The sequence below is a fragment of the Cygnus olor genome, chromosome 3 (genome assembly GCF_009769625.2).
Source record: "Cygnus olor isolate bCygOlo1 chromosome 3, bCygOlo1.pri.v2, whole genome shotgun sequence".
Classification (NCBI taxonomy): Eukaryota; Metazoa; Chordata; class Aves; order Anseriformes; family Anatidae; genus Cygnus; species Cygnus olor.
In genome coordinates, this window is record NC_049171.1 from 55,329,563 (window position 1) to 55,473,741 (window position 144,179).

The window sequence follows — 144,179 nt, forward strand, 5'->3', positions numbered from 1 at the left end:
TGTAAAGCTAATTGGATATTATGGCTATTAAAGGGACTTGGTGTTCTGGTGTTTTCCCCACCTTTATCTATTCAAGAAAATGAATTGTCATATTTCATTTCACAAAGGCCAGTGTGAAATGAGCATGTTGCCTGAGAAAGGCAGTAACAAACACTAACTGAGGTGTGGTTAGGTCCTCAGCAATTTCTATAAAGACCACAAAGATGGGCATAGCTGGCCTTTATCTTGCTTCTCAGAGACATGGTCTGGATGTTTCAGCATAGTTTTTCACAGACTGTGAATTGACTAAAGCTGGTTTTGAAGGCATTGTTTTATTTTACTTCTTACAAATATATATCATGCTCTGTCACAAAAACCATTCACAGCATTTAACTTCATATGTAGACAAATGATTTATGTCAAAAAGCAGTTGTTTTACAAGTATAGGCACTGTTGGACTTTTGGAGATCCTAAGTTAAGGAGATACCCTTTTCCTTTCCACCTATAAATCAGATGATTTAAGCATTTTTGTGAGTCGTTTCCACTTTCTGGGGTCTTGAATTGTCTCTCTATTTGTCTACCCACAAGGCTAACTGACACTCAATGTCCATTGAATATTTGTTCAGCTGTTTACCCTGTGATTTCTCAGAAAAACTCTGTCATAGCACAGTGAAGCGACACAAGGCAAACATCGGAAAGCAAGAGCAGATGGTTGTGTCTTTCATCTTCTGAAATTCCACTCACTACAGAGTCCCTGCTCCCCTTCATGGTCTTCACAGTTTCCTTGTGGCTGGAGAGGTCAAAAATGAAAAGCCGTCTTCTCCAAAACTCCCTTCCAACAGCAGGTCTGCTCTGCCTTTGGAGAGTACCAAACAGCCCAGGGAGTTGTCTGGAGAAAGGGCTCTGACACGTGTCAAAGCTTCTTGCAGATGTCAGGAGAACTCTGAGGGTGATCTTGAAGAGCTCCATGAAACTCTTCACGTTGTGATTTATTAATGATACATATGTGTGAATCACATCTGCTACAGGGAGGTGTTTTTTTTTTTTTTTTTTCTTTTTAAATCAAAGCATAACTGAAGGTCTCTGGAAGGTTTTTTGTTTTTGTTTTTAATGCTTCTCTGCTTCTCTCACTCTGAGACTAGATGAAGACCAGTCCACCCATTTATAACTGGCTATCTTTAAAAATCATCCTAGAAGTGATATAATATTTTTCTCTCCTTTAATTCAATCACCACTCTCCATTTCATTCTTTGAGAACAAGCCAAACAAACCATCTCCTTGCAAAATCCCAAGGTTATCCATTTTCCCTCCATAAAAATCTGTGTCCTCACTCTCCCTGTTTTGAGAGTCTGTGCTTCTCAACTACATCCTTAGGGCTTCCTAACTTTGGCTGTGCCTAGACACGCCAAGAGAAGACCAAAGCTACAAGGTAGAGATAAGAAAACACAGCCTATTCAGGTGAGTGTCAGTGGAGAGCTTCTTGAGCAAATAATGACTAAATGAAGCTTGTAAACTTGTTGCTTAGGGTGTGCCTTAATATTCTATCCTTGACTCTTCATAAATATCATTACTCATCGTTCCTAGGATTCTGTCTTCTCTATCATATATACAGTTGTACTGGAAGACGATTTCCATTATGATTTCAGAAGGAAGAATGACAATTAAATAAGGTCAGGGTAAACTGAATTGATGTGATGTTATGAGACAATTCTCAGTCATTATCAGTAGCTCTAGCTTCATTTTTTGTTTGTTTGCTTGTTAAGAATTGTTTGTATTAGAACAGATGAACATGGAGATATGGGAAGAGGGAAGATAAAACACAGAGGTGATGGTTCAGCTAAGATATTTTATACACTAAGAACAACAATGGTTCTTCTATTCTTGAAGCATTCTGGGGTTAATGTTTACTATTTGTTAAGAAAAAAACCACAATAAAATATTAATGATAAGCTCCTTCCTCTTGCATCACAGCCAAAAAAAAAAAAAAAAAAAAGCATGGAATATTTTAGCAATTTATATAGCCTTAATTTGACTCTACTTTTAACATAACCTTAATTTTAATTCATGCATGGTAGACTAAATTAAAAGCTTTAATAAGACAGCCATTAGCTCTTATGCTTTATTAAGCCTATTTGCACACTCTTTGTTGCACTTGTGAGACCTTCAACAATACAAAACACACTTTTAATGCATAAAGGAACAGAAACTCTCAGGAAAACAGAAGAATATTAGAACAGAGTTCAATGATGTAGGAAAGTACCTGGATAAAAATCCCCTTGCGCAAACATGTCAATCACATAGCGACAGAATGCATATTGATCTAACAGAGCAAAGAGGAAAAAAAGTAATGAAGAAAGCAAATATAAAAGTTTGTTTCTATTTAATAGTGAAAATAAAGCTTGGCAATGCAAAGACATATTTTGGGGATATTTTCTCTCCCTGGCCTTGAAGTAACTCATATTCTCAGAAAGAGACAGTTTATAGTCTAGATCTAATTCAAGTCTCCCAGCTCCAGAGCTACTAGTGCCCCAGTTACCAACTTCTGGCCTGCAGTGTGTGGAACAGGTCAGCAATGTGCAGCCTTGCTCTCCACACAGGCACTGTGCAAACAGCTGCATGGCCCAAAGACTTTTTCATATCCTTGAGAATCCATTTTAAGTAGTCTCTGTCAGACAATACGAAAATTCAATAAATGTTTTAATCACAGTATTTTGTTAATACTGCTTTAACTGTGTAATCAATATGTAAATTTATTGAATGAGAGTATAAACTGTATACTTACACTTCCGTAGAAATGAGATTTTTCCAGAGAATTTTATCATTTCACCACACAATTTTCCAAACACTATTATTTAGAAATATATATATATATATACATAATGCATATATTATATCCAAATATTAAAATTATGCTATTCAGAAATTTAGACTTTGGTATCTAAATGAAACTCTGATTTCAGAAATGTTGATTGTCTATTGATTTCTTCTCTATATAGGCAGAGTTGAAGACCTTGACCAAAATTGTGAACATTAAGAATGGTGAAGAAAATTACCAATTGTAACCGAGTGCAAAAGAATTGCAATATTATTGCTGTACTCTCCGACTTGCCAGAAAATAGAACATTGTCCCAGTGGACTCCAAGGGACATTATCTTCGAAAGTTAATGTTGGTGACTAAATGTCAGCTCTGGTTAGCTATGCTAGTTCACAATAGCCCTTGGATAAAGCACATTCATCCATATGTCCTAAACTGTTGCCCCATACTTCCTAAGCTACACAAGTTGCATCTCTCACTCCATCTCCAGTTGCATCTCCTTCCTAGTCACTTACAAATCCACTTACCAACCAAAAAGTATTTGCCAACTTCAAAACAAAGTTATGCAGACTTTGAAATACTTAAAATTTTAAAAAAATAAATACCATAACTGTTGGTTTAAATACAAAATTATATTTTTAAGTATATAAAATTGCATTATTTGTTTTCTTACATAGTTCACTAGAGCATCAGTATTAATTGATGCTGAAGCATTTATGTGATTGTTATTCTGGTATGATTTCCTCTGCAGCTGTAGAAATTAGGAGGGTTTATATACTATCCATTTTTTTTTCTACTAGCCCATAGGAGCCTATGCAGCTGTTTCCTGTTATTAAGGTGACTTCTAGTCAGCATTGTAGATCTTCAGGTGAACTTGCCAGAACATACACAGGGCCATGACTATAAACACTGTTTTTAAAGCTTTTAATGACTATTCATAATGGTTTCTACTTTTGTATTTAGGAATTCAAATTTATCATTCTGTCTGGCACCAGTCTTGGATTCCATCCTTAAGGAATCTAAAGAATTTGGCTGCAATATCTGCCCTTTCTGAAAGGGGGGGAAAAAAATGTTGAAGAGTGTATGTAAGAAAACAAGTATGTGTAAATCTGTATTCTCAGTAAGCCCATCTAAATTCAGCAAAGTGATTGCACTGACTTCAACACACCTGGAAACAGAGCCTCAATGAGTCAGATAATCAGGTTATGTCTGTGTAAATAAATAAAATTGTTTAGCCAAGTGAGCAAATGACAAGGCATAGCTCATGCCCACAAACTGGAATTTTTCTGGCCCCTCTTTTGCTAAAAGTTGTTGTCTTCATCCATACTGCCAATTGGGAAGAAACTCTGGATTGTTCCAGGCATTGTATAAGAAACTGCTGAATGGCAATAGGGTAAAACTGCCTGGGGACATAAGCTTCATGGGGACAGTCACAGGACAGACCACAAGCCTATGCTGGATCTATTTAAGTTATGATACAGACATAGCCTGAGGGACTAGCAGCTCACACCATTTCATTGATATTAAAATAATCTGGTTTTTAATCACAGTAATATAAACAAGGATTAAAATAGACGACTTTTTTTTTTTTTTTTCCTCCCATGGAAATGTAATTTGAATAAACTTAAAAAAAAAGAAGCTGCAGTCTTGACTGCACCTAAAAAGAAAGATTACATATTAATCTTCTCATTGTAATATCTATTTAGTAACTCAGCCCCTGAAAACTGGGATTTATTAAAAAAAAAAAAAAAAGCAGAACATTAAACTGAATAATAAAAATAGCATTTCTACTGTATATGAAATAATGAGGTTCACAGTAACTTTCCATGAAAGTCCAATTCTGCCAATCAGCAAAGACTGAAATATAAGGAATTTTAAATGGGGATGATTTTCCAAATATCACTTCATGGCTAAAAATTCATTTTAATTTAAACTCTCTTGTTTAAAAGAGAATTTCACACTATAGTTTTCACTTCATAAGTCTATAATAGTGGCACAGATATTCACCTGAGCATTAATAATTCACCTCATTATTCAGGACAAAATTTTTATTGATAAAAACAGTCATAGATCTTTGTCATTCGACCTCACCTGATTTACCCTGGGAGAGAAGCTATCTTTTTAAATTTTAATTTGCTTAAGGAATGATGTAACAGTAGGGACATCATAACAACACTTCTGTGATTACAGTTATATTTTTTAAACTAATGCAGAAAAGCTGGAAGAACTACTCCCTTGAACAAGGAAAAATAAGGACTGCAGGATCAGGAAATTTTGGCAAGCCTATATTAACTTAAAAAATATTATCTCTTTGGGTCACAGGGGGACTCAAATATAGAACTGAATTCTCTGAGAGTATCCAGTTGGACAGCAGCAGCTTGTGGTGGAAAAAGGAAGGACAAAAGCAAAAAGGGCAGCTTTCACTGAACATAACTGAACGTGTAATCTGAACTGAACATGTAAACTGAACATGTATCCCTGGTGATAAAGAACAGTTTAAGAAGCTCCTTCCTTCCTGCACTGCAGCTGCTCATTCCCTCTTCCACCTACTACATTTCAGTGTACAGTCCTTGGTATCACACTCTAAAGCAGATTTACAAAGTGATCTGTTAATATTTGATGGATCATTTTGCTAATATTTATCACTTAAAGGAAAAACAAAACAAAACAGAACAAAACACCCTCTCTCTATTGCTCTCTGTAGTCTTTGACCCCAACTTACTTAAAAACATTTTGTTGTCGGGGAGTAAGTACCTCATATGCACATTGTTGTTTTTTGAGAACCTTAACCTGAACAGTATGGAGTGGGTCCAACTGTGCACTGAAATTCTTGTCACAACAAACAAAAAACAAGAACTCAACAGTTTGTGGAACTTTCCTCTTGGTCAGAACAATTAGCATGAAAGATGCTGCTTCAATTTTATGCCTCAAAGGCTCCAGTATTTCAAGTGAAAACCAAAATTAACTAGAATACACAAATAAATGTTAAAAAATACTAGCTCAGCACACTATGCATGTCAGAAAGGAGCCTATCTCTAACTCCTTTCAGCTTTCTGGAAATGTATAATTTAGTCAACTCCTAAGGGGTCCAGAGCAGATAGCTATGTTATTCTGAGAGGATCTGCCCAGGCAGATTCAGATATCCAGGCAGGGATGACTGCTTTGATGTTCAGGCATAATGATTTACCTGTGGTTATCAGTTGAAAGGATCAGATAGGTGTGCCACACAACGCTGAGCTGATTCTATTAATGTCAGAATAATCCTGTGTCTTCAGTATGACAGTTCTTACAGAAAGGCAGGTCTCACTGCCTTCATTCATACAAAATTGTACCTAACTCCATGGAATAGCCACATGAAAATCAAGGGACCATTCAGTGCAATTTGGGAGTGGAAGATCCCAGGCTGACTCTGACAAAGAGGAGCATACAGCTAACACCTGCATTTTGTGTTGATGCAGGTTGATTCCTTGTTTTATCACTTAATTTCTTCCTCTCACCAGGTTCACCAGGTTAATGGCATTTCTTTCCTTTTTAGGGGAAATTTGCAACCTCATCACATCAAATTACATCAGTCAGGCATATCATTATGTCATACACTACATGACAATGCCTCACACGCTCTGATGTAATACAAATGATTACATTCCCTTTCATTTGCAGCTACTTTCATTATTGTAAATGAGGACATATTCAGATGTAGAAACAAAACATAATTTCCAACAGGTTTTTGGACAGTTGGCATTTTCCAATGTAACTTGACTTGCAATAGACACTGCATAAGATTCTTCTGAGAAAATCCATGAAGACTCCAGCCTATCTGAAGAGACACTGGTCCTTGGTAAAGTAGGATGCAAACTGAATAATGTAAAATGAATCTTTAGCCATTACAGTTAGAACATTCCAGTTATTTAGATTAAACTTAGTTTATTCCTTATAGTTTCCATCTAGAAATCTGAGATTCATCTGGAATTTATTTGTACTGCTCTTTTCTTTGTCATGGGTGGACTTTGGTCCTTGTTAGGTCTAACTTCATCCTCTTTCCTTCTTTCCTACTACCTTTTTAAGATCTTCATCTGCTTCCTCCTGGTTTTGTTTACCTTTCTTTTCCGATTTAGTTACAGTCTGAAGTGCTTTCTCCTCCTTAACTTTCGGTTTGGCCTTTATTAACCCAACTTCTGTTGTTTTAGTCTCTGTCTGCTTGACCTTCTCAGGCATCTTTGCTTCTCCTTTTCCATCCTTCACTTCCTTTTTAACTTTTGCTTCCACTTTGGTGCTCTTTACTTTCTTCTCCTCTGCAGGTAATCAAGAAAAAAAACTTTCAGTGTCATTCATTTCCCTCAAAATAATATTTAATATAATTTATTTTATATTACAGAATCACAGAATTGTCTAGATTGGAAGAGACCTCCAAGATCACCTAGTCCAACCTCTGACCTAACACACTAACAATATTGTGCAATTACTAAGAAGCATTCCTTCATCAACACCTTGCTTAGATCTGACGAAAACTATAATTCCTCCAAGCCAAACAGACATGGACAGAAATATTAGATGCAAGCATGTTTTGTCTTCAGTCCTGTACCAAGTTTTTGGCTGATACTAGGTAATAGGCTATGATAAATAACACTAATCTAATGACAACATGCTAACTTTTATGGCATAAACTAGGGGAACAAATGTTGGTCATAAGGCAAGCATATTAAAACCTGACTACTAAATCTGAACAACTTTAAAATTCAGAGCAAAACCGTTGTAAGCTGTAAGTGTAGTTGATTTAAAGCACAGTCGTTTGTAAGGGTCACTTTTATGTATTAACTCTAGGCCTTTGACCAAGGAGACTTGTGTTCTTGAGTCTCTCTCCACATCAATTCCCCAATTTGAAAGATTAGTCTGAGACAGGACAATAAATGATGCGCCCTGCAGCAGAGCGAGTTTTCCAAGCAGAATTACCAAATTGTATAATGTCAGTGGCTGACACTACACAGAGGTTGGTGAGACATAAACTTTTCCTTCCACCTTTATAGATCAGTTGCTTTTTCTCATCTGAGACATGGATGCTGGCATTATGTGTTTCTAGTTCACTTCAGTGGAAAATCCAACAGTAGATTAAAACAACTTAATATGTTTTAAACAAAACACTTTAGTGTCATGTTCACAAATCTATTTTCTTCATAGCTTTAAATGTCTCCAGTCTTGATAGAAAACTCTAGTGCTACAAAATCCACATCTTCTGTAAGCCTCTGGACTTGTATTTTTATTAAGCCACTAGGCTGACCAGACTAATTTTAGCAATATGTAAACTGAGTAGCTCTACCAATTCTGGAACAGAAAACATACAGAAAACAGATATAATGGACAGGTATAATTCCTACTTTCAAACAAAGCTATGACATGACCAAATATACTGCTGGACAATGAAGAAAGAAGTTCCTTAACTAGTTATAGAGAAAATGTGTATGTCATATCACTTACAAATAGGTCTACTTCTTTTTCAGGGTAATGGAAGTTCATATCTTTACATTAATTCCAGTCTTTGAAATTTCAACAGGTTTAAAAGGGATTATGCATAGAACTAATCCCTGGATGTTCTAAAGAGATTTTGATTATTTCAAATTATAGTGTCATGTAGAAGATTTTTCATACGCATTATATTCTCTGCTCCAATAAAATAAAATTTATGAATTTTGATATAAACTCTGGTTAAAAAAAGAAGGAAAGAAGGAAAGAAGGAAAGAAGGAAAGAAGGAGAGAAGGAAAGAAGGAAAGAAGGAAAGAAGGAAAGAAGGAAAGAAGGGAGGGAGGGGGGAAGAAAAAGAAAGAAAGAAAGAGAAAGAAAGAAAGAAGGTAGTAGAAATAGATAAATACCTTTGGGAGGAGTTTTCTTTTCAGCTTTTTCATGTCTTTCAGGTTTGTCTTTTTGAATTACTAGAAATGAGTACAATTGTATATTAGGAAAAAAAAAAAAAGAGAAAAGACTGCTAAAACACTGCAACATCTCTGGAAGTTTACAATTCAGGATTCCTTTTTTTTTTTTTTTTTTTTTCCTGTAAAATTCTTACTTTTTTTTCTCAGGTTCACAAGGGTCAAAAGCTTCAAAATATCTGTTGAGAATAACTTAATCAGAAGCCAATCGAGTCACACAGTTCTGGCGATATTTAGGGAATGTTTACACTATATATTCCAGATCACGCAAACTTGCTCTTGCTCTGAGCAGACAAAGGCTTGTTCTTCCTCTGCTCAAGCCAACAGGAAGCTGAGTGACTACACTAGTCTCACAGAAAGGGGCTTAGCTTGGGCTCACTACAAGCACAGCCACAAATCTGGTGCTCACTTCACAGTCGAGCCTGAGTGAGTTCATGTCTGCACAGGATACACTGTGTAAACACACACTGCTATGTCCCAGAAAGGCTGTCAAAACTTTACGTGGTGACTTCTAGTTTTCCTCTCATGGTTGGTTTGGACCCATTGCTGGAGCAAAACATTGCTGGAGCCTTGACAGTTAATTACACTTCTTTCAAGTGATAACTGCATAAAAGCAACATCCCCTCTAACTGAATCCCAGCTTGGAATTGCTACCTATATGGACTGATAATTAAGTTTGTTTTTGTTTTTATAAGATAGATGTTTCTTAGATGATGTCTTTAAATAGCATTCATACCACTGAAGTTTTCTGGAGCCTTTAGCAGGGACTGAATAAGTCTTTTCTTATTGGGCATAGAAAAAAATCTCCTGATTATGGGGGAAGCAGCTGACAGTAGCAGACGGTATGTCTTCCCTCGAATTGGCCTGGACTAGAAAATCCTCGTTTCCTAGGGGACTCAAAAAGGTTGAAATGGCTGCCCTACACTCCTAGTAGCTTATACAGTTTGGGGCAGAACCCAGACAAGATGGAGGTTAACCTGGGAAATGGATAGATCATCACATTATGGGCATAAATGCGCCTTAAAAAGCAGCAAAGGCAGTGATTGTCGTAGAGCACTGTCTACCCACAGGGATTCATATTGCTTAGGAACTACTCAACACAGGGTAGCAAGCCTAGATGTCATAGATTGCAGCAGTAATCTTCCTAGCTGTAATACTGGCCAAAGGAGCAAGAAGACTAATTCTTCACAAAAATTTCTGGCTAGTGACCAGATTCATGACTACTATTAAATACATTAAAGCTCTGAGTGATTATTTGGTTAGCTAGCAGAAGATTAATGGATAAACAGACTGGCTGTTTGTTAGGAGTATATCAGTGATTCTCAGAAGTTATTTGCTTTTCAAAAGTACTCTGACACTGTGGGAATTTATTTTCTCAAGTTTACTTCAGTGTGATTTCATGTATATAAAAAAAATAAAATAAAAAAATCCTACACATTCAGGTTATACACTGAAAGTAGAAGAATCTTCCAAATATTAATTTTAAAGACAAACTGGATGATGGCTACCCCTCAGGTTATTTTAAGTCTTTAAGACTAGCCTTTGTTCCACTTTCTCTCTTCTCTTCTGCTCACTGTTTTCACATTTCTACTTAGAGTAAGATAAAGTCCAATAAAGCCTGATTTGTACATTTGAATCTATATTGTCTGAACAGATTCAAATCAAACCTAATTAATTCATGTGCCCCATCATCATCAATTTGAATGCCATAAAAGACTGATATTAGATACACTCCATAGTATTTTTTTCACGATTTAACTGAATAAAAGTATGAGACAAAGACTAGAACCTAACTTCATTATGGAAATATCTGGTTTCCAAAAAGAATCACAGAGTCACAGAATGACAGAATCATCTAGGTTGGAAGAGACCTTCAAGATCACCTAGTCCAACCTCTGACCTAACACTAACAAGTCCTCCACTAAACCGTATCACTAAGCTCTACATCTAAACGTCTCTTAAAGACCTCCAGGGATGGTGACTCAACCGCTTCCCTGGGCAGCCCATTCCAATGCCTAACAACCCTTTCAGTAAAGAAGTTCTTCCTAAGATCCAATCTAAACCTCCCCTGGCGCAACTTTAGCCCATTCCCCCTCAAGAGATGCAAAGAGATGCATGTGAAAAAAAAAAAACAAAAAAAACCAACAACTCCAGAGGAAACAACCAACCAACCAACCAACAACAAAAAATATCAAGGAATAATAATTGTTAGTCTTAAAAAAATAAAAAAATGGCACAACAGGTCAAGATGAATGGATTTTTAAATCTCCCTGTCCAAATCATGGCTAAAGATGGAATTATCAGTCAGAACACTGGGAATGACCTCTTGTACATGATAATGCTTTAGAATACATGTAATAATTAGTAGATATGTAAACCTTAACCAAAGCCACTTCAGCTATGGAAGATAATACAAATCATGTACTGGAATGAAAATACTGCAAAAAATAAAGGCAAGGGAATGAAGATCTATTTTGGGGTATGGTGGAAGACAGACTGAGAGACAATATACAGTCTTGCACTCCATTAACACTAGACTGAAAACTGCCACACATGACAAAGCCTTCTCTGTAGGCAAATTACTGAATCTTATTGTTGAGGAAAATACATCAAAGACTGCAAATATAATAGTCATGGGTTTATTTCTGTAGCTGCATGAGAATGATTCATAATTAACTCTGTGCATCAAAACAAGAGAACAGAGGAAGTAATAAAAGCTGTTCAAGACTTCACTCAGAGGCTGATTAAGACCTGGTCAAGCAAAAGTGAGGGCACCCAATAACTATACAGTGGGGACTAGAAGAGTTTTAAACTTTAAATTCTCATCTCCACACTCTTCCAAAGTATATAAGTGATAAAAATCTAAAATTGTACAAAATCCAATAATAATCAGCATTACCTTTAGAAGGTGCTTTCTTTTCGTGTTTTTCTGGCTTTTCAGATTTCTCTTTGTGAATGGCTAGAAATAAGCAACAACAATATTAATGGTTATTAAAAGTGATAAATGTTGCAGCTTTGTAAGAAAAAGGAGAAGAAACATAAGAATAATCTAGTCACCATGGCTAGCCATGGAAAGAAACAGTAAGACTGAATCAGCTGCCACTATCTGCTGCTGATGTCAAAACCCATGACCAGAACTTTCAAAGGCTCATGTACCATTGCTGAGGTCTGTCATCAGTTGATGGAGGAATGGCCTTTCTGACAAAACTGTGATACCATGAAAGAACGTAGTCAAGAAAGAAAAAGTCATGGGTATTTATGTTTACTATTTTTGTTTAATGGTTCACTTTGGTTCATTATTATTTTTGAGTTTTCTTATTTATTACTTTGGTTTATTTCTGAAGGACTTTCTGAACCCTACATAATAACTAACAGTTTTTTCCAGCTACGAATGATTAAACACTATAATTAATTACAAATGTAATTGCAATGGCATTATAACTAATGCTCTTTGGGGCTTTTTGTTTGCTTTTAATTTCCACTTTACAAATTGAAATAAAGTACACTATAGTGACTAGAGTTCTGGCTCAGGTTTTAGAATACACTTGAGTTGTGCAATAGTCACTGAGTGATGTGCAGTCTGAAATATTTTCCAATGTGGGCTCTGATCTTCTAATTTTTTGCAGGTTAATGTTTACACAGTAACCTGTCCACAGGTGTGAAGAACTGACATTTGTACAAGCTCATATGCATTGAGGTACCCTACCGGGACCAGGCATGTAAAAACATTCATCTGCCTATTTGACTCTGGCATATGAGTTTACACTAAGAACACAAAAGTGTATGCATGAGCATTTCTACGTACTCTCCAGGCTTGTGCTGATGTTTCAAAAGAAAGTTTGAATTACTAAAGATAAAGCTGTGCTAGATACCCATTTATTGCAACTACTTAGAGAATATTTAACTACTTAAAGGATTAGTCCTGCCCGTTGTTCCATAATTCATAGTTCCATATCTATGAAACAGTCCTGGTCAGTATTGTACTTAAAATGTATTTATTTATTTATTAGTAGTAGTAATAATAATTGACTTTTCTTTTTTTAACATGGCTTGCTTCATTACATCTCTTTTCATGTTAGGTGTTTTTCCTGGGTGACCATATTTTCTTAGAAATCATACCTACTGTGTATGTTGGAAATACTCAGAAATTACTGGGAGATTATACTCATCCAAAGTAAAAAATATATTATCTATCATCTCTCTCTCTCAAAACAAAACAAAACCACACACACACACAAAAGACAAAAACAAACACAACCCAACAACAAACCAATCCAACCAAACAAAAAATCCAGAAGGTCTACAAAATACTAGTCAGTCTGTATGTTTAAAACCCTTTCCTCTACATCATGATTTTTACTAATAAAGTTCTAATCATTTTTCCAGTCAAGAGGAGACATTTTTCCAGTCAAGAGGATACATAAATGGAAGTGAAGAAGACATTTAGTCCTGAGGTACCCCAAAATATAACATAAATCCTGACATGAAATCTATACCTGTATGCTTCTCCTTTTTTTCAGGTTTTTCTTGCCTTTCCGTTTTGTCTTTATGTGTCACTAGGAAAGAAGAAATGCATTCATACATCTAAAAAAACCCACCACCATTGTACAACAAACTTAAGAATCAGAAACAATTATACCAAGTTAAATCATAGGAGATGAAATGACAAGCTGTGTTATTCTGGAGCTATCCCATGCACTTCTGTACAGCATGCATCATACATGGTTATTAGCAGGCAACTGTGGCTAACAGGTTACTGCTTATCTTTCAAGCCATGGTACCATTCCCCAGCTGTTTACTACAGTAAGAACATCCCTTGCAATTGCCTGTTCCTGAAGGCAGTTTTTCAGAAAACTGTCAAGGACAAAGGCAGAGCTCATAGCCAATGCTGCTGCCTATACTAGAAGTAGGACATCACCTGGATCACCCCATTTTCTATGAGGCAGAGGCTTGTTAGAACTGGAATCGGTCCTGGAGTATAAGTGTCACATGCACAAATGATGTCTCTGTCACTTGCCAGCTGGCTTGAGGTGGATAACTAGCAATGGATATGGATAGCTGGTAATGGATGTGGATAGCTAGTAACAGACACTGGCTGAGATCAGTTCCTGGCATACGATGATCCCAAAGCCATAATTAGCTTCAAAGTAAAAACTAACATTCTGACAATGAAAACTACATTATGCTATCCATTCATTCATATAATATTTTCCACTCACCTTTCTTAGGATTTTTGACAATAATTTTCAAGACAATGGAAAATAAGCATGAGGATTTAACAGCACTTCAGAAAAATCAGCCATGAAACTACAGGCTAGCTTTAACTCTATCTCCTGTGGGGATTTCATTCCAGTTTAGTAAAACTCCTTTGTCAAACAGGATCAAATAAGGAAGATTTTTCACAGTACCATGAATTCCATGTCTGACTGGAAACAAAAGTAGAAGAGCAAGGAGCATTCAAGCTCTCACTATTTATTATTATTATTTATTATTATTATTATTATTATTTTACCAATACGGTAATGAAACACCTCAGAGTGAGATCCTGACATATCTGACTGAGTCATTTCTAAGGGTACTTTCTCTGTGTCATTAGATAACTTTCCTAAACTTCATCACAGAACTTGATTAGAAGTTAGAATAGGATGTTACTTACTATATATGCCAAACCTGAAAAATGAATGTTTCAAAAGTAGAAAATAAACATTTAAAATACAGGGACTCATAAGAAATTTTGGGTTTCTCAGGCACACCACAATGAAATGGGCCTTAGAAAGACATATCCACAAGCACAATTTTAAAATATATTATATAGTCTGAAAATAATCTTAGTACAGTGATTACAGGGAAACTCTACCTGCAGTAGCATTTAAGCAGTAATTGTAGCAACAGTTCACTAAAAAAACCTAGTACATTCATCTTGAGATAACATCTAGACACAAGTAACGTCGGGTACACAGCTGGCATTATTAAGAATTATAATTATTATTCTTCATTTGCTTGAGATATGTTTTTTCTTGTTCTTTGAAACATTTAAAAACATTAAAATTTCTTCTCATGTCAAAGCAAATCAAATATTTTCCCAAGTTTTCCACTAAAAAAAGTCTTAATGACACATTCATGTTATAATATGGGACATTATAATCTCTGCTCTGTCATTTTGCCAAATCTCAGAATAATAGTCCCTTGTTAAAACCACTCCATTTTCTAGTAATAAATTTTCAGTCTAACAGAAACCTGAACTTACGTGCCTCTCATTAACCTCTAGAGTCAGTCTTGTCATTTTAAATTATTTATATAAAATGCAAAAGCTCCAATCAGAGACAACTAAAAAGGCCTAGTCAATCACAGATTTAAGAAGATGTACATTCACTTCAGTTACGAGACTTGGTCTGAAATAAATCAACTGTGGTTGAATATTGGATCTTTCCTTCTTTTGGTTGATTTGTTAGGGCCATTGGTCTTGTTGTTCTTCCTGAATTGGTTTCTTCCTCCAGTCTGAGACTTATTAATCAAACTTTTATGTAAAGGAAATGTTCATTGAAATCTTGAAGTGTTTTGACAAGTGGGTATGTTTCAACGAAATACCATTTTTGCCAAAAAATGCCTCACAAGAGGCAAACTAAATGGTGGCTCTGGGTACCATTTTCATGAGTTGTGGGTGGAAAGGAAGTTGACTCCTACAATAGATAGCCTGTAATTTGTTGTTGGAATACACCAACAGAAAATTATCAAATCCTCTCTAACACTCTCCCCCAGCATGTCTGAGTCTGGGAGAAATGTGTTTTTAAAGTCAGGTCTCTGAAGTGGAACACCTCAAGTGGCCATGCCCTGTATGATATAATTTAGTCATTACATTTTGTTCTGAAATGTGCCCAAAGATAAATATTATTCTTAGATTTATTCAAGAAGAATAAAAAGACACCTATTTATGCTCTAGGCATCTCTTTTATTAAAAGTTAATAATAAAGTACAAACTTATTCATTAATTTATGAATATAATTTTAGCCTTTCTGCAGAGTGACGAATCTAAAGTGCTTCTAAAATCCTCATTCCCCTTCTGGCTAGCTTTCATAACACGTCCTCCATCAATAATTGGGATTTCCAAATGGGTCTAAGAGTCAATAGATCAGACTGTTTTAATCCACTGGTAAAACAAACAAACAAACAAAAGTATCAAATGCTAAATACATACCTTTCATGGGTTCCTTCTTTTCAATTTTTTCTTGTTTTTCAGGTTTGTCTCTGTGAATTACTTGAAAAAAAAAAAAAAGTAAATAAAACAGTAAATCTGTAATCTCCAGGTATTATGTATTGCACTTATTATTCCACCAAAATAATTAAAGAATATTTCCGTAAAATTTTGGCTCGGAGTAACAGATACTAGATCTTGTATAGAGCTTCTTAATGTTAATATTCAATTCCAGGTCCAGGAGAAATATTATTTACTTCAAAAAGTCTTAAAATGTTGGACCATATTTTGGCAACGCAAGAGATTATTCAGCAACTTTAATCTGTGCAATCTGGTTTGGTTCCATTACACAGGCACCCTGGATCTAAGGCTTCTGATGGATTAAATTATTTTCAGTCCTTGAGAACATTACTTTCTATTCTTAACAAAATAAATAAATAAATAAATGGTAAGCATATTGCTTTCCATGTTCTTTTTTTTTTTTTTCTTATTTTATTTTATTTTATTTTTAGATGTCGCTTCAGCCATGGGATGGGTTTATAGGACTACATTTCTTTTATTAAAAGAGTAACTTAAGAAAGAACAGCTGTTTCAAGGAGAGTCAACTACGTGTCCTGCTGAAAGCAGGCAAATTTGAATCCTTGTGGACTCTGTTGTCCACTCAACTTTTAGACCATATTTATGGACATGGTTATATTACATATCCCAGTTATTTAGATAGATGAACACTTTCCTTGTCAACCTCCACTTCTAAAAGACCAGTATTTTTTGTTAATTTCAGGGAGAAAATATTTTCTTTGCAATGTTCAAGTTTCTGTCAACAAGTAAACCACAGAAAACACAACCCTGATTAGAAGACAACTGCAAGTTTTATACACAAATACAGTAAAATTTTTGTATACATTAATTTCATCAGCTTTGCAGCAAATGTAACTTCATAGATGTGCAAGCATATTTTTTGTTGGCTAAATATTTCTTCATTAAAAAATAGATCTATGTCTTTAAGAAAAAATCATTATAAACATTCCATAATTTCATTATGTCGTTACATGTGTTTGCATTATCCAAATACATTTCCAGTCATAACAGGCAAATAATTGTTGATAACAATTAGCAAAACATAAGAAAGAGATTGCAAGGAGGTTTTTCAAAGCTTTTAAGAAATCTGGACAGCTAATTTACACTTAAAAAAAAAAAAAGAGGCTGTGAAGAACACGCAAGCAATCACATTGAATGAATATTATTGCATGAACGACAGACTTTAAGTCAACCACTTGCTTTAGGACATCTAGTAGCATACCAAGAAAAACCACTCTGCTCTCTCACTATATTCTGTAGAATTCAGACTGTGAATTGTTTGAGAAACTGTAACATGCTCTTAACATGCTCTTATTTGTTTGCATCTGTATTAGCAAGTGCAAGCACCGTGCAACATATTTCAAATCACTGCATTGTCAATTTTGGATGGGACAGCAGCAGATTTTTGCAAATAGCTCTGTGATGGTTAATGGTAGTTAAACATGAACTTATGTGTATTGGACAGAAGTCCTTATAGTCACTATGTCAAAAAATATAGCTGAAATGTGCAGCAAGAGACTGGCAATAAGAAAACTGTCTTTTAGCCATTGAACATCAAACTTCTCTAAGGGAGGCAAACCATCCTTTAAAAAGTTTTTGTTTTTGTTTTTTCTTTTTTTTTTTTTTTTTTGGGGGGGGGGGGGGGGCCAATATGTGTGTGTGTTCCTCCCCCCCCCCCCGCCCCGTCTGCATAACATCTCCCTGTTTCAAGCTTTGGAAGAAACCAAAGCAAGCATTGAAAGACACTAACTGAACTGAATCTCAGCAGACATTAAAGTGGACAATTTAAGGTTCCTTCAAGTCATCAAAAACATATAGAGGGCACAAATGCAAAGAAATATTAATATTTGTGTGGACTCCAAGGTAAAAACACAAAGAGATCAGTTGACTCCTTCTTAAGAAATAAAACAAGCTTGATGTAGCTGGGCAAGAAGCCTGGAATGTGGATAAGCAGAGACTAGGCCGGCAAAAGCATAAACTATTTGTCTCTTTCCCATGATAGGCTGAAGGCTATCTCTGGCTAATCCAAGAGCCCTATCCTGGGTGTTGATATCCCCAAAGCTTCAGAGTTTGCTAATCTCAGACTGTAATATTTACCATTACCTCATATGGATACCGTCAAGAGCTATGGCTTTGGGGTAGAACCTTATCTGGAAAGGGCAGGTGTTGCCAAAAATTAAAGGATTCATGTTTCACAGCTGTGATGACTGGCCATTTTTACGTCTTCAATCAAAGCACCCCAGGGACACCAAAGTCCATTGAAGCTTTTGATCCGACAAACTTTAATATGATTTTTCTTTTCTACATTAACTCTGTATTCTCCCCTTCAAATGCTTTCATGTTCAGGTTTATATGTCATTCTGAAAACTCTCTCATGTAAATTACTTCACTGTCTACAGATCTTTTCCAGATTTAGTCACCTGGATATCTATTCTGTTGTAAAGGGCTTAATGCATGCACTTTTTAAAGTTCCCAGAGCTTAGATGAAAGAATTAAGTTGGAATTAGAAATAAGGCAGGCTGGCCATACAGCCATGTTTTTGGGAAACAACCTAGAATTAATACAAATATTTTTGCATATATAAAAAATAAGAGAAAGCACATAAAAATATTTCTAAGGCTGCTAAGTCAAGCACTCTTCAGCTGAAAAATGCCAAAGCTAAAAATGCTCATCCAACTTTAATTCAACCATTTTATTTACTTTACAACATATTAAGTTATTAAAAGATCATCTCTTTTTTTTTTTCCTTTTTTTTTTTTTTTTTTTAAATAGCATATTAGGTTCATCCAGAGAAAAATAACACCACATTTGCTTTCATAACAATTGCCTAAGTTAAAATTTTCTCACAACTTAAAGAAATTTGGTTGGACTTGCTTGCAAATACCAATAAAAAGCATAAGTTCAGAATGAACTGTTTTTAGCATTGGAAAAAATATAATACCCCAACCTAATTTTCACTAACTTAGATTTTGGAAATTGACGAAACATTTTTATATGACTTTGAATGAAAATTCAGCCAGAGGCAAAAAGCCAAGCATGAAAAAATTAATCCTTCATGACTAGAGTGTGTTAATTTTATAAATAATCTAAAATAGGAGTTTATAATGGAAATTTTTAAGGTAATTTAACAAGGTATTCTGAGTTTAATCAAATATTTCTGTTTACTTCACATAAAATTAAAAAAAAAAAGAAGCATGGTGTATATGTGATATTTTCCAAATTTTAATTATCTAATGCTATATTTGATTTGCATCGAATGGAAGACAGTGATTGGGGATGAGATTTATTTTTTTTTAATTAAAGTGTTTGAGATGGAGTGTTTGATAACATTTCCAATCCCCCCCCCCCAAAAAAAAAAAAAAAAAGCAACTAGAAAGCGATGTAATAAGGAGGTGTAATAAGGAGGAACTAATTCCACATCTAAGCTAAGTAAAAAGTTTCCAGCTGAGTAAGTTCATTGCTTAGCATAAAGGTAGGTGATGGGTGCAAAATGCATGCAGTAGAGATTGCTTGCTCCAACTAAGTGCCTGTCCACAGAGCAGCACTCACAAAAGTTAAGATAAATGAACTAATACAATGAAGTTAGAGTGCATTAGTCAGACAACATTAAATCTCTGTGTAGATACTTCTATTCAGAAGCCAAGTAACCTTAGATGGCTATAACTTAATCCTTCTTGAAGGAACCCTCCGTAAGTAAATAAATAAATAAATAATTGATCTGCAGAGGGGCACAAACTTCCAGGTCCTAAACAATATTCCAGGGAAATCCCAGCAATTTGGGAACTGTGAAGGCACCTGCATTCATTACAAACCACCTCAATTACCTGTAAAGAGGGAAGAAGCTTGCCTGGAATTTGGCCACACCTGCTCCAAATGGCACCACTGGCACCAGGCATGCATGTGCTCTGCAGCACCAAACTGTAAGATTGATATAGCCCTTCAACACTAAGTTTACAATAAGTTCACAATAAGTTTAAATGCCTATATAAGAGCAAGACAATTTCTCGTGCATTACAATACAATTTAAAGATAGATTTAACTGCAGCAGTCAGAGGGCATTACACCCATCTGAACTGATGTTCAAGTTTGCCAGCTACTGGTGGTGGTGAAGTTACCAGCAAACACTGGCTTTACCTTGAGCTGCTCTCAGCCCATGTGTCTGAACTGATACTTGACAGCTGTGCCTGAGACACTGCAGCTGTATTGCTACCAGTACCCATGTAACCTAGTTTATAGTGACCTCAGATGTATCTATAGTCATAAGTCCAGAAATCAAGATACACAGCCCCTGCATCAAACCTAAATATGCTATTTAACTTGCTAATCTTGTCAACTTATTTTGGGTTTCTGGTACAGTGTGGATTTGTATTGTCCAACTCATTTTATCTATTTATCTGTCTCAAATACAGAAATTTACTGCTATTTACAGAAAATTAAATTATGTGGACACATTATATTTGTCTTCATGATCATATAATTTATCCATATGCTAAAACGCAGCCAGCTTTATTCTGCGATGTTTAATATTTGCATTACTTGTACAGCCCTACTGTGATTAGGGTAGGAGGGACAGATATGTGCTATGCATAGTAAGTGAAATAGTTTGGAAGGGACTGAAATCTATTTCTGAAATCAGGTCAAATTCAGAGATACTTTCTGCCAAAAACAGAGAGGACAGTACTAATTTCAGAGGCACATGAGTGTCTTTGCTGAAATCACTGTTTTTTTGTTGTTGTTGTTGTTTTCTTTTTTAATGTATGACTGTCAGAGGTAGCATTTCATCACCACATTGTCTTCTTCCTCACTCCAACAGCAGTGTATTAGTGAAGTATATACAGGAAAAGCCACAGTACCTTTTTCAGTGTTATGATGATGTTATGTTGATTTTAGTGTGGGGAATTCTTTTTGTTGGTGTAAGTGAAGTTTATGAAGATTATGTGATGAATGTATATTTTAATGCAGTTCTGAACCTTTTCCCATGACTTCTCAAAGTCTGTGTTAATGAGCTATTTTTATTCCAGTGGTACAGGTTATTTCATTGTATTGCTAATATCTATTTTCCATAAGAATTAGAAATTCTTTTATCAGTCCATTTGGGTTATCATTAGGTTCTCCCTTTGACAGAAATTACACACACATATATTTTTATCTCAATATATTCCGTTATTGTTCCCTGTTGCTGAAATATTGGATAGTTACCTCTTATTCATTGGCAACAACAGTAATAAAAGCTATAGCACCTATGTCTTAGTGCCTTCATCTGTAACTCTCAAAGTCTTGCAAAAGCAGTATATATCATTATATTGCAGGAATTGCAGGACAGCTGTGGCTGGCTGGACACTGGGGATGCCCCTATCCTAGCCCTGGGGCAGCAGGCTCAGCACTGAGGACAGGCTGGGCTGTGTAGGGCTGAGGCTGGAAACCCCAAGGACTGTTCCAGAGTGGCCTTCCTGGGCAGCCTGTGCCATGGGGAGAAAGTTTCTCCCTGTATCCCACCTGAACATCCCTTAGTACAGCTGAACCTCCTTGTGTCTTTGGCTCCCTCCTCTCCACCACCTCCTGCAGGTACCAGGGTGCTGTCACCCCTGGAGCACCCTGCCCCAGGCCAGGCCAGCCCTGGTCCCCAGCCTCTCCTTTCAGGACAACTGCTCCAACGCCCATCATGTCAGGGGCTCCACACTGAGCTCACCCCAGTTTATCCATGTCTTTGCTATACTGGGAGGCCCAAAACCTTTGCTATACTGGGAGGCCATGGTATCTAGAAGTGGTCTCATGAATGCTGCATTATGGGGGATAATCACCTGCTTCCATGGGCGGTCCACGCTCCTACTCACATAGCTCAGGGTGCTGTTGGCCCTTGTGTAAACACTAATACATCCAATACCAAATTGTAAAGACCCTATTTTGTATTGAATTTATACTTAACATATACATGTTATCACAAAATGTAATCACAAAATTTCACTGCTCTTAAGCATGAAAAAATGTTTTGTTGAATCAGTTCTCAGTGTATTTCTGCTTTTCAGAGTTGACTAAGTGCAATCATGAAAATACACTTCATTATTAGTAGTTTATCAAAATATTTAACTATAGGTGAAGATTAGGGTACAAATCTGCCTGGCTTTTAATACTCCAAGAAACTTTCTTATAATTTTATCCAGTTCTATCTGGAAATTCCATTCATTGTACCTGTTGCTGATATTTCAGTACAATCTTTTCGAAATGAGGTTTATGGATGCAGCTTCCCTATTGGGACTTTAGTTCAGGGGGGTTGACTACTCAAAAATATGTCTAAAATTATTTTTATAACTCCAGCATCCCCATATTTGTGGTTGGAGGACTCAAATTTGTTTGGGATGTTTGTTTCTATTAAAAACTGCATTAATTTCTAGATTTTTCCTATAAAAAAAAAATAAAAATAAAAGATTATATTTACCCATGCTTACTGGAGGTACGTTAGAAGGTAAGAGCAAATCTCCCTACAGATTCATGCCTTCATCATATTTTAGCTTGAGGTCAGACAGAATGTTTTCTTGTAACTGTTCCTACTGCATGCAAAGTGCATTTTGAGGACTAAATATACATAAATATATGCATAAATATATATAATATGTTCAAGGCCAGGCTGGATGGTGCTTTGGGCAACCTGGTCTAGTGGAAGTTGTCCTGGCCTATGACAGGGGGGTTGGAAGTAGATGGTCTTTAAGGTCTCTTCCAACCCAAACCATTCTGTGATTCTATGATTCTATGAAATACAAGACCCTCCCCCCACCCCCCGAAAAAAAGCACACCACAAAACACACACACACACACACACAAAACAACAAAAAACCACAACCAAACACCAAAAAAATATATTTGTCTTGCACTTCTGCAATTGATTGTGTAATTAAAGACTGCATTATAAGGCATACTCATAAAGGGACTTAACTAATGACACCTGAGTGCTTTTTTTCCTAGCATCTTATAACATCTTTGTGATCATCCTTGCCACATTAATGTTTTTCTATGTAAAGCAAAGTATTTCTGTACGGATGGAATGGTACACAGGAGGCTGCTTTGGTCAAGGCTGCAACTTCATTTGCGTTTTTAGAATACCATGCTTGAAAACTCCCTATCTGGGATACTTTGCTAATGGATTTGAGTTCATTATTGACCAGCTAGCCCACTGATACCCTAAAAAATTCATTTCCATGGTACATGATTTATTAAATAGTTGGGAAACAATTCTGGGTACTTCAGATGACCCTGATTAGCACAGAACTGGAAACCTAGCACTACAGCTGTAAAATACTAGAAAGAAATATATATATAAAATGAATATAATTTTATGAGAGAAGGTGTATGTATATACACATTATTTTTAATAAGCTTACTTCTTGCTTCCTGCTATGATTACTAAGCATGACACTGGTGCATCATTGAGATGCTCATCAGATTTTGTGTATCCTAACCTTTCCAGAGAAGATTTTATTAGACAAAAAAATAAAAATAAAATAAAAAATCTGCAAATAACTCAGGAAGCTTCTTTGTTTACCTGACCTCTGAAAACCAGTCCAAACCAGTTCCTCTGTTAATTTTGGGAAGTGCCAGTTAGAGGAGATTAAACACTCTGAAAGAGAGTAGGTTCTTATAATGGAGGTTTTCTTATCTTTGATACACACCTGGCTCACTCTTAACTAGCACTTCCTAACTTTGATGGCACCCCCTGGCCTATAAATTTGTTTTCTTCCTTGCCCAACACACTTCATGTGTTTTGTACTAGAGGAAGTTCATCAGCACTCTACCTTCTTGCACCTTTGCTACAAAAAGACTCCTGGATAAGTACGGACAAGATAATCTTATTATGAATGTGCATTTACAATATAGCCCAACAAATATAAAATGGCATTATTTGTTAATGTTAAGGCATACATGGAATTTTAATTATTTACAGACTGTGCCAACCACAGTGCTTCTGAGTGTTTCTATAATAAAACAGTGGTAAAATATGTAGTTGGCAAATGCAGCGTATATTATATACATACTTGTAAGTAAACAGACAAAAAAATAATGTTACCTTTTGCTGTTCGTTTTTCATGTCTCTCTGGTTTCCCTTTATGGATTTCTGAAAACAATGTAGAGTTCATTTATCCATATTAAAATAATTTTAACGCAGGAAAATATTAGATGCATTCTTTTAATAAAATTAGATAAGTGCTTCAAAAGTTATAGCATAGCCATGACTTTATCATCTTCATATTCATAATTATATACAATAAAGTTAAATTATCAGTTATATCTATATATACATACACACAGAATACATGTGGACAAAAATCATAACAGTCAATGACTTTAATAATTATTCTGATTTAAATTAAGCAATATAACTGCTTTTAAAGTCAAGAACAGGTTTTGCTGACCTGTAGCTGCTATATGGTAACATATGTTGACTATGAATCAGGAAAAAAACAAACAAAAAAAAACCCATGCTTTTACTAAGCATTTTTCTGTATGTCTACTTGTTTGCCAGGATTAGTTTTTTATGTTCTCAGAATTACCTTTGGAAGGTAAATATTCTTTTTACTACATTTTCTAAATTTTTAAAGCTCAAATGCTCAGTTGGTAGCTCCAACACACAATAAAAATAGAGTCAATGTTGGACAAAAATTACAAACAGAGATAAAAGTTCCCAGGTTAGGGATCAGAGTCTCCAAGAATGACTGACTCATTTTAATCATGCTGTATACCAAAGCACATTTAAAGCACATTTAATAAATCCCTTAGCTAAGAACTGCTTTGTTAGAAGACAAAGTGGTACAGTATTTACATGCCCTTGCTATGCCATCTCTTCTAAAAAATAAAAATCCTCACCTGTGACATAGACATTATATTACTGCTATACACCTTTGTGTTTATTTTTTTTTTCTACTGTCCTAATTGTGTCAAAACCAGGATAATATAAAACAAACAACCACCACCAACAAAAACAGAAATAAATCAAGCTTGCATAGCACTGTTTGCTTACAATGGTAGAAATATACAGGCCATTTATGAGAGGTGCTCAGTAAAGCCATTAAGACTCAACAGATCCTCTGGTTGATTAGGCAATATGCATATTTTCCTGCAGTGGAAAACTGGCATAAAATACTGGATCAAATAAACCTTTGACAACAACGCATACAAATCTGACCAGACTTTATTGGAGGTGCTACCCTGTATTTTAGGATCTTGGTCTGCAGAATCTAAATAACAAGAACTCTGGCACCAAAATTAATCCAAGGGAGAAAAAAAAAAAAAAAAGTGTATATTACATCTCAACTCAAAGGAGCTACTATAATGCCTTTTGAAGACAACTGAAATCTTCCATTTATCCCATTAGTTATCTGCTCTGGCTGTAACAGAATGTACGTTGCCAAAGAGATATAATGGAAAATGGTATTTTCTCTTTCCAAGACTCTGATTTGTGCATAGTTCATTTTAAATAAATACAAGATGTTTTTATCAGATAGTGGTAGCCATCTGAATCATAGCTGAAGTAATGATTTTGCCTGGTTCACAAGAAACAACTATGCTATAGCATCAGCCTATGTAGCCTTGAGAGAGGACATTACTTCATGGAGATAAAGGAAAACAAAGGCGAAAATATGTATCACTGTTAGCTGTCTATGTATGGCAGCATAACTAAGCAAATTATATGATGTCAATGAGCCAAAAGGCCTTTTGTTCTATTTTTACCTTGTATTTTGCAGCCTGGGTGTGTAGTTCATTTATTGTTCTATAAACCTCAAAGGTTATGATTAGGAAGAAATCATGCCGTATTGATTTACTGTATTTCAGCTGAGATTGGATTTTTTTTTTTTTTTTTTTCAACTATATGAGGATACTTTTTCCATCTACCAAGACAATCCAGTAACTGAATTTTCAAACACTTCCCTCTTGTTCTGCTTAAAAGGATACACAAACTAGTTTTGGTAACAATCAGTAGGAATGGTTCAAGACAAAGATCATGTGCAGCTAGTTCTGAGCACATCAAAGCAGTTCTCCATGCTGCTGTTCCAGACTGCCTTCAAACCCTGATAGTGCATTTAAAGAAAGCTCTGTTACTTCCTTTGCATTGCAGTATACAGTGTAGACATATCTCACCCAGCTCAAAAGTTCATCCTACATACAGATGTAATTATGTCCCACTGCCTGACATATCACATCCTACAGTGACACATATTCATAGAATCATAGAATGGCTTGGGTTGGAAGGGACCCTTAAAGGTCATCGAGGCCAACCTCCTGCCATGGGCAGGGACACCTTCCACTAGACCAGGCTACTTAAAGCCCCATCCAACCTGGCCTTGATCCTGGCCTATCTCCTAATAGGGGGCATACACAACCTCTCTGGGCAACCTATTCCAGTACCTCACCACCTTCATTGTAAAAAATGTCTTCCTTACAATCTAAATCTACTGTCTTTCAGTTTAAAACTTCTGCCCCTTGTCCTCTCCTTGCTTGACTTAAGGTTACTCAACTCCACTGTGTTCCAACTGCCTATTATGTGTCTCACTACAAAAAATAGGCATCTTTTTCTTTTAAAAATAATAAAAATATATAAATACTTGTTATTTCAAAAAAAAAAAAGTGTTAAAACTTCTGTGATTTTAGTGAATTTTTTATTGCTTCTTCAACTGCCAAATATATACGGAACAATGACTGTAGAACTGGCCATCTAAATTAGCCTAACATGGTATTAGTGATGGCACTTATTGACACAAACACCTCAGTAATGCACATAAAATGATATTTTCTAGACAGCAGCATTGAGAATGTCATCTAATTTTCTGCTACAATTAGGATACCATACATTGCACAAAACCCTACAAAAATTCCTTGAAGTGAAATACAACTTTGTAAGTGTGTGTATATGTATTTTTATATATTGCAAAGTATGCCATCATTAGGATCTCTCCACAAACTCTGCATTATAGTTAGAACCATCATGAAATATTGCAGCTTGGAAGACATCAATTCTGATGCATTATAACCTAAATTTTCCCAGCACAAATAAATCTAGTTTCAATATACGCTGATCTTGATCAATTTACAAGACAGAAAACAGTGACTGTTAGCTAACTCCGAAAATATTTAAAATAAGGAAACACATTAGATTACTCTATTGAGACTTTTTCTGTTCTGAGAGTTTTGATACTGCCTCATCCTTTATGACAAATAGCTTTAATTTTCTAGTAATCACATCAGATCTTATTGCTGAGTTGACAAAGCGGCTATAATATCATAGAAGACATACATGGCCAGTTTAAAGCATGTAATTTATCTCTATCAATGTGACACATTGTTAATAAATCCTAAATATTATGAATTCATGTTTAGAAAAATGACAGAATCAAGCAGCAGCAAGGATAATCTTCGTTACCACAGCAACCATCCCGATTCTTTATGAGATGATAGCACAGTTTATTAAATTATTGCAAGGTAGTATGTATTTTAAAAGCTGTATACATTTTTTTTTTCCACTTATCAAACAGACGTGAAAAATTATCTTTCCTCTTTTGTTTCTTGGGCTTTGAATAGATAAGTACTTTATTTCCTTAAATATGGATACTGCTTGACACCAATTTCTCTAGACCTTGGGTGTTGTGTGGATATACAGAACATGCAGAGTGATTATTTTAAACAACTCCAGGAAGGGAAGTTAGTGGGCTTCTCACTGACCATTTCAAGATGCTAAAAGGAGATAGCGTCAATATATTCTTAGCAGGCAATCTGTGTGCTTTTGACCTAGAACAGGCCCACATGGTCCACTAAGGATCAGTGTTGCAGGCAGCTTTACTGAAAATCCCTGCTAAACATGCAGTTTGGATGCTAGCTTCCCCTACCCCTCACCAAGATAATTCCCATTATCAGCATTTTGTGATGTCGAACAACAGCCTGGCACTGACAATGCACTATGAAGCCCCAGCTCTGGGAAGATCAAGGTTGGAGAAAGAGAAAAAGAATGCAATCCCCTGACCTAGCACAGCTCAGCTCTGTGCAGATTTACCTGAGAATGACTGAAGAGACAACGCCTCTCCCCTGTGGAACAGGGCAAGGAAACCTCTGTTGTCATCAACAGAGTTCACTTCTTCCTCTGCTTTTGACTGCTCTCCTGTTGATTTTTTTGTTATCTCCTCTTTTTATAGTTGAACTGATGGAGTTTCATTTGAAATAATAATACATTACATTTTTTTTTCCCTAAGCAAATTTTACCACTTGGTCTTCTTTTCATATTCTCTTACAGGTAACACAGTGATATACACCTTTAGTGCTTTGACATTCTTTCATAAACGTCTAAGTGTGAAAAGGAAAATGAGTCCTACTCACAGTCCTGTTGTACTAGAGGTTAATAATTTGCTTTTGAGCAGTCAAAACCCCTACATCTATTCCAAGAAATTGAATAGGACTATATCCTTGCTAGTTTATCAAGGCTAATTGGTAGCAGGCAGCTAATTATTCTGAAGAGATGGTGGAAATAGATACTGAGGGCAAGGCAGGAGTGAGTGGTGTTAAGAGCTTTGGAAGATAAGAGGAATGTCATTTCTAATATGTTTCTAGATGCTGTCTGTATGAAGAATTGTAGTCAACTCTCCTGCTGCTGGTATCCTCAGGAGAAATTTGCAATTGCACAGCTGATATCTATTTTTAATCTAGATAGTACCAGCTGGTGAGGGTGACAGTTATCCTTATGGGGCTGGGAGGAGAATAAAAGAATTCATGCATTACAGCAACTTCCAGCTAACAACTAATACATCATATAGCTTGAGCTAGAGGAGGAAAAAAAAAAAAAAAAAAGTGCAACAGAAATAATGGGGAAAAACAATGAAAGAAGAGGTAATATTTAATTGGGGAATTAAAATGGTGTATTGTGCATATATCTAGGAACCAAAGACAGTGTGATGTTACAGGAGAGTTTAGGTAGTAACGTTCACTGCTAGAAAGTCTGAGTGGTGCATATGACCAATTTAAGTGACTTCCTTAAAGCTTGCTAGTAGTGTAGTTTTATCCAGTGTTTTCATAGATCAGTATTTTCCTCTGTTCTGAAGACTCATAGCAACAGGTTGGGGTACAGAGCAACTTTTCCTGAGGTTGTGAAAATGTGACAGGAGGTGATTTGTCTCTTATCAATGAAAATGCTGAAGGGTTTGTGTGCTTATCCAATGCATGGTTGAGCACCCAATGAACTATCGGGCCACAGTGCTTCTTAAGTACAGTTTCAAAACTGTTTATCCATTTCTTTAGAATTCACAACTACAATTTGGAGTGAAAATGAAGATCCTTTTCTTTTCTCTTGCCTTGTCTTTTCCATATTTTGCTGTGTCTCTTTCATGTGCTGCATAAGACTACTTTTGACAGAGGTCACAGAAGACCATTTCTCCTTCTTGGTGCAAACCCTTTGTTCTGGTCTATATTTACCCAAAACAGCATGTTGTCCTAAACTGTGAAGGTTGCTGTGAAGTGACTTTGACTGCTCCTAAACCTACTCAGCAAAGCTCGACTACTTCTCTGCAATTGTCTTTATTCCCTCCTCTTGGTAGTTTGTTTGGCATCACTGAACAGCTATCAGAGACAAAGAGAACATAACCCTCAAATATTTTCGAATAATTTACCCATCTTGGGTAGCATACAGTAAACAAGTAGGTTTTAATGTTCTCCTAAGAATACAGAGATGTTATTGGTCTTTCTGCTATACAAACCTTTTTATAATGCCAAAATGGGACAAAAATAAACAGATTAGATTCTAGTTCAAGAGATATTCAGTTGTTTCCACACTATTGTACTTTCACCAGTATATAATATAAATGCATCATAGATGACCTGCTGACATCTTCCTTATGTTGCTGAGGAGTGCTTTGATTCTGGGCTGATGTTTTATTTTATCTTATTCTTACAAGAGTATACATCAAACAAGATGCATTGGGAAGAAAGGGTTTTTCAGAATAGTGTGTGTGCTGTTTTCATAACAGCAGAACACCCCAGCCCATGTAAAGATTTTATTATAACCCGCTCTTCCATAATCTCCAATGTTCTGGACTGAACTTATTCCACTCCTCCTTTTAACATAATATTCAAGACAATTAATTTTGTACATATTTTTCCACATTGCTATGTTTGAAATATCATTCATTTTGCTATAGCTTTTGCAATTAGTACTGAGTAGAAGTGTATCATTACATTGCTGTGGCCTTATTAAAACATTATTTTATTTTATTTTATTTTGGGTAGGGGGGCAAAATCACTGATTAGTGTCATTGATCTCTCCACTTGTTTTTTTATGTTTGGACATTTTCTTATATCTACTAGGGCTGTTAAAAAAAACCTTAATCCAGCAAAAGGAAAATGTTTCAATATAAAATTGTCTCTTAGCAGAATAGGAAAATATTTATTTTTCCTGAAAAACTGAGATGAGATTGAAAGTTTGATAAAAGATTCCAGGGCTGAAGAATTAGCTGTAAACATGGGATAAATCCTAATGTTGAGCTACATCCTCCACCAAAGCAACAACGACAAAAAGAAAAAAAAAAAAAGAAAAGAAAATGATCATGGTCGGTCCTCAGAGACAAAGTCCATCTTGAAGCCTCAGTTTACCAAGGCACTTGGAACTTAACTTGGTGCATAAACTCTTTTATTTTAGAGGCTGTTTTTTACGTTGTGGGTTTTCTTTTCCCTCTCATAAAGTTTCCATTTAGAGTGGAAAAACTATTTTTTAACAGAAAGCTTTTAAGAGGAGAGGGTACCACTAATTATCCTGCAAGCAGCACTGGCATGCTTCAAGAAGACCATAAGCATACTGTTTTGTATGAAGAAATTTTAGTAACTAGGCTTTGGAAAGAATTAAAAGTGGAAAATAGCAGATCTTCACCCTAAACATTTTTTACATAAAAGTCATTTTTTTATTCCAAGTATATTAATATGTTGACTGTTTTGTTGTTGTTGTTGTTTAAATTATTATTTTATTTTTTATTGCTGGTGTTGTATTTTTGTTCCCTGACTGCAGTTCTGTACCTTGATTCTGAATTGAAAAAGGACTGCCTTGACATGTTTCTCTTTACGGATTTCAACCAACAGAAAAAAAAAATTGGACAAGTTTTAGATGATGTTTTTCATAATCAATTTTATCATAGTCTGCACTTAATTGAATATAATTTTATACAGACAAAATACAGATAAAAATTGTAGACCCCTGAGTAGAGTAAAATGATATATACAGAAAAATCTCTAATCTTTAGCATTAAAGATGTCTTTTTCTATATAAATCTACTCAATATATATTTTCATGTGTGCTGAAAAAAAAAAAAAAAGCACAAGACTAATCACAGTTCCTATGCTCAACTTTAAAAAATGGCAACTCTGCAGATTCTACCTTATTGTATTAGACTGCCAATGTATATTCCTATAAATTGAAACATTTCTAGATGTGCTAAGGGGGGCTTCTTTTTTAGGGGCCTGGCATGCAGAAGAGAGATACTATTTCTGTGGGTCACAAGCATAGGGCCCCACTATATCCTCTCCTTGGGGCAGCAGCAGCTGTGAGAGGATTTGAGTTCACTCCGAAATATACAGGACCCCAGATTTTGGTACTGTAAGTTTATCTGAGTTTTGGAGAAACCTTTAACCTTATTACATTTTTGTGGTCTTGCCAGACAAATTCTCACTGAACATGGGCAGCAGAGGTAGAATTAGCTAGTGATGAGAAGAGGAGAAACCAAATAGGAGAAACCTTTTTCCATGTGGAAAATTTGAATACATTTTATTCTGTTTTCTTTTCTTTGTAATTTATACATATACATTAACACATATTTATGTCCTTTATTAGCTCTTACTTGCTAGGTCAGGAATTTGCTCTGTCTCTGGCACAGCAAACTCCCAGCCAGGGGGGCATCTGCCTAATACTCCGCTCTTCTTTTTGAGTAAGATCATCCCCAATGCCACACTGCTGAGGCACAAATGAAGAATTCCACCATGGAATTCCACCATGATAACATGGGTTATCTTAAGCTTTGCTTACGGGTTTCCCTGATTTAAGAGGATAGCTTAAACTTCTGAAAACCTCTGTGTTGTTACACTTCTGCCCAGAATTCTTACTAGCCTTGTGGTTCAAAGTTCTCCGTGTGCTTTTATTTTCTTTTTTTTTAAGATAGCAATTTTGGATTAAAATTGAAACTCAATCACTGTTCTTCAATAGGGAAAAGAACTATAATGAACATCCCTATTCCCTAGAGGTAAGTAGTTTTGTTTCATCTTGATAATATGGTAAATATTTTCCTTACATTATAAAATGCTATTTTATAGTGGAAATGCTATTACTATATTGATCAGAGTATGTAAAAGAAGATGAGATTGTTAAAAGAACATTAATAACAGAAATGGATGCCACAAAAATGCAAAATGCAAAAAAATACATGTCTGGAAAAGCAGTTTAACATCTGAGAATTGAATCAATCAATGATTTTCATCTTTTAACAAAGGGTGTACTTTACACAAAGATATGCCAAATGCTTTGTAGTAAAGTGCAGCCTAGGGAGAGAGTGAAAGCCTTTTACAGGGATCTATAATAGCAACTCATACACAGAAAAGTGAACATTACCATATGGCAACATAAAAGAAACTGAATTCAGAAGGCATTACCAGTACAAATAGATAGATACTTTAGGGATGAATGGAACTGAATAATTATTTTCTAAGACACACATATAACTACCACACCAGCAACTCAATTTTCAGGTTGCATAGATGGTAATCTGAATTTCTTTTCTCTAGTCCATTCCAACTTTTTGGTTGGAAAATGTCTATTTCTTTGTATAAATATTTTTTGAACATGAATATTATCTCCAGAAAAATAAAAAATAAAAATTGTTTTCTTACTCTTTCCAGGCTTGTTACTGTATAACAAAAAGACTTCTAAATGGTAGGAGCTGATATTCTAATTTCTGTATTCTTCCAAGAAAAGATAGTTGCCATGTTATCTGGCAATGCATTTTTTTCCAGTTATTCTTCAGATATAAATGATAGTAACAGCAAATTATTATCTATATCTTTTTATAAGAACTTATGATTCTTTTAAAAATTTTAGTAAACCCTATTAGTAGAGTGTTTAAAATGCAAGAGTTTTAAACACCTGGCATTTTTTTAAAAAGGGTACTGTAGGTATTCTGGTCTTCACCAGCTGCTCCATAAGGGTGTACTTCTCCACTAGGTCCTGTGTAACTTCTGCCTGTCCCTGCTACAACTGAGATACAGTATGTTATCTAAAGTGGCACTAGTCAGTTATATTTATTGATATATAGATAGATTTATTATGCTATTTGTAAGAATATATGTATTCATATATTATTTACATAGAGTTATATATAGAATTATATATATATATTTTAGTATGGGAAAAGATTGTTTCTTTGTGACACCAAGTTAAAAGTAAAAAAACAAATTCTAATGCATACAGAATTTTTTTTTAAGGATAACAGTTTAAGGTGACTATTTATTATTTAACTAATCATGTGAGAATTTGGAAAAGGAAAATGTCTTCTTCAAAGCTTTATTATGAAACCAAACTGGTTCCAACAACTTATTACCATCATAGTTTTGTTCCCCGTGTACATATTGTCTATGGCCTTGAATTCACTGTGAGTAGATGGATGGATTACAACCACCCTGTTGAATTCAGTGACAGCATGGTTCAGGTAGCCCCTGACTTGGGCAAACGTATGGAGTATGGCGAATAGTTCTGGGATGTTATTGCTATATTTTTAACAGTTCTTGTTCCCTTAGGCATTTGCATAGGTCACTCTTGGACAGCAATAGGGACTTCTGGCCCATTCACTGGCTGAACTGGACTTTTAGCCTGATCATATCATTCTTATTTACTTAATAGATAAAAACAATCTGATGTAGTTAAATGCTAGGACTAAAATCTTAATTTGTCAGTAAGTCTTTCCCTACTCTTTTTGAATACACTGTAACAGTTCTCTCTAGGCTTATAGGGGGCATAATATCAAACAAAAACAAACAGTAAAATAAATAAATAAATAAAATCACCAAATCCCCTACTAGTCTTCTCTAAGCAGCTTGTTTCTACCTGGGAAAGGGGTTTCCCAGGCCAAGCTGGCAGATATTTGTTTGATCACTCTCAAAGGGAGATGTAGGAAATAATCTGGTTGAGAAACTTTCCTTCCACGAGCATTTTGTTTGTGGTTGTTAGCTCAGATTCATACCCACATCTGAAAAACAAATAGTCATGCTAAATAAATTCTGGCTTGGGTGGTGGGTTTAATGGGAGTGAGTGTCCAGAGTCAAGTATGGGGTAACTGCACCTTGACCAGAACTGCTGAGAATAAATCAGCAGAAACAACTGCACCCTTAGAAGTTGCCATGTCTTTTCAGAAGAGTATGATATGTGTATCTTGAACATATTAATTACCAGTCTAATCCTCAGGGATATATATTCTCATCTGAACTGAAGACAGGGTGGAAAGAAGAATAAGGTATTTTCCTAAAAAATATTATTTGTAATTAATAAAGTTTCTTGCAAATTGTAACAGAAATTTCTGTTGTATGTGCTTTCTTGTTTTAATCTATGATTTAGCTGCATTTTTAAAGATTTTTTTAATATCAAAAAGGAAAATAGAATCATTTCATATAAGTATTTTATACATCTTTCTAACTCATACAGACACCCTAGCTCACAGAAATTTAGAGGTCTGTCTCTACTTCAGAGAAATCAAGTTTGTTTTGATTGCTGATATAAAATAATCTTATGCTAATGAAAACCTATTTGTTAATATAGAGATGGTAACAATACCATGGTGGTGCTACATTTCTTGCTCAGTGCTTTCTAAGTTCTTTATATTTATTGAAATGAGAATTGCTTACAAAGGGACATACTTTTGAAAGAGGGGAGGTGGGGCAGGGATTTCATCTAAGCCCAAATATTAAATCAAGAATAACATCCGAGAAAAACAATTTACTAAGCTTCAGAGTGTAAAGTTAAAAACAAACAACTCTGATGTTAGAATATTTTGAATAGTTTTGAACAACTTCTTCCTAAGTCCAAGCACAAGATTCACGCTTCCTAGCCAGAAATTATTGCCTGTTTTCCAGTGGAAGATTATATAATATACAAAACTGACTGCTACATGTGCACAGTTCGGCAGCTGTACCCTGGCAAACTAAACTAGGAACCCATATTTAGATTTAAATTTTCAATTACTAATATATAAACAGGAATGAAGTTCCAAGACAGTTTAATAATCACGTTTTTATCCAGGGATGACAACGTTAAAGTGTCTGCACTTGCCTTTATTTTAGAGGTAATCATTTTCAATTTTGTGCACTGTGTTTCTCAGCTCTTTACCAACTTCAGAGCTGATGCTAGGTACAACAGATGTGCACAAAAAGATAATAAATATTTCTCTCTTTCTGTAACAATTAATTCTAGTAAAAGGACCAAAATATGAGAAAACATACAGATGTCAAATAATTGGATTTGTCTCTAAAGGTTAAACTAACCTTTAGAAAATGAACAGCATTATCCTTCAAAACCATTGTTCTAGAAGGAAATGAAGCCAAAAATGTATTAAGCCTGCAAGAAACTGTTATTAGGCTTCTGAGCATCTTTTGTGAAAAAGCACTGCATTTTTAGCACGTTGAGAGTACACACTGTTAAAGACTGTAAAAAAGACTGGAAAAAATCACTACCTCTGGTGAAGGCTACATTATTTTTGTTAGACAATATCAAATGTTCACACTTTTCCAATTATTAAAGATAAATATTAGTGATAAGACTTAGGCTGGCAAAAATAATTGCAATAAAAAAGGCACTTGAGAAGCATTTTCATTCTTTCTAAAGGATTCTGAAACTGATATTAGGTTTGTTCTGTGTGCCAGACCATAATCTTTGCTAGTATTCTTATTATCTTTGCTTTCAATTTACATCTCTAGGAAGGTGATCTTTGCTTTCTTTGGGCTCATAATTATCATTGCACTTTTATTCATTTATTCGTTTTTCTTTCATCACTGCAGTGTCCTCACCACCACCCTTGAAGTTTATTCAATATGCGATTTTATTGTAGTACCAGTAATCTTATTTTTTCAGTTACTATATTTACATTATAAAGTAATTTTTGTGCTAACACTTTAGCATTCATTACAACTGCCAGTCAAAAAAGAAAAAAATAAAAATAAAAATATAAAGGCTTGTCCATACAGCCAAAGTAGGTATGGAGATTTAAAAGAAAACAACCCTTATCTACCTATTCATGAAAGCTCTTATCAAAATAACAAATACTTAAAAGTCAGGCATAGCAATATTAGATCTCATATACATGTTTCCAGAGTGAAATTTGAGAGAAACTTCTAACTTTTAAGTATGTGGAAAAAATCAAACTCTGTTCCTCTTCCGGTGTTTACTATATGGTCTAACTGTTGGTCTTTGTTTCGGATGTTCATATGCCCCAAGTATAAGAAAAGACATCTAAAGATGTATAATTCACAAAGCTATGGATGCAGCACTGAGTATATGGGACTATGATGTAGAAATGGTTCTTTAAATGAAAGTGGAGAACACTCCAAAGCCAAAAAGTTTGGTGCTGATTTTGTGGATCTAGCTGCTAACATTTTGATATCCAAAAATTGCAGGTCCTTCTTAGGGTCTGGCCCTAATAGCAGTCATACAAAACAAACAAACAAAACAAAAAAACAAACAAAAAACACATGGCTTCAGGCCATACATCTTGTATTTTTATAGCCCAGAAAAAAAGGTGACAAGATCAAGTATAATCAAGTACACTCAAGTATAATCAAGGCCAGATCCTGTTTGTCAGGGTGAAATGGAGACCTTCAGTCATCTGGAGATGGTAAAAAGTTATTTGTGGATGTTGCTATGTGAAAGTTAATGGGTATATCCAGAGAGATCACTTCCTTTGTCAGTTCTAGTCAAGAAACACCATGTTACTGGGAGGCAAGGGTGAAACTCCTTATCCTCTGAAACATGGAGAGAAACATCTTGAGCAAACATACAGGAAGTGGAAAAGCCCACTCAAAATATCTTTAAAAGTGCAGGCTGATGAAGCATGTTTGAATTTGGGCCCACACATCTGTGTGACTGAGCTGTCCTGTAAGTTACCAGCTCCTGAGGAATCACCAGCCTCTCCTTCTCTTCACACCAAACACAGGCAATGTGCTCAGGCATTTATCTCTGAGGGAGGGCTGAGAACTTTGAATCCTGAAGAAAACATCTCAAGCTGGCAGTTAGGTATTCAGCTCCTTGGAAGGGATGAATACCAGGTCCTAACAATCATCTCAGCACTTCCAACTGGCTAATTTATGCAGCCTCCAATTTATTTTGATGGCTTCTCTGAATTATATTTCTACAACCTAACGTGTCCCAACACAAAGTGTAAGGAGCTTGCCTTTAGTAGACATGAGGATATCACAGACTTCTAAATCAGCAGGTATTGAAGTGCTGAAAATGGCATTGTCTGTAATGTTTCCATGGATTAAGTCTTGCCAAGCAGTGAAATACCTCTATAACAGTTCCAAGCCAGCCAGCTACACTGGCCCATGGTGAGTAGGAACCTTCCAACCATGTACTTGGGGGCTCTGACAGCAATGCATGACAGCTTTAGACTCTGCACCTGCTGTCAAATTAGCAATGCATTTCTCTCTGGGAGAAGAGACAGGGCAATGCTGAGCCCTTTTGAAAATGTTACAGATGGAGTAAGCTGGAATGTTTTCCTACACTGTATATCAGTTTTCTTCAGTCCTAAAATGAAGAATCATCCAATGAAAGATGAATGTCCCTGGTCTTCAAGCTTATTCAGTCCTTTGATATGCTATTGAGACTGACAGAATGTGTCATTAAATACAAGCTTGATCCAGTTCCAATTAACTTCAGAGAAAACTGGATTGTAATCTCAGCACCAACTTGGGTGATAGATTCTTCAATATGTGCATTTACCTTTTGATTTACCATTTGATGGATACCAAATTCAAATCAAACAGGCCTGGTAACACAACTTGCTATTATCAACTTGTGCTCAGTTTGTAGCAAAAAAAAAAAAGCCTTCGTTTTGAAAAGCTTTACATCCTATCACCAATATCCCAAGCCTTCTAATACATTTTGATTTAATAGAAGTTGAATTTAAGTTTTATGTTGCTGCATGACAATCTTCATCTGGAAAGATTTATATTATATGTCCTACTTGTTTCATTCTTGTCTGTTGCAAAAATTCAATGTTAAATAAGTAATTTTTTTTTTTTCCAGAAGATTCAGAGGTAGTCCTTATTTTAGGGTTCAGTATTGGCACAACGTAAAATGCTTTTACAATACCTTGTCATTATTTCTCGATAAATATTCTTTCTGTGTTATTATTTCTAAATACTATTTCTATGCAGGCATATGTGTAACTCATACTAGCATTAATAAGAGTCCCATATACAGGGCAATGTTCCAAATAATATTATTTCAGTAATTCTGTCAGCTTGTTATAAACATTTTTCAGCTTTTTGCATAATAATAAAATGAATTATTGCAGAAAGCAAACATTTCAGCAAGTATTATAGTTTGAGTTTCTTATTTATGAAATTTTTTAAAGCACAATATACTTGGTTAGTAGACTGACGTGAATAATGACATAACCTATAGAACAGACTATAGTTTATTCATAAAATATATTATAAAAATATTTTTTGCCCTATATAATAAAGCAACTGACCAACCTTTTTTCAGGGAAGGTTCCACTCCACCTAAACCATGAGGGAAAAAAAAAACGAAAAAAAAAAAAACAGATAAAAGATATAACAAAACAAAACAATATGCTATTTCTCATGCTGGTTTATTTTATTTTATTTTATTTTATTTTATTTTATTTTATTTTATTTTATTTTATTTTTTAATGCATTTTATTATTTATATGCTGAAAGGTAAGCACCCTATTCTGAGATTTTCAGAAATCCTCTTTTACCATAGAGGATTTCTAGGACAGATAAATTCAATGCAAAGGAGGGACTAAGGAAACACCCAAATCTTTATTTTTTGCTTCTGAATAAAAACTTGTGATAGTGCATTTGCAATTTGCTTGGATTTATGCACATATCCTTGTTTTAAGAAAAAGCCCAGTGATTCATTTTTAACTCCAAATTATAAAATGAATATGCTGGTTAGCAAGATTGTACTAGCAACACTTTCAGTGAAATTCAAGGCAAAAGAGACTCAGTTTCAGTGGAACTATGAGCCCTTGATTTGAATTTCAAGGATTTAGTCTGGACAATAGTGGTGAGTGTGCAGCCTCTGTTACATTGGCTACAGTGCACAATAGGCAGGGAGTTCATATGCACCTACTTTTTGTGATATAATGCAGTACATTACTTATAGCCATTTCACACCCCTGGTAGATATCAGTGAAATGCCACCTGGCTAGCAGGACAAAGGTTTCCAAATACTCCTTAGTGAGCATTCAGATCTTGAGATTTTGTATGCCAGGTGTTTTATGACCTTTTCTGCTTGCATTAACACTTAGCCACTCAAGTACTTGAATGCTTGCAGATTCTTCAAGAGTTACAAAATGATAAAAATGAACACTTCTGAAATTTTAGCAAGCTTTCCAGATTTCACATTTTTCTGTTTCTCAACCATATGAGAAAGTGGCTTTCTATTGTTTGTAAATCATATCTCAGAGTAGAATGCCCAGTTCACAAATTTACATGTAGCATAAACATGTATTCACATGTATCTCTATTAGAATTCATATATAGAAAAGCTCATGCACCCATGTAAAGGTAGAAAATAGATACTATCTCAAGCTTATGAACAAATAGGTAGAAGTCCGTTTTAGTGCACATTATTTTTTAATTATATTCTGGTATAACCAAATAGAATGTAAAATAAACTACTGGGGAATGAAGAAGTCAGTCCTACACTCATCGCTTGTCAGAATGAACAATATGATGTGACATGAAGATACACTACTGGTCTGCTCCTACCAGGGAACTACTTTTTTTTCTATAACAGAAGGATTGTTATGTCCAAACTTGAAATGCTAGCAGTTTACTTTCACTTATCAGATAAAGTCAGATGAAGAATTTTACTGTAATGGCAAAACCGTAATTTTTAGTAAACTTTATTATTTGTAATTTGCCATCCAAACTCCCCTTAGTCCAGCCAAAATAGTAATTTTTGTCATATTTTTCTTGTGTCAATATATTGTCCTGTCATCAGTACATAAAATAAAAATAAAAATAAATAGCTAGGTTTCTAGGTCTACCTTGTATATTTCCTGATATTCTTGAGATTCTTACTGATTAAAAGAAAATAGCTATTGCCATTCTCTGAAGCAATATCCTGATGCATATTTTGGTTTTGGCCTTGAAGTCGTATAAATTAGCTCTTTTTTTTTAAGATGTACTAATGGTAATATTTAATTCTGACAGCTTTTCTGTAATGGTACATTAAACATGAGATGAAAGCTAACAAAGAGACCACTTTACTGATTGGAATAGCCAGTAGATGCTTTATTACCAACAACATTTACTTTTCTTTTTGTTTGACCTTCTTGACTGTGAGGTTAAAAGCTGAGTAAGCCAACATAATGCATGTAAGACAACAGTTAGAGCAGTTACAGAAGTCTTTACATTACAAATACCTTCATCAGTGTCATCATCATCACTCCATATGATGTCAGACAGTAAAGAAATAAAGCCATAAAGCCAATCAGTGGATTCTTCCAGTGTCTCATGAATGATTCTCAATGGTTCTGTGCTGAGCTTGTTAACAGATCTTCCTGAGTGCAGAGTTAAAAAGAAAAAAAAGGTTTGAAAAGCATACCCATTTGGTGATTAAAGCTAATCTTCATTTTACACAGGACTAAATATATTATCTCCTTTAATACAAAAAAAGATTGTGAATATTAATTTTTATTATTCAAGGGTTTGAGGACAGCTCTCCTTTCTGTGCAAGACTGGTATAAACTGTATTCCTACTGCCCTTAGCAGAGTGATTCATGACCCAGTGGACAATTTGGTCTGATACTGCTCTTCAAGTTCTGTCTCTTCTTTTGAGGCTTGGTTAGGATAAAGATAAATATAGATTTGATTTCACATAATATTTACCCTTTTAGGTAATCTCTTCTTTTCAACCCAGTTTACATCACTGGCCCATGTCCCCTGCATCCAATGTTTATTTAGTATTCACAAATGTGGGTGTCCCACACCTCATATCACTTCTCTCCTCAGGACCTCTGTTTTACACTAGTCCTGGATTAGGAAATTACTGAGGCCTGCTTCAACTGCATGGACACATCACATCATTCCCATGGAGAACATGTAAAGGATGGGAAGAAGAAAGCTATGTACATTTGGGCCAAAACAAACCCGAGTCCAGAACGAAGGGGGTTGTGAAACACAAATTATGGCGCACAGCCATCTACACTCAAAAACATACACGCGTTTATGCTTCTTCTTTTAGAACTATTTTAGAGCTTAATTCACATACACTTGTACACATCTGTATATTTTACTAGTTGTCTTATTGCTCCTGTAGGCAAGTAGGTTGGCAAACAAGAAAGTTGCGCAATTCCATGTGCTCCATCTTCCCAATGTCAACAATTTCTTGCTGAGACCTGCAATGGAAGCAAGGCCTCTGCTCCCTACATGTCCACACTTCAGAGAAAGCAACCACTAGTGATTAATAAAAGGATTCTCTTAAAAGCATCTCCAGTTGTAATTTCACCAAAATTTCTCCCTACCCTGTTTATGTTGACATAGTATTTCAGATGAAATCTCTAGTCTCTGACAGGATATTTTGTCCACCCTTTCCATCCACCAAGCTCTTTTTTTTTTTTTAGAAATCTGTAGCAAATATTGTTTAGGAGGAGAGGTAACTGTCAATCAGTCTATGTCATTGTCCATTGTAATTGAAATATTAGACTGAACAATTGCCCTATGTATGTGAAGGTCTCCCACAAATTTAGACAGTCAAAGGTAGATCACAAATCTTATTTGCCATTGGCCTACTCATTTCTAGTAGTTTCAATAGAAATATATACACTGAATTTAACAGGATCAAGATAGAAACTATCTCTCTGTTTACCACTATCTTCCTGTGCAAATATTTTAATAAGAAATTAAATGCATGTCTCTTCAAAACTACTTCTGGCTGCAGAGTTCTGACTCACAAGCCAAATCTTAGCAGAGATCAGAAGTAGTCTCACGTGAACTTGCAGGTTACAAACACAGGCAAAGTACAGGCTTGAAGCAACTTCTTTGATGGCAACGGCATGAACAGTTATTTTCTAAAGAAGTGCTGTAATAAAAATGTTCAACTTTAACTTCATTTGAAATATAAATATATCACTAAATATTTCCTTTTATTTGTAATTAACTAATTTGAAACATAAAAGACCAGACTGAATTTTATTTTGGATCTGTTTGTTAATAAAGTAGATTGAATAGTTAGGTTAATATATTTTTTTCCTCCTGAAAATTATATTTTATATATATATATGTATATATGTTACTGAACAATCAGGCACATCAAATAAGTTAATCATGCACAATGATGGAATGACAACATTGTAAGGAAATATTTGTGAACTCTTCATTTAATGTACTGTTGTGTGCTACTGTGTTTGTAACAGGTTAAAAAATCAGAAAGTTTTTGAGTAGCGTACCAAAGAGTATTGACTTTGCTTATCAGAAGACATTTATTTATTTGCATTGGTCTCACACATTGAGATCCAGAGATTTTATTTTTTTTAGTTGTTTTGCCACAAATGACCTTATCCATTGTTTACCAAGGGAACTAATACCTATATCAGGCGATAAAAGTAAATCTACAACCCAACACCGGATGTAATTTGCACTGACTCTAATCTAGAGATGCTAAGAAGTGTATGCAAAATCACAGAATTTGCATGGCCAGTGGGGCTTAGGATAAAACTGAGGTTTTGATTCACAAGTAGGGAAGGTTTAACTTTGGACAGCTGCCCTAGTTTCTACTCATTATCTACCCACCCTGTGGGCACTGGTTGCTTAGGGATGGCTCAGTTGCTTTTACAGCCATGGGCTTTTACAGCTGCGGGGACTACAGCTGTAAAATAAACAAAAATGTCAGTGTATTTTAATATTTGGGGCTATAAATTAGCAGTTCACAAACTGCTTCACAGGTAGGAGAATTATTCCTCCAGGCAGGCATGGAAACTGCTTGGAGAAGAGCAAGATCAAGAGCAGAGGAAATTACTGTAACCACCCCAAGGCAAGCCATCTTTGCTGATGAACCAGAGCCCTCAACATCATACTCCAGTCTTTAATTCATAACATCTTCATAGAAAACTGTGAAAAGGGATTAGAAATTGTAACTGTCCAAAGGCAAAATTCTCCAGGAACACCTACACTAACAGATCCAAGTTGCAAATCCTGTTTAAAATAGAAAGTTCAAAAAAATCGGCTTGGGGCTGTGTAGATGACACTTCAGTGGTATTTGCAAAATTAAATTGTGTATACAAACAGATACCTTGAGATCCGTTTGCAGTGTGATTCAAGTGACACAGACCTGGAAAGATGTCAACTTGTGCACAGATTTCTTTTTAACTTTTGTTAAATATTTTCTTTTTTTTAAATAAAAATAATAATAAAAAAAAAATGCTAACGGTAATAATTCATCCTAAAGTGCTTAATAACACCACATCAGATAATCCTGAAGTGGAAAGAATTACTGATCAAATCCATGCTTCTAGCTCTCCCTGCAACTTTGACAATAACACAATATTTTTTACCTAGACAAAACACACATTAAAAAAAAGAAATAAAGCAATTCAGGGGGAAACAAGCAGAGAGAAAAATGCCACTTGTCTCACAAACATGCAAAGAAAGATGCATTTTTCCATTTTCAGAGGATTTTCATATTCTTGTTAATGTAACTGATAGAATACAAATTTTCATTACAACATTTGAGCTTGATATTTTTATGTAATATATATATATATATATTTATTTATTATTTCTTATTTGCAGATGTCCAGTAAGGGTATAATGTGATGATTTTTTTATTAAACTAGTTTTGTATTCAACATATTCAAATTGGATTAACTGTCTTTTGCATATCTCTGTCGGGCTTTTCATTTCTTGTCAGACCTTAGAATACAAATTATTTATAAACTAAACTGAAAATGCACTTCTCTTGCTAGCATACGTTATATAATATATAATGCATAATATATAATTTGTAACTAATCTATAGCTATAGTCTGTACTTATAATCTATAATAAATATGTCATGTATTGTGTATTTTGTGTCATATCTGTTGTGCCAGGAGTGCTGGCAACAGCAGGTGCAGGATCCTGAATACAAAGTGTAAAGAGGCCACGTGAAGACACAGTAGTTCTCAGTCCTGAAGTACTTCTCAGTACCTCACAGGATGTGAAGTTCTACCTTTTGCTGAACTGGTAAGCAGGGACTCTTTGGTAATGTAGTAGAAAAATACTAAATATTGATTGTCAATGGAGGAAGGAGAGGAAGGGAAGCAAATGGCTGCTCAACTGATTACGCCAGGGGATGAAACATAAGTAATACTGAATGCCTTTTCTTGGCAGTATGTTGTTTCATTTAATCACAGCTTAAATTCAGATCATCATATTGAAAGCCAGGTGTTGAATCCCTGGTGATTTCTAGACTCCCTCAAAAGCCAATGCAGAAAGCCTTTTTTAGGGCGATATGAATAAATTTCCAAAGTTATCCATCTGCATCCATCGACTAAAAAGGAAGACTGAAAAATTACCATGGACACGAGACCATATTTTTAGATAGTAAAGTATATGACATGGATCCTCTCAGTGTTACTTGTTTCACATTTAAATCTTTTTCACTGTACACTGATATCTGTAATTTTACATTCATAATTAATTCCAGGTCAATACAAGTATTTATCTCAATAAATTACTTGCATTCCAAAAAAGCAAAATTCCAAAAATGGGTACTACCAACAATGATTTGCTATAACATTTTATTTGGTTATGCCTTTTATTACGTGATGTAATATTAATGATGTTTTTCAGTTCAGTAAATGTTCAGCTGTACTTGTGCTGGGATTTTTACTTCAATTAGAATAATAATATTTTATTTTTTTTCTTTCCCAGTGGGACCTTCAGAATTTAAAATTGCCAGAACTTTCTGATGAGTTCTTAAACTTGGAAGAATTACAGATAATGGAGTATGAATCACAGTCAAATTGAAGGATTTTATATATTACCTTTTATCATAGGAAAACACAAATGAAATTTCCAGAATGTTGTCAACTGTTTTATATATCTGCAAGAAAAATTGGAATATTGTTTGGATTTTCTTTACTAAGCATACATAGATATGATTAAAATAACTTAAAAATCCTTTTGGATCTGCTGTAAGTATTAAATACTTCTGAAAACTCCCCATGTATTTTGAAATTGGCTTTCATGCTTGTTCCATCAAAATTGCTATAATCCTTTGTAGTTCTGCAGCGTTACTGGTACAAAAACACTAATTTGTTTCAAAATACGAGTACAAGAATTCCAGCCATCTAATTTCTCCCATTCTGAATTCTTGACTCACAATTTCTACTCCAGTTTATTTGGAAATAGATTTTCGTACCTTTAAAGTTAAGTGATATCTCACCTCAGTTCTTTGAAATCAATCAACAACAGACTTCCAAAGTCCTTCCATCAACATTAGGTACATTTTTTGGACAGGAAATGATTTTCATAAAGTGACAAAGTAATTTCAACTTGAGTAAAATTTATTTATTTTTTTTTTCAATTTAAGGAAAACTTTATTTGTTTATTTATTTACTTATTTGTTAAATTGAGACTGATAATAAGCCCTGTAACTGTGGCTTTTCAAAACAGGAATTGATTAATCACATTATGATTTGTTGTAACAAAATCTGGTTATATTTCATGGTCTGTGTCATTTATTCCTATGAAGTGTGCAAAAAAAAAGTGGCTAATTGATTTATCTGTGCAAATCACTTCAGTCGTCATTTCAGTCTTAATAATCCTGCCAGGAATGTGGTCTCCCATCAATCTTTTTTGCTTGTCAAATAGTTAAATGTATAGTCAGAGTTCAATCTATTTTAAAGTTTTTTTTTTTTTTTTTCTTTTTTAATTAATTTCAGTGACTGACTTAATAACTGTTGGATTCCATCAATCACATATTTTGACTCCAATGAATTGATTGCAATTAAATTACCAATGATGGTAATTATCTGGCGTAAGGATTGATCTATGAGATATAATTTAATTTATTGATAGTGACAAGGTACAGCTGATGAAGACAGAGAATTTCCGTCATTTTTGATAAAATGCAAAAGCCTAACACTAATTCTTCATAATAAAACATATCCCATTGTACTACAACATTATAGAGAGAACTTTATTTAAAATTTTTAAGGTTTATAAATTTATAAGGTTTTTGATTGTTATTATTAGCGGTCTACTCTGTGGTCATCTGAAGAGTGGTATCTAACATATAAAACTAAATACACACATAAACTCTTTCATTATTAATATTCCAATTTATTCAGCATAAGTGTCCCTAGGTCCTATTTCATAGACTAGCTCTTTTGTCATGCTTGCAGCATGATAGACGCTGGTGGGTATCATTGACTTGCACCAGTATAAAAATGATTCCAAAGAAAACTCAACTTCAATATTTCCCAGCAAATTCTATTTTATAGATACTTAAAGTGTAAATATGAAGACTACATTCTGTAGTATACTTTTTTTCTCTGGCTCTTTCTAACTTCAGTCCTAGTGAATTACATTGAGGTCAGGTCCACAGAGAAAACTTCACCTGAAACTGGACAAATGAATTTTACCTCAAATGTGAGCAAAGAAGTTATAAGTAGAATATACTTATATAGAATATGAATGCAAAAATATATAGACTATAAGTAGAATTTCCAAAATTTAGGAAGCAATTCACAATGTTTTGTAAAGTATCAAGACATTACAAGTACTTTTGATATAGACATACCAGCATATGTGTACAGGGACATCATTTTAGCATAAGTTTTTTATGTAATTTATGTGACGTGGTTTGATATTAGCTGAAAGGCTTCTGATTTGATGGATCAAACCCTAATGAGGTGGTGGTTCTTGAAACAGCCAGACATTTCATCTAAAATAATTTAAATATTTATTTTTGGCTCATTCTAAGGTTTCAATTCCCTAACTGAGAATACAGATCTTAACTTCAGATTTAAAAGGCAGTGCTGTTAAATAATTGTCCGACGGTATTTAAAAAGACATTTATCAGGATGAAATTAGTATATCTGTTTACCACTAATTCCTGGGAATATAGGGAATCTACTGATGACAGGCCTCTCCTAGCTGACAGACCTGTCTCAACCAGGATGTGAAAGTGAAGAGATTGCTATTGCAATGAACATTGCAGATCTGGGGGTTAGCAGAGAAGCAGTGCTGCCACATCCTAGCACTCTGCTCATGCCCATGCTTTGTTAGCCCTGGCAAGCAGAGCGCACATGCACACACGTATTCAGAACACTGCAGGCAAAGTGTCTTTACCAGATGGTAAACAGGGATCATCGCAATGTTGTGAATAGGTGGCTATAGCAGTTGACAACAGGATGAACCCAAGAAAGGCCAATAAAAAAAGGAAGAAACACCATTAGCAATCATGAACATTCTCAGCCGTCACCCAACTAAAGGTATCAGTTACGAAGGGTCATGGAGTTATTTTATCTATGAGGATCTGCTGTTATGAAGCAGAAACTGGAGTTCATTAGAAAGATAAACAATACTCTACAGATGTGAGATAATACTGTATGAATCAGAGCAATATAAAAATAGTTAAATAAGGCACAGGTATTTTCAAAAGTTACATATTCTATTGCTGAAATGAGTATATAGTACATATAATTTGTTCTAGTTGAGGATATGTATTTCTTCAACAGCAAATGACCAAAAAGTTACATTACCACAATTGTCAATGAAAGAATTACTCTTTTGTTCGTTTGTTTAAAATTAGAAATTTCACCAGTAAGACTCCAGACTAGAAATTTGGTTTGTATTTCGTATTCCATGGAACACTTGTAAGCATGCAAGCCTTATTTCTGTTCTTAGATCCTTCCCTATTCAAGTAAGTTTCTGAAGTTATGTATTTTCAACTTGCGTAGGCTAGACTGTTTGGGATGAATGTAGTACTTGTAGACCTGTAGAATTCCATAGGATGTCAATCTTTCCAGTAAAAATTCATTTTATAGCTTTTATTATTATTATTATTATTAATATTATATTATTAATATTATAACAATATTATAACAATATTGTAATAATAACAATAACAATAATAATAATAATTTTTAACTCAGCTGTAAGATTTTCTGCAAGGTCATAAATGAGAAATAGGTTGTCATCTGGGCAGCCCTTCTTCTGGGACTCAGTTTAAAGCCCTTTAAGTGTTATAGTTTTAGAAGACAGTTAAAAATATTTTGTGTGTTTTAGGTAGATACATTTGCAGAAATCCCTTATAATTCAATTAAGAATGTCATTAAGAACTTTTCAATGCATAAGATATTTACTCATGCTCTGGACTGAGACCTGTAAATACAGTAAAAATTGTATTTCAAAAGACTATATCATTATTTTGGTCAGTTCCAAGGTGAGCACAGCAGAGACCAACAACTTTATTTTTTCCTTTAACACCCCACTCCTGTATTCTGTGGGAGACTTGTACGGGGTTTTGCAAATATAGAAGTGTTTTTACCAATTATTTTAATTTGGTAAGACTGTGAAACACCTCTTACACCAAGAGACAAAATGATTTATTGTGTTAATTTGCTGCTGGTTTAAATGCTTTATATTAAGTAAGTGTAAAGGTATTATCAGTTTCAAAATTGCTGGATATATTGATATAAAATACAGGAGTAAATATAAGTACTCTCTTCTTTCCTCTCTCTCTCTCCCCCTCTCTTTTTTTTCCCACCAGTTTTTGGAAGTTACCAGTGAACATAAGTACAACAGGATGACTACAGCGGGATAAAATTACAGAAGAAAAATGGATGTATATACTCCTGGTAACATTTATCTCAATAATATAAAAAAATAATAGTAGGATATCTGTAATTTACTGAATTTAATGTGGCTTAAACAGGATTTGCAGTTTACAGTTTTATCATGCAGGAGACTGGGAAAATAAATGTTTGTGTGCCAATTACACAGTACAAGTTGCTTACAGTCTTGTTCATTATTTTCTTCAGTCTTTTTTTTTACCCAAAATGCAGATGTTAATGTGAAAAGCAGGTTCTTAATTTTTTGTTCATTTGTTTTCCTCTACTGGAAAAAATATATAAGTAGGTGTATCATTCTGGCTACCCAAGGCCATCCAAAAACTTTCTGTGGGTATAAGTCAGTAACAGAAGGAGCCATAAGCTGAGACAGGGAAATGATGACTTCAGACTGTGTTAGTCAGATGCTGATGCAGGAAAGCTCATAACAATTTGTTTAGATATTTTGCTATTAATTTAAAAAGAGAGGGAAAGGGAAGGGAAACGAAGGGAAGGGAAGGGAAACGAAGGGAAACGAAGGGAAGGGAAGGGAAGGGAAGGGAAGGGAAGGGAAGGGAAGGGAAGGGAAGGGAAGGGAAGGGAATGGAAGGGAAGGGAAGGGAGAACAATAAGAACATTAATAAGAACATCTTACTAGAATTCCTGCAGCTTACTGTGGAGCTGGGAGCTCCATGCCTCCATTCCCGTCATTGGCATGCTTTACCTCCACAAAGATCTGCCTGTGCTGTGGGTCTCTGAAAAGCCTCTCTGTGGTTGAGCACAATGAATTATCCACCACAAAGAGCCTGATCTTTTTTCTTTTATGAGAGTAGCCACAAGAAGAGGGCAAGCTGGCTACATTTTATGTGTTCTGTGTTTTCACTTGGATAATTTTCTGGATAGTTTGGACTTTCATAGATTTGGTGAGATTTCATTTGGTTTGATTTACTTTGGCTTTTAGGTGACTGGTAAACTCACTATCAATTTACCCTGAATATTGAACACTCTGGAGCTGAAATTAGGGTGGTGCTAATTAGCTGTAATTGGTCACAGAGGTGGTAGGGAATTCTGAACACTTTATTAGCCCATTAGCAAATGTGGATTCCTGGGCAATCAATTTTTAGGACTAAAATAATCTTAAGTTATTTAGTTATGTGTACGAATTAAAATATATAATCCAGTTACGTGTATAAGAAATGCGTGAAATACATTCATGAATTATGAAGCCAATTAACCAAGTGCATTTTTTTTAGCACTCAGGATGGCAGTAATAACAAACTGTTGCAAAGCACATATCAAACCAGAATTAATCTTTTTGCTTTTCTGGAAATACTGAGATTGTATAAAAGATCTTCCAGTGTTGTATGCTACTTATTGCATATTCACACACATCATATACTGCATAAGATTCATAGTGTCTTATCTCAGGTTTTTGTAATACAAGTCACCTTCATACCATATTAGAAATATTTCAGCTATGTTTATAATTGTAACATGATAGGAATACAAACTAATTTTCTCCTCAAAGGAATGAATATAACACACCAAAGTGAAACACTGAAGAAATTATTTTCCTTCTTCTGGGCAGATAGAATAGAGGCAAATCTTTCAACACTGATATAATTCTTGGCTCATGCTTCCCTCATATTTCACTGCCAAACTTGATTTGCAAATTCTCAGATGTTCTAACATCTGAACAAACTTTCTTACCCATAGCTATCAACGATGTACAGTTTTGCATGTACATTCCATAATGCAAGGTCCTCCTGCAATATTTTGTATCATATCCTGTACCTCCTGAATACTACAGAATATTATAGAATTTAGGATAATTAGGTTCTCAATGTATAAAATTACTCAAAATATATCTTATGATCTTTCTGTAAATGGAGCTTCATGTCACGTAAGTTCAGCTATCTAGAAGATGTGTTACTCTTCCTCACTTCTAAAGACTCCTTTTCAGACAGTGAATAGAGAGGGCCTCCCAAAAAGTGATTTACCACATCTAATTTAGAATGAAAGCAAGCAAGTAATTTTCATTTTGTTACATGGGGGACAAAACTAATTTTGTTTAAATTGTCAAAGTTCCATAACTCAATAATTTACTTTTAAAAGAATATGAAACCAAAGCAAAATCTGTGTATTGGCACTCTCTAATCATAGAGTCAATATGAAGCTTATGCTGATAAATTACAAGGACACATAACAGCTACAATACATATGCTAATACTATATGTATTTAGGAACTATTTTCCATTGAGATAATGAGAGCAAAAATGTTAATTATTCAAATAAGAAAACAATGCTTGAGTTAAAATTTAAAATGCATCCTTTCTGCTGAGGTCAATTTTGTGTGATTTTACTTAGCTCCACAAATAACAATGTGTAATCTCAGGGTATATCTGGGTAAAATCATAATTTAGTGGGTTACAGATCCTTTATCTGCCAGAGGCTAGCAGCTCTGTAGGAGAATCAGGAGGAACAATTCTATGTATATGCCTCAGCCACATGGTTTCTAGCCTGTTTTACTATGTTTACCCACTACTGTTTTCTGCTACAGTCAGATTTGTGCAGTATAGTCATTACTAGTGACTTTACTAGAGGGATGGCATTTCTGGAACAGAAACATAATGACAGTCTCCAGTGGGAGTCAGTAGGTCAGAGTCAGCCCCAGTGTGTAGGTGTGTGACAATTTACCCAGCTCTCCCACAGCTCTCCTAGCTTAAGTCCTTGCTTCTTCCAAACCTGGCAAAGGGCTGGCTCTGCAGATGTGCACAGTATGATTTTAAGTCATCCCACTACAAATTACTGTGAAACATATATGCTAAAATCCACAGGATTAATTATACTAATGAGTGAGTGAAATCTTGACTACAAAGCTCGACAGATTCACTCCCATATGTGAGGACAGAAGAATCTGCTCCATCTATGTGTGTCCACAAATCTCTGGCTAGGTGCCTTCTAAATATCTTATTCAATTCTAACAGAGGTTTTCACAAAAACATGCAAAACATGCAGTGACATAGACGTTGATCAGAAGCACCTCTGAAGCTCCTCTGGTGCAGTCACTCTCAGCAAGGGACTGTTGCCAACTCTGGATCCAGCCATATATATGACTGGCCATTTATATATGGCCATATAGTCAAGTTTTGAAGACTTCCAGGTATGGAGAATGTGCAGTCTCTCTGGGCAATCTGTTTCAGTGTTGCACCACCCTCCCAGACATTTTTTTTTCCCCAGTGTTCAACATGAAACTCCCAGGCTGCAACTTCAGGCTATTGGCCCTTGGTATATCACCTGATGCTTCAAGAAAATAACCTTCATAACTTTTTGTCACCTGCCGTCTTTGTAACTACCTTTTGAAAATCTTCAGGCTGTTCTTAGGACACTTCTCAGTTTCTTCTTTAGACTAACCAAGTTCTCATCTCCTAGCTTTCCTCATTCATATGCTATGCATAATTTCTAAAGTTGAACTTCATGGAACTTCAAGTAAAGAAATAGGAAAGAAATTGGATGCACTGACTTAAGAAAGACAAGTGTTATTTCAGGAAAAAAATACACTGAATATACCGTGTTTTATAGATTAAAAATTATACAGTTGAATACAATTTATTTGGAATTTTGCATTTACATTTAAAATTCGGGACATTACTTTTAATCATTCTTGCTAAACTGAGAGTCTTGAAAAAAACTATTTATTTATTTATTTATTTATTTATTTTTTAGTGTAGGTTGTTCAAGGAACACTGTCAAACCCAAGAAAAACTACCACTGGGTTTTAGATTTAAGAAGTCACTTTACAATATGCTCCAAATTCTCCTCTGTACAGCATAGCTTCACTGGAGGCAAGACCAAACTGTCGGTGGGTGAAAATCATTTTAATATTAATAATCCCAGCCAGGTGCTCCTATGTGAAATGTTTATTTCCATAGAGTTTTTTATGTAGTAGGTTTCACCCGGAAAAAAAATGGACTGAGCAGGAAGTCAAGAACTGAAACCCAGGGGCCATGATAAGAGTTATGTAGCCACTGTTATATTGCTGGAAATACTGAAAGCAGTCTAATAAATCTAGGTTGGAAGTATCACAGTAGTTCCTTCTCTTAACATTTCACCACTAAGAGCTGATTTAAATGCTGGCTTAATTAATCACTTAGGAACAGAAATATCTTCGGGAAGAAAAAGAAATGAGCCTATGAAAATACTGAAGTATCATCTTTCAGATATCTCCACAAAATATGAACTCTGCAGATTAAATTCTACATTATTTTATTTCTATAGCCTGATCTGAAAATGTCAGTTTCCATCAACACCTTTGGGATTTAAGCTCATTTAACCATTACAACATGAACATCAGATTTCCATCTGCTTAGAAAGTTTCCTTCAGTTTTCAATAAGAATACAGATTCTCATTGCTTAATATTACCCTGAGTGGTATACGGAGCATGCATGAGCTGACAGACAATCTAGGAATTACTTAGTTTAGGAGTTTTGTCTGAATTATACCCTGGTTCCTGACTGCTTACTGAAAAAAACATATTGAGAATATGATTGATTGATTGATTGATTGATAGTTAATATGGAAAATTGTGAACAGAATATGGTGGCTTCTCTCTCTTGGTTTACATCTACTTTGTTGCGTTATATATGGTGCCCATATTAAAATCTGATGCCTGTTTTGGAAGGATGGCTCAAGAGGAATTTTCTGTTTTGCTGGGATTCAAGTGACTTCCTTCTGAAAACAAAGGCAGATGAGAAGTAAAAAATAAATAAATGAAAAGAGGTTTTCCATATATTTTGTCTATTTTTCAAGATTCTGTGTCATCTGTTGATCCAAGATTGGTAGGCTTCTTTCAAGCTTTCTGCCTCAAAAGCTTTTTCAGTAAATCTTGAGGTCAATATTGATATATAGCAGGACAAAAATCTATGGATTTATCAGTAAATTCCAGGAAATTAACTTTGAAACATCAATTCAATTTGTTTTGAATTAAAAGTCTGAAGTATGAATTTCAATTCCTAGTTAATTATAGTGACAGATGGGATAACTTTAAGTCTGTTCTTTAAGAAAGAAAAGGACCCTAATAATTTATTTCCTATTTTGCTTACACATTTCACAGTCGGTTCAGCACACTTACCTCACTAAATTTTTGCTTCCAAAGTGGCTTGCTGAATACTATGCCCCCTTTAAAACACACAGGTAGTTTGTTCTCTATTATATATTATTGCCAGCTACAAGGAATAAAAATCAACTAGTGATGAGATCACTTTTATTCACCAATCTTTTTTTCCCCATTATCAACTGGAATCACAGTCCTTCTACCACACACATATGCCTTGCCCTCAAAAAACAATATATACACCAAAACTTGAGCTTGTATATTGAGTTTGATCAGTTTAAACTGGACTGAATTATTACCTTACTGAAGATATGGATGTGACTTAGCTAATGTTAAGGATCTGGTCCTTTGTACTTTTGTTTTTTGAAGACGAATTTAGGCTTAACATGTTTATAAATGATCTTTTGCATATCGTTTGTGATTGAATGGTGTAAGCAGGTATCAGGATACTCAAGGAAACTAAGAGAGATTTTAAAATATATTTCAGAAAATATAAATTAATAATTCATTTTATTAGTTTTGAAATAATTTTATATACAAATTGCAAAACAGAAATCTGACCATGCATGCTCACGTACATATCATATTGCTGTTGACATATGCATTTTCCAGGATAAGGATGGGCTGCAAAATGGAGAGATTTAAATTATAAAGATGTATGAAGTATAAACTAATATGTTCTGACATTTCTCACTATATCTCCTCTCTTGGTAAACTCGGCAGAGACACTGTGCTGACTCCAAGAAGGCGAGAGACATGCATATTTACATAATACACACTCCTTAATAAATTTTTAAATTTTAATATACAAGATGTCAAACAGAATATGCTGAGTTTTACCTGCAAAGGCTTTGTAATCCACCAAGTCAAACATTACAATAGCTACTGCTGACCAGGTAACAATCAGAGCGACAACAAGAAGCCATGCTGCTGGTGAGCTGAATGTTGTCACTAGGTCTTCCGTAACTGATTTCTTGCCCACTTTCATGGATGATGAAGGAACAGATCCGTTCTTACCATCTATTATTGTCGTGGTCGTAGACATACGTCCTAGGCAAACAGTGAAATCAGAGGACATAAAATGTAACATTTGGAGCCCAAAAATCAAGAATATGACTGATATATTGAAATCCATCTGTACTCAGAACATTTAAAATAAATGTAAATATTGCATTATTAAAGAGAGGCTCTTGTGCTTTCTGGAAGGAAATTTTCCTAAAGCAGGGCCACAATTAGTAAAGTTAATTTGGGAGCAAATTCTGTGGAATAACCTTGACTGGCCTTTCTGATTATTATGAGACATTTTTTAGTCTGCCACAAATAACAACAGACCTAGGAGAGTGATTGATGAAAGTATAAAATATCATTACTCTCCAAAGGATTGTCTTGTTATGGGCTGTAGGCCAGATTCTTAGGTGATGTGATTAAGTGTACTTTCATGGACTGTAATGGGGTTAACGTATTTACGCAACCCAAGGTTTGGCTGGAATTCTGCTGTCAAGGACATATATTGATGGCAATGAGAATGTTTATACCCCATTTCATCCAACAGAAACACAAATGTTTTTTATGTACAGTATCATTATGCTTTGTGAAGAGGCTTATAGCTGATTTTAAATATCTTTCTGCATAACATTTTTCACTTAATTAAATAATCTCCATAGAAGCAACAGTTACAAAGCCAAAGAAGACCTAATTCCAGAAAGCATAGGTTTGGACCTAGAAAGGTGGTAGGAGGGTGAGTACTAACATTAGCTAAGTAAACTGTTGATACACATTAACTGTTTAAAGGACAGTTAACAGCAGTGACTTAATCTACTTCTTCTTGAGATATTAAGAAAAGTAATTTCTGCACACAAACCATAATTATGGTTACTGGAACCTGCCAACATTTGAAATGTTTTCATATCACACCTCATAAAAGAAAATGGTACGCTAAAAAATCTTGGTTGGTACTTCTTTTCCAGCATATGCAACAACAATAGTAAAAAAATATTCATAACTCCACAGTTAACAAAAGTCAAAGAGCACGAAATCTCCACCAGCTTAGTTTACAAATCTGCTTGTAACCTACTGTTAAAATATTCAAAGGTATGCTACATATATTCCTGGTCTAGTTGAGTTAATTTGTAACTAACTCTCATTAATGAGTATCAGTGATTTCAGCGACACTTGCACACACAAAGATCTAAACTTTCAAGGAATCAGGTGACGCCTGGTTTTCTCATAACTTTGCTTCTTACCTTGACATCACGTATCTTTGGTCACAATTGATACAACCTGTAAAGCTGATAATTTTCTAGGATGATGAAGGTAAGGAAAGTGACAGAGCTGCACTATAGAAAGATAAATAAACTTAGCCTTTCACATAGAAAATGGCAAATAATCATTTAGAAACTACCACTAGAGCTAAGGTATAAAGCTGAAGACTTTCAGATGGTTGCCATCACAAGATGTATGTAGCCTCTATTTCAGAATCATTATATTGATATTCTTGAAGAAATAAAGGACACATTTATTCTTATATACATATGCACCTATACTTATCCCCTTCAAAAATATTTTGTCTATTATGTAGTACATTGCATTTTTGTTTATTTCCCTTATCTCTATCTTTTAAGCCTGCTTCTGCTCAAGCATCCTGACACTAATCAGTGCCTTGCTTCAAGCCTTGGAAAGCTGCTCTGCTAAACAGCAATGTCGTATAAGCAAAACAAGATTCTCTAAATTTAATCTTATTTATAGAATGTTTATTCTGCTTGTAAATAATGTCTATCTTCTGGGATGCAATTTGTACATTTTTTTAAAATATAGTTTAAAATGATCACTGCTTCCATTTCTCCAAATACAAATTTTGGATCAAACATTTCACAGCAGGAGAGAAAATATGCCAAGTGACAACTAGAAATAAAGATCAGCTTACTGAAGTCTAATTCCAAATCAATAGCATTTTGTTATTCTACTGCATACAAAATGTAAGTAATTTGTGCATACAGCAGGTCATAAATGACACATCATGCCTTTTTTCCCTTGGGGATATCAGTCAGGGTTTATAATGTATGAGAGGGAATAGAAAGGTACCGTCTCATCTTGATAAATCTGATTAGTACAGCATATCTCAAATGACATACAATGACAGATATTTGCAAGTTATAATAAAAGCAATTAAAACTCTCTGTGTAAATATAGACATATACATACAAATATTTACCATTGAAAGGATCATATTCCTAGGACTGATGCAATGTAAAAATAGTTGCTTCTTATTTAGTACCTAACTTTTCAAATTAAGGGTCCTGTATGGTTTCCCTGGTGAAGAAAAATGTTTCTTACAATTTTCAATCTAAGCAATGCTGCAGAGACAAAGCTGAAGTACGATGGAAGGTTATCTCTTGCACATTTTTGGCTGTCAGTGTAGCTGAGTCAGATTTCCCCTTGAAAACACAGTATGCTGTACAAGAAAATCAGTTATGGTCATTGAAGTGAGAGTGAAACGCTAATCACCCAAATTTGCTTGCAAGTCAAGCGAAAACCATATTATTGTACTGCTAGATGTTCCCAACGCAGATTCTTGCTGTATGAGTCAGGTATCTAAGAAAGGTCTCCAGTGTTATAGGTGCTTTAGGGTATCAGAGACACCCTCACTGGACTGGGAGGCATCATCTACAAGACAGTAACTTCTGAACTGCTTAGAGGGCAGGCCTAAACCACTGAAAACAGGAAATAGAGTTTCATGTATTATGATACGCCTCTGCCTCTATTTACTAATGTACACAAAATTCGCTGGAGGAGGTTATTTCAGGACTCCTAGGAGGGACATTGTTTGGTGCTACATATTCCCATGAGGTGTGGAATTGACACTGCTGTAATTTCTTAACTCCAAAAAGGAAAGGCAATAACACCAAGATGATTGCCCTCCCCACTATAACCAATCTACTCTGTTATTGCAGTGCCCATGGGTACAATCCTGATGCTTTTCTCTGCCTTGTCTTTGTTTTGCGGTGCCCAGACGTTGTGTGCTTTGTTGTCCATCTCTTACTAATGTTAACCTCTTTCCTAAGCCTGCAGTGATGTTATTTACACATTTAGACCACTAGAGGACGAAGGGACCTACATATGGCCAATGTTCTTCACCAATCCAACTAGCAAGAATTCTCCTCTTTCTCTGAAAAGTAACAAAGTTGAGCAGAGCTCCTCCCCAGAGGGAGAGTGTCAGAGGGACTTCAGCTACCCATTGAGGGAAAGAGAAAGATGGGTGTATTTGCTGCCTTGGCTGTTTTGAAATCACCTGATGGAGCCTATCACTTGAGAGTGGTCATTCAGCAACAGGTTAAGATAAGATTCCAGATATCCTTTCCACCCATTTAATACATATTTTCTCTCCCAAGACAGATTTCACTGTCTGCATTACAGCCAACCAGAATCCAAGTCAGTTTAGTATACTTAGGTGAATGTTGCAGTGGATCAGGAGATTCATGAGCACTTTGGGTTGTGATTGCTATTGATTTTCAATGATGTTAGGAACTTAAAAAAGTTATATATAAATTTCAATAAAAAGATTACTCTAGGGATATACACCTCTGACCCCACATCACAATTTCTCATGCACATAGAACTACCCCATCAGGTCACAAATGTCACCTTTATCAACATATAAGATTTTATCAACAGATCACCATCAACAGATTATCAACATCAACAGATTAATTTGCTAAATTCCAAACAGTTAAAATTCAGACATTCTTACTATCACTCTGGTTTCAGAGTTGTCAATTAGGATACAATCTGAAGACCCATAAGATTTCATAGGTATAAATAAACTTTGAAAACTGGTGAGAATGTTGAGGAGAATACTGTGAAACATTCAAAGTTCGGAGTAAGCTTGTAGTTCTGTCAGGTTAGATAAAATACCCTTTGTATTAGTGCATTGATGTCTCCTTAAGGTATAATAGGCATAGGAGTACATACATGGTTAAGGATGGGCACTTGATTTTGCAATTCAATAGCTAGACTTTCCACTACCCTAGCAGAAAAAGAAAAAAAAAGCAAAAAAATAGCACCCCTATTCTATATAGACTCATTCAAATGTAAAATAGTCATGTTCTGTATTTATGTTATTTCCTAGTTGTTTTATGTACTACAGCCTTTATCCTGCCAACAGCAGATTAAAAAAAAAAAAAAGTCAAAATACTTAATGTGAAATGCTGTTTTAAGGATGGGTGTATTAGAAGCAGAGGGCTAGTCAAGCTGCTAGGAAAAAAGAGATTGTTCCCTTTTAAATAATAATTTTGTTGCTAGGACAATTCAGATGGGATGAGAGAAGCCTTAGTGCAATCTGCTCTAAATGAGAGAAATGGTAGATTTTGACTTGTCTGTTCTACTTCCCAGATGAACACTCCAATAAATAGGCTATAGAGTATTCTGGATTCAGGTCATTGATGGCTCCTGTTTGACCTATTCCGCTTTACTGGGAATATTTAAATACTAATTAAGAGAGCAGAGTAGAGAAAGAATGACTGTATAAATTGACACTGTATGTTAAGCACCATCTTGAGCCTTGGGCTTTAACCTGATGACCTTATCAATTCACCACTCTTGTGATCAGGAAGGCAGCAGTCTCAATCTATGGAAAGGGAGGTGCTGCTGGGACAAGAGGACAAGGGATTAGGACTCTTCAGTGAAGGACTGTGCAATGGATATACAATAATCTTCTTCATTTTTCAGGCCCAGCATAACACCTTTACTGAGTCCACAGACCTCTGCAGCTCTCACAGTAATCACTCTTTTCCAATGCAGGGAAAATGCTTTCTCTTGTTCAGGTGATACTTATGCATGACCATGGATTTCTCTTTCCATTTCTCTGATGTGGTCTCAGCACCTTTGGTTTACACAAGTGGAAAGGAAAAAGCAGAATTTCTGCTTTGGTTAATCATTAGAAGCTTGCAAAAAAAAGATAAAAAAAAAAATAAAAAAAATGAAGCAACAATATTCTTCTCTGAAGCAGTCTGTTAACTTTTGCCCAGAAATCTTTTAATCTTTTGCCCCATTATACGTATACAGTCACTTTGCCAGCACTTTCATAGGCACGAGGAGCTGGAAACTCTACATTGGACTCATAACTTTTGCCTCCTTTATACATTCATTTGGGAACAAAATGCTGAGCAGAAGGAAGAGAGACCCTCAGAACCCATCATGAACACCTCAACAGAGAGCCTTCAACTCATTATTTGCACAGAAATCTACAAGACTAGCACCAGAGGCCAAGAGATGCAGATACTGGATGATGAGTAACAGTGCAGAACAGCTAAGAGAAAGAGCAAGAGGAGTCCAGCTGGGCAAAGCACTGCCCCACTGTCCTGCTCCATACTGCCACTGCCCTGTTCCATGCCGTCCCCTCCCCAAGCAGCCATGCTGTCCCAGATGGAGCACACCATGGAGACCCTGATTTCACCTTCCGCAATTATGCAGGGGACAAGAACCACCTGAGCAAGGAGGACCTGTGGGTGTTGAGAGAGAACGAGTTCTGGCGCTGGACAAGATCATGAAGGACCTGGACTAGTGCCACAACAGCAAGGTTGGCTTCCAGAGACTGATCTTGGTAGTGGCCAGGCTCACCATTACCTGCAATGAGTACTTGGTGGTGCACAGGAAGCAGAAAGGCAGGAAGTGAGAGCACCTGGGTGGTGCCCTGATCCCTCACTCCTGCCAGACCCCAGTAAAGCAGTTTTATACTATATAATATGGTTTTATATTATTTATTTATTTATTTATTTGCTTTCAGAAATAGTATGGCCAGCAGGACTAGGGAAGTGATTGTCCCTCTGTTCTCAGCTCTGGTTAGGCCGCACTTTGAATATTGTGTTTAGTTTTGGGTCCTTCACCACCAGAAGGACATCAAGATACTGGAACATGTCCAAAGAAGAGCAACAAAGCTGGTGAAGGGCCTAGAGAACAAGTCTTTTGAGAAGCATCTGAGAGAGCTGGGGTTGTTTAGATTGGAGAAAAGAAGGCTCAGGGGAGACCTTATTGTACTTTACAATTACCTTAAAGGAGGTCGTAGCGAGGTGGGGATCGGCCTTTTCTCCCAAGCACCAAGTGATAAGACCAGGGGAAATGGCCTCAAGTTGCACCAGGGGAGGTTTAGATTGCATATTTGGAGAAATTTCTTTACTGACAGGGTTGTGTGGCATTGGAATAAGGTGCCCAAGGAAGTGGTTGAATCACCATCCCTGGAGGTCCTCAATAAATGTGTAGATGTAGAACATAGTATGGTTTAGTGGTGGACTTTAGTACTAGGTTAAAGGTTGGACTGGATGATCTTGGTGGTCTTTTCCAGCCTGAATGATTCTGTGATTTTGCTCTCCTCCAAATGCAACATTTTGTTAGCCTCCACTTATCTAATACCTTAGCTGGTAAAGCAGGTGATTACAATGGATTTAAGACCACTTACTGTGTTGTATCTGCAGTCCTGGTATCCTTCAATTGACAGTTGTTTGGGAACCTGCTTAGAGCCACTAATGTGCATCATGTTTCCTATTGGATGAACATGATAATATGAGGGCAAGACTCTTCTTAACATTGATAGGTCGATGGAAACAGAGAAAGATCTTAAACAGACACATTCAGTTTGTCTTTGAAAGCTCCTCTCTAATCATTATTGGCAACAGGCTTTGTGAGTAGGGCAGACAGCTACAGTTCAGCCCAGAGATAGGTGGCAGACACCTAGTGTAGGTCTTCTGAATGTGAAAGAGCTTTTGCAAGCCAATGAGCAGAAATGTGACAAATGTAGGAAAAAAATATATAGAAAGAGCTGCAGTATAAATCTCTTGAGAATCTGACTTTCAATTATACCTTTTTTTCTGTTTCATATTATATCCTAGTGTGTGAATGAAAGAATACAACTGGAATAACTGGAAGGAAACAAGATACAGGAGTATCACAACAAAACCTCTGGAAAACTACTCAAACTTAAAAGGTAGTGTCTTTCCAGGCACTACAAGGCTTAGAAAGCTGTAACTGGACTGCCTGTGAGGGAGCATTTGCAGATTTATTGGTGACCGATAGTTATAAAAATGTAATATTCTTTATGAAATGCGGAAAATAGGGTTGGAGGTTATGCAGCAACCAATTCTACATGACAAAAGAAATAGAATAGAGATTATGGAATAGAGAGAGGATGGAGCATGAAAATTAACTGCACAACTGAATTCAGAAAAAATACTTACATATGATGCTGTGTACTCTTTTAATTTCCTTTTCTGTTATTATATCTGTATTGGTTTTATTTTTGATCAATAGAGAGCATCTGATAATCTAAAGAAGTACATTCTGTTAATCTTTTCCATTCATTCTCCAAGAAATTATGTACACAGATATTTTGATCACACCAATTTCAATAAGAAGTTTGTAGAATAAAAGATACATCCTATCAAGTAATTTCATTATCTGGTTCAAAGAAAATGTGTGCTATATACAGTATAAGTAAATAATGCTACTATTAATATTATTAATTGTGTACTTTATATGGTATAAGTAAATACTACTACTATTAATAATATTATAAATAATCTCAGGCGAAATTAGAGGTTATTAATTTATATTCTAAGTTGTGATATATATATGGGTATTGAGTTAATGACTCTTTCTTAGGATACAGTACACTACCACATCCTATATGGAAAAATCAAAAACAAAAAGTAAAGATTCTCTGAAGAATTGTTTAACTAGTAATAGACAAAACCTCTATAACTGTATGAACAGAAGATACCTTTCCAATGGCATATGGCCACATTATGATAGGGACTGGGCAAAGGCATGGTGAAAAAGACAAAAACAAACAAACAAACAAACAACAACAAACAAACAATCAACCAAAGAAACAAACCAAAGCAAAACAAAACAAAAACAAACAAACAAAACTCTTTTATAAAGACCATTGCTGTAAGCAAGGAGGGCAGCCTGGGCATCACCTCTGCAAGAGCCTTCCACACCAGGGGGAGAAATCCAAGTGGTAGCTATTAAATTTTGTTTGACTGGGAAAAAAGAATATGGAATGGGACAGTAGGAAATCTTCTACAATCAGAAAATGCAACTTGCTACAAGTGTAACAGGAAAAAAAAATCTTCAGAAAACTCTGGTAAGGAATAATATGTAACTAAAAAAAGGGCTTTTTGCCCCATACATTGACTCTGCAGGGAAGATCCAACCAAAGTCTTACCAAAGAGCAGCCCTCATAACTTCGCAAGAGGAGATGTTTATGAACAGCTGTGATAGGTAGTATCTGTATTTTATGGGACGGACCATTGAATCTCATTGAAGCGATAATAATATTAGCTGTTGCTTTTTCTGGAATAGGCTGAGGTATGAAGCACAGTATGTACAGTACAAATTAGACATAGAGAAGAGGAATTTACCTATTTGTGCAGACTTCTTGAAACAATTTGAGAGCTCCAGGGAGAGGAAGTGGAAACCAGTGTTAATCAGCCCCCACTACATTGTACTTTAAAATACAGTCAACAGTAAAATAAGTTAACTTTCTCTTAGCTGATGTAATTCTGACCTTTGTCTTCAGAGAGCCCAGCTGGATCAGCAGATATCTTTACAGGATTTAGGAGCTCACGTCCCATGGAAAATACATATTGAAATGACTCCTAAATCACTTGAAAAAGTGAACCTCAGTGATTTTGGATCCAAACTTCCAACTTTCTTTGCACATATGAATTTCATAATGCAGCAGAGCACTGGTTGATACTTCAAATTAAGTGGAGGAAATTTTATTTCATATACCTTTTCAATGAACTGTAAAAAATACTTTCACTTCATTCTGAAATTGCTTATAAAGAACATTATGCTGATATGACCTTTAACCTTCGATCTCTATTTTTTTTCCTGTGTGAATATGTATTTCAAAGAGCTTTTACATTATTCTGGTTATTATTCAGGTATAAAAAACACAGAAGGGATTAGCAGTTAGTTAGCAGTTGAAAGATCTTCTCTGTTTTGAGCCTGCAGAAATAGTCTTATATGACTGACTAATGTTAGCCTTTCTACAACGATTCACACCTGAAATGACTTTAAAAAGAAAAGGGAAGGAAAGGAAAGCCTAAGGTCCAGATTTAAAATACATCAGGTTTTATTGGGAAATTTTATAGATCATTTTACTTACAGCTATATCAGTTTGTGTAGTGATTTCTTGAGAACTTAGAAGTCCACTGGGGTTAACAATAATCAACACAGAATAAATTACTCCTATAAAATCAAGACTGTAGGAATACAGTTGATCATACTGAACAAGAAAAGCTCCATTTACTGCAAGTTAAACCAGCAGCCATCCATGGCAAAAGGACATCAAGCTGCTCCCTTTCCAAAAGGCAGCAGACCATGATTTGTGAGTTAGACAGTTACATTTCTTTCTATTTGAAATGTCTCATCAGTTTGACCTGTCTTTTACATTTGCTTTTAGAAATGCAGAGATTTGTCAAAAATAATGTTTCATTTTCACCTCTTCATTATGCAGATAAGACAAGAGTATAACTGAATTGTGAACATGTGATACTAAGCTATCAGTGCCTATCCACGTCTGACTTTTTTTTTTTTTTTATTATTATTGATCCATAGTAATACCTTCCCTTCTTTGGAAACAAATTGTTGCTGTATAACTGTGAAAAGAATTTTTACCTTCCTGTTCATCTTAGGCGTGCTGACATTCTGAAAAAGATGCCAAAGGGATATTCAGACATACTCGTGAGTTGATATAAGCTGAGAGGTACATCTTATCTTTTAAAATGTCAAAACGAAGGTTGAAGGAAAATGGTTGCCATTTATCTTTAAATAGCATGAAACCTTCTGAAGCCAGAGCGCTGTATGTATTTCCTTTGTATTTGTTTTGGAAACTCAACTCTATACAGCCCTGAAGCCTTCATAAGGGACTAGAGAAAAACACGGATTTTTTTTTCTTATGGGAAAAAAAAAATTAAATCCGTTCCCATCTGTAAATAATGATGGTCATAATAAATATTAAAGTCACTAGGATAAATAGAAGGTTACAAATACCTTTGTCTTCACTTCCAGCAATTATACTGATATAAAGAAACTCTGTAAAGAAAATTCCAGATCTGTGCTTCCCCTGGTGAAACTACCATTATCTCTCAAATATGTGTGTCTAGGAATTATTAGTAAAATGATTTGCTTGATTTCCTTTATTCTAAGCTAGCCTGATACTGGAGTTAGAACTGGCTCTATATATCTTAACAGATTGGTATCTACAGCTTCTGAAAATGCAAATAGTTCTAGCAGTAATTCAACATACTCTCCACAACTTATACGTAGAGGTGATTCTCTTCCTATATTTAAGGTGCAACCTTAAGTATTGCATGCAGTTCTGGGCTTTGCAATATAAAAAGGATGTGATGGTCCTTGAAAGCATCCAGAGGAGGGCAACAAAGCTGGTAACAGGGCTGGAAGGCATGTCCCCTGAAGAGAGGCTGAGGGCACTTGGGTCATCTGCTCTGGAGAAGAGGAGGCCAAGAGGCAACCTCGTTGCTCTGTGCAACTCCCTGAGCAAGGGAAGCAGGAGGGAGGTGCCAACCTCTGTTCCCTGGTCACCGATGGCAGGACATGAGGGAACGGCACAAAGCTGCACCAGGGGAGGGTCAGAGTGGGCATTAGGGAAAATTTCAGTAACATGAGGTTGGTCAAATGCTGCAACAAGCTTCCTGGAGGGGTGGTTGATGCCCCATGCCTGTCAGTGTTCAAGAGGCATTTGGATACTGCCCTCAGTGCTTTAACTTTTGGTTAGCCCTGAAATGATTACGCAGTTGGACTAGATGATGGTCATTTCCAACTAAACTAAATTATATATTCTATAGCGCAAGCAGTGTGTCACATTGTACATCCGTCAAATCTTCCATATGGAGCTATCCAATCATTACAGCACTCAAATATGGAGAACACTGTATAGATATAGTTTGAATATAGTTATGCATATTATATTCAAGAGACCTGATTCTAGATCTCTTACCAGATGGAGAAGAAAAAGGCATTTTTGGCCAACAAGAATACAGAAATTTCTATACTAAGAGAGATGTAATAAAATATATACATATTATGGGGAAAGTTCTTCTAAAAAGTGCAGAGACAAAATTCCACATCTGACAAAAAGTGAAAACCAGAATTAGTGCTAGTAGCAAGTCAATTGTCTATGTCACTGATATATCACATCTGTAATTGACAATTTACTAGAAAACTGTATTTTGGGTCGTGCTCTCCGGAGAGAGAAAAATGAAAGAGAGCTACTGAAGAAAAGTATAAGGTGGCTTGCAAAATAGTACAAGTAATTTCATGAGAGACATAGTAAACAGTAATTAGTTATAGTCCATATTAAACAGGAGCTGTTTAACCAAGGTCCACTTTTTGTCAAAGAGCTATTTTCTAAGACATATGACAATTCTCCATCTCTGTACTTATAAAATAGCCAAGACAAGTCCACTACATAAGCACTGAAATTACAAGGAAAACAAAGTTTTCTGAAGCTGTCTTTGAAACTCATGGGTCTGTCAAAATACACCCCAAAGTGCTTTTCGATACGTATTTGCATTTAGCGTGTGTTTCCATAAGAAAAGTGTTCTAGGAATCAACAGCAGTCATGATCAAAATAACTCCTCTGAAGTTTTTTCCTCTCTTTTTTGGTCTGGAGGAGTCCTTTGGAAAGCATCCTTTCAGTTTTAGGGCAAGAAAAGGCTCTTGAATTGACAAGTAAGAATAGAATTCCGTGTTTAGGCAAAAGTTAATGGGTGTTTTATCATTTTCTTTTGCAATACTGATTCCAAAAATGGTAATCTGAAGTTAAAGTTTAACCTTGATAGATTAAATGAATATTATTGTTCATCTCTGATATTTATTTGGTAGTAAGTGTAACCTCTATGATCAGTGAGACACAGAGGATATGCTGTCACAGTGAGTACAATTGATCTTTACTGAGGGTGTATATTCACAATACATCTGTCATCCAGAATGTGTTCTGAGATTCTCAACAGCTGGGAAACCTTTACAACTACCTTACAAAGGTCATTTTAAAGGCAACTAATGCCAAATAGTCATAACTTTGTTTTGAATAAGTATTAAGTAATCTGGAGAAAAATGGGCTTTGTTTTTGGGAATATTGAGATCAAATTTAAGTAGCAAAATCTTTGCCCAAGTAGGAAAAAGTCATTGTGCCACCCTCATCTACCCATAGTTGTTCATGAGACAGCTGTCATCAATTAACCATGTCTTAATCTGTTTTATTCTGGATTATACCATGGCCAGATTTTTTTAACATGTGAAACACTTGACAATTAAAATTTGATGAGAAAAGATCACTGCATAGTACTGATGTAGAGTTATCTTAGGTATCTTGTTTTCTTTTCTTCCTATGCAGCTATTTTTATGGCATCTCAGCTACACTGAAAATAAGGAAAAACAGAACAATTAGGATTTCTTGAAGGTACTTGAGGAAAAAAAAATAAAAAATCTCTTCAGTAATCATATCCATTCTGTGTACCCTTCCTCCTGCCAGCTTAAATATCAAAATCTGTCAGCTAAGCAAGGTTGTGAACAGATTTTAGAAATTGTTAGAGACACATGACTTTTATCCTCAAGTAGATTAACAACAAATGAGACTATTAGAGAGTCTGTCCTGTAACTATACCCTAAGGACTTCTAATATTGCTAATTTTCACACAACTACATTCTGAACTCAGCCCAGAAGGGTTGCTCAGCAGCACAATGAATAGCCTGAAACAGTTTAGGGACTCCCACTTCTGTGACGTGGAAACTAGGACCCAAACCTTTGTCATCTGATTTTATCTTTTATGAGGAACAAGAGATTGAAGTACAATTTAAATATTTCACCTATTCAGATCACAACCTATTCAGATCTTTGCAAAGCAAATGAGATAAAATAATAAAGACCTTGCCTGACCAAACAGATATGAGAGTCTGAGTGCTTTCTCATTTATCCCAGTGATAAATGCTAAGAAGTGGTTACCTGAATACATTATTCAGTTCCAGAAATAGAGTCATTCTCTATAATAATTCATAGAAATATTCCTCACCAGACAGTGATATATCCATGTGACATATGAAATTTGAAATGTTCCCTATGTCCCAGATGTGTCAGACTGTGCCTAGTGACAGTGAGACTGTTCTGTCCTTATATATGGGCAAGTCTGGATTAAGAGGCAGGCACAGGGGGGTATATTTCCATACCTCTCCACTGCTGTCTGTCTGAAGAAGGTATGGAATATAAATTCAGTGTTTTAGGGACAGCTATGACTTTTTCTTGAGGAAAAAAACATGTAGTGTTGTATCAAAAAAGCTATTGATTTTATTCCCAAATTATGACTTAAATTCTCGTTTTTACATCAACTCTGACTTGAAATGTCATTGTAAATTGTGTTAGAGCCATGGAAATATGCATGGAATACACCAAGAAGTGCAAGGTTAGTAATTAATTAATTTTATTTATTTATTTATTTATGGTTGATATTGGTGTTATAACATGGACAGCACATTTTCTTTGCTTAGTCTTTTCTGGTGCATATCAATGACATCATACAACCATTTTGATTTACGGAGAGACAAATGACAGAATTATCAACTGATGAATGTAGCTCAAGAGTTTTTTCTTTCCTACAGTAGATGCTAACTTATTTTCCCAACTGACAGAGTAAATCAAAATCCCAAATGAATGCTTTTTTTCTAAGTATATGTGTCACAATACTCTGTCTTAATGGTTTCCCACGTAAAGCATTAATGGCATTACTTTTAAATCAACATAAAAAAAAAAACAAAACATTTTAAAGCATAAAATTGTCAGTGCTTGTACACATTTCAAATGTTGTGATCTATTTCTCCATTATTAACTTGCTGAATTATGAAAAGTAAAAATGGCTTTTTCCCTGCCTTCTTGAAAATATATTTTAATATATCCATATAAATATATATATAATATAAATAAATATATAAAAATATAAATATAAAATATATAAAAATATAAAATATATATAAATATTTTTTTATATCCATATAAAAGCTATAATACAAAAGGAGGATGTCTAAGTATAGGATTCAGGTGTTAGATAGGAAAAAAAAAAAAAAAAAGAATTTTGATCCATGGCTTAATTGTTAAGTGACTCATAGTAGGGACATCTTTATCTTGAAAATGACTCATATGAAAGATTACTAGTAGGTTAAACAGTACTTTTAACTTCTTTGGTGACAGACAAGATAAAATCTTATCTGAATTCAAAGATATCTAAAACAGAAGATTATTTATTTTTAATAGCTATCTATGTAAGGTATGTCTAAAATATCTCTTTTTCCTACTTACTTTATGCTCCTAAATATATAACCCAAAATGGGGAGAATGCATTAATAACAAACCTGTGTGTTTGTAATGTGTATGAAATAAAAATATCTACTGAGAGAAATATTGTGAAATTATATTACAATATAAGATTCCAAATTTGTAAAACAAATTCAAATTACACATGCTTATGCAAAACATAGAATGTTGCAAAATGATCTTTAATTTTAATTAATGTCCATCACATTTGTCTAATTAGTACTACCACAGAGGTGGAAGAAAAGTTTTGAAACACCTCTGAGATGTCTTTTCTGGGCACCTCTCTGCCCTGTTCACAGATGGGGAATCCATTTACTTACATTTTTGGAATATGAATCTTGCTCAAGATCATAGCTTCTCTCAGTTCCTGTGTCTGCATTAAAACATTAGACAACTGAGACAAAATTGAATTCCCCTTATTTGGTCCTGAAGACTGATTAATATCTAAGAAGGCTTCAGCAGAGCAGTCCTCAAATCTCAGTGGACGTATCTTAGAGGTGAGGTAAACCTTTCATCGTTTTATAATGGCATGATCAGTCCAAAAAGCATACATAAAGTCTCATCTCAAAGCAGTTTAAAAGACTGTATTCAAAAAAATAAAAATCTCAAGGTGGTTTCTCTATGTGTTTTTGCTAAATGGAACAGAAAAAGAGATGCAGTAGGGAAAATTTTTGACCTAGTTGGAATGATAGGTTTCCTTATTTCCTTTCATGGATTCCGAATCAAATAATCTTTAGCATGTTGCTGTAAACTGGCATGAAGTCATCACAAAAGCCATTCTGCTGTCTTCCACAAGCTGTAACACCTCCCTACCTTCTCTGTAATAACAGATGCCTATAGTAGGAGATCTAATATTTGTAGCCCATGGTAACAGTAGGATCTGCAAAGCTTCCTCCCATCTTTGGTGCTTTGCACGTACATTAAACACTTGCAGGACCTCTACAAACTTCTGGTATCTTGCGTCAACCTTAGCTTAACAATCTTAGTTTTTTGTGTTTCATTCCCTAACTCTCTATGTAATAGGAAAAGAGACGGACAAATTTGCAAAACCTATACCTGAAGTTCAACTATGATGACTGAAAATGATATTTATGCATATTTGTCTCAATTTCATCCCACTTTCCTTCACTATTTTTCTTCCTTGATTAACCATGGGCCATATCAGTGAAACAGAAATGGCACCTGAAAGGATATTTTTCAGCCTGACATTACTTCACAAACTGCCTGTGCTGTATTCACAAATCTGGTGATGTTCAAATTTGTCCCATGGAAGCAGAATGTTTTCCTGTTTACGAAACTTTCCACATTGTCCCAGATCACATACAAAATCCACAACTCTGTTCTGGGTGTTTTTATTTGTCACTAATCTTCTAACATTTGTCTTCCCTTCAGCTCACACTGTGAGGTAAGGGCATACTATTTTCGTTTGAAAGAAAAGAAGTGATGGAAAAATTAAGTGAACGCCATACTGGAAGTTTAGCAGGAGACAGAACTGAACCTATGTCTCTTCTAACTTCTGGCTCATTGCACCTTTCTATTGCGTAAAGTTTAAGCACAATATATCACAGACTTTCTCTGAGTGCCATTGTTTTTCTTCTTTGCCTGTCCTTTCAAGACTTTTATACACATTCAGCATGTATATAAAGCCTCTCTCTCTCTCTTTTTTTTTTTTTTATCTCAGATTTTAAGAATATCAAAGCTACTGTTACTTTCGTATTTCAGGAAACATTCAAACAGTTCTCTGAAGTTTCTTTAATATTAATACAGCAGCCTCAACTCATATCTTTGCCAGTATAATGAAAAGAGATAGAGATGTAGAAGTTGATAGCCCTTTCTAAATTTTTAAGAAATCTTTTGAGAGCTACTTAGTTATTCTGTATACATCTTTGCAAGACTTTGCAGGCTGTTATATTCTGGTTAAAGGCATATTCATCATCTAACCTTTCTTTATTAATTTCCTTTTCTATTATATCAATAGAGTGCAGCTTCAGCTGTAATTAGATGTGTTAATAAATAAAAAATGCATACTTTCACATTTATTGAAGATGAACATTTACATTATAGTCGATATTTCAGCCTAACAGTGTACATTGACGATATTCTCATAGTCACAAAACTGATAATCTTTCACAATTCATCCCCCCAAAAGTGCAGTCAGATGCTATTAAAGTACTATGGTAGAATACAAGAATAGACGTATAGATAAAATAATTGAATGACTAATGATGAACAATATTCATACTATAGAATACTGAAATAGAAGTAGGCCACTAAGACGTTGTATTTTGCTTGCTATAATTTAACCCTGTTGTGGCTAGAATTAAAATAAAAATACAAACAATAGTACAAAGTGAAAAATCTATAGTAAGTTATATATACATATATATATACATCAAATGTGGTGGTGAGTTAAATGAGGCTTCTTTCTGTTTCATCATCTTTTGTTTACAACATAAATTGACAGAGCAAGGAAGAAAGGGAAGAATACAGAACATTCTGTAAATTATCTTTTTTTGGTGTATTAAGGTAGTCCTTAGGCCAGGTGCCACACAGTAGTGTGAAGAAATTGTGTAGGATGAAATTCCTAAAGAACTCTACCACCACACACTGCATACTGCATATCCACTATGCACTCCCCAGAACCCACACAGGCAGACTGCTTTTGCCAGAGCAGTGGAGAAATACTAAAAATACCTTTAGGTTCTCTGCTGTTGGGAACTATAACAAAAGGTTCACACGACCTAAGGAGGCAAATAAAACTTTAATAAGACGTTGGTCTTATTTACAAGTGAGCCTGTTTCCAAGTCCAGACCAACAGTACCTCGCCACCTCATCCTGGGGACTAGGGCAAGAGTGGTATTATTATCTTTTAATAGACATTCATGAGTCATCTGGTGGGGTAGAGCTGGAGCATTTTCTTTGCTCCAAGTGGGTGGGATAGATTTTTCTCCCCCCTCCATTTCCAGAAATACTCAGGCCTTGTGGACTACAACCTGACAGAGTCCTTTGGTATTCAGTCCTCGGTGGATGCTGTTCCCTAGCACACTAATGGAAGACCATTAAATGTCTTAAGCTCGTTAATGTCTTATTCCTTAGATCAAGTGCTGAAAATGTCTTTATTAGGTCTATAAGTGTAAGGAAAGTATAAGATCTACCTGTCATGGAAAAAGATTGTCAGGATTTGTGTTATGCACGGTATATTTCTGTCCCAGCTGACACCTCAATTCACAGGGTCCTGCAAGTAGTATCACTTTTAGACAAGTGCTATTTTCTGCAGAAAGAAACATAGGATAAAAAGAGCTAGAATGCTAAAGAACTTACAGATTTGTATCATAGAAAGTTGGGGAAGATAACTTTTATACAGAATAAATTCAGGTAATACGTGTGGAAGGGCAGGGAGGAAGAACACAAGCCATGACAATTATATATGTGCAAGAGATCCCCTGAAAACTAATAGTCCTGTATTCTGGGAAGTTCATATGATTCATATCTATGTCCAAAAAGGTGTGGATGAAATGCTGGTTATAGAGCAAAGCGAAGAATGCAGTAATTTATGGTTCTCTTATCTTCTCACTTCATTGCCATAGCATGTAAGCAAGCTGGAAACACAAATATATTTCTGTAACCAAAAATCAGTCAGAAACTTACTGACTGGTAATAAAAATATATACTCTTTCACATAAAACATGCTCTTCTTTTTCAGCTGATGAGACACTGATGTCTGTAGTTCCAGTTTTATTTAAAACTGTTGGAAATATTCTCTCCAATCACTGAATAAAAGGATAATAATAAAAGAATAAAAGGGAATATTTCTGCATTTAAAGTAGCACAAAAGTTTGATTCTTTCAATTAAAAGAATGAAAGGCATAAAATAACAGGAAAGACTGAAAGCAAACTAGATATAAAGTCCTGACTGTAGCTGAAAACAAGGGAATGTTTTCCAAAATAAGATTAATAGATTTAGCAAACTTCATGTAGGCAACTTAAATGAAAGATCTAAGTAAGTGCTTCTAACTTTTGAAGAATTCAAATTATTCAATTAGACAAAGTGAAAAAATTTTAAAAACAGACAAACAAACAAAAACCAAGAAAACCTTAAAGATAACAAGGACTGTGTTAGTAAAAGCAACAATAGTGATTTCAAAGGTATTAACTTGACATAATCAGTGAGTCCACAAATGTAAAAGTGTTTACAGTAAATGGTAAAAGTAGAATAAAAATAGAACTGATATAGAAAAAAAATAATGGAATTATATGTTTAAGAATGAGTGCAGAGCATAAATCCTGTAAAAGTATGAACTCTAGCTGAGTTTCATTGACGCTAACTTGAATTAGTGATCTGTGGGAAGGTTGTTTTCATTTGTACATTACTTAAGGACAGCTGACAAAAGCTGTTTTATTGAGGAAATTAGACAAAAGTGTTTTAGTGAGGAAACTAGACAAAAGTTGTTTAAATGGGGAAAATATAAGGTGACTATTGTCATGAAATATACTTTCAAAAGTATGTTGAAGCTACTGTAGATTTTACAATACGATTCAGCAAAATCACAGACTTTAAGACAGGGTGTAATTCTTGACGTACACTAAGCCTGAAGATTTTAACACCCCCACTTCTCTATTTGAAGAATACACAAAATGTTCTGTTTAAAAATACATTAATGTTATGTCTCATGCTTAACTGATATTTACTTAAATAAGCCAGAATGCACATACCTTTAGTGTTGCTTATGTTAAAAGATGAGAACTGAGAAGAGAAAGAGTACAATGTACAACTAGGAACTCACAGGCTTTTGTAAACATTCCATTTTTATAGTACACATTAAGCATTTTTGTTCTAGCTTGATATTTGATACCTATAGTTATGCAAAAAAGACTTTTTTATTATTATTTCCCCCCCCTTCCCCCCCCCCCAGTTTAATGATTGATCTCTGTATTATACAATGCCACAGGCTATTCAAGTATCTGAGACAATAAGTAGTGCTGGGTAGGAAGCAGATCTAGGGAATTTTCTAAGGATTTACTAATACAAGTTTTATTTCACCGTCCTTTTCTATTCTTATTACAGGGACCTAATAGTAATCATAGGCCATTTGTTATGTCCTGTGTATCTACACGGCCAGGAGGTCAGACTTCTGCACAACTTTTTGCAGACCTACAGGACAAGAGGACAGGTCTCACTTCTGCTTATTCACTTAATCACAGAAAGACAGAGAAAGGTGAAACTGGCTAAAAATGAGATTTCCGGGCTAAAAAACAGACACCTAACAGCACTGTAAAGTGTTTTTTGTTGCTGGTTAAATAAGTTCCCCTGGAAAACAACTGCTTCCTCCAGTGGAATATGTTTAACTCTGGAAATTGCTCCAATGCAACCGATGTACATATGTTTTTAGAAGAAGATGCTATCCATATTGTCTGTCTACCTGGAAATTTTCGGGGGAAGAAGGAACATCTGGAAGCTAAAATTGTGTTCACATTTGAAAAATGCCAAGAAAATGTAAACATCTGAATGAAAAAATAAAGAGGGAAGTGTCTGAGCCTAAAGATAATAATGGTTACAAACCAATGACATTTGTAAATAACCATTATGTTGCATTCAACATCTCTTAGAGTGTCTTGGGGGCCACAGAGAGAAAAATGGATGTGGGCTAACTGAAATTTTCCACAATATTTGTAATATTTAAGGAAAGGACATGTTATGAAAGCATGCAAACATATATGTTTATTTCCAAGTGCCTCACTATTAAAATTAATTCAAGATTACCATACATTTAAAGACCAATTTGTGCAAGGGTGAAACATTCTTTCAAAACATAACTGATCATAGTGACGGTGAATAGTGACTGTCAGTACAAGACCTGAGAAGTTCCTTCCTCTCCTGCTCAGAGTAGCAGCCTCAGCTGCCTCATTTCATCACTGGAGATGTGAGAGGCACCTCCAGGATTTCAGAATCCACTGCAATGGCTTTGACAAAGGACCACAAGGAAGCTCTTCGGTCCTGAATTCCACTAGATCTGGCTGTCTCCAACAGAGTGGCCATCTTTTTCTCTCTTGTCTGAATTACCCACATAAAAGCACCCAGTCAGCAAGCAGGAACATAATGTGACTTCTATGCCTAAACAGCCTTTCTGTTAGACTGTTACACTAGAAAAGCTCTCAAGAATTTACATGTTCACTTCTGGAGAGGAAAATAATTTATTTTTTGCTTTAAGAAAAACACTAAATCTTAAAATTAGTACCTGGAAAAAAACTGTTTTCTACAGTGCTAAGGAAAGCAAAGAACCTTTACAAGTTAAAATTATTGTAAGATTCAAATGTAGAGTCTGCTTTATTTGATATATGAAGTGATAAGTCCAACACAGTCCTGACCTCTAGGCACAACCACAGTAAATAATTAAAAATAAATAAAATCAATCCAATGCCGCTTTACAATTCTGGCAGCCTCTGCAGATTCAACATTATTTCTGCTTTCCAGTGCTTAGCATGACATAAAGAAGACTGGATAGAAACCATGTTGTAAAACTGCCTTGGTCATTTGTGAAAATGCCTTTAGCATACTTCTCAGTGTTAAATGCATTAACCTATACTAAATGACAAATGGAACAATGGCAAACAAATTTTAAAAGAAACTCTGTACTAATTAGTTTATAAGATAAAACCTAGCCCTCATCATTGTTTTGCCTGCATGCTTGAAATCACCTTACTTCACTAATTCAGGTAACATTGCATATTACCCCCCTCATACACTAATATATGCATGTACACATTTAATTCACTTTTAAGTGTGTGCTTAGTGTGAAAGAAAAGGGAAGGGAAGGGAAGGGAAGGGAAGGGAAGGGAAGGGAAGGGAAGGGAAGGGAAGGGAAGGGAAGGGAAGGGAAGGGAAGGGGAAGGGAAGGGAAGGGAAGGGAAGGGAAGGGAAGGGAAGGGAAGGGAAGGGAAGGGAAGGGAAGGGAAGGGAAGGGAAGGGAAGGGAAGGGGAAGGGAAGGGAAACTTTTTGAGCTCTGTCAAACTACTCCTTTCCTGAGGCAGGAGAAATCTTTGTATCTTCAGAATACACTGTCTACTACCAAAATAACATCTTCACTGACTTTACGTGCTCTGACACAAATTAGAAGTGTTAGAATTGTATATAGTGGTTCTCATTCAGGTGACACGATGTAGTCAGGCCATCCAGTCACACAGGTGTGTCATGCAACAGGGGTCACATTCATCTCTATCAGGGACCTTTGCTATGATTAGTGTTATAATAATATTTCTAATGCGTAATAATAATAATAATAAATCATTAAATGTTTAAAGGGGTGAGTCTAAATTTGGATATCTCCATGTGAAATGATCACATTTTTATTCCTGTCCATGAATGATGATACAATAAAATCTCTAGGAAGAGGAAGATTTGAAGTTTTCCATTTAAAAGAAAAGAAAGAAAAGAAAGGACGAAGGAAGAAAGGAAAGAAGGAAGGAAGGAAGGAAGGAAGGAAGGAAGGAAGGAAGGAAGGAAGAAAGAAAGGAAGGAACAAAGAAAGAAAGAAAGAGAAGGAAAAGAACGAAGGAAGGAACAAAAGAAAGAAACAGAAAGAAAGCCAGAAAGCAAGAGAAGAAAGAGAAACAAAGAAAGAAAGAAAGAAAGAAAGAAAGAAAGAAAGAAAAAGAAAGAAAGAAAGAAAAAGAAAGAAAGAAAAAGAAAGAAAGAAAAAGAAAGAAAGAAAAAGAAAGAAAAAGAAAGAAGAAAAAGAAAGAAAAAGAAGAAAGAAAAGAGAAAGAAAGAAAGAAAGAAAGAAAGAAAGAAAGAAAGAAAGAAAAGAAAGAAAGAAAGAAGGAAAGAAAGAAAGAAGGAAAGAAAGAAATTGAAATTATGCTAATTTCAAGTTACAGTTTAAATATTGAAGTTAGAAAATTGCGAAAAGTATATAGACTGAACTCTTATCATACATGTGATGTTGCCTTTTAGGGATGTTAAGTTGTAATATATGTGCTCATGTACCTCTTCAGTTAACTTCAGTAGGAATTACACTGATAAACCTGAAGCCAAAACTAAGGTCCTACCTGACATAGCAGGAAAAGGTCAAAGCATAATGAGAATCTGAACATTTGAATAATGTGTGAAATTATGTCTTTAAAAAACAGTAAAATAGTTACCAGAAAACTATATTTATGGTAATTGTATCAATTGTGAATAACCTCTTGGCAGAGATTGAAACAAGACTTAGCCTTCCTGACATGCACAGAGCACCACAACTTAAATCTACATAGTGAAATATAGGAAAAAATGAGTTAATTTACATACCAAAAGAGGCTACAAAGGCTTAGATTCATTGTGCCTTTGACAATTTGACTCCAGGCAAAGGTACAGAGATACTTTTGAAGCTGTGAGAACATAAGCATGTACAGGGAGTAGCAGGTCTTTACTCATTACATATTTGTAAAGGATTTTTTAAAACTATCTTTGAAGATAGAAAGAGGATATTTCTCCAGTGAGAAAGTTTTTCAATCCTTGGCATTTTATATCATCCTTTCTTATGGAAAATGCCTTTGCATGGCACTGAGCAGAAGTTTCAGGCCAGAGACAAACTCATACTGTGCTGTAAGACTGATTCTAAAAAAAAGCCCAAATCAGCCACAAGGACTCAAGTGGGGCTTATTCAGGACTTAAAACCACGGATTTTTCATTCTGATTTCTTAGAGCAAAACTGACCATGATCTGAGCAACTGAACTGATTTGACTGAAATGCTTAGGAGACAGTTTTGAATTAAAAAAAAAATAAAATAAAAAAAGGAAAAAAAGAAAAAGAAAACAAACAAACAAAACAACAACAGCAAAAAGAAAAAAAAAAAAGGAGGCTATTTAACCTCCTCTACCTCTCTAACTTACATAGTAAAGTAGAGGGAGCTACATGGTGACTGTTTTGTTAGCTCAGCTCTTTTCCTCAAAATCTAATGAGTCTGAAGAATAATGTAGTTGCTTACTGTATGCTTTACTATGCTCTTCTGATTACAGAAGGGACCAGATTTACATCACCTGCATATTGCCTGAAGTATTATATACTGGATCTTAGAAAAGGTAGGAGATGAGAAAGAGAAAAATTAAAACTCTATTACAGAGAAGAAAAAAAAAAAAAAAAAAAAAAAAAGAAAAGAAAAAGGTGTTAGAGGCTATGAAGAAAGGAATGGAATATGGGACAAGACATTCTGGCAGTGTCATTTAGTGTCATTCTCCCTCTAATATTAGTCAAATATCTTGTAGCCAAGTACTTGTTGCATAATTCCTGAAGCAGACTTATTTACATAAAGCAACTGCACTGTAGGCACTTATTAGGAATAAATCTAGATCCTAAATCTTACTGCTCCCTTTTGACCACCTGCTGCTTAAACAAAATCCCACTTAAGGATCTAAAGTCTGAACAGTCACGTCTCAATGCACCAACATAAGATTTATACAAAGACACAGAGCTAAGACTAAAATATGAAATAATAATAATTTCAAATGAAAATGTTTAAAGCTGCCAAAGAACATGACAGTAGGATCAAATGGATTGGAAGTATCCAGCTGTCCATAGCTTTAAGTCTTTAGGTGTGTTGACTTTACAGTTTAGATCCCATTATCTACATTGTGTTCCCGTATATCAGTCTGATCTTAGAATATGGAACCATTGTTTGCTGTTTTACACCTATCTGTTCATCTGCAACTACTGAAGACATTTCAGTATTCATTTGCAATAGTTCCTCTTTACAAGCCCTACTCAAATGATTCTGAACTCTGAGAAGGAAGGAAATATAAGTGTTAGTTCTTTCTGAATCACAAACTGAAGATTTCCTTAAATATTTTTAAAAATAAAATATGAAATTAAGAAAACCTGTGGTAAGGGATACACTTTTATAGTACTTTCTAATGATAACATTTTAGTTAAATGCAAAGCTATGATCAAACCTGTGATCAAAACTGTGAATAAAGTTAAATAAATCACTGAGCTGCCGTAAATTACTAGTTAAGCAGACCAGAGCCAATAAAGCTACCCTCTTTTTTTTGAGAGTATAACCTGTTTGCAAATACAAAGAATTTTTTCTTCTTTTCAGTTTATTTTACTGTTTATTATCTTATTCTAAGTAAAAAAAAAAAAAAAAAAAAAAAAAAAAAGGTAACTAGTAGTTAAAAAAAGAAAAAAAAGAAAAAAAAAAGTGTGAAAGAAAATGAGGTCTATCGTATATTCTTGTAGGATGCAGTGGCTGGAAACTAAATTACAAGTAGTACCATATTTGTTTAATAAAACATTTAGCTTATCAAAACATGCTCAATTTAAAATTAACTTCTCATATATAGAGAATATATTTATAGTACACAAATAAATAGTTTTAAAATTCTAGGTTTGTACCATTTAAATTGAATTCCAACATCCATCGTAATGAAGCTTGATGGATATCACAAGTAAAAATAAAATCATTATTTAGTAAGAAAGAAAGTCAACATTTTCTATCATTAAAACAAACAAACAAACATGTAAAGATTAAGAATATGGTTAAATGGCTCAAGTATAGAATTGCTTAATAGATACATATTATGTTCTCTTTCTCTCTAAGAGTAAAAGGCACAGAGTTATGAGAAAAGCTGTATACAGTCAGCAGTACTAGTAATCTCCCAGTGGGAATCAGTCTCTCTTTTCCATTCTTTATTCCTGGACAACATATGAAAAAATAAGATTAAAATTGCTGTTTTCAAATCCAGGTTTCTTGTTTGCTGATTTAAATCATGATTAAAATTGGTGATTTAAAAGGTTTTTCAATCATTTTGACTTAAACAATCCACCCTCTATTGCTTTAAATATCATTTAAGCCAGTAAAATGAGCACTAGTTCAATCTGCTTAAACAGAGCAGAAACCAGCCAATGCTAGCATCAAAACAAAAAGGAAAGCTTCTTCATTCCCACAAGCAGCTGACCTTCTTCAAAGGGGGCAGCTCTGGTTTCTCTGTCCTCTGCATCCTGGACTGATGCCAGACTTGCACTATGAAATGTGTTTTAACCTAAACTAACCTCTGCTTTCCAGAACAAAGCTCAGATTTTGAAGGTTTAATTTTGGCAGAAAAAGCACCATGAATCTTACTCGGTGTTTACATTACAGGCAATGGGCAAAAGTACTCAACACATTTAAAGACTAGATTTTTTTTTTTTTTTTCTAGGATTAGCTAATGATTGGCACTTTTGAGAATCTGACTGGTTGCATAGGTTTCATTTTGGAATCAGCGTAAGGTACCTATGATAAAGAGAAATTAGAGTTTCTCTGTACCAAGTAAGCACGCATAGATACTGTGCCAGCTGTGAGTAACAATGCCCACTAATTATTAAACCCAAGATTTAGGTTAGTAAATTTGGTCACATTTGTGTTTGACTCAGCAGACTACAAGAGGGTACCCTGGCTGCCAGCCAAACCAACCAGCTCAGGTGTCCATTACATAGGCAGGGAGAAATCTAAGTTTTGTAGAATTTCAATGAGAATTTATAACTTCTGTTACTACAGAAGGTTTACTTTTTTTACAGGCTTTCCCGGCTTTTATGACTTTTTGTTTCCAGATAACTAGGCTGTTGAGTTTATCTGGTACTTTTGAGAGAGAGCAGACTGACTCCTTCAAAAAATCACTGTAAAATTGTCCATTTTTCCTTCACCGCCAGCAAAAGGTATGCTATCTGCTTCCTCGTCAATACTTGAAGCCAGAAAAAGATGATACCTTTTCATATTGCAAATTCTCTTGTTGCAAATAAATTCTATAGATATCTCCTAACACACTGTTTAACTAACAGTCTAACCAAAGACTAGGAAAAACCTCACATGACTTTAGCCATTAAAATGAATAATCTAGCCTAATTTATTCATGTAGGCTCCTTTGGTAGTCAGCAGTAATTCATGAATTACCGTGAGAAGCACCTATCTCCCTCTTGCTGGTACTGTGACTTTGCTAAACTTTTTGCCTACTGAAGACTGCTGTTAGCTTCTGGCCATTGCACTCATGAAGTCTTTATGATTTTTACCCTCTGGCTCTTGTGTGTTATTTCTCATGCATTATCAGGTTTCATGTATATTAATCGTCAAGCATACAGATCATATTAAATCTGCCTTTTGAAACGTTTTACATCTTAAAACTTTCCATAGCTATCAAACAGCTGGAGAAAAGAACTGAAATCCAGAAGCTAATTTGGAGTTTGTCACTGATGAGCTGCGTGTAGCCTCAGGGCTTGCCTGTCTCCTCACAGCCTGCTCCGAGAAAGAGGAAATGTGTAGTTGCATAGCTCTCAGCAACAAAATAAGGACCAAACTGTGACTCATTGTCACATTTCTGTTCAATGCGTGCTTCTCTCTTGCTCCACTGGGGAAATAAGTTGTGGCAGACAAACAGCTGGCAGAGAAACCTTGTCTTTATGCTCTCCTCACCTCCCTGGATTAGATCAGTGCACAGTCTCCGGTACATTGCAGCAGGCAGCGGCTCTGCATGCTTCTAAGTCTCTGCTCATTCTTCCGTGCATGGGAGGACGAAATGCCGGGGACAGCCATCAGCCTTGCTCTGTGACCTGCTGTAGATTGGGCTAGAAAGGACTAACTATAAGGCAGCTGCTGCAGCTATTGTGCACATACAGATTAAGCTGTACATTGGTAGAAGCCATTTCTCAGAGATGCCAGGTTTTCGTATTCATATTTCAGTGGTGGCAGGTCTAACTGCATGTGCCACTGAGTCCAGTCCAATCCTCATGTTCATAAACACAGCAGAGTAGCATAGTTAAGATACATGTGGCTTTCTAGGCAAGCTCTTAAGTGGTCACGGCAAAGTTCCTGACATTTACAGAATTGTAAGTAGCAGCCAAAATAATAATAATAAATAAATTTCCTGAGAGTGTTGCAAAGACAAAGTACTTACTAACACTACTGAGCTTCCTTCTGTATACTGTTTTAAGGACTTCCACATTTTAATAGTGCAATTCTGTGGTTGCAGTTACATATAATATGAGGATGCTGAAGATAATTCTTTGGAATCTTCTCTTAAATATTTACCAGCAGGAGACCTAGGTCCTGCCAGCTTTCTCAGGACATTTATAAACTCCTGTCCTCACAGATCTCCTTTTGCCAGTGTATATCTGATCTTTGTGCAATTTGTATTTGTGGCAATGAATAGGCAGCATATGCAACTTGCAATTCAATAGTCATTGCTTGGTGGCTACGTTTTTAAACTCTTTTGTGTTATTGTCATTATAGTGGTGTTGACCTGAAAGAGCACTCCATCAGATCCATGCATCTGCCTGCCATAGAACATAGTATTGTTGTGGGCTGTCAGAAAAAGATCCCTGAGATATGTAGCAATAGTATCAGTCTACCATGGCTGGACCATCCCCCTAAACCAGCAACCATGTTGGCCACAGGGCTGAGCCATGTTGCTGCCATGCCATGCTGTTCTCATGTCAGTATCTTGGTGTGGTACCCTGGGGGGCAAAGAGCCTGCCACTCTAGCTGAGATGTGGCTGACAACATAAAACAGAAATAAGAATACAGACCACATGGAACGAGCAGTTTAAACCTAGTAAAGTCATTAAGATCTCTGCAAATTATAGACTAGAATGTAGCATGAAAATAAATAACTAAATAAATAGATAAATAAATAAATAAGGCATCATATGAAGCAAGATGCATTTTATTTTTTTATTTTTTTATTTTTCTATTTGTCCAAACTATAAGTTGCTGAAGTTAGATCTGAACTTTCAGACTGCCTTGCGACTGCCAGCAGTAGCCCCAGAGGAAAATAAACTGCAGTGAAACATTAGCCCCAGGCTGAATTCTTAGTTTGCTGCCATGAGTAAAATTTCCATCTCATGGATCAAGTTTAAAAATCATCCAGTCAAAATAAGTCTGTTCCAAATATATATAAAACAAACAAACAAAAAAAAAAAAAAAAAAAACTGTTCTTTGGTTAATTTACCTGTCCTGCTGAAGGTCAGGTACTGTGGAACTGACTGATGCCCCTTGTCACCTGAAGTCTACTGCTTTACACAGACAAAAACAAAACAGACACACACTGCAATAGCTAAGAAACACCTGTAAGCACTGTAAAAATATTTCAGACCCTGTGTTTATCTTTATTTTAGGGGTCTTTTATCTTCTTTCTTTGATCAACTAAAAGATTGAAAAGTCACTTACAGGCTGAAAAGTCTTTTATGTTTCCTATTAATTTCAAACAAAGAATCTTGATATTTTTTGCTTTTTTTCACCTGGAGAACCTCATAATTATTTCCATACCACTCCTCTAACACTGATGTTGTTAATGAACACATTTCGGAAAACAAATATTATTTCACAGATATCCTGGTAACACCTACAAATATCCAATGTTTCCAACATATCTTTTTAAGGTTATTCAAATAAACTAGTGCTAGCATTCAGATTAGGGCTGTCATGCTGAGCCACCTGTTTTGGCAGTGTTTGCAGCCAGAAACAGTTTATAGATCCATCCAATTGGTGACCATAAAAACATCCCCGCATTGTCTCCTTGCTGTGGTTAACCAGATATCAGGCAAGGACTGTGCAGTTTGACATAGTCTAAACATGAATCATTTAGAAGACAATTTGGTTCACTCTCTAATATTGCTTAATGCAGATCCTCTTACAAATATTAATAATGAAAAATGGAAGATGAAAAGTACAACATTCATACACCAAAATGCACATAACCTTGACAAGTAGAATAAAAATAACTCTCAGAAGACTGATTTAAAATCCTTCAGATTTTGTTTGTTTGTTTTTATAATATTATTAAATTTGGATAAATAGTGGAGTAATCTACACTGGGGAAAAAGAAAAAAAAAGAATGAAATTCAACTAAAATATCAGTATTAAAGAAGGTTACATTTTAAATATAGACCCTGTCTCATTGTGGTTGATAAAATATTGTTATGAATCTAAAATGTTATTTAAATATGAATGGTCAGGAAATATTAAAGTACATGAAATATTCATATTTTAGGATATGCATTTACTGGTTAATACAATTGACTTTCATTCTTTCATGCCTAGCTCAAGCATACTTATTTCAACACAACTTTCACTAACTCTTTTAGAAGTTTACCTGAATAAGGGTAGGGTGGAAGCACCTGGCATCTAGGCTTTCTCCCTTCTTGTACAACTCCAATGGAGCTGCTCTGCATATGAGACTAATGCTATTTTTAGACGTGCACAGAGATTTTGCTTCTGTAACTGGCAAAAACTTTTAGTACAGGAGTGAAAAAGGGAAAAAAAGAAAAAGGAAAAAAAAAAAAAAAAAACAGGAAAGAAAATAAAACAACCCAATAAAAAGATTAAATGATCCTAAAGTGAAAGTGTTGTATTCTAATAACAATAAATCATATTGACACACCAGCTCCATTGCACTGTCAAAGTACGTATCATTTTTGGTTAATTATATTCAAAAACAGCTACTGTACCTTCTGCTGCAATCTCGGCCATGATGATGATGATGGTAAGAGTTACTCTGTTAAAAAGGTCAATAATCTCTGGCAGATTAGATAATACTTCTGGGTTGCTGGCTTTTAGAGGTGCTGCAGAATGAGCAGGAGAGAGGTCCTCTGCTTTTTCTAATTTGTTCCTTCTTCTTTTGTGCCCCTATGAACTTTCTCTTTCCTCTGGAGACTCCTGCCCTCCCCAAGCAACCTCAGGCCTTCCAGAGGCAATACTTAAGCTCAGTCTAAAGTATCAGCTTCTAATAAAAATAGCCATGCCTCACGGTGAGATCTTCAGCATGTTTTCTCTAATATCCTAAGAACCATGCACATGACAAATAAAGAATAAAAAGAAACATCTCTAAACAGGACAGGAAAGCATAGAAAGGTGCAGCAAAAAGCAAAAGAACTGGGAAAGAGCTGTTTAAAGCTCCTGCAGCCCTGCTAACATAATTACAGTTCTTTGGGGGGTATGTCAGGAAACATGAAATATAGAGTTCAAAGAAACCTTATCCACCCTAGCTCAACTTTATTCTTAGCTCACTCAGTGCTTAGCACATTCTTCTTGGCCTTATTTGGTTTGGGGAAGGTCCTATGAAGCTTACCGCTGCCTAAGGGGGAGGGTAAATTTAGGTGATTTTCTCCACTTTGATTCTTAGTCGTAGTCACAGAGCCAATAAAGACACGACTTTAAACTTATGAAATTGGTAACCTTTCTGATTTTCATTTTTTGGACCTCTCTTGATTTGCTGTCATGGTTATGTGCATACCTGTGAAGTTCATCTAAGTATCACAGAACAACATTGAGAGTATAAATAGCTTATATGCTGCAAATTCATTAAGGTAATATGCAAAAGTATTAAACAGGATAGATTTTTCAGAGGTCTGATTCATGGAAAATATTATTTAAAATAATTAAAATACTATTTAAAATAATTAAATATATTTTAAAAAAATCTAAATAATTTTACAATTTTAATTAATTTAAATAAGAATAGTTAAAAAAAGAGAGCAATATATTCATTGCATTACTTACAATTCACAGCTGTGAAATTATGTATGTGGGCAAGAGTTTGAAAGTGAAATTAGCAGAAAAATGACCTCAAGCCAGTATGCCTCTACATAAATGTCATCGTCACATGAAATCAGAAACCATCTTAAACAGTTCTTACTAGGGAACCTATAGTCAGCTCCTCTTGCTACACGGGCTGGCATTTGCACTTCTCATCTTCCCACATGGAGATATAAGCACCTGGCTCTGTGGCAAAATATAAGGAAAGGAATCTGTTTATCCAGTGCACAAGATGCAGAAGTGAAGGCTCACTGAACAGAGGTTTACGGTCATCATCAGGATTTTTCTCTTCCTTTTGCTCTGAAATGCTTCAAAGTTGTCAAATGTCTGAAAAATTTTAGTCATTTGCTAGCCAAATTTTAGAGCCACTGCTCCATCCTCTTTCTTCTTCAGCTCTCCTGACCACATTTTTTTACACAAAGCTTTGATTACTTGGTGCCCGGTATTCAGTGCTTTTCCTGATCATCCTCCTGGTCCTCCCTTACATGTAGACTGTCCTTCAGAAAATCCTCCTCACTAAGGTTGATGAAAAGATTCTAGACAATAAATATTCCTTCAAAAAGTGCTTTTTTTATGAACACCTAAATGTTCTGTGGAATCACATTCACATCACCAGAACAGAACACCCACAATAGTTCAGTGGTTAGTAAAGCGTGCTAGGATGCATGATATAGGAGCAAAGACCTTGTCCTTCCTAATTACTTCTCTTTCTTCTGCTGGAGCAGTTCCATTTTACATGAACAATTAAATATTTTGGGTCACTTGTATTTTGACAGCTACACTAGTTGCCTGAGATGTGAAGAATATTTCCTCAACTGAATACACCCAAGCACAGAGCTAATTGATTATTCAATTGATTATGATTGAGAAGCTAATGTGAATTCAGGATTGCTTCCACTTGTATTACCTTTCAAATGAAATAAAATAATAAAGGCTCAGTTAGGGTACGCAAGAAGAGGAGAACTGGGGAAAATGTTCATACTGAATTTTGTCTTTGTTTTATGTAACAAGATCCTGAGAATGTGGACCATATCCAGGCATAAACACTTTGTACAACTGTATATGTTATCTGTCCCTCACTGATTCCATTTCAGCTCCTACCACCTGCCCTCCGCCTCCATGCCTTACTTCCTTTGCTGCTATTTTTGCTCACCCCTCAATCATGAACTGATATTCTGAAACCAAAATATAAGAGCAAGAGGAAGTGAGAGAATCCAGGCTGGAAATCAATTTTACACAACATCAGCCTAGGGCCAGAAGAGAACTGCTTGGATGCAACACATTCACTCTGGAAGCAGGCTCTAAATGCTGTCAACATGCACAAAAGTTATAGTTCTAGGGCAACAGCATTGGAAGTTAAGTACAAGTTGCTGCCCTCTAAGGGAATCAAGTCAAGGGAGATGGGTTTCATCTTTACTTGGAGATAATGACTCGTGTAAATAATCTCCCAAATACATATAACACTGTCTGAAAACAACAGACAAAAAAAAAAAAAACACACAGAATGAATGTAAATAAAGTTTGGTTTTGTGGTGTGTGTCATGAACCATTGAACACCACCATCTGAAAATATGGAGAGTATTATATTTCTTCTTTAGAAAGCTGAACAAGAGAAATCCTCAAAATTAAGCATAGGATTTGTTAAAAATTTTGTTAAGATCTGAAGTTTAGCTCAAGTTTAGGAGTTTCTTCTATGCTAATCTGTGAAATCCACATTGTGCAGAAGCCCAGCAAAAAGTCTGTATAGCTCTTCATCCCACAAAGAAAAGATTAATTCCCTGATCTAGCTTACATATTGAACCTGACCTAAACCTGCTTAACTCAATATGACATCTCCTTTTTTAAAATGTCCTTTCTCCCTCCTCGTTCATATTTTAAACCAATTTTTAAAAAAATGGAAAATATAAAAGTACTTTGTTTCTTAAAGGCAATATCTAAACCTGGAAACACAAAATTTCTCCTCATTTTCTTCCTTTCATGTCTCAGGCACAAGAAGAAAATGCTCTTGGCTCAAGTTATCCATCCATAGGTACTCTCTCACAGAGACTACATGGCAAAAGAACTGTCCCAGGGTCAGGTCTCAGGTTCAGTGGCGATGGAGGGATGTTATAACAGCAGGTTAATCCTCACACGAGATTTGTGCAAAACCCAAGTCTGTGTTAGAGAAAATAAAAGGAAGCTTCTGTTTATAGCTGCCTGGGCAGAGAAAAAATAACACTTATGAGCAGGGGAGAAGAGAAGTATGTTGCTACAGATGTCTGCCATGTGCCTTGATCTCAGATAACATGTATTTCAGTGAGAGTCCTAACTAAAGAATCAAAGGAAATAAATTATTTGAATTTTTTATTTCAGGAATAGTCTGAGGTTTACTACTTCACAGATTCTACTACAAACTCCTTCTTTTAGATGAATTACAGAATCACAAAAACACAGAATAGCCTAGGTTGGAAAAAGTTGTGTTGTTCATATAATGAATGTAGCAGATGATTCCTGGGTTGCCACACTGATATTATTAAAAAGGGAATAGAGGAGGACAATACATCACATTGAATTAAGGAATGATGAGAGGAGACTTTCATACTGATTCAGGGAAGCATTTGAGAAACTGAGTTAGTCTCAACAAGAAAATGCAGAACAATATTTGAGTTTGTCTTCTAACACACTACTGAGGAATTCTCAGAGTTCAGTCCTAAAAAAAAAAAAAAAAGTATGATATCTGATATAGATTAAATTTGGCCACATGTTTAAATATTCTCATAAATCATAAAATTTAAACATTCTGATAAATCAATTTGCATCATTTTTCAATGAGAAAGTTGTGTACATAGTACCTTTAAACAATTATTTCTTTAATGTGTAGGAGACAATTACTTGAACTCCATGGTAGATCTGTCCTACATTTAATTTGAACTACTGACAGATAAATACAGAACACAATTAAGAAGCCCTGTCTCTGTAGGCAGACTGGTCTGGATTCAAATCATTCTTTGGTGGGGGACAGCTGACAAGCACCCTGGAGTCATGTCACCTTGGCACTCCAAGCTCATTAAGGGACATTTCATAGGTTAGGTTTCACAGAAAGAAATTTCTCCAAAGCTACGTGGTAGAAAGTCAGCAGGTACAGACTGAAATATCTATGATGCAGAATATTCTACTTCAACATAGAAAATACTCCCAATTAGACATTATACTACAAATAACTGATGCCTACAAAAAACTTCAGTCTGGGTGTGTGATTGAATGATGAACCGTTTCTAACATCCAAAAAGGCTCACCAATTATAAAACTGCTTCCAGGAATCCCAGAAAACAAGAATATTACAAGATATTGGTCTAAGAAGAGAGACAGTGGAGGGAAATTAGGCTAAAGCAGCCATCCTTGTTTAGGAGGGCATTTTCAGTTTTCTTTGCTGACTGTACCAAGTGTTACTACGAGCTAAGTTCAGGGAGGGCATCTATTCAGCATGTCAACGTAGATGTATTTGGACGAATATTAGCACTTTGTCTTTTCCTTTAATCTACTTTAATCTTTCTGTTTTTAATGAGTACGATGCTATTATAATAGTCGTGGCTTTTTACATCTTGGAAATTTTCTTAGAAAAAACTTCATGATATTTAAGAAGGCATATCTGGAATCGACCCTTTTCAAGATGCTAAAACAAAAAGTCACTTTAAAGGTATTTTTCTTCAGGAAAAGCTACATCCAAGGTTAATGGTGTTAAGAACACAATAGTAGCCAACAAGTTAGCAGAGATTTGGGTTGGCTCTGTCATAAGATGAATTACTTCAGTCAGAAATGTTGAGTGAGAACTGTTCTAATATTCTAATGAGCCTGGTGTACTGCCTGGTCAAAATACTCTTTTAGAGAAAGATGACTACGTGCCTTCTGATTTTATTTTATTTTATTTTATTTTATTTTGTTTTGTTTTGTTTTTATTTATTTTATTTTATTTTTTTTATTTTATTATTTTTTGCTTGCGAATAGGGAACTTTAATTTTTAAATAACTGCTTTTTCAAATTTTTGTTTAAAAGCAAGTTCCAGTGCTAAAAGCACAAGACTCAAAAATAAGTAGCAAAAAAGTGATTTTTTTTTCTGAGCTTCAAATTTCAGACCCAGCTCCAAATTTCCACTGACACCTTTCAAGTTTGTCTCAGACCTTACTTAACAAACAAACAAATAAAATTAAAAAAATGTATAGAAATCTACAGTGTTTTATTTGTTTGTTTGTATCCAGATATGCTCACAATTGAGCATACTGCCAATAACAGAAAAAAAAAAAAAAAAAAAGAAAAGCGGTTTTGGACAAAACCTTGACTGCGCCTATCTGAAAAGACAAAGGCAAATATATGTTGTCATGAAAAGTATTTTGGAAAAGATATGAAGTAAAACTAGTGCTCCAAATATCTTCATTAATATGAGCCTTATCTGGGTTGCTCAAAACTATTTGCTCAGTCTGACCTCCGCAACCAATGTGCAATATCATCTTATTTTCATGTACTGACTTACTCTTCTGCTTGTGTTATGTTTGCTGTGTTATGTTATGTGGTTATGTTATGTTGTTATTTATGTACCGCACGTTCTTAGACAAATAGGCTTGAGTGGACTTCCCTCAGCCACATTAGCAAAGGATTCCCCTCATAAATAACTCCAGTCAAAATCTCAGGACCATCTGGATTTTAGTTCTTTCCTATCTCTTCTGAGAGGAGACACTGAGGATCTGACTGCAGTGAATAAGAACAAACTTCCATGTTAAACACTGAAATACAACAGCAGTGTGGTAATGGGCCCAGACAATAGTTTATGTGTCTTAGTACTCTCCTGCAAAGAAAGACTTCTTCTCCAGGATGTCCCCCCTATGTCTGATACAGATTGTATGTCTAAGAGTGGTCCTGCAGACAGTATGTGTCTCCTGTGCTTTTATTTACAGGATTTTTTTCTGCTATTCCAAAGTCATTGTTTTCTTTGGGATAGCAGAACCTGGTTGAGCTGTGCATTTCCCACAGATAGGATAGATATAATACTCCTGGCAGTGGATTGACAACTATGTCCAACTGAAAATAATTATTTGACTCCTGAAATATGAAAGGCTGCTGCTGGGTTTAACTCTTTGTGTGCCTCAAAGTCAGTCCCCCCACCCAGCAGTACAGAAACCTGTGATGCAAAATAGTCAAGGAATACTGGCATCTGTTATTTGTCACAAGTATGCAGAGGGATGGATAAAGAAGAAAGGAGAACAAAATATAAAGCAAATTTTTTGGCAATTATCAGCCATAGGAAAGAAATCGCCTGACATCAACCAGATTTATGAAAATGATTTATTTTAAAGGAAAAATATGTTCGTTTCAACAATAGCTATAATTTATTTTGTTTCTTCTTTCTTTCTCCCTCATTCAAGCTACAGCATCAGTCAGATCAAAGTCAGAATTGCAGATGAAGAACCCATTTTATTATTATTATTATTATTTTAAAAAGAAAATCAAAACAGGGAGCTTTTCCATTAGGCAATTTAGCCTCTTTACAGAATATGAGTAGAAGATATGAATTAGTAAATTCAACCTTGTCAGTGCTGTCAGCTGCAACTGCATTGAAAAAAAAAAAATCTAAAAATAAAGGTTCTTTTAAAAGGAGAAATAAACTTAAGCAATAATGTTTTTACCCCTCATCATAGCAGATACATACTGAATTTTCTTGAATGGTATGTCACCATTTGTCATTGTCAATCACAAGAGATTCCTGTCCAAGCTCCAACATATGTCCAAAGTCAACTTTCTAATGCGATTTGTAAAGAATACTTGTTTGTAAAGCAGATACCAAAAAGAATTGCTGCATCTCCCTTGCTCCTCCCCCGCCTCCCTGAAATAGTAGAAAAGGACAGACTGAATACAGAGGAATGCAATGATCCTAAAGGGACAATCAAACCATTTCTCTTTCCAAATTCACAGTTTAAATGAAAATAAAAGTATTACCCCAGAGACACAGAGCAGAAGGTCCTCAGCTGCGTCCCCAGGGCTGAGACAGCAAGGCAAGGACACTGGGGACTTTTGGAAGCTCCCGACCACATTCCCAGGGCCTGAGGAAATTGTGGGCTGCCCTGGTACAGCTGGCACAGGCTGCAGCTGCCAAGGAGCTGCTGGCAGCTGGTCCCTGCAGGGTGAAGTGCCACCCTAAAACAGCCCAGACAGGGATAGTTTCTCCATAAAGGAGATAGGTTTGCGCTTCAGATCGTTTTATGGCTCTTGGAAATAATTATATACATACTTGTGCACTTTAAATTCATAGACGTCATTTGAAGTAAGCATTTGGCCATAAAATCCCATTCGGCATCCCTGGTGTCCTAAAGATTTTTCCCTCTGACCATTTGCTGTTCTTTCGACTTCCTCGGTTACCAGGACATGTGCTCTCCTCTGTGCCTGATGAAAGGTTTTGTGAAACAACCATAGCCTGGATATTTGAATTCCACTCCATCTCACAGTGCTGCCTGATGATGAAAAAGGAGAGGCTGTGTTTCTTGTTACTTAGGTAACAGACAGTGGAGAGGGGAGGCATTTTTTTGTTTGTTTCAGAGAGTGAAGGTAACTAGGGTTTTACTTGCTTTCTGCAGAAGGCAGATGTAGCAGTACTCTTATTTACTACATTGAAGAGTAACAACAAAAAATATTTTCTCTTCTACACCCAAGAAACAGAGCATGACAGGTGAGGAAAGCAACCCTCTGCTTCAGCTGCAGTAGCAACAACAACACAACATCAAAAGCACAAAAGCAGGACCAGAAGAACAACTAACCAGCACGTGCACTTCTCACACATCACCAAACTCAAGCTGATGTTCACAATCCCATTTATGGCCGCCATAACGCAAAGAGCTGCCCAATTGAAATTTGTGTGCTGTGCAGTCCTGGGGGAAGTAATGCAGAGAGGCAGAAGACATCAGGCAGTGGGAGGTGCATGATACAAGCAGGGATGCAGTCCCATTCCCCCTCCTTGGCTGCCTGACTTACAGACCTCCTCTGAAAAGGGCATGACTTTACTCTCTTAACAGCATTTGCCAAATGGGTCCTTCCGACCCCACTCTCCCCATCAGTACATTTGTTTTCTTAGTGTTGTGGTTTCACCTGGCAGGCAACTAAACACCACACAGCTCTTTACAAACCCCACCCAAGTGGATGGGGGGAGAAATATGAAAAAAAAAGAAAGGATTTGGGGGTTGCTCATGGATTGAAATAAAAATATTTTAATAGGACAGAAAAGGAAGGGATTATTATTGTTAATTACAATTATTAACAATTCCTATTATATTATTAACAATAAAGAAATATAAAAAGGAAGGGATTCAAATGCAATTGCTCAACACCTGCTGACCAACGCCTAGCCAGACCCCAAGCAATGTCCCCTCCACACTGGCCAGCCATATTAACTGTTCAGCACAACGCCACATGGTGTGGGACATCCCTTTGGGCAGCCTGGGCCAGCTGTCCTGGCCATGTCCTCTCTCAGCTCCTGGGGCACCCCCAGCCTCCTTGCTGGCCGGGCAGCACCAGGAGCAGGAAAGGCCTTGGCTCTGCGAGCGCTGCTCAGCAGCAACTGAAACATCCCTCTGGTATCAGCGTTGTTCTCATCCTAAATCCAAAACGCAGCACCATACAGCTACTAGGAAAAAAAAAAATATATATATACTTATATATTATTTATATATAAATGTATTTTGTATAAATGTCGCCCGGGAAACAAATTTGCTCATGTTCTTTTCTTCATAAGAGACTTACATCAACACACTTAGGAGGAGACAAAAGATCTTTTGGCTTATCTGGCCACGCAAGTTTTATCAACCCTTTCATTTGAATCAAAAGGAGTTGAGGATTGGGCACTTAAAGCTGGTGGTCCTGAAGTAAACTCATGTTTTGAATAATCTGTGTTTTTTTTTTCTCTCTTTTTTTTTTTTTTTCTGTTTTTTTTTTCTTTTCCTTTTCCTTTTTTTTTTTTTTTTTTTTTTTCTCCCACAGAGGTCATTTTCACAACCAGTCACTCTTAAGTACAAGACTGTTGAGGGATATTAATATACTCTTGAATTATTTAAAAGATATGACTAATGTTTCATGTACCATAAGACTGTTATCTGCAAAAATAACATCTGTGTCGGTCGTTGCTGGACAGTTAGGATTTCATCACCAGCATTTACTGGGATTTCTGAGTCTTGAGTGCAAAGGATTCCTCCAGATTACCAGATCTCCACCTTCAGGTGTAAAACCCAATTTACAAATTACTTCGCAATGTTCCTTTTGATCAGGGATGAATCAGACAAAGGCATGTGGGCTCCTTCCTGAATAGAATCTCATATAAAAAGATCAAAATATTTCAGAAAGATTTCTGATAAACTATTTATTTTAACCACCAAAGACTGTGGTGTGGATAAGTTAGCCAGTCTGGCATGATGTAAGTCTTCTTTCAAGAAGGCAGAAATTGATCCTACGAAATTTTAATTGGAGTCCTTAAGAAAAGCAATATCTAATGCTCAGGGAACTAAACTGCATACAATCTGCTACCTAGAAAAAAGTTCCCACAGCTTATGCTGTGTCACTGCTGTGGCAGTGGTAATGTGACCAGGTACACCTAAAATACAGTCTTCACTTGTACACTAGCAGTGAATCATCACTGGAGAAAAAATAAAGGGCATTATAAACAATGAAAAACAAATTTTAGTTCCTTCATTTATGGCACACTGTACCTGTCTCCCATGATATGTGTGTGATGTCACATGAAGAATATTTGGCTATGAAAATTATTTCTGGTAATTATCCAGTTCTGTTTGAAGAAGGAGTTCATGAAGAAACTTGTTTTCCTGTTCTGCTGCTTCCCAATGAAACAGTATCAGCACAGTAAATCATGCACTCTATTAAAAGTATAGCTGTCTGAGTGATTAATCAGACAAAAGTCATGCATGATGTAAAAAATATTTTGAAGAAAGCAGTTCATTTCTTGCTACAGCATGGATTGAAGAAGCTTTGTATCACCTGTTGCTCATGCATTACTGGAAAGGTCCTGCACTAAAGAACCTCTTGCTCTTGCTCATCCAACCCAATCAGTTAGAGCCTAATTTTCTGGTTGTCAAAGATCTCAGTTAAAGCAAGTGAGAACTGCTAGAAATTGAAAAACAAATGCAGATCATGTACTTGCATTGCATTTATACTTGCATTGCATATGCAATCAATAATTGTAAACATAAGAATTTAATTGAAAGCATAACTATATGATTATACTGACAATTTTTTTTTTTAGTAATTATTATTATTTTTTTCAGTCAGTTCACTAAATGTCTTTCAGTAAACACACAAAATAGCAAAAAAAAATTGAGTTAGGTTATGGAAGGAATACATGAATGAATGAATAAATAGTAGTCACACGTTTCAAAGGTCTAGTCCTTTTTTATTTAGTATTCTTAATGTAAAAGGACATATAATATTTCTATTACATTTATTTGTAAACCTTCCTGTCCTTTTTTGTTTACTGCTAGAATATTCATGCCACAACATTGAATTTTATTTCCATAACTGTGTCAGGACATTGGTTCTCAGGTTTCAGTTTAATTTTGTAAATTTTGTGAATAGTTTCTTTTACACTTCTCCGGACCTTTACAAACATACTGTACAAAGTCCTATAGTTCATCAATAGAATGTTAGCTAGTAGCCTGACAGTGTCAGCACTGTACCTAAACATTGTTACTGATACGACGAAAGTGAACATTAGTGTGCAAAATACCCCACCCTACTCCCCTTATATTTCCAGAGATTTTTTAAGATTAATTTTGCACAGTAATTCTGTACTAAACATTTTTTTTTAATTTTTATTTTTAATTTAGGGCTTGGCTAGGTGCCCATGTGTTTCATGTAGCCACTGCATAAGCATTTGGTTACTGTACATCCACAAGGGAAGTGTTACTTTGCTTCAGCTCTGCCTAAACATCTAGTTGGAGCTTTTGATAATGCATGCTGTTAAATTATGAGTTGAGAGGACTCATAAACATTTCTGCTGGCACTTTCATTATGCATTCTGAGAGACACTGTCTTGTGATGACTGGCTAGCTATGTAGGATTCTAGCTATGTCAGTCATAAAAATCAAAATATTGGGAAATTTTGGGAGTCAAGAGTTCAGTCAGGAGTTCAGACATGGAAGTATACATAGCCACAGCTTGAACAGTAGCAGCATGTAGTTCCTACATCTGTGGCTAGGTGTGCTTGAAAGAGCAGATGTACTGCTACAGCTGAGCTGGGGGCAGGCACCATGAGAATCAAGAACTGGTCATCTCACTACCTAGAATTGAGCTACCCATCACCAGAGGAGCAATTTGACACATATACACCTTTGGGACAAGCAGTAAACAGATCTGGGTATGTCAAACAATTTACAAATGAAAAGTTCTTATCCAGCTGCATTCCCATGACCTGATTTGAGATTTGTTTTCTGTCGTGCTTTCAGATTAGACATCAATTTATGTCCACATTTCTAAAGAAGAGGTCAAGTACCTCATTTGAATGCATCTCATTTAGTTAGGTTGTTTTGCCAAAGGCATCTAAAACGAAACACTAAGATGTGAAATCTAAACTATTATTTTATAAACCTTTGCAAGAGTCTGGAACCTAGTGTAAGAAGTTTACACCTGCAATCACCCACTGTGTCTGTTGCTCAACACCAGAATAACATAGGGAGTATTCATCTGTCACTATTAAAAGGAAGTAAACAGGATTATTAAATATAAGCTCACCATGAGAATTTTAAATACTTTGACATATTTTTATAAAAAATAAAACCACTTAAAAGCTATTTTTCAAGTGATTAAAATTGATTAATTCACCACTAAAAGGGTTATTTGCATAATTTTTTGGGATATATAATTAACACAGTGATTTGTATGAACACTTTAGTCTTGAAAGAGTTTCTAAAGGTTTTCCTTTCAAATCAAGCTGCTATTTTTACATTCAAAACCAGTAGGGCAAAATTAAATACATTATTGCTTGTTCTTTATATTGTCCATAGTCATGTTACAGAGAATAAGAGCGTATTTTGAGGCTGTTCAGAATGAGCCATTGGTGATAGAAATGCTGTGTCTGAGTGTTCTGACAGCTACATAATATGGTATATTGTTCCTCCACCCTAATTATATGTTATTAAAGTAGGAATTCCAGTGGCAATTGCAGTTTTACTGGTTGTTACAACAGATGACTGCTGCTCACACCTGATCACTGTTGAGGGAAAGCCCAGTGTTTTGTGGCTGTTAAACTCAAAACTAAAGAACTAGACTTGGTTGTATGAGACAGTATGTTTAGAAAGTGTGAATGCCAAAATGCAAAAAAACAAAAGGACATCATATACTAATATATGTAAGATGAGAGTGGTACATGTTTTTCTCTTATCATTTCTGACTTGGAAAAAGACAAAGGAACTGTGGAATTTGGAACTTTTTGTTATCTACCTATTGCTTTTAAGATAATCTAGTGTTAGAGTGTTAGAGCCCTTATGATCCCAATGGGTCAAGGTAAAATGGCAACGGAAACAAAGCACCTTCTTCACTTATTTAATCTTTGGCTGCTGTGAAACTCACACACAGATTTTGAAAAAGAGAGAGGGGCGGGGAGAGAGAGAACATTCTTAAGGAGAAAAAAAAAAAAAAGGAGCAAAGGTATCATAGCACAGTACAGAAATACTGCCTGTCCCTATCCTTCAATGAAATACCAGAAGAATGGCAGAAAAGATGATACATGATGCAAACAGACTGATATGATTCTACTGCTGCTAGAAATTGGTCTGTAGCCAAAATGCCAGTTCTTTAGTCAGATTTTATCAATAAAAACCATCTACTTCACAGATTAATGTCCTGGCAATTTTTGAAACGTTCTCCATAGTCTGGAAGATCAGAAAGTCCACTGTCACTATGCTTGATGACTTGTCAGCGGAAGAATTTGCCTTTTTATTGCAAAACAGGCATATACATACTTGAACACAAAGATTTCCTTTAATAAATATTTATAAAACAGCAGTTTATTTTTTTTTATTGTTATTGTTATTTTTATTTTATTTTTATTTTTATTTTTTATTTCCCTCTGGAAAACCTAGCACTTACAAATTTGTTCTCGTCTTCCAGATTTTCAAATATGTCCTAATCTTTTCAACGTCAGATTGATTCTGCCATTGAGTTTGAGAGGAAGCTAGACAGTTCTTGATATCATTATTTACTATTCTGTCTCAAACTTTTTATTAAAAAAATAAATTGCTTCATCTGAGTCCCGCTGTTCCCATGAAAGCCCTCTACTACCCAGACGGATACATTTCTTAGCTGAATGGGAAACATATGGCTTCCCATATACACAGGTTGGTGAAGACCAATAGGTTGCTTTGTCCTGCAAGATCCATCAGAATAAAGTAGTACAATTACGTTAGGAATGGTTGCTTAGACAGAAGATGATCAGCACAACACAGAATGCCTCTACTTAGATCAATAGTTAGCCTAAGCTAGAATTTTCTTGTTGGCAGAAGAGATGCCAGAATATATTAATTTCATACAGTTCATTCACTCTCTACAAGCAAAACTCCCACTGCAACATTTGCCAGATACAGGCAACATCAGCTGCAGGTCTTTTTTCCCCTTGTGAATCTCCAGGTACTATTTTTTACCACACCTGGGCAGATTTCGTATTACTTGGGTAATAACACTGTTTCAGGACCAAATACTGACATATAGCTTCTTTCTGGATGAGAACAGCCCGGGTAAGAGCTGGCAGCTCCACTGCAGATATCTTTATTGTTACAATGTTCTCATAAAACCATAGTTTCTTCAGAATCTGCAGAATCTCTAATAACAGTCAGAGACCGTTAAGGCTGAATACAAGCCAAGTTCACAAGCCACAAAATACCAGTTCCTCCAGTTTCCATGGTTGTCTCTTTTTCACAAAGAAAATTATGGACCCAGTAATCCCATATGTCCTTTGAGACCTTCACCATCTTTTCACACTTACCAGCTTCCAGCTGGTTTGATAGCTTGCCTAATTTATGAGACAGATACATCAGTGTTTCCACTCTTCTAATTTTAGAGATTCAGCATATTCACCTCAGTGCTCGCTGTCATATCTCCTTAACAAACTCAGAATGCAAGATATGGACACCTCAATATTTGAAATTTGAGCCTAAAGTGGAGATTGAAATCTAAATAAAAGAGATGGACAAATGAAAATTTACATTAGAAGGAATGATTTAGCATTCTGCATCAAGTGCTGGAGCACTGATGGTCATGATGGGGACTAGCAAGAAAATTCCATACAAAAAGCTTGCTATAACATCACTAGTCATCTGTCCAAAGCCATGGTGGTCTTCTATCACAAAGAGTTAAATACCATCTAACAATGAAACATTTAACACTTTGCATATCAGGACCAAAGGAACCTATGAATCTACTGCTTTCCTTGTAAAGAGCTGAAAAGTACCATTTTATAACTTTAATGTGGATGAGTAGTGCTGTTAACATATCCATGTCATACATCAGTGCCATCAAACACTTGTTTGGAAAGAGGGAAAAAAAATTTCATGAGAATTGGATAAATAGAAAAATTCCCTCCAAAAATAGTTACATGGCTTTGTGCTGAATTTAAAGCCTTCTCTCAGGATTGCAGATCCCTAAGCACATAGCTTAGCCACGAATCAAATTGTTCTTATGACTCTGAGCATACTGATACTGACAAAGTTCCTTTTTAAAGTTGTACTAATTATTCTGGTAGTTTGCCTGTTTTGGAAATTGCTGAAGGTTTCATCTTGACATGCTTTTCTTTGCACCAAGGTAGAATGAGTTCATGAATTGATTTACTTCTGCTGAAATTTTGTCCAAAATAAAAATATGTAATCTGTCTTTCTGTCTCTTAAATATGCACAGACCACTTGGATGAAACTGTCTTGGGATATCTGAGAACTGAATATAATTCTACTAATTTTCACTGTCTAAAGACTAAATCACAGGGTTCTCCTCCTACCCACTATACACATTGGTCTTCGGTGGTTAGAATCTGAGTGAATTTATAGATATATATAACTTTTTTTTTTTTTTTGATTTTATATATATATATATATATATATATATTTAGTGTAACCTTATTCAAATAACAAGCAAGAACTGTGAAAGGTGGTTGTGGGTGCTTTCTCCCAAATGTTTCTCCCTAGCAGGGGTGATATTGCTCTCTAACTGCAGTGGATCAATCAATTTCAAATGACATGCATTAGTTTTCACTTTACCTTAACAGAAGTTAGTTACAGATGAAGAGAATAGACTTTTCCTGACCTCATTAAAATTTAGAGTTGTAGAGCACATCATCAAGCTGCACTCCACAACCAGACTTCTGTGGATGTAAAGAAAGACTTCAAAGAGGGTAGAAATCATTTATTTCAATGTATCAGGATTGGCATCACACTTTCTAATCATTAGAGAAAGTAAATCAGCAGCACCACCACACACACTTCATGGCATTTATTGCTTGGAATGCCTCTAGAAAGGAGTAGATAAACACAATTTCTTAAGGTATTGTAGTCAGATTGTAGTGAAGCGCAGATATCAACAACAGTGGAAATATCAACAGGAAATGTGAAAACAGGGAGAATGGGAATTCATTTTGGAGGGAAGTTGCTGTATCCCCTGCATCTGCACTTTTATTAGAGAAAACCATTTAAAAATTGTTTACTACTGGTAAAAAAAAAAAAAAAAAAAAAAAAAAAAGACTTACATGGAATGAAAAGAAAGTGAATGCAAGGATTAGTTTTTAGCTGCCTCCTGACAGTCACTGCTGACCAATCTGCTAGCTCAAATCAGAGGTTCAGTGAACACTGGCTAGGAAAGATGGGCTAGAACTTGTTAGGGTTGGTTTATAGGTGAAGGGTTTACAGTGCCTCAAACAGTATATGTCCAAATATTATTTCTAGTCAATCCTGTGGCATCCCTAGTTAGACAACAAATTGTATTTCTACTGGGCTTTTCTTATATTTTTAGATTTTCTAGTAAAAGAAGATAACAGCTGGAGTAAGAAAAAATTCATTTTTCATGTGTTAGTGACTACCAGATGTTCAGTTCTAAGTAGCTAGAAGAAAGAAATGCAATGGCTGACATGAAAAAACAAAAAACGAAAACAAAAACAAACAACAAACAAAACTCTGTAGAACTTAAAGCACCCTGATTTCTCATGTTCTTCAAGGGTATAGCTACTTCATTAAGAGATTTCTATGATATACTGCATAGGCAGCAAAGAATATGAAATATCTTACCAAGCATTCACTAAAATATTAGATATGTATTCGAGTCTGGCATCTTGGAAATGTTCTGGATTACTTTTTGAATACACAAAGCCGATATAAAATATTTATTTTTTATTATTTTTTTCACATGAAATATTAAATAACACATCAAACAATGTTATTTTGCTATTTCATGCCCAGATTAAGGTTGATCTAATATTGTTCATCAATAGCTATAGATTCTAGTCCAAAAGAGCCCTGTCCTTACATTCCAAAAAAAATCAGTATAAGGAAAAGTTAAAACATGAAACAAAAGAGGATGAATATTTTGCTATCAATGAGACAAATATTTCTATTATGTCTTTTCACTGCTCCAAACTGAGAATATTTCAACACTGAACACTTCTTCCAGGTTAGATCAAAGTTCTATGTATTTTTCATTTGCTGCTCAAGACTGGAATATCAAAGAAATGTTAGCCTTAAGTAAATGACTAAATTTCTTCTCTTACAACGGATAACGATTCATAGAATCATTGAATGGTTTGGATTGGAGGGACCTTAAGATCATCCAGTTCCAACCCCCCTGCCATGGCAGGGACACCTTCCACTAAACCACGTCGCTGAAAGCCCCATCCAATCTGGCCTGAAGCACTTTCAGGGATGGGGCATCCACAACTTCTCTGGGCAGCCGGTTCCAGTGCCTCACCACCCTCATAGTAAAGAATTCCTTCTGAATATGCAATATAAACCTCCCCTTCTTTAGTTTAAAACCATTACTCCTTGTCCTATCACTACGCTCCTTGACAAAGAGTCACTCCCCAGATTTTCTGTAGGCCACCTTTAGGCACTGGAAGGCCGCTATGAGGTCTCCCCAGAGCCGCCTTCTCGCCAGGCTGAGCAACCCCAAGTCCCTCAGCCTGTCTTCCCAGGATTGGTGCTCCAGCCCCTTGATCACCTTCGTGGCCCTCCTGGACTCATTCTAAAAAGTACATGTCCTTCTTGTGCTGGGAGTCTCAGAGCTAAACGCAGTATTCTAGGTGGGGTCTCACGAGAGCAGAGCAAAGGGGGAAATCACCTCCCTTGACCTGCTGGTCATGCTTCCTGTAGTTCATGCTTCTTTTGATGCAGAGAGAATCACTCACTATTTCTCCTCCTTGCAAACACTATTTCACAATGTGCTATCACAAAGGATTTGTTGGTAGAGATGGAGTTTGGTCAAAGTGGTCATTACTGGCCATCAGCAGCTGTTGATGGCCCAGATCAATCATGTACCTGCGATGCCCTGTTTGCCTCTGTCCCCAGCACATCTCAGGATTGCTGTAAAGATTGTAGGTAGCTTGTCTATGACTGTTTTGCTTAGTTACTGAGTCACAGAAATTATCTTCAGTGTGGACCTTGAGTTTTCACAGCCCTAATACATGACCAGCCTCACACTCTACGTCAAAAAAGTGGACCAAGTGGGGATAATTCATGCTAAATAGCAAAGATCTATTTTTCTTTCTTATTTTTCTTAATGATCTTGATGTTTTTTATGCATAAAAGAAATAAAGTTCACAGCATGGAATATATCATATTTGTCATCATTATATTAGATTGTCCTATATATTCATGTATTAACCCTTCTCATGAGCAATCAATGTTAAATGAAACCCAGAAAAATGCAAAGCAAAATAGATTAAAATCTTGAAAATAACATGGAAATGTCAAGACAAGAAAGATGAGAAAAAGAGGAAAAAGAAAAGAAAAAGAAAAAAAAAAGAAAAGAAAGAAAAGAAGAAAGAAAAGAAAAGAAAAGAAAAGAAAAAAAAGAAAAGAGAAAGAAAAGAAAAGAAAAAAAGAAAGAAAAGAAAAGAAAGAAAAGAAAGAAAGAAAAGAAAAGAAAAGAAAAGAAAGAAAAAGAAAAGAAAGAAAAGAAAGAAAAAAGAAAGAAAGAAAAGAAAAGAAAGAAAAGAAAAAGAAAAGAAAAGAAAAGAAAAGAAAAGAAAGAAAGAAAAGAAAAGAAAGAAAAGAAAGAAAAGAAAAAGAAAAGAAAAGAAAAGAAAGAAAAGAAAAGAAAAAAAAAAAGAAAAGAAAAGAAAGAAAAATATCTTTTAGGAAATTCCTTAAATTTAAATATATATATATATAAAAAAAAGGGGGGGGGGGGATAATTAAATAATGTCAAACAACAGGGTTTGATTATTCCATGATAAATAATTCTCTCAGGCCTTCCCAGCAGTTTTCAATCCAAGATATAAATAGTATCACAGTAAATGCTAACAACAGAGTTTCACACTCATTTTCTACGTTATCACTGTGCATATCTTAAGGGATGCACTTCTGACAATTTCCATCAGATCCCTCTGCAAATGAGCAGAATTTCAGATGGCGATTTGAACACTCAATGTAATGGAGAAAAATTTTCTGAACATTTGCATTTGTTGTTGTTGTTTGTTTGTTTCCTAACAAAACATGAAATAGAAAGGTTGCAATTATGGAAAATCTCACACCTTCTTTCATATGCAGTGTAAAAAATGTATTTCTACCTCTGAATCATATTTATGAGAATACCAGAACTCTAATATAATCATCATGTTTCCATTAGTGTTTACATTTTGTACCTAGATTATAAAAGAACATTGTGACGGCCACAAAGCAGATAGATTAAAAATACGTTAAGCAGTAACTCCCAAGCTCTCTATAAAAAATTAGTGAGGTTTCAATCAAGTTCTTTTAAAAGTGATAGGAGGAGGTAAACGGTTTTAGTAATTGGGAAGGAATAAAACATTTGCCATTAGAGAAGCTGATTTCCGGGAGGATTTTATACAAAATATGTTTTAGTACTTTTCAACAGTGTGTATTTCCACACTCAAATTCAATGCTCTCAATTTAAATAATAAGGTAAGGCAACCACAAATACACACTGGGAAGACATCATGACAAACTGGAACTCCTTAGAGCACAGCTTCCCGTGTATGATCAAACTTGATGTATCCTAATTAACATATAGTCTTAGTAGCTTTCAGAGACAATGTTTGACAGGGTCCATGGTGCTGTTATCATTTTTTAACTTGCATCTTATGCACGGAGGTATGAAAGGTAGCCCTACTTACTTGCTTGAAGTCTTTTCTTTCAGTGAAGATGACAGAAAACAGTACTTCTTCCTACTCTAACATTGCATTTTCTAGCAGAAGTCCACCCAGAAACAACGCTCCTATATAGCTGTATAGAACATATGAAGACACTTCATATTCTTAGCCAACGCATAACACTGAACATTTATGATTAACAAGAACAAAGTGTAGATAATATGCAGGTGTTGACCAATTTACATCTTTTACAGTTCACTTTTCATTGGTGGTTCTCAAAACTCTGTGACCAGACATTATAGATTGTCATTTTAGGCATGAGAACACAGAGAGAATATATATTTACCTTTAAGTTACTAAACAGCTGTATTTGGAACAAACCAGATTTCTTTGGTCCCAGGATATCACACTAGTTATTTTGTTGATCATGTCTTTACTCTTCAATTAACACTTAAGAAATTGTTTTACCTGCCACGGTTTAAAGAGTTAGGTGGATTTGATGTTTTATCACTGTACTAATCTTGTCACAGGATCAAATCCACTCATAAATGATTTCCATTTCTGTTTTTCTTCAAAACGCATGCTTACTTTCCTTTGTAATTTTAAAGAAAAACGATTCAAAAATATTCAGAAAATAATTTTAAATAATCACAGGAGGAACATAATTTCCTGTTGCAAAGACACCCACTTACCTTCAGTTATTTTTTCTATTCTTATAACATGCCAGATGTTAATTTGGCTCACAACCCTTGCATACAACTCTACTGCAACTTTAATCAAGTGATTAAGAGAGCTGTTATTTCATTAGTGCATCCTTTTACTGATCATTGTGACACATTAGTCACAGATAAATGGGTACCAGTAGCTTGCTCCAAAAATTGCACATTGTGGTTTCAACTGCAACAACACTTTTGTTGTCTTTCAACCTGCAAAAATGCTATTGTTTTAAACAGTCTAGACTATCTAATCTAATCTTCCATCTCTGTGAAAAGGTCCTTTCATTCTAGAGTAATAACTATTCTTTTTGTCTTTTTTTTTTTTTTTTATATCAGGGAAAGAAAAAAAAAAAAGGAAGAGAAAGGATAGAGTGATGCAGACGAGTATTTTATTTTCTTATTTTTAAAGGCCTCTTTAACACAAGAGAAAGACTTCTTGAAGCCAGAATTATTATTTAGCTAGATATCACTTGAAAAATTGACCTACCAACTGAGAAAAGCAGTATGCTACTGTTTTTGGATTCCAGCATTTGCTGACCCTTCTATGCAAATGACTAAATGACTCAGGTGAATTAATATGAGTAGTAGGCTCTTTTTGTAAAGTATTCTAATAAGAAATGTACTTTATAGTGCAACCAGAAGTTTAGAAGGACTAAAGCAATACTATTAATAGTCACATAGTCACAATTGTAGTATTTGTATTGTCATGGGGGGGAGGGAGGGTGTAAAAAATATCAGAAATTTCCACACAGATAATACAAAAACAGATTATATATAAAACTTAATCCTTTAGTGAATGACGTATGCTTCAGATTTTGAAAGTCAGAAGTCTGTGAAATCCATTCTATCTTCCAATATATCTTTAGCTTCCTAGTGTGTGGACAAAATTCACCACACAATGGCAGAAAAAAAAAAAACAGTAGGTATTCACATACAGCCATGATATTTCCATTTTGGAGCACACTGACCAAGAGCCTGGGGCTCAGCAGCCCTGGAGTTGGTGGCAATGTCCTTCTCAAGGAACACTCCAGAGTCCATATCTGACTTCCCCGGGGTGGAGTCTGTGACCCTTCCACCTGCCTTTGTCTACAGAAATTAGATTCAGAATGAAAATCAATGGTCACTGAAGAATTCTTTGATATTAATTCATCAAAGATGTGGTCAGGGAAGAATTTTTAGTAGTTGAAAGAAATAACTTTTTTTTTTCTTCCTGTACGGTCAGCTCAGAGACCAATGCAAAAAGTAACAGATTTTGTCCAAAACTTGATTTGATCTAACCTAAGGAGCATTTTGACTTCCTTCACCAAAGAAAGAGGCCTTTTAATTTTGAACCAGACTAATTGAGCAGGTCAATCTTTCTCCTCAATTTCAACCAGAATTTATAAGATAAATGGATTTGTAAATAGTCATTCATTCTACCAAGAAAAGATGGTTTTCAGAATTGTATTAAAGAAGCATTTGACATCCTATTATTACAGTCTAATTGCTGCACACGTTCACAATGCCATAAAATTGTGAAAGAGTATGCTGTTACTTTTTGCTGGCAAGTGTATTGTGATGTAAAATGTACAGAAGTATAGGGTATGAAAGAACTATAGTGAAATTCAATTACTGTAGCATACGTATAAGCTTTGAGGAAAATGTAACAGGAACATAGAGCTCTGTGTTACTGCCAGATAATCAAAGTACTGGCTGCTTTTCACGAGTGTTGTAAAGGATTTTCTATTAAAGCTTTCTCTCTTTTTTCTCTTTTTCCAAAAAAGAAAAAAAAAGTAAAAAAAAAAAAAGTGGAAAAAAAGTGGAGTACGTACTTATACTTTAAATATTACACAGACAACCAAACAGAAGCCGAAAGAATTAAATGAATTAACAAATATCACATCCAGTCTCCAGCAAACTCTTCTACCTCCACCAAAAAATAAACTAAAATAATAAAATAAAATAAAATAAAATAAAATAAAATAAAATAAAATAAAATAAAGCAGGATACCCCTGTAATTTATTATGCTTTGATTCTGATCCAGAGCTGTGATTCGGGCCTGAAAATCTTCAACTGAAACTGAAAGATGCACTTCAGCTGTGAATATGTAGCAATTATCATGAAATGAAATTCATTCCATATTTTAGCTAATCACCATGGAAACCTATATTCATTGGCTCCTAATTGGAAACATTCCAGACCTGGAAAACACTGTAGGCTTAAGACTGCATAATTTCTTATTTAAGCAATTGTACTATTCTTCTCTGTTTGTGACAGTACATTGTAGCAATTTTGGCAATATCTCTGGAGAAAAAAATGTTTTTCTAAGAAGCTTGTTTTTGCAACTATTTTTCAGTGTGCTGGAACTTCCATCCCTAAAAGATTGCTTTGTCAAGCCACTTCTACAGTTTTTGACATTAATACCTGAATATACACACATAAATATTTTACTTGAATATTGCAAAAAGCAAAAAGTTATAAAAAATACTTTTTGTATGCATTTATTGAGCTCTTCTAATAGGTTTAAGGCTAAATTTTCAAACTTTAGTGTCAAATGTTAGGTATCTTTAATGTGATTTTTAGAAAAAAATCTTGGACTAACATAAGCAGAGTTGACACACTGATTTCCATTAATGCATTCCTAAATCTATCCTCCAGATATGAAAATATCTTAATAATCCAAAGTGATGTATACCTGTAGGTTTCGTTGATATTAGTAGGACCCATGCTGACCTTTTCTAAAAATATAATTATTCAGTTAATTCATTTAATTACTATTACACCTTGACCTTTACTTTTCTGAATATTTTGATCAACAATACATATCACTATTTTTATGCATATTTTTTATGTGTGTGCATATGATTTTTATGATTTCATATGTGTAATGTTTATTACAGTTAGCCACAAATTCTGGTTGCATCAGCTAATTGTAGAAAGAATATTTTTATCTACAAGTTCTTAGATGTACTTAGAATGTTATTAGAAGTTCCTCTTTCTCTTTTGAACTATGCAATTCCACTTTCTGGCTTCCATTAAGGCTGTAGTAAGTAATTTTCCCTACCTTTCAAAATGAAGGGTTTGTGAAAGGGTTAATTTCTGGAGAGAAATGTTCATTGAATTTATACGTTAGACTGTTTCCATCTCTAGCATTCACAGAAATATGTACATAGCAGAACATATATTCTTCTCAATTCCAGATGTATAATGAGGGCTGTATCTTGCTGTTTGAAAGAAAACTGTGGCCCAGTGAAAGCATTAGGGAAACTCATACAAAAAAATGTTCTACAGCAATTATGCAGTTTGGCTCTGTAACACAGCACATCGTTCGACAGTAAAGAATAAGTGCAAGCTGGAAAAAAAATGCAAAATAACTCCTACATTAGAATTGCTCAGCCAGAGTAAGCTCAAGAGCATGGCCATATTGCAAAGGTATTGGTGTCTGAGCCAGCTGGTTTTAAATCAGCTGTGGTTCATGAGCAGTCATGCTGCTAGATGACAATGTAAATGCTTCCCAGACTACTATCCAAAGCTCCCTACAAATGTGTTTATTATCTATTATTATCTTCAAGGAGTAAAAACAAATCTTTGTTAAGCACTCACATAAAGGGCATAAAATCCTTTGAATTTTTGGAAAGACTTCTGTTTTTGTTGTTGTTTTTCCCTTTCAGTGACTAGAAAGGTTTAGCACTCCATTTACCCTCCCTTCCCGAAAGTCACACAAAATACACAGAGCACAGGAACATACAGACATCTACACCCTCATATGCGTGTAAACAGTTGTCTTAGAGTGGTAATTTAAAAGATAACAGTTAAATATATGATCCATAGAGTCTGTTGTAACATCAGGTGGCATTAGGCAATACAAGCTGATAGCATTTGTTTGTTGGAATAGTTTGTAAAACTTGATTTTTTCACTAAAGTACTACTTCTTTCTAATTCCCTTTTTCTGCTATAAAATTAATTAAATTATGAGTCAAAAGAACATATTCCAAAAATTCACAAAATGAAATGAAATTGTTCTGTATGAAAAGTCTGATCTTCAGGTGGAATAGACTACATTTATATGAGTTTCAGGTATGTCTTCAAGTAATTAAAACAAGAAATACACAGTTCTTTTTCATTCCCACAGATATAAGACCTGATCCTGCATGTTGACATGGTAAAGTGTGACGAAGCCACTGGTTTGATTTTGATCTTTGTCAAATCAACTTCCTGGGTTCAACGTCTTTGGACAATGGGAAGCACAGAGAAATAATGTCTCAGTGTCTAGCAACAGCTTTTTTTTTTTTTTTTTTTTTTGAATCAGTTACAGTGAAGGTGCGGGTACATACATAAACACGCCTTTACTGTTCTTATTCTTCAGCTCTTGGTTTGGACTTTCCCTTTGTCTCCATGCATATTGCCTTCAAGACTCCTTCTGTATTTCACTCTTATAAGCTGTTGAGTATGTACTCCTATCTTTGCTGTGCAAACTGCTTGTTACAGGGACTCTCAGTATTTTAAGACTATTTGCAGTATATATTTAATTCTCTGGTCTTCCTGCAATGGAAATCGCCTCAAGTTTATCTACAGTCTTGGGTGTTTAGCCATGGCCAGGTCTGGGGCTGCCAGGTTTCAGGGTCCCTGACAAGCTGCACAGTCTTGCCATCCCTTCCTCCTCCCACTAATGCCTGCAGCCTACTGGTAACACTCTTACAAAAACAGCTTATCTTCCTTTTTTTCCAAGCCCTCCTCTATCCCTCATCCCTTTCTTTTTCCCAAGGAATGTTCATCAAATAATCCCGCCTGCATCTCTACCAGTGATTCTATGGGTGTGAGATGATGAAGTAATGGGGCACCCACTATGCTGTTGGGACAGGGAAGTGTATATAGATGCCAGGACAGCATTCTTGCTGTTGCACTTTTTCCAGAAATTGGCCATTGGGCACCACAGTTCTCTAGCTGATTTGCTAAATTTGAGATTTCATCCGGGTTTTGCTACCTCAGTAGCTAAAAAACATGAAAAATATTTTTTCCAATTTGTTGTTTCTGAGAAGCAACTACCTTTCCTGTTGGATAGTAACATCTTAAATAAATGTTTTACTTATCTGTTACACTGACTTCAAAACATACCAGACTTTAGTAAACCATTTTTATAAAACAATATGTCCCAGCTTACAAATTTGTCTGGCATTGAGAAAACCATTAAGCTTTGTTCTAGCACTTCTTCAAGCTCCAGGCCTTGATATATTTGGGAACTAAAGTTTGGATACGTAAGACTTCTCCTCCTCTTACATCTCCTTATGAATAACCAGTTTTCAGATTACTAAATATATTCACTCATTTTATTAATGCTTCCAATCTCTGAACAGTGTTCTTTCTTTCATGAAAATGTTTGGCAAATTTTGAAGTTTTATGTTATTTTAGCACTTAAAAAGAGTTTGGAGACTGTTCATAAGCTTTTGCCAAAGTATTCCCCCCAGTCTTCTTACTGCCCTCAAAAGAACCACTTTAATCTTGTAAATACTTCAGTGATGAATATGTGTTTACTGCTAGTTACTTTACAAAATGAACCTTTTTTTTAGTTCATGCTTTGAATTCTTGTTCTGAAATCCATTCTCATAAATGAAACCCTAAAAAGATTGATAGTGTTAAATTAAAGCATTCCTATTTTGTCTTATTGCTCTCTTAATGATTACACTCCTGTCAATATCTTCCTTTCTACATGCCTACCAAATTGCTCTGTTAGGATGGTAAATGGGGGGTTGGGAAATGAGTTTTTTTTCCCACCTCAGCTGTGCAGAAAAGGAAGGCAAGGTATTAAAATTATGTTTAATAAAACAAAAAGGAAAACAAAAGAAATTCACTTAATGTAAAACAATAATACATATTTATTATTAATTATGTTCATTGTTAACAGCAGGGCTATTGCCTTGTTAATTTTTATGGAAGGCAAGCAAATACAGGGCTGCTTTGTAAAAAGCGGTTACGGTTGCCATCACTTTCCCAGAAGTGCAATGTTTGAAAGACTCTCCCAGTATGTATGAGTTAAAGATTTACTTTCACTCCTAATCTTTAGTGTTTTAAATAATAAAGCACAGACTGGGATACCCAAGTACAGGGACAATGCTGGAAATTTTCAGTGTTCTTGCTATACCTAATGCACCATTTTGCACCAAGTACTTTAATATTCATCTAAACACAGACAAAATGACCAAACCTTGTCTTTCTTATTTTAAAAGCCATCACAGTCAGGTTACATCATTTCCCATCTAGGTGCACTGGGTTTACGTTGCAAGGTTTTGTTTGGCGGGGGCTGCAGGGGTGGCCTTTGTGAGGAGAGCCCAGCAGCTGCCCCATGTCAGATCAGAGGCAGCTCCAGCCGGCTCCAAAAGGGACCTGCCGTTGGGCAGAGCCAAGCCAGTGAGCGACGCTGGGTGGGCCGCTGGGAGAGCATATTTAAGAAAGGGAAAACTGCTGTGGAACAGCAGCTGGGAGAAAGGAGTGAGAACCAGCCCTGCAGACCCCAAAGTCAGTGCAGAAGGAGGGCAGGAGGTGCTCCAGGCACCAGTGCTGAAGTTCCCCTGCGGCCTATGGAGAGGCCCCTGGTGGAGCAGGCTGTCCCCCTGCAGCCCATGAGTCCCACATGGAGAAGATCTCCACGCTGCAGCCCGTGGAGGAGCTCCCGGTGGAGCAGGTGGATGTGGCCTGGAGGAGGCTGCGGCCCATGGAGAGCCCCTGCAGGAGCAGGCCCCGGGCCAGAGCTGCAGCCTGTGGAGAGCAGCCTATGTAGGAGCAGGGGGTCTGGGGGGAGCTGCTGCCCGTGGGGGACACGTGCTGGAGCAGTTTGCTCCTGACGGATGGACCCCATGGTACGGAGCTGTGTGGGAGCAGTTCTTGGAGAGCTGCTGCCTGTGGGCAGCCCCTGCAGGATCAGTTTAGTTCAGGCATCCCGTGGGAGGGACCCCATGTGGAGCAGGGCAGAGAGTGACCATGAAGGAACAGTGGAGACGAAGTGTTAGGGACTGACCACAGCCCCCATTCCCCGTTCCCCTGAGCTATGTGAGGGGAGGAGGCAGAAGGGGGTGGATTGGGGGAAGTTGTTTTCTGTTTCCTTGTAGTTTCTCACTGCTCTTGTCTGTTAGTGATAGCAATAACCTTATTTAAACTCCCTATGTTGAGTCTGTTTTGCCTGTGATGATAATTGTTGAGTGATTCTCCCTGTCCTTAACTCAATCCTTGAGCCCTTTTCATCATATTTTCTCCCCCTTTTTCTTTGAAAGAGTGGGAGTGAAAGAGTGGTTCTGGACTTCAGCTGCCCAGCAGGGTAAAACCACCACACTAGGCCTTTTCTGAAGACCACCTGGGCAAGAACTTGTGCTGGGACCACTGATGTCTATCAGGGAGCAGCTGCTGGTGGTTCACCTTCAGAGGGGAATGCTTATTATTACAATTTAACTTTTTGATACCAAATACAGCATCACAAAACAGCAATCAATTAACCACCAATTTTAAAGAGAGGAATTAATTTTAAGTCTCACAAGGAACAGATGAGGGAAGAAATACATTAGAACGATTCTGAAAGCAGAGAGTTCACTACAATTTCAAAACCTTTAAAATAAGCTTTTTATTTTAACTTAGGTCCACGTTATTAAAGTCATTTAATGGCATTCTCTTTCTGAAAAGAATATTTAGGAGCGCACATCGTAGAATGGCAGATGCCAATATAAAACCTAAAAAAAAATATAGTAGTACTGCATTAATTCAGATGGAATAGGTCACTGGGTTTTGCAAAATTGTTCTCATAACTTGTTACGTATATTGTGAATAACTAAGTACAACTCAGGATTGAGTATTTGGTTTGATAATAAAAACTATCCACTCTTTTTAAATTTTATTGAAGATCAGGAATGAAAAGAGAAAACAGTTAAATTTTATGACATGTAAGGAACTAAACAAAGATAATTTAAGTAAACGTTTTTCCATTGTCTCTGCTTTTGCTCTAAAGCTTTAGAAATGGACTTTTTACATCACAGCTTTTAGTTGGTAATAGCTGTCCATTTGGGACAGAGAACAAAAAATAAAAACAGTTTAGACAGATGAATTTGTTGCCCTAGCCATCCTTCAAAACCAAAAGAAGATAAACACAGGCAAAAAGAAGAGAAAAAGAGCAACAACAACAACAACAACAACAACAACAACAACAACAAAAGGAAAATTAATTGTCTGCTTCTGAGTTTCACTTTGGAGTGTGGACTAGAGTTTAACAACTTTTTAAAAGGGAAACTATGATGAAGGCATTCTCTTCTTTTGGATAAGCTGGAGAAGGCCTGTGTACTTTGGGCAGTACACATGACTCAGTGCCCAAACCAGTGACTCAAGACCTGGGTTGGGCTACAGCTCCCTAATTTATTTTGCAAGGCATCTGCGGATGGGTAATCTTCCTTGGCCACAACGAGAAAGGGGATCCTGTGGTCTAGATGGAGGTCACATTATTCTAACCTAGCCATTAGAAAGATGATGTAACGTTCCTAAAATGTGAAGGTTCCTCAAGCTCATTAGTGTACCAGGAGAGGTGAGAAGCTGCCCTAGCTAATCCAGGATGTCTGGTCACCCCACCAGAGACACATATCTTCTGCTGCCTCCCAGATGTGCTGCCTAAAGAGGTTACTTTTGTCAGCCAGAAGAGGATGAAGTACTTGCTCACCACAGATAGTTAGTCCCTGTGTAGGGTTAGGAAGACCTCTTCCTGCAGAAGATATTATCAAAACATATGTTTAGCAACCTCTGTAAGATGAACCTTTGTTTGGTAAATGAGGCTCTTTTATATATAGAAGCCAAAATAGAAAAAATGAGAAAAGAGAAAAGAGCTAAAACGAGTGTGGGGAAACGAGTGGTGGTACTCAAGGTTTTAGCTCATACTCTGAAGCTGGCATTTGCACTTAATTCTCTCCATCTGACATGGTATGTTGAGGACACTTCTCAAAAATGGCTGGTGGGAAGTTTGGGTGTTATGATGGAGCCCAAAAGATCTTGGGTTCGGACCCTGGCAGATGGATCTGAATCCTTATAGTAAAGAAACTGGTTATGAAAATAGGAATAGCTTACCTCTTAACTTTTCATTCACCAAGTAAAATGCAATATTATAATATTTTTGGGTCCCACATTTTTTATCTGTCAGACATGACCTTAGCACAGTCTTCTGTAGATAATTTTGTGATTTTTTTTTTTTTTAAAGGAAAAGAACAGCTTGGCACAGTGAGTATAATACTGGCTTAACAATCTCTGTTGAGATGAATTCACAAAGTCAAAGAATTTGCATAGTAAACCAATTGCAATAATTACATTGACAAACCAAAACCATTAATTGAAGAACCTGTGTTTGAAGATAATGCGGTTAATTATAATGAGGTTAAAAATTTCCGGCAAAAGCGAGTCCTTCCAATGACACGTGAGTTGGGAAGAGAATGGTAATTCACATAAGTTCCATGTTTGTAACTTTTATTTTTCATAGACTCAAAAATGAAAAGTAAGCTATACCAGAGGTTGCATAATACTAATCTTTTTACCCTTGAGACTGTTGCAATGTACGATCAGTAAGACAGCTGCAGCTAGCCAGTTAGTGTCAATTGAAGCCTGAGAAGCATTTAAAAAATAATCCCTATTGATATATAATGATATATGAATTAAAAGTAAGAGATTGAGCCATTTGTCATTGTAACAGCTACGTTTCCAATTAGTCTATTTAGATATTTTTGCTATATATGCTGTATGTCATGCATTTTTTATTGCTCAATGCATTTTAATTGAATAACACAAATGCTTGAAGCAGTGACATTATCAGAAATATATATGTTTTAAAATCTAGTGGGTGCATGTAGAAAAAAGAGATGCCTTTATTATTATTGTTTTACTTTATTCTTAACTTCATTTTGTATAGGTTATTTACTTCATATTTCATCACACACTGAGAAGTCTAAGTTATAACCAAAGCCCATCTGACAACATCTTTGGACCAAATTTGGTGGTAACAAAAGGTAATAGAGGTAATAGATAGGTGGTTAAAAGGTGGTTAAAAAAAAAAAAAAAAAGTAACTCAGACAAAAAGAATTCAGAGTGGAGACATCTATCTCGCAATGTAGACTAGCTTAAATCTGATGAATTTAACTGAGTTGCTCTGACATTTTACCAGTGAATTTGGTAATAAGTCTACTCCATATTCTTCAAGCAGTTCTTTGGGGTCACTTCTGCACACCTGCAGTGAACCTAGCTTCATGGGTGTGTTGACCTATCCCAAAGTGCACGGTCACTTCACTCCCCAGGATATTTGACAGGGAACAAAGAACAAAAAAGAAGGTAGAATGACTTTCCTGCATCTGAACTGCAGCGTTTCTCTATCCCCGGGCTAGGGATCACCCACAGCATAAAGAATCAATTCAGCAGCTGACTGATAAGCAGCGAAAATGGAAAACTGATGCTGTGCTTTCTCAATTTGGAGTAGGAAACTGCTATTTTAATTACTTTGTATTACTCTAGATTGTAAGTAGTGAGTGTCTTTGTTTCTCTCAATTTCTAAAACGTAGTTCTTTCACATGTAATAGTCTTTACTAAAGCAGCACAGTAATATTACTATGATTATTCTTGAATTATTTCCATTTTACATGCTGATTTTTGAATATCAGATCTTAAGTTTTAGACGTTGATTTGCCATTTGTTTGACCTCTTGTAGTCAGAGAATATTATAGTTCCTTTAAATAACTCATGGGGGATTCTCAATTTTAAGGTGACATAATGCCATAAAGAACATGATGCTTTTGACTGAATGAGGATAAAGACAACTTCAAAAGTAAAATAAAATAAAAGCAAATATGTGCATTTCACTTAACATTATTGAGTAGATACACAAATATGCTAGGCTATGGAAGAACAATCACAAGTAAAACAGGGAACTGTTGGAAACCCTCTGTTCTAGAAGATTTCTACTCCAAAGCTTCTAGTCAGATATGGGTTTGAATTTTCAAAAGCAGTCAAGGAATTCAGATGTTAAAGTCTCTCTGGAAGTGTCTTTGAAAGTCCTCCCTGGGAGAACAGACAGGAAGGAATTTTATGCTAGGAGTAATTATGAGCTCGTGTGCTCCTGTGAGCTGAGCAGATGCAGAACATCATCTGCACAACAACTCTAATTCTGCAAAGAGTTTAGGCCCACAATGTCACCTTTCTTACTTATTAATCCAATTGTCCTCATTCATCGCTGTGCTTCTCCAGCATATACTCCGTCTACAGGAATAACACCAAGAGTCAACTGATTGCATTGATTTCTTTATTTTTTTTCAAAAAACTCCCTGTAATTACAGTTATGCTATTTACTGAACTAACTGTGCTTTCTTCATTGCAGTCTCCTGCTTCGACTGTTGACATGAGGCTGAATATTATACAACATGGCAAAGCTGAGATGCTGTGGGGTGCAGACTAACCAGAAGAGACAGAGTGAGTCCGGAGCTAGTCCAAAGGAGAACTACGAAGATGATTAGAGGACTGGAGCACATGTTGTACGAGGACAGGTTGAGAGAACTGAACCTGTTTATCCTGGAAAAAAAGACTGATGACCTTAACAATGTGTATAAATATATGAGGGGAGCATGTCAGGAGGATGGAGCCAGTCTCTTTTCAGTTGTGCCCAGAGAGAAGACAAAAGGCAATGGGCACAAACTGAAGCACGTGAAGTGCTGGCTGAATATGAGAAAACATTTCTTTACTGTGAGGGTGACAGAGCACTGGAACAGGTTGCCCAGAGAGGTTGTGGAGTCTCCTTCTCTGGAGATATTCAAAACCCTCCTGGATGCCATCCTGTGCAATGTGGTCTAGGTGATCCTGCTCAGCAGGGGGGTTGCACTAGATGGTCTTCAGAGGTCCCTTCCAACCTTGGCTATTCTGTGATTTTGTGAAATAGAGGCAGGTAAGAGGGGATCACAGGAAATATAGCCATGGAAAGCTGCAGAGAATTAAGCAGGACAAAAAAGAGACAAAAGAATCAATATCAATCAAACTCCTTCGAGGACGGTGTTTTAAAAGATTTTACGGGTATGGGCTACCTTCAAGACAGAGAACTTCGTACTACTGTTAAAATAATAGAAAAATTCCTGCAACCATTTATAGGAGATTTTTATTTTCCAATAGAAGATTCTTTTCCAAAGAATCAATGCCATTAAAATCATGAGTCTGATAAAAGAGCACATTGTTCACTCACAGAAAAAATACCAAAAGGAAGTGAGGTGCGATTTACAATGAAGGACAGAACTAGCATAAAGCAAATCAGTGTAGTTGGTAAGAAATCAATTCAGGCTGGAAATTAGAAGCTTTTTAACCATGTTGAGAACAGGCTTCCAAAAGGCTCAGCATGTGGCCCAGAAAAATAATCCATTTATGCTGGAACATGAGAAATTTATGAGGACAGTTGCGTGATAGTTTCATATCCTGTGAAGTGATTAGAAAGTGAAAAAAAAACCCTCCTGTCAACTCTTCAGTTGGCCTGCTATTTATCATTACATACTTAAACTTTAAGCAGCAATTATCTTCTCACTATATATTTGGACACAGAAAAGGAGAAACTGAATCAAATACAGCTAACGTTGTAAAATAATAACAAAATAATATTGAAGATTATAGAGAGCTATTTAGTGGAAAGACTAAATTATGATAATGTCTTCCATAGAATATTTCAATAAATCTGCCACAGTCATATATGTTCAAATCGGTGAGACCAGACTATGACCATTTATTAGACAGAAATGACCCAAGTCATTTCAGTGAGTGGAAAAAAAATAAATAAAATAAAAAAATCTGTGTTTTCTTTCTAAGAGCAACAGTAGGGTTGAAACCCTTACTTTGCAGACACCAAATCACCCTAGATATAGCTCATGCTCTAGATCTACATTAAAAATACTGACGGAGTAGAAATGAGTATAGTCAAAAAATGATAATCCTATAACAAGAAGTATGTCTTATTTGAAAATAAATGTTTCAGTGGGCTCTTACTGTTTGTTCAAATATCTTAGCATTCTTGTAGAAGCAAGAGACTATTATCCTGTGACAATGTTCTGTTCAATTCATATTAACTTTTAATTAAATTAGTGCATGGTGTATTGCAGACACTTATTAAAGTAATTGTTTGCATAAAGCAGGGATATCATAGATATAAACATTCCAGTCATTTGATACGATTCAGAGATCTTTGCAAACAAGTTGAATAAAAGTAACCTATCTTATTAGAAATTGGGCTAAATTTGTACACAAATTCTTTACTGGGCTTGCAAACCTAGCTAAAACTATGAATTGAAGAGTAAAAGAAATATTTTACAACTATGAGGTTTGGTGATTCTGTTTCTAGACTCAAATACCTAGTCAATTTTTCCATTCGTGCAAAGCAAATTTATGTAGATGAGTACTGCCCGCCCTGCCTATGAACATTATACAACAGATGGTCAGACACAGCTTCTTCTCTAGAGTCATGAACCTGGGTCTTCGCAGTGGACATTTGACTCAAATTTATCAGTAGCTTTGAGATTTTCAGTACCACTTTCTCTGGGATAAATTTTACTGATTAAGACTAATAATACTGGTGTAAACTTCTTTTCAGTAGGCGTCTCCAAAACAATAACATGGAGTCTCCTTTTTTTTTTCCTTTTTTTTTTTTTTTTTCACACTTCCTCTCTCCCAAAGGCATAGCTGAGCTGTCCAAACATTAGTGAAAAAACTGTTTAATTACACCGAGAATTTGAGAGAAATTCTCTCCACATGCAGAGATTTTCCCCAAAGCTGTTAACTTGGTAATGTAATATTAAATGAAGAATTGCCATGCCATGTTCTTTGACTAGTGTTATTTAACAGAGCAATGATACTACTGCTTTGGACATCACTTCAGAAGAAACAATATACAAAGCTAAGGAACCCAAATCAGCCTGTGATTGAACACTTAATTTTCAGTGAAGTAGATATTATTAATCATAAGGATTCCTGAGACGAACTTGTTATCTACAGGCTTTACTGATGTCTTCTGTGCAGTCTTCATCATAATCTTAACCAAATCCCATCCACAAATGTTTGCAAGACTGGATGTAAACACACCAGAAGGCTATCACTGCTTAATTATACTATAGGATGATATTCTTGTAATGAGAAAAAAAAAAATAATATAGTTTCCTTATACATAGGTGTTTTAACTTTAGTTTTGCTGAAGGTACAGGATTTCCTTTTCATATCAACCGCCTTAACATAGCCAAATTTATATTCCTGAAGTTTAAGATTTTGCTGAATAGCTCAACTGGCCTTATAATACAGGAAAAAGAACCACAGAATTACTTGTAAATTGTGGAATTGGCTCCCAACCCAGACAGAGATTGGTTGCTATGGCTGCTGCTTGTGAAAGCAGCTGGCTTCTTCTGCATCTGATTATTGTAATATATTAAGTGACAATCACCAAGCACCAGAGTTTTTAAAATATATCTATATTTAAAATAAAACCCGCATAGACAGCATTAAGAAAACATAATCTGTTTGAATATTCCATGTCTCAACATTCCTTTGTGTACTGCTTCAATTATTGGGTTCAGTCAGATATACTTTATAGGATTGATGTCTCTCTCAGTGTTGTAGATTCTATGCTCCTACTTCTGATAAAGTCAGGTTGATGCTATGGCATTTACTTTTACTTGTAAGAAGAGGTAGGATAATTCATTCATATCTATTCCTCTCAACTTTCTCTTTTTACCATAAAACCGTAACGAAAAGAAAAAAGAAAGAGGCATTATCTGTATTCAAGGCTGTTATGTTGTTAATTTTGAAAGAAATTGTTAATTTCTAGCATCAACCTGTCATTTAAGTAACTTTTTATACTGTTCTAAAACAGTACAGTCATTTTTTTCTTTAGGTAACAAACTTTAATGCATGATTCACTTAGACAAAGTTGTCTTTCTTTCTTTCTTTTCTTTCTTTCTTTCTTTCTTTCTTTCTTTCTTCTGTTTGTTCTAGAACATAAATACAGAAGGCATTTGTTTCTTTGGTGCACAAGTCATTACTGATGCTTGTGGTGTCAATTTGCTATACTATAACAAGAATTTTCACGTTCAGCTACAATGACTTTCAGAGGAACTGGTTGTTTTCAAGGCTTAAGCTGCAATTGGAGAAGTTCCAAATCATTACCTAAATTTACATTCTATTCTGTCTAGAAATGTACTTTTATAACTTGCAGACCTTGTCCTATTCCACTGAACTCAATAGGAGTTTTGCAATTGACTTCAGTGTCAAAAGAGTATTCCTGCAAATTTTTAAGGGATAACTGAAAAAATTTTGCTTTCCTGTTATTCTGCTTAGACATGGCTCATTGTCTATATTTTATGTTTGTGTATTAAAGTGTCACAACATCTAGAAAAGACCTGTATTCTTGCAGAGAATGGATGGTTATGGACAGAAGAGTAATGTTCTCTCAGAGAAATATCTTTTATACTCAGGTTCTGCTGAGACATTTCTTACATTTGAAGTGCAATATAACAGCTAGTTAATGTATGTAGGAACTCCTTTGTAAGACAGGGCGTGAAATCCTGTTTCCCTTAATCATCAGGTAGAATCCTTCAGCAGTAAAGGACCTGACTACTAATTCTGCTTTGAAATGGAAAACTTGGAGGACAGAAGATTTCAGCACTAAAAGAACAAGGTATACTGGTATCAGTCTTCTTAGAATTCAAATGGCTCCCTTGTTGCAAAAGTTAAGCAACTTTTTTTTCTTGTTGTTGCAAAAGCTAAGTATAGTAATGTTTTTGAGCTGGGGAAGAAAATGTACAAAGTACAAAATGTACAAATATGTACAAACTTCTCCAGTTTTTGAGCTGGGGAAGAAAATGTACAAAGAAAAAAAATCCACAGAAAACACTAATCTAGAGAAGTTTTATGTTTTTGTTGTTGTTGTTCTTTTTTTTTTTTTTCCTCTCAAGAGACTTCTCACATATTTGAAATTAAAGAAATGCTTAATTAAGGCCAAATTCCACTGGTTTACAGGAATTCTTATTAGACCAAAATCTCATGATTTAGCAGAACAGCAGAACAATAGTTGCCAGAGTTAGCTGATTTGTGCTGTGAGTCAGAAAGAACAACAAAGAAAGGTTTATTATTCCTTCTTTTCTGCAGTCAGTCTCATACTATCTTTCCTTCCCAGATTAAGAGTGTTAGTTCAAGAAGGAGAGATAGAAAAGGAAAGCAAGCATTCATCTCAAACAAATTTAGTGCTTTTTTTTGGCAATAAAGGCAGGTTAGTATTTCTGGCATTAGATTTTTCCCTCTGCAGCAGGAATTTGGCAGCTCAGAACTGTCTGCCAAAGCAGATGCATAATCTAGGCCATTGCTTCACAACTGCTTTTGTGAGGGTTGTTAAAGTAGGCACTCTATACATAAATGCTGTGTGAATTTTGAAATTAGAGAGCTTGGATAAAAATGGCAAAATTCATTTGTCCAGCTTGGAATAGGAGAAACAGCTGGTTGAACAACTCAGGCATGGAGATATTTTTTTCTCCTCATTTTTAATAAACATGCATTATTACTTCCTTCCTAAATACCTATAAAAGAGAACCATCAATTCTAATTTGTAGAATGCTCTATGGATGAAATTAAGCATTTTTCCTGATACCCAGTTAATATGAATGTAATCATGATGGTATCTTGAATATAGGAAAAGTAAAACCACCAGAAGTTTTACCAGAAGGTCAGTATCCTGGCTTTAGAGCTTTCTTATCAGGTACAGGTACAGTGCTGGGATGATACTTCTCTTTCTCTTTATAATTTTGCTTCTCCAGTTTTGTTTCTTTTTCTCTCTCTATGCATATACATACACATATGCATGCTTATATATTTATTCAATAAAATAGTTAGCAATGTCCTTGCATTTTAAGACCTGGGTGGAAAAAAAAATATATATATATTCAAATATATATTTATATATTTATATATATTTATAATATTATATATTTACATAATATATATATATAATATATAAAATATAATATATATTATATATATTTATATATATCTTATATATAATATAAATATATATTTTTGGGGGGGGGAAGCTATTTACTCAGCTGTCTCCTATGAAAGTACTCCAACAAATAGTCACAGTAAATCAAAACCATTGCACTCATCAGCTTCAATAATGTTCTATCCAACACAATATTTCATGGTGCTGATAGAGATCTCTTTCAAATCAGGGCAATCTGGTGGAACTGTCATCTGTCACATATAATTAAAACATTTCTGCATTTGTTTCTCTACCTCTGGAGCTCATCTTTACTCAAAGTACAGCTAACTTAGTTCAGGTTGTTTGGGGCAGGATTTCACAGCTTCTCTGGGAAACCTACTTCTGATTGCACTCACTTTGGCATTGTTCTTTCCAATATATATTTGAAATTCCCCGTACCAATATATGTTCGGAATTTCCTAACTGGTACCTGTGTGTTGGTTTTACCCTGCTGGGCAACTGGGCTCCACTGCAACTTCTCTCTCACTCCCCCTCCTCCAAGGAAAAGGGGGAGAAAATAAAATGGAAAGGGCTCAAAGGTTGAGGTAAGGACAGGGAGATCACTCAACAATTATCGCCATGGGCAAAACAGACTCAGCATAGAGGAATTAATGTAATTTATTGCCTATCATTAGCAGACTAGAATGGTGTCTCTGGCCAGCAGCATGTCTCTTCTGGAGCCAGCTGGAACTAGCTCTTATCTAACATGAGGCAGCTTCTGGACTCCTCACAGAGACCACCCTTTCAGCACCCTGGCTACCAAACACTTGCCACATAAGCCCAATACAGCCTGTTTACTTTCAACCTTTTCATTACTGACTTTCAAGAGTAGTCTGACTCCTTTTTTTTTTTCTATCCTCCCTCATTAAGTAGCTGAAGAAAACAATAAGATCCTCATTAGTCTTCTCAAGGCTAAACAAATCCAATTATCTCAACCTCTCCTCACATGTGATGTGCTCTAGCGCTTCAATCACCTCGGTGATTGATCCTCAGCTGAATTTGCTCCAGTTAGTCAGTCTTTTTCAGCAATGACATGTTGGAAAACCTAGCATAAGAGAGGGCCTCCAGTTGTGGATGTCCCAAGCTTATACCTTCTTGTAGTGTAGCTCCTCTCCAAACTCTATACTGTTGTTCTGTCTGTCCTATCTCATGGGATGGCTTTTTACCTAGGAATATTTTAGGTCCAAAAGTAGTCTGCCTTCTGTATGGTGCAGTGCCCAAGCTCCTTCCCAGCACCAGATCAACTAAGGACTATAACACGGGTAAGTCCAGCCAGGTCCATATTGGTCTGGGAACGTCTGCCAAAAAAATTAAGCTAGTTTCAGCTTTCTAATAAGAGCTGGTTTCTTAGGGAGTAGCCAAGTTTTCTGTTGGCTACTAGTTCCCAGTGTTATGAGGAAATGACTGCAGAAGCTGTATGGGCTGATAAATTATGCCTAACTTCATCCATTTTCCATTAACTCTGTTCAGGTATGTCTCTGCCACGGATGGTGAAGGGATGATTTCTACTCTGTCCAAGAGTCATTTTCCACAGATATGTGGATTCACATATCTGGATATCTATCCACATATCTGTCCCATGGCTTACAGAGTTACAATTAACCTAGAGGAAAAAGCAAAGCAAAAAACAAATGAACAAACCCAAAACACTGAATTACTTCCTTCTGGCCATTGATAGTAAAATAAGTAGTACATTAGGTGTGAATTAAACACTATTTCTGTACTTACTGATGCAATGAAGACCTTGGAGTCTACTTTGTCATGCTTTTCATGCTAAAATATTAATTTGGTTTAGACACAGTGTGTAGAATGACTCGGTATTCTCTAAAAGCTTTCCTAACTAACAACTGGTTTTGATATCGATTGTGGATAAGAGTCGATATATTCTAATAGAATATCCCTCTGTTGACAGTACTATCTCTGAAATAAAAAAGAGTTAAATACACATAATTCTACATCATGAACAATGGTAATATAAAAAGAGTGATTTATTTTTATTCATTTTTTTAATAGGGAGAGGAGAGGCTTCATGAGCATGAAACAGTGTTGCTAGGATCTTTTCTAGTTGGAAAGGATATAAATATAAATGCCAGGTATCACATTAAAAATATTTTGGTCTCTAACTGATATCATCAGGATTATCAGGGAAGAGGTCAGAAACTCCTGTGTATGGTATTACGTGAAACACAGTCAAGTATACCAGAGCTTGTTGGCCAATTTCATGGCTGCATTCATCAAACTCCTTTCTCAAGCAGCATTGTAGTGAACATATTGTAGTTAATGTTGTCTTAAGACAGACAAACAAACAAACAAAAACCTGTAATGAACCACAATGGGCATTGTTTAACGTTTTTAAATTTCTACTATGAAGACAGATGTGTTCATCTTGTACTGCCTGATACATGTGTCCCTGAACCAACAGCCACATGAGGTCACTGTTGTTCATACATGAGTCATAAGCTCGAATCACAATCTTTTCAGTTGACCAAAGCCAAAATGGAAAAAAAAAAAAAAAAGTTGTTTTCATTGTGTTAACAAAAACATGTAAAAAGAATTAATGATATATTCTTTTAAAAAATGCAAACAGTACCTGTATAAAATAGAAAATATAAATGTATAGTTTATTTGAAAACCAGATTCAATTCTTTTAATATATTATACCTATTATGCTGAATTTCTCATATGCATATACATGCATATGAGCAATATGCATAGAATTTCTCAATGTTACATCAATTCATGTGATTGTATCAAATAACACACACTCATATAACATCTTCCCTTAAAATATTATATGATTAATTCAGTGTTATGAGATTTCAGAGAAGGTACATTTCTTTTCTACAACGTTATACTAATTAAAGAATAATGTGTCATATTAGCCAATGCCATATAGTCATGAAATTAAAAACCTTATCACCACCAAAATAATCAAGAACATAGAACTGAAATAGCAATCAAAAATGTCAGCAGAATTTGTAGAATTGCATGATTAAATTTAACTTGGAAAACCAGATCAAATTTGTATTCAAATGCTTAGATTGTTTCAAGAAGATGTTTTTATGCAGGTGTATTTATCAGTGTGCATTTAGATGCAAAAACATAACTTGTAAAAACTAATTTTTTAAAGTTATCTTTTAATTCATTAGTTGAACGTCTTTTATCAAAGTGCCACACATATTAATTTGTACATTTGAACATAAAAAACACTCTACATGATGTACAAAAAGACTGCTCTAACAGAACATTAACATAAATAAATCAGTCATCTGCTCAACAGTTTTATTTCTTGCATCCATTTGTTCATCTTCAAGGAGGTGAGTACACAAACTTCCTTGTATCATGCAATTATTTCTTAACATCTAGATTGACATATGAATTTTAAGTGACCATGCAGAGAACTTGACAAAAATTGAACATATTCATCTGTGGTAAGACATGAACATAGAAATGAATCTTAAAAGATAGAGATTGCATAGAAAATAGGTTAAAATTTGAGTCAATGTACAAAATCATCACCAATTGCTATTGACAGTAAATTGCCTTAAAACTACAAAAATAAATTATCTCCATAATTAAATAACCATTAGTTCAAATTCCACAGTAGATCAGACTACACTTATTGTGGCCTTCATGTTTATAGAAACAAAACATAGAATCATTACAAAATATAATTAACTGTACTAATTAAGCTATAAAATAGCAATAACTCTCAGTAAGTATCTCACTGCAGTTTTCTGCTTAGCTGAGTTTATGACTTTAAAATAAGACTAAAAGGACTAGATGCAAGAGTGAGTGAATGCACAAATTCATCCTGCCCCAGAAGTAAACTAGATTTAGAAAATCTGTTGGAATAGATGGTGAAAAATTGGGAGCACTAGCATATGCAGCAGATGGTTGTTCAACAGCAGAAACAAGTTTGCGTGTGCAAGGCTGCAACTGCTCTTCTGGAAGCTGGTGATCCTACTGTGATCTAAGAGAAGATGGGATTTACCTCAAGATTTGTTATCTGGGTCCTTAAAGCAGCAGTTCAGCCAGCACTATTCTTCAAAGAGAAGCCAAGCCACTGCCCAAGGAAATCTTAGATTGATGTGGTAGCAAAAATGGGGTGTTTTCACCTGCAGAACACAATGTATAAGATTACTTAATCATGCTCAGGAGGAGAGAAACTCTTTGTGCCTTCAGACTTAGATCACTGCCATGGAACAACTGTATCTTTTTGCTTTGGCTCTTATGCCCAAACAGATCTTGATTTATTGTACTAAAAATTGGCCTAACATCTCTGACCTTTTAAACCATACCAGCTGACAATTGTTTAACAAGATAAATATATGAGAGGTATTTTCAGGAACAAGCCATATGACAAACAGTTTCAACTTAATTTTGCTTAGGTGTTTATCAAGAACTGAGGGTTTTTTTTATTTTTATTTTTCTATTTTTTAACAAAGTATTTCTGCCTAAGCAAGCAAATAAGCTCACATACCTCCTGCTATCTTGCCTTTACTCTCTGTAATAAAAATCCTTACTGAAAGAATTTATCACAGGGTAAGGAATGTATTTTTTGGGTGGTATCCCTTCAAGACATTGGCAACACATCACTGGAGTCCCCGGGGGGAGGGGGGAGAAAAAAGCTCCTTCCTTTACTAGAAAACACGTTTTAGTGCCAACAACAGTTCCACTGAATGAACAGTCCAGGAGACTACTTTTTAGCACTGGGTGTTATTGCCCAACTGCGTCACTCTCCAGCAGATCATGATGGGTCAGGTAGAGCGTACTTCTATTCATTTCTTTCAAGTCAGTTTTAATTTATTCTTCACTTCCCCCGACTGAGAACTTCCCTCCCTTGCCTCGGTAACCTACTTTGTTCAGTGTGTCTGCTAAGCCAGCTGAACAGGAGAAAGGATAACAGTTTTGTGTGAGTTGTATGCTGGTAAGTCTGAGTTACTGTACTGTCTGAAGCAGCATAGCTCTTTCATCTCATAGGTAGTTTTCCCACTACTGGTTAAAGGCTTAAAGGAATATATGACCAGTCTATCCAAGGGGCAGTTGACCCGCAGTCAAGAATACGTTGGGGAAATTTTAGATCAGTGAGGTTCAAATATCATTCAGAAAAAGCAAGCAAAAAAGCCTTTCATCACAGTCCTGTGATCTCAAATGTAGCTTTAATATTTTACCTCTATAGCTTGTAACTTACACAGATTTCATTTGTAGCATCCTTCAGAGGAATTTTTGAGATTTCTTAATTTCAGTTGTTCTAGATTACATTCGTAAGAGAAAAATTGGTATAGTGGATTCAAACAACCCCTAATTCTTTTATAAGAATCTACATCTTATAAACTAAATCTATTATATTTTTTGTATTTTTCAATAGATTCAGCATTGAAATGCAGAGATATAGAGATTCTTGTTGACACAGGGATCAGATCAGGACCTGAAGTCATTCAGTAGTCTAACAGGTTATAACAGTAGTAGTAATAATAATAATTACTACAACAATATCATAATTAAAGATGTGTTTAACAATAATATAAGTAAAACAGTTTCTCCCAACTGTTGTGCAGGTTTTTGGAATGCTTTACTCTCTAAACAAAAGATCCATTTTCCAAACCATAGAAGTCAATGTTTAGGTTCACAGAAGACACTACCTCTCTGATCACCAGAATGTTTGACCCTATTCCTTTGCATATGCAACTCTTTTACGTAACTTCCCTTTAGGTGAGGGTGTTTTTTATTTTATTTTTTTCTCCAACTTATCGAGATACTTGAAACATGTAAATATGCAATTAGTTATCATCAAGGCACTTTTGCATTTTTTTTTTTTTTGGTATAAACAGGATCCCAGAATAATTTAAATTGGAAGAGACCTCTAGAGGTCATCTTGTCCACCCTCCACCCCTTCCAGCTCAAGACAGACATACATTCACTAATTAGGCTAGAAACAACAAATTATTTATACTAGCATCAGAACAACTACAAAAAAAAAAAAAAAAAAAAAAGACATTCTTGATAAAATAACCCAGTAGATGATAATTATGTACTTTTAGCAACACAGTTTTTCCTTTGTCTTTCAGATACATACACATTTCTCTTTACAATCATATATATACCTGTGTATAATGTACAGTGCATATAAAGATGCAAACACATAAATTGGAAATGTATATGCATATAGCAGAAAATTGCATTTCATAAAAGGAATATGCTTACATTAAATGTTCTGAAAAATATAGACAAATCCACAGAGCCTGCTAAAAGAGGTCAGAAGATAAAAGCACTAGTGTTTTACTTAGACCAACCTTTTCTAACAAAAGTATCATACATAATGGAGCTGGGATACATGATGTGACATTTTGAGAGCACATCAGTTGCCCTTCAGTGCATTCCGTATGAGCTTAACAAGTCCACGCTAACCTGGGTGACAACTAATTAAGACACTACTAATGAGGCTGTAAAAATTGGGGTCCTTAGACATTCTTGATTACTGACATCTATTGCTCTTTGGTCATTATATGGTGGTAAATGTCCCTGAGTGAAAGTTTGAATGTTTTGAATAGGTTTTCCAGAGCACGGCTTTCTGTGGTAAATAGAAAACAAATGCAGTTAATCATGTAGATATCAGCAAAACATGGAACATTATGCCTTTGTGTTCATGCAGAAAGAAAATGTGTCTGATGTAGATGTTTAGCTTTATAATAGCTTAATAGAACCAATATTTGGCATATTCAAATACTTAACTACAAACAAATGTGCTGTCACTCTGAAAGCTTTCATATGGTTGCAATTTTCAAATTAGCAAACTGAAAGTTATCTAAAAGGCAACATATTGTTATACTCTAATGGGCCATTATGGCATAACTTACTTGTATAGTTATCTGTTCCAGCTTAAATCCAGTTTCTGCAGATTTTGTGCTCAACAGCCCTGCAAGCCTTTTACAATTTGGCCTCTGCAAAGTCTAGTCCTTTCCCAAGAAGTAGACATTTTCTTCTGGCCTATGTTCTGCACAGAGCATGAACAATATTTGGCAATACAGTTGTCTAAGTAAATGTTACCTCTATAGGCATTTTGTTGCTGTACTTTCCACCGCTGCTACAAGAATACAGTGATGCAGTGGTTCCCTTGTTATAGCATACCCTTGCATACAGTAATGCAACTAGACTGACCTGAGCCTATTCAGAGAAAATATCTGATCTCAACACATAGGGAGAAGTTGAGTGAAGCCAGATTGAAGCCAATTGACCTGAAAGGAAAATATCCAGGCTCCTTTATTGGTTCCATTGATGCTCTTCTGACTGAAAGGCATTTATATTAATGATAATTTCCCCGTGATTTCTCCCCTGACAATTTATTTCCTTAGTTTTAAACTGGAGAACATGAGAAAGGTTGTCTTCTTTATCCCATACACACATCCTTAACTCAGTAAATTTTTTTTTTCAGATTTAGCATTTTTCCCTTACCCTCACTTTAGCTGTCCACAATGTAGATGTCTATATAGTCACTCTAAATTTTCTTTATAGTTGATTGAAAGCTAGATTGTGTAGTCAACACAAAGTCTACTTGAGGGGGGAATTAACCCATAGATTCTTTTCATTGTAATTACCAGGCCTTTGCTGACTGCAGAGATACTGCATGGTGACTTCTCAGAAGTAGATGCTGATACTATGCATACCCTTTTTTTGTCTGACAACTCCCAGAATTATCTCAATTTACTTGATAATAATTCATTGCTCAGTGTAGCTATATCAGGAAGAAAACTCTGAAAACATTATTCTCATTCCTCTAACTCCTGAATGAAAGACTGTTTCTTTAAAACATCTAATCTTTCACTCTTACATATCGAAGTGACTTTCTGAATTCAATTTGATCTTTGTTTACAAAATCAAAGTATACGTAAGTGAGGAAGTAAAATTTCTTTTCCATGAAGTTCAGAGATAACCACAGCTGGTATATTAAAAACAGTTCTAATTTAATTTTCTTTTCTTTTCTCTGTAAGCATCAAAATATTCAATTCCATTTTGTAGACCCAGAGTCTACTGCAGTCGGTTGAAAGAATTACATCGATGTCATCACTCACTGGACTAGGTTCCATCTATTTAGATTCCTAAAGTATTGGGGGGGAAGAACTGAACTCTGAGTTAACTTCATTTTTTATACTGCTCAGTTCAGTGTTGCAGAATTATCTAGATGTTCCATTCCTACACACATAATGTATACAACTTTTGAACTTCTCTTGGTGACATTTCTTTCAAAGTTATCTAAAAACTTTTTAGGATTCTTCTCAGAACTGCCTTCAGTTTTTGATATATCTTTAATATAGACACGCCCAGAACTGGTCAGAGTATTTTGAGTGTAGCTAGCCCTAAATTTTATAGACAGGAGCAATTCCGTCCCTGTTAATACATATCTTTACATATGCCAAGCAAAAGCAAATGTTTGTTTCCCTTGGTAGTTGTAATATTAGAATTGCATATCTGCTTTGCTGTCTACTGACACCCTTACTGCTTTGAAGAATAATGAAAATCAGGCTATTAATGCCTACAGAATATATTCTTTTATAATGTTTCCTAAATGAAACTATTTCACCTATATAGGTCATCAGTGGTATCTACAAAGTGTATGCATTGTCTCCTAATTCATGAATATACTATTTATTCTATTTCTTCTGAGCTTTCACATTAGAAGGAAAAAAAGACTGGTGTGCCACTGATTCAGTAGGAGTCATATAACCCAACCTTTTCAATTCATGGTTATATGATTACTCTCTTATAAAATTTTTTTAATTTAATTTTGCTTTGTTTCACAGATAATTATATCATATAGATTAAGGCAAAAGAAACAAATCACAATATTGTGATTATATTCTAGCTATTTTCCAATTATTTAGATAGGGGTTTGTTTTGTGGTCCTTAGTTTAATATTGTAACTGAAGTCCAGCATATTCCTTAGGATGAAGTTGGAAATTTAGATTTGCCTACTTCTAAGATTGTGTATTTAATAATAAGATAATTCAGTACAATGAATGCTCACCAACAGTATTTGGAGCAGGAATCAGAAGCCAAGTTTTTTCCCTCCCAGATAAAGGTTCTTGTTCACGGTTTGTTAAAACTGGTATTTCCCCTTTCTGCCTCTTTTTTTAACCATGGATGTGAGAAACAAATTACTACTATGTGGTATAACGAGCTTAAGACAGTTTCCTTGAGCTAGTGTGTAGCTGTTGCTCCAGATTAATCACACTAGAGTAGTTGCTAAAAGCTACAGTAGAAACTGTGTGATTCAAAGGGAGGAAAATGTTGTATATCCATACTATGGACAAGAGTGGTTCAACCACGTTTTTCTCATTGGCTCACACTTCAGAGACTTATGACCCATTATGCCTTTCTAAAGGAAAATTGTGACTATTTGCAGAAGGATATTTTTTGATGATCTGATACTTCATATATATGCAAATTTATGACTACAGGGAAGTGGTTACCAGCAAGATTTCAGATAATCTACTCTCTGCAGTATTTCCTGTTGATTCCTTGAACATCCCTTCCACTTGTCATGATGGTAATATTATTGATGTGCTCAAAATATTCCTTATAGCTAGAATCTTCCACAAAAACAAAGGCAAAGGGACAATTTCAGTTATCTCTTCCCTTTTATCTCTATCATTTTTTTTATTTCCCTCAAAGATAATGAGCTAAATCTTGTGATTTAAAAAAAAAAAAAAAAACACCGCACCACATCTAAAATGTTATTGTCACCTTTATTATGCATATCTAATATTTTAATGTGATTGGGGGTATTCTGACATCATTAAAACTATAGGCCACTCAAATTTTAAAGCTATATTTCCCACAGAGTAATAGATTGAAGAACATTTTTTATTCATATAAAAGTTCTAAGAAACCATTGTTTATGGCTATACTATGTACAGATCACATTTTTAGACCTTTTACTGAGGCCCTTTTTGAAGTAATAAGTGCTCTCAATACTCCTGGAATTATGACACTACAAATCACATACTCTTGATTAGTACTTCAGTTTGGTTCACCTGCCTACCCAAAACAGACCTGTAAAATCTTCAGACAGTAACACTAAAATGAGACTCTTCAGTATGCTGTTTCACCTACACTTGCAACTCCCTAAAACGCCCTGTCCAGGCATGACTTAATGACTTCTCTGGGGTGCACCTCTGCTGTCTCCTGCAGCACAGCATGATGAGCCCTGAGGCCTGCATCATGCAGGCTGGCACTTGCTTGGAGTCCATGAGAGATCCCATCTGTAAAGTGCACTCAAAATGCATGGAAACTGGAGCCCATGCAGAAGCATGCTGAGGAGATGAAAAGCTTGGAGAAGAACTGGTACGTGCCCTTCTCTTGCCCCATCAAGATATCCTGATACATATACACTTGGGTTTTGTTTTCTGTAAACCAGGATTTCCAGCCTAAGTTATAATGTGCAACTTACCATTTCTACCTCGTCATTCCTTGCTTTCTGCAAAGGGATACTTTCAAGCTTTTTAATATGCATTTCATTTAAAGATTGGCCCAAGAATTCAAAATGACCATTCTGGAGGCATCCTTTGTTATGCTGGTATTCTGTGTTACATCATTCTAGGTTTGCTGCTGCTTTCTTTTCCCACCTGAAATCTTTTGATCTAACCCAACTCTAAATAATACACCTCACAAAATGCACTGTTATTAGTTATACCAATAAAAACAATGCAAATATTTCTCAGTTTGGCACAAGGAGCATCTGTCATATCTTGTGACTAAATAACGGCTACACATTACATTATAAAAAAGAAGTTCCTTGATGATATAACAGTTGTCAGTTACTACCTCTCTCTCTAGGTAGTGTAACATAAAATTACTCAATAACCACCCACTTCCTTCTTTTTAGAGCAAATAAGCCACACTTAAAATTCTTCTCATTTAAAATAAAATGTACTCCTCCACCGTTTTCCCATCATTTTTTCTCAAGGAAACATCTGAGAATCATGTGAAAAGTAGCTTTGGCCTATTTGAACGTGAGTGTGTTTCGCTAATATGTCTCTCAGCATCTCACCGATGAGGGAAGTTTACAGAAGAAACCAAAAGAAGTTACCATGGCCTATTTGTTCTGTGACTTGGGCCCGATCTGTGGGAAGATTAAAAATCCCTGCTCAGTACTGCAGTTTTTTGGTGGAACCAGGGAAACGAAAGGGTAATTTTCTGAGATGTTATAAATCTTCACATTGCTTGCATTAGGACATGAATAGGAGGAACACTCTTAAAGGTAAATATAATGTTTATAGACACTTATATGGCAGGTGAAATGGAAAAATTATTCTGTTTTATTGAGAAATAATGATTACTTCTTATGACTAAATTTTATAGTGCTGCATTATTTACAAAGCGTTGGGTAGACATATTAAAATAGTCATTACCAAGGGGAGGATTCTCCTTTCATTCTATCTCTGTTCTTTCACATAAAAGAACATATTGCAAATGTAAACACACTTTGAGCTGAATATATACAGTATTTTTAACACTCTTTCTGGCATCTTGCTGGCAGATGACTAGCTGTGATATAAAAAATATTTTCATGACAATTGTTTTATGTGCTTTTTACTGGAGCTTTTTTTTTTTTCTGATATGTGTGCTGTCAGTATGTGCATGCACAACATATTTATGCTCTATTGATCATCCACATTTAATATATACCAGCTGGATATAGGACAATGAATGCAGTTAATCTTGAATGTCTATGCATCTCAGCTTTGTAAAACGAAGAAATCCATGTAGCTTTTTAAAAGTTATATACTTCAACTCCTCAGTGTTTCTATTTTCTAGCCAGTGTCTGTTTACCCCATTTGTACAAACCAAAGTGAAAAAACAAACAAACAAACATTTGTTTAACATAACACAGGTTATTATTGCAGGTGAGATTAGGATTTTCAACATAGACACAAGTGAGGCACCTGCTTTCAGTCCAGCACTCCTCTGAATGTCTGTGGTGGTTTTACTCGGGTGGGCGACCGAGCTCCACCACAACGGCTCTCTCACTCCCCCTCCTCAAAGAGGAACGGGGAGAAAATACGATGAAAAGGGCTCAAGGGTTGAGATAAGGACAAGGAGATAGCACAGTAATTATTGTGACGGGCAAAACAGACTCAGCATAGGGAGATAGTAAGATATATTGCCTATTCCTAACAGGCTAGAGAAGCGAGAAATAAAGAAACCAAAAGCACCTTCCCCCCCCCATCCACCTTCTTCCACCTCCTCCCCCCGAGTGGCGCAGGGGAACGGAGGAATGGGGGTTATGGTCGGTCTATAGCGCTTCTTCTCCACCGTTCCTTCTCAGTCACTCTCGTCCCCTGTGCTGTGGGGTCCCTCCCATGGGATGCAGTCCTTGCTGAACTGGTCCAGCGTGGGCTGCCCACAGGCAGCAGCTCTTCAAGAACTGCTCCAGATATGGGTCCGTACCGTGGGGTCCATCCCTAAGGAGCAAACTGCTCCAACCCGGGTCCCCCATGGGTGGCTGCTCCTGCCAGGTCACCTGCTCCTGCGTGGTCTCCTCTCCACGGGCTACAGGTCCGGCCCGGAATCTGCTCTGGCAGGGGTCTTCCACAGGCCACAGCCTCCGTCGGTGCAGGTCCGCCTGCTTCGCCGTGGTCTCCTCCACAGGCTGCAGCATGGAACCCTGCTCCACCGTGGTACTCCATGGGCTGCAGGGGGACAGCCTGCTTCACCACGGTCCTCACCACAGGCCACAGGGGACTTCTGCTCTGCTGCCTGGAGCACCTCCCCCCCCTCCTTCTTCACTGACCTTGCCGCCTGCAAGGCTGCTCCTCACTCCTCTCACTCTCACAGCTGCTACATGGCGCAGCGTTTTTTTTTTTTTTTTTTTTTTTTCTTTTTTCCTTGTCTTAAATATGCTCTCACAAAGGCGCAAAACATCGCTTATTGGCTCAGCTCTGGTCAGCAGTGGGACCCTTACCTAATATGGGGCAGCTTCTAGATTCTTCTCACAGAAGCCACCCCTATGGCCCCCTGCTACCAAAACCTTGCCACGAAAAAACAAACAAACATTTGTTTAACATAACACAGGTTATTATTGCAGGTGAGATTAGGATTTTCAACATAGACACAAGTGAGGCACCTGCTTTCAATCCAGCACTCCTCTGAATGTCCCAGCAGACTGTGTGCTCCTCTGAGACAGTTTCTTACTCATTTCACTTTGCAGCCTTTGAATCTGCGTGCGGTACGGGCTGATGGCAAATGTTAGCCTATACTACCAACCACCAGTCAGTCACTTTTCCCCTCTGCTGGCTGTTCCTCTGAGCTAACCAAGAAGCCCATGAAGCAAGGCCCATCAGGGACTAGCTGCTCTCTCTGTGAAGCTCTCTCTGTGGATGGTTTTGCTGCAGAAACCAGAGCAGTGCCCACCGTCAGCACTGAGCTTCTCTGTGCTTTCCTGTATGTGAAGGCGTAGCTGTTAATCAGGAGTTTCATTTGGCTGCAATGTTGTTAAAATTGTGTGGGCCTGCATGAAAGGAATAATCAAGACAGAAAGGGGGTGGGAGGCTCAGCACCATTTACATCTGTAAAATGCAAAAAGAAGGTCTTACTACTTTGCAAAAGCCACAGCCCACAGGGGAGCGGATTATTGCTGTGCTCTTGATGTATCTGTAAGCCGATTGCATGGCGTGTGGGGTGGATGTGCAGAGATATGAGGGAAAGAAGGGAAGCCTATGATCCTATGGTCTGAATATGCTTCTGCTTAGGTAACAGTTCTTAAAACAGTCCCAGTATGTTGGTCGAAATGGCGGCTGCCGTATGTATGTTGTAGAAAGATCACCCTGAATGAATCATCTACAATAATGGCATCAAGGAAAGATAAAGCAGGCGAATTTGGAGAAAAAATGAATTCAACTCATACAAGCTGGTGTTAAAAAATAATGTAACACTGATCATATGCCTTTATTCACTATGACTTGCATTATCCCAGTCAGCTCTATCCACTCCTAGAATCTTGTTTGATGAAATGAAAGTCACTTTAGTAATATAGTTTGCAGAGGGCATGGAGAACAAGATGGTTTATTCTTATGTTATAACTTTATTACTCTGCATCTTTGCAAGGGAAGTTGCTTACTATCAGGAGAAAAAAGAAGGTTTATAGCTTGGGTATTCGCTTCTGATATTTATTTTTTTCACTTATATTTCATTTCCCACCTCATTTTTACATAATTAAAAAAAAATAAATAAATACCAACACAAAGCTACAAATAGAAACTGGCCAAAGAATCCCTTATAACAGAGAGTTTTGGCAATGTCAAAAACTGCATGACTTATGTATTTTTCTTTCTGAATTAAATTTTCAATATTTTTGATGAAATTGATCTAATGGGCAAATATCAGAAGTGGAAAGAATTTCCAGTATCTTTTGCATCTTCCTCTGTTTTACCCTGTAGCCAGATGCTGAATATACAACTGAAGTGATTTTTTTCCACTAGTGTCATTCAAACAATGATCAGAATGCTCCAGCTAATGTTTTCAGTGCCAAGAATAAGAGATAAATGGAAAAGCAAGCCCCTGGACTAACAAAAATATCACTTTGAGAGTTTCCTGAAAGAATTATCTGCAAATCAACCACATAGTTCTAATGAAAGTTTAGGATATGGAAGGAATTTTAGCAAGTGAAGAAAGAGCTTCAGTGAAGTGAAGAAAGCTCAGTGACAGAAGCAACACCTACAGACAGTGAGAGCAAAAAGAAAGTGAGCCAATACGTGCAAAAAGAACAGTGTCAGAGAGTTAAAGAGCTGAAGAAAGAGTGATATAGGGAAAAAGAATAACAGGAGCAGGAAAAGAAATGCGATTGGAGAATATAATTTTACTGTGGATTATTTATTTATGTGGAATCTTCCTAATGAGTAGTGAAAGATTACCCCAGGCTGGTTAAACCTTCTTAGACAAAGTACTTCTGAAGAACAGAGTGGCGAGAAAATTCATTTTGGACTTTTACAGAACATAATGGTAGAAATACCACTGAACTCTTCACCCTTGGAAATAAATGGTCTTTTCTTTGAAATTCTTTACCATCTTATTTGCTATCATCAACCACACTGTTTCCTGGGGTTCAGTCAAAACCAGAAAGTTTTCTGACTATTTCTATGGCACTGTAGGAGAATGCTGACAAAATTAATATTTGCTAAGAAATCTTTGAGTCAAAGCCAGTCTGTGCTGGTTTGCGATGCTTCTAGCACAACAGCATGGGGCAGAAATACTCAGTAGCTGGCTGGAGAGATGGATGGGAAATATACAGCTGTGTTATATGAAGACACGTGGAATTGAAATGCACCTCATGTACTTAAATACTGAACTACAAACAAACATAATTTCCTAAATGTGAAAACAGTCAGGTGATTTGCATCCACAAAGAGAATGAAACAGGTCCCTTGAATAGGATGGCTCTCTCCAGAGAGGAGCATAAATAAATACCTTTTTTACCTATCAGTAAATGGTATAGGGAGAAGGGAGCAACAACAAATCTTAAAGAAAAATGACAAAATATAAGAACAGCTACAGTAAAGCCTCAGATCTGGTGGTTGCAGGAATTGACAAACCTTTCTCATTCAAATCTGACCTCAAGGCAGAACATGAAAAATTGGCGAGAGCATTAATTGCAAGAAATCTGAGGGAGCTGACATCTGCCATGGCAAAAGAAAAAAAAATCACTTTGAAATATGCAGTGAATTTATGAGCAACTGAAAAAATATGTAATGAATCTTAGAAATATTCACAAAATAGGAGCTCAAAGATCACAGTTCTGTAACGTTATAGCCTTTTTATTTTTTAAATGCCCAAGTGTATTAAATATTTTACAATACAGTCAAAGGCACAATCTCTGCCCTGAAGAATTCAATCTAGATTTAGAACACAACTTAGAACCAAGGACTATTCCATAGAAAGGACTAGAAATGGTGATATCAGGCTATGCTGGTCAGGTGGTTGCTTGTTTACAAGCTTATGTGTGTCTCAGCGTTTTGTGAAATGTGTGTTCCTTGTTGGAAAAAGCATAGAATCATAGAATGTCCAAGTTGGAAGGGACCCCCAAGGATCATCAAGTCCAATTCCTGCACGTCAAAGATTAATTTTGAAGTAAGGTTTAAAGGAGAAGCTACTGGGATGAGTGAGAGAGAACAAAATATATCCTAAATTTATAAAAATAATCAGAGACTGTTGCTTCAAAATAATCATCTTGGAAGAAAATTCAGGAGCCCATTACTATAAAGAAAAAAGAACCATAATTAAAGATCAAAGCTTAATCTACCTTCAAGCCTCTCTGCTAGGTTAGTGACAATAGGAAAGAGGTTTACTTCCCAGTTTTTATGATGAGTTGATAGGTTTTTGTATAGCTTTGTTATAGCTAGCTTCCATTAAAAGATCAAATTCCTGTCCTAAAAAATTGTACAACCTAAATATTCCTTATTTAACTCCAATGGAAAGAGAAAATAAATCTGAAAAATAATAAAGACTGTTTGGGGTTATAACAACTAAACTAAAAATATTTTGTTGTCTGAAAGTTAATATTTTTTTTTCAGGATGTATCTTCTTTTAGCACAATAATATCTTGCTGTTATCATCTCCTTATATTCAATCTACCTCAAGTCTCCGTCAGCTGTATAGTGGAAGAAAATTACCACTCAAAAAAGATAAATGGAATGGATCTCCCTCAAGAAGCATATACAGACCATAACATTGTTTGCTGTTACCTGGCTGCCAAGACACAAAATATGACACTGCCACTTGGTAAACTTTTTAAGCCAGTAAGCAAAACCTGATCTATGAAAGCCCTTCCCCTACTCTCAATGGGCTGAGCTAATCACATAGGTGAGAGCTGCTCCTACACTGTGTATACCAGATTTTCAAACACAGCAACGGAGCTTCATCACGAAGAAGACCTCTTTCCTTCTGCCTCTCTTTGGCAGCAAACTGTTCTTGTGGTGGGGAAACTGCTTGCAACTCCTTGAGATGGGTTGTACAGGAGACATCTGACTGATGCACCAGGGTCCTCTTGTGATTGTTGCCTGAAGAAGAGAAACAAGTAACAAAAGGGGAGCGGGGAGAGGAGCAGAGCAGTTGTTTAGCACAAAATCAAGATACTAAGAACAAAATTAATCAAAGCTGTAAAGGATGTGAAGAATTAAAAATGTCTTAAATTGCTCATACTCCAATGACTAGGAGCCATTTAGTAAACAAGAGTTGGAATGGCTTATTTATGAGCATGAATGTGTCCTCATTGGTATTACTGAGACTTAGATGAGCGATTTGTATGACTGGAATGTTGAAATCACTGGGTATAATCTATATAGGAAAGATGAAGAGGGAAGAAAGAGTGGAAAATGACACTTCATGTCAAAAGTGGCACTACCTCTTTCCCAGTGCTGACAGGGTAGAAGTGATCAATATTGAAGGTTTATGGCTGAATATTTAACTGGCAGAGCGCAAAGCACCATCTGGGATGTGCTGCAAGTGACCATATCACAGAAGGAAAGCAGGTGCTCAGCTGCGTACCTGTCTATATGGCAGGAGGAATGAGAAGACGTGTTATCAGAGAGACTTCAGCCTGAATAACATATGATGAGGAACGTCTGCTGCCAATGTTAAAACTTTTCTAGAATCTAAAAAAGTTTTAGGTGAGAATTTCCAACATATTACTAGGTACAAAGTCGTGGTTAGATTCATGTAGATTCCTAGATTTGTTTGCACAGAGAACAAAGCCCAGTCAGCACTGATTATGTATTGCTTTAAATGGGTTGATTTCAGAGAGTTGGTAGCAATTAAGAACTGAATTAAACAGGAAAAAAAAAAAAAGAGTACCAGAATATAATGAATGTACATTGAAGTATGAACTGCAGAAAATAGATAAAGGAAACAAAAGTAAAAGAATACACAGATGTTTTATAATGGACCTCACCAGATCCAAGTAAATCAAGATGAATCAATTACAAAACTGAAAAGGCAATAAGACCTACCAAGGCTGTTAAGGTCAATAGGAAGAGAGACTTTTTTTAAGAAGGATATTAAAAGCAAATAAAATGAGAACAATATTGGCTTTGTACTAGCAGATGGGAATCACAGAACAAAGAATAATAATGCAGGCAAGACACCAGTGTAAAGTGCATAGCTCTGTTCTGTGTTTTGGAGGCAAAAAAAAAAAGTAGGAAAAAAAGGTAGGAATTTTATCATAAGTCAATGTTAAAGTACTTTCCATTCCACTGGTCACTCCAGAGAATTAAAAGGCAGTTACTAACAGCACACATTTCCAATTGAAAAGGTCCAGATGATTTTCATTGAAGAGTTTTAGAAAAACCTGGCAAAGAAATTCTCTGGACCATTAATGTTGATTTTCAATAAGAGTTGGAGCACCGGAAAAGCCCCAGAGGACAGGAGGAAAGCTAATGTTGTGCCAATATTTTAAAGGGGTAAATGAGATGACCTGGGCAATTATATACCTGTCAGTCTAACATTGATCCGAAGCAAAATGATGAAACAGCTGATATAAGACTCAATTAATAAAGAATTAAAGGAGGATAATATAATTAATGCTGATCAACATGAGTTTATGGAAAACAGATCTTGTCAAGCTTACTTGATGGCTTTTATTGATGAGATTACAAGTTTGAATGCTGGTGGTAATTGAGTTGATTTAAAATATTTAGACCTTTTTTAGCTCATTTTGATGACCATTTGATTGAGAAAACTGGAATGACAGAAAGTCAACACAGGCCATATTAAACTGGCAAAAAATGTAGCTGACTGGTGTGTCTCAAATTGTAAATTTAATTGGAAAACAACCACTGAATATGTCACTACCACCTTGTACTATATCCACAATTTTAATACTTTCTACACAAAAGAAAAAATGAAATTGTTAAGAATTTGTTGGGCAATGAAAAATAGGTCGAGTGGCACATAGTGAAGTCAACTAACTACTGTCTATGTAATTTGGTATGCTGAACACAAAGAAATATATCTGTCTCAGCAGAACAGAATGAAAAGTCATATAGCCAAGACCAGACAATGCAATTCAGAGGGAACCCATGGAAGACTTTGTCCCAGGAAACAGAACCAGAGAAAGGGCATCATGAGACCATGGCAGACACACAGTTGGACAGGACCTCTCATCATGAGGATGCAGGCAAAAACGTCCTGAGACTTTTTGCATTTGCTAATGGGACATTCACTACTAGGATATTGTGTTTTCTGCTGTCCAATTTTCTAAAAGAGGTTAAACAACTAAAATGGCTTTCAAGAAATGCTGTGAGTATGATGAAAGGACTGGAAAATGTACCTGGTAATCTATGACACAGAGAAACCAAGCTACTTAGTTTATCAGAAGGAAGCTTACCAGAAGGAAGAACCAGCTATTGAAAAATAAGTTTTAGACTAGAATCAAAATACAAATTTTTGATATTATATCTAATAGTGGATCCCTCAAATATATTAGATAACATTTTGTGCATTCCTCATTTTTAGAAAACTACATCAACTCTGGATCTGTGTTTCTCCCACAGTTTTAGTTCAATCAGAAATCAGTCCAAGGAATATTTGTCGCCTCTGGCAGGTGGTCAAGCAGGACAAACAAAGGGACTCCTTTTCACCTATAAAGCTATCTAAATGTTACATACAAACAAAATAAGGTTTATCATTCTCTCTGATCAGTTGTGTGAGTTACAAGTCCACTTAACGCTCTTAGGAAAACAGAAAGGTTTTCAAAAAAACAGAGTCCAGAAGAAACCGTTAGGCCTGCTGCATTCCTTCCACATTTCCCTCTTACATTTCACTCCTTGTGGAGTCCATTAATCTGCTTGGGCCATGAAATGTGACCACATTAGACATGACTGCGCTACCTCTGCATCCAGCATCCTCAGTTATCTGATGCCTGGGGGAAGCCAGCAGGCACTGGCTGGGGTGCAGTGGTGCCGACACAGGCATCTGGCAGGGCAGGCAAACGTTGGCTGGGAATCTGTGCATCCACACACCAGCAAGAACAGCTGCCTCTGATTTCGTGTCTTCTGTGTATATATGAACACAGTGCCCTCTTTTGACAGGTTGCAGTTTATAAAGAATATAAAAGTTCAGCTGTTACTGATAGCTACTCAAGCACTTCTGGCAGCTCAGATGGCGACAAGATCTCTCCACAAAGGCAATATGAAGGTTCCTTCTATTTTTCTATTTGACCATCCAGTTTTCTCTTCAAAGATGAACCTTTTTCCCCATCTCCCATAGGACTTTCTCAGTTTCTAAGACTGTAATCACACTTCTGTCACTGCTTCAGCATATAAGAAACTATCTTTTTTTTTTTTTTAAACATCAGGATTTTAATTTCACTAGTAATCAAAATGTTTTCTTAACATTAATATTAATATAAATTAATATTTTTGAAATTGATTATATTAAAGAAAAACTTAAGATATTGAAAACTTAATTTGTCAGTGGCTTATGGAAAAGGCAACTTTAAAGCATACTGATAGTTGAATGCTTAAAAACGTATTGTTAATGAAAATGTATCCATGCTTCCACAGCAGTGAAGCCATTAGGAAAAACAAAACAAGACAAAACAAAACAAAAACCGAACAACAGTGGTCACGAAGAATAATTTTACTTCCACATTGGCCAATTTTAAGAGTTAAAGGAAATTCCAGTGCTAGGAAAATGATTTCTCCCTTGTGCTACCTTGCCCAAGGCAAAATGAGAACACATTTATTTTCCAGATGAGGTATATGAGAAGCAGAATGTTTAAGTGACTTGCTAAAGGTTACACAAGTTTACAGGAGACGGATAACAAAAATCTGCTATGTGAATGTCCAAAGTACCTAACATATGAACATATGAAGTATTTCACATCTGCATGCTCAGGTCTACTGAAACATAGCATCAATAATACACATTTACAATGCTTTAACATCCACAAATGAGAAAGCATCGACTAAAAATAAAGTAGTAATAGCATTATTAGACTTTTTTTTTTTTTTTAAGTCAGATAGGCCAATAGAAGCAGAGAGAATTACAGCAGTAGTTCTACAAAGAGCAGTGGTAAGTTTACAGGATGACAATTTTGTCAACCTTGCTCTTGTGTGAAGCAGCACAACACAACAGGAGCCCTTCTCCTCCCTTTCCTCCTTTTTCCCATTCACCCACAAGACTGTGAAGCTGTCTAGGAATTCTCAGGGCTGTTGCAACCTTGCTGTCTCCCCAGTCTGGGAGGAGAACAGTTTCAGCAACCAGGATGCAGAGATAGCACTTGACTACTTTTGTTCTGTTGCTCCAGAGTAGTTTTTTGCCACCTGTAGTGTGTCAAATTTGATTGCTAGGATGGTCAAAGTTGCCCTTGGGCCCTGCCCTGCTGAGCTCTGCTCATACCTGATGGGAGCACCTCTCAAGGTACATTCAGTACTCCTCCTCATGTTTAATTTGCTGCTATTTTCTACTAGCATTCATATTGGAAGGTATGTGATGGCTGCTTTTTCTATAAAGTCAGTTTGTGACAGAGTGCTAGGAACAGACCATTCTCTTCTTCAATATAACAGCTTTCTGAGCTTCCCTCTCCTGTTCCCTTCACATTTTGAAAACTGGCTTATCCTTTGCCCGCACACAAGAAGTTAGGATGCTATTACTGCTACTTCATCTGCTTGTTAGCAATAATAGCATCCCCTGGAAAATTCCTCATCTGGTTAGCATTGCTAGGTAGAAATGATGCATCGCACCGTTCACAAAATCCAGTCACTCAGAATCACTACAAAAATTGGATATGTTAAATAAATGCATTGTCCTTATTAATTGTATTTCTTGTATCTCATCTAAGGTATGGATATCATCAAATAAGGAAGGTAAATCTAATTATTCTCATTCACACCAGTTCTGGTGACCAAATAGTTCTGTGCAGAGGGAAAAGGCAGCTTGTTTTTCTTTCCAGTAACCAGAGTGCATGACATGACCTCAGACGTCCACCATCAGTTGGTAAGAATAATGGGTTTTCCAAACTGGATCCAAGCACTTT

At 35.8% G+C, this 144,179-nt stretch overlaps 1 protein-coding gene and 1 pseudogene across 2 annotated transcripts; one reads left to right on the forward strand and one right to left on the reverse strand.

The window, feature by feature from the left end:
• Positions 1-293: 293 nt before the first annotated feature.
• On the reverse strand, positions 294-85,306 carry TRDN (triadin). 2 transcript variants are annotated; one of them, XM_040552723.1, is made up of 11 exons: positions 84,998-85,306; positions 55,000-55,209; positions 40,652-40,789; positions 38,730-38,756; positions 24,046-24,093; positions 15,912-15,971; positions 13,213-13,272; positions 11,616-11,675; positions 8,660-8,719; positions 6,892-7,086; positions 294-2,299 (listed from the first exon to the last, which is right to left on the reverse strand). In XM_040552723.1, the coding sequence occupies exons 1-11, from the start codon at positions 85,017-85,019 to the stop codon at positions 2,220-2,222; spliced, it is 960 nt and encodes a 319-aa protein (XP_040408657.1). In that variant the 5' UTR covers positions 85,020-85,306; the 3' UTR covers positions 294-2,219. The 2 variants fall into 2 exon arrangements, with proteins under 2 accessions (XP_040408657.1, XP_040408658.1); XM_040552724.1 differs by having other exon boundaries at positions 294-7,086; positions 84,998-85,300.
• On the forward strand, positions 60,568-60,829 carry LOC121067855 (annotated as a pseudogene).
• Positions 85,307-144,179: the final 58,873 nt, after the last annotated feature.

What these genes read in the sequence shown, in the direction of transcription:
- TRDN (XM_040552723.1), bottom strand. Translation starts at nt 85,019, where the DNA reads ATGGCCGAGATTGCAGCAGAAG. An exon ending in GGATTACAAAGCCTTTGCAG is followed by an intron (nt 40,790 to 54,999) that starts GTAAAACTCAGC and finishes CTCTGCACTCAG; the next exon opens with GAAGATCTGTTAACAAGCTC. An exon ending in AAAGAAGGAACCCATGAAAG is followed by an intron (nt 13,273 to 15,911) that starts GTATGTATTTAG and finishes CTTCTTTCCTAG; the next exon opens with TGACACATAAAGACAAAACG.